The sequence below is a fragment of the Nerophis lumbriciformis genome, linkage group LG27 (genome assembly GCF_033978685.3).
Source record: "Nerophis lumbriciformis linkage group LG27, RoL_Nlum_v2.1, whole genome shotgun sequence".
Classification (NCBI taxonomy): domain Eukaryota; kingdom Metazoa; phylum Chordata; class Actinopteri; order Syngnathiformes; family Syngnathidae; genus Nerophis; species Nerophis lumbriciformis.
Window position 1 is genome coordinate 21,460,778 of NC_084574.2, and position 144,179 is coordinate 21,604,956.

Below are 144,179 nucleotides of genomic sequence, written 5' to 3' on the forward strand. Positions count from 1 at the left end.
GGGTGCATTCTACGGCGGGGGTGCGTTATCCGGCACAACATCTGCCGCAATACACCGCTTCCCACCTACAGCTTTCTTCTTTGCTGTCTCCATTGTTCATTGAACAATGTGCAAAAGATTCACCAACACAGATGTCCAGAATACTGTGGAATTTTGCGATGAAAACAGACGACTTAATAGCTGGCCACCATGTTGTCCCAAAATGTCCTCTACAATCCGCGACGTCACGCGCTGACGTCATCATACCGAGACGTTTTCAGCAGGATATTCCGCGCGAAATTTAAAATTGCACTTTAGTAACATTGCAACACATGCCGTATTGGCATGTGTTGCAATGTTAAGATTTCATCATTGATATATAAACTATCAGACTGCGTGGTCGGTAGTAGTGGGTTTCAGTAGGCCTTTAAGATCGTTCCTAGACGTATAATTAAACTCCTGATAGGAAGTCGCAATTTGTTACAGTTGTTACATATTTGTTACAATGCACATAATGAACATATAACATGTAAATGTGCCAGATTGTAGCCAAAGGCTGATATCCATTTCCAGTCCCCGGCAGGTTGATGGTATATACACAACAAGGTCCATAAAAAGTTAAGTTGGACAGCACCAATATCAGACATAAAAAGTACAATAAAATACACAGACTCAGGTATAGTATTAAACATTAAAAAATGGAGATCCATAAAAAACAGTAGGTTGCTTCACACCTCAGCTCAGGACAGATCAGGAATAAAGTCACCATAGTGGATATGGAGAAGTGGTATAGTTCTAAAGTGCAAGTGTGCTAAATTGTTGCATATAAAAAAATACACATTTTCCTTTGGCCTAATAAGTTAAAGTGCTGGAAATATTGCATATAGTAGTTAGCATTAACATTAACACATGATTATGCATAAAATATTGCAGAAAATATGAATACATAACTTTAAGATTAGAAAAGCAAAATGCATTGTAACTAATGGCAAGTATATCTTTTTTTTTATCATACAAAACCCAAAACCAGTGAAGTTGGCACGTTGTGTCAATGGTAAATAAAAACAGAATACAATGATTTTCAAATCCTTTTCAACTTATATTCAATTGAATAGACTGCAAAGACAAGACACTTAATGTTCGAACAGAGCAACTTTTTTTTTTTTTTTTGCAAATAATCATTAACTTAGAATTTAATGGCAGCAACACATTGCAAAACAGTTTTTTTAACCACTGTATTACATGGCCTTTCCTCAGTAAACGTTTGGGAACTGAGGAGACCAATCTTTGAAGCTTTTCAGGTGGAATTATTCCCCATTCTTGCTTGATGTACAGCTTAAGTTGTTCAACCATTGTGGTATTTTAGACTTCATATTGCGCCACACATTTTCAATGGGAGACAGGTCTGGACTACCCGCATGCTGTTGTAACACATGCAGAATGTGGATTGGCATTGTCTTGCATGAAAAAGACGTTGCTTGGATGGCAACATATGTTGCTCCAAAACCTGTATGTACCTTTCAGCATTAATGGTGCCTTCACAGACGTGTAGTTACCCATGCCTTGGGCACTAATACACCCCCATACCATCACAGATGCTGGCTTTAGAACTTTGCGCCTATAACAATCCAGATGGTTCTTTTCCTCTTTGGTCCGGAGGACACAAGGTCCACAGTTTCCCAAAACAATTTGTAATGTGGACTTGTCAGACCACAGAACACTTTTCCACTTTGCATCAGTCCATTTTAAATGAGCTTGGGCCCAGCAAAGCATTTCTGGGTGTTGTTGATAAATGGTTTTTGCTTTGCATAGTAGAGTTTTAACTTGCACTTACAGATGTAGCGACAAACTGTAGTTACTTACAGTGGTTTTCTGAAGTGTTCCTGAGCCCATGTGGTGATATCCTTTACACACTGATGTCGCTTTTTGATGCAGTACCGCCTGAGGGATCAAAGGTCACAGCCTTGCCGCCTATAGCAGTGATTTCTCCAGATTCTCTGAACCTTTTGATGATATTACGGACCGTAGATGGTGAAATCCCTAAATTCCTTGCAATAGCTGGTTGAGAAATGTTGTTCTTAAACTGTTTGGACAATTTGCTCACGCATTTGTTCACAAAGTGGTGACCCTCGCCCCATCCTTGTTTGTGAATGACTGAGCATTTCATGGAAGCTGCTTTTATACCCAATCATGGCACCCACCTGTTCCCAATTAGCCTGTTCACCTGTGGGATGTTCCAAATAAGTGTTTGATGAGCATTCCTCAACTTCCTCAGTCTTTTTTGCCACTTGTGCCAGCTTTTTTGAAACATGTTGCAGGCATCAAATTCCAAATGAGCTAATATTTGCAAAAAGAAAACAAAAGTTTACCAGTTCGAACATGAAATATCTTGTCTTTGCAGTCTATTCAATTGAATATAAGTTGAAAAGGATTTGCAAATCATTGTATTCTGTTTTTTAATTTACAATTTACACAACGTGCCAACTTCACTGGTTTTGGGTTTTGTGTATCTATACTCTTGTCTTCAACGATGATGTATCACATATATAATGCATCATGTACATTAGCCAAAAAAAATGGTCCACAAGCTTGCAAAAATGAATACAAAACATAAGGAAAAAAGCCAGGGCTCCCACTAATTCAGTATTAGGGTAAGTTGTATTTTTCATGTACTTATTTTTGCTGCCTTTATTTGCCATATGTGGAAGACTTGTCCTTGGTGCAAAAAAGACTGGGGACCCCTGCCTGAGAACACAAGTGCATTTTCGCTGTGCGTCACAGAAGACAGTGCCAATATTGAGGGAAATATACTATTCTATCCTGAACAGTGACTGAGCAGGAAGAGGCTAGGAATAAGTTTGCAGTTCTCATTTTATATTCCTTTTCTTTGACGCACTGCCATCAGAAGGTTCAGCCAAATGCATTGACAACATAATGCAGGTGTAATTAAACAACTATCTCGCTATCTTTTTTCTGTTCGTCCAGTATTAATAATTTATTGGGGTGATCTGTATTAACGGAGCATTGTATTACAAGGACTGTCTGTAGTAGTGGCCCATTTCCACTAAATGTCCATGATTGTGTATTTCCTGGTAACTGCAGTTAACGGAAATGTGAATATTTCTTCCTTTTTCGTATTTTGCATAAATATGGCCACCTCTTTTATGTTTCACAATGGCAACACACCCAGTTCCCAACAATAAGTGTGTCTCGCCCTCTATTTCATCAGTTTCCATTGACACACATACACACACGCATGCACAAACACACACACACCCACAGATCATAAGTCAAATAGTGGTTGAATGGCAGGAAGGGAGTGTGATTGTTAATAGTGGACTTAACAGTAACATATGGTGTGAACTGTTTTTGTGGCTTTAACAATTCCGTCTGTGTGTGTGTGTTCATGTATTGCTACCCTTCTTGAGACACCAACAAGGAAAAGTACCATCCATATGAGGACCGGTGAACAAGTTAGGACCGAATTTATGGTCCCAATACGGAAAACCATTGCATCTAATAGAGAGGCAAATACTAGAGTCCGTGAACATTGCTCCAAAGTCAGGATTTTTTGGTTGATTTAATGTACATACAAAAGTAAACATTGACAGGTGCAAAGACAGCAATATATGATAAAACAAGATGGCAGCTAAAGAAGGACTCCCTTATTCATCCCCGAAAAAACCCGCCAGGTGAACAGCTGATTTTACGACTTCCGGTGCTGACGTAAGACAACCCGCGTCCCATAAGTGACCATAGGATGAACAAATACGCTACGGTACTATAGTGGCCATTAACAGTTAGCTTCTACAGCTGGGTTGCCCAAAGTGCGGCACAGGGGCCATCTGTGGTCCGTGACTCGTTTGTCATTAAAAGAAAAAAAAAAAAATAGAGATCTCATTTGGTGGTGAAATCTATAAAAATTCGGGTGGTCCCATAAAGGAGGGATTTTTCAAATTGACCGTGTGTTGGTTAACATACGAAATAACAAGTGTGTGTAAAAAATTGAAGTGCTCCCCCTCTGGCCAACATAAGTAATAATAAGTGTGTGTAAGAAATTGAAATGCGCCCCCTTTGGCCAAAATTAATACAAAAATTAAAATAAATATGTATATAGAGACATACTGTAATAACTTGAAGTAAATAATGAAGATTAAAAAACAATTATAAACAAAAAATAAAAAAATATAAACTACAAGCTTACTTTTTTTTTTTATAATTGCATAGTATGTATATATTTTTAATGTTGTAAATACAAATCTTTATATATCTAGAAAGGCTGGTCCTAAAGAGGTTTTTCGAAGGTTTCAAGAATGTAACAAATACAAGAATGTGTGTGTGTGTGTCACAGACAATCAAACATCTAATCTCCTCATCAGCAGACCTGGCTAATTCTGTTCACTTCCTTCCCTCTTATATAGTCTTGAGGTAGTGTGTGTGTGTGTGTGTGTGTGTGTGCGTGTTCCAAGTGTATGTTGCTGAACTTCCAACATGTCAGTTCCTGGAAACTAAAGCAAAAACATACACAAACTCTGGGTCACTGAGACATGTTGTTACGCTATTATCATACACTAAATGTATTACTCTCCTAAGAAGCAGAAAAATATGGTTGTTCAAAAAAAGAAATATTAAATTGTATTATTCATCATTAAATTATTTTGTTTAGTTTTTTACATTTCATAAGTTGATTTTATATGAATATATATACAGTATACTTTGCGCCTATAACAATCCGGGTGGTTCTTTTCCTCTTTGGTCCGGAGGACACGACGTCCACAGTTTCCAAAAACAATTTGAAATGTGGACTCGTCAGACCACAGAACACTTTTCCACTTTGCATCAGTCCATCTTAAATGAGCTCGGGCCCAGCGAAGCATTTCTGGGTGTTGTTGATAAATGGCTTTCACTTTGCATAGTAGAGTTTTAACTTGCACTTACAGATGTAGCGACCAACTGTAGTTACTGACAGTGGTTTTCTGAAGTGTTCCTGAGCCCATGTGGTGATATCCTTTACACACTGATGTCACTTTTTGATGCAGTACCGCCTGAGGGATTGAAGGTCCGTAATATCATCGCTTACGTGCAGTGATTTCTCCAGATTCTCTGAACCTTTTGATGATTTTACAAACTTTAGATGGTGAAATCCACAAATTCCTTGCAATAGCTCGTTCAGAAATGTTGTTTTTAAACTGTTCGACAATTTGCTAACGCATTTGTTCACAAAGTGGTGACCCTCGGCCCATCTTTGTTTGTGAATGACTGAGCATTTCATGGAAGCTGCTTTTATACCCAATCATGGCACCCACCTGTTCCCAATTAGCCTGTTCACCTGTGGGATGTTCCAAATAAGTGTTTGATGAGCATTCCTCAACTTTCTCAGTTTGTTTTGCCACTTGTGCCAGCTTTTTTGAAACATGTTGCAGACATCAAATTCCAAATGAGCTAATATTTGCAAAAAATAACGATTTCCAGTTCGAACGTTAAGTATCTTGTCTTTGCAGTCTATTCAATTGAATTTAGGTTGAAAAGGATTAGCAAATCATTGTGTTCTTATTTTATTTACGACTTACACAACATGCCAACTTCACTGGTTTTGTAGATTTAGATTAGAATATACAGTAAATACTGTCTATTTTAATATTAATAAATAAAGATAACAATAAAACAAGATAAGTTAAAGTGAGAGCAGCCAGCCGTTTCTATTTACAGCCATCAAAATGTCATAGGGAAGGTCTACTCAACTGGGGCCAGCGGGCCACATCCGGCCCGCCAAAGCTTTTATATTGGCCCGCTTGATGGGTTAGGTTGCTCATGTATGCAGTATTCCCGCCAGCCCACAGGGGGCAACAGCGTGTGTTCATATGTGTCCCAATGAAGCAGCGGCGGGGTGATTAGAAGAAGACTACTCATTCAACCCTGAATAAAAATCCAGATAAATAGCGAAAATCTGACTTTTAACAACGACTGGACAACAAAGTATGAAAGTTCTGCCCACAGCAAGTGCTCAAGTCTTTGATTACTGTTGGACCTTTTAAGCCGATGTGGTTAATTATTAGTGCTGCAAATCTTTGTGTGTCCCACGATTCGATTCAATATCGATTCTTGGGGTCACGATTCGATTCAAAATCGATTTTTTTCGATTCAAAAACTATATTTTCCCGATTCAAAAGGATTCTCTATTCATTCAATACATAGGATTTCAGCAGGATCTACCCCAGTCTGCTGACATGCAAGCAGAGTAGTAGATTTTTGTAAAAATTTTTTATAATTGTAAAGGACAATGTTTTATCAACTGATTGCAATAATGTAAATTAGTTTTAACTTTTAAATGAACCAAAAATATGACTTATTTTATCTTTTTGAAAATATTGTACACAGTGTGTTGTCTTTTTATAAATGTCTAATGATTGATTGATTGATTGAGACTTTTATTAGTAGGTTGCACAGTGAAGTACATATTCCGTACAATTGACCACTAAATGGTAACACCCCAATAAGTTTTTCAACTTGTTTAAGTCGGGGTCCACTTAAATTGATTCATGATACAGATATATACTATCATATATACTATCATCATAATACAGTAATCACACAAGATAATCATCAGGGTGTATGCATTGAATTATTTACATTATTTACAATTCGGGGTGTGTGTGTGTGTGTGTGTGTGGGGGGGGGGGGGGGGGGGTTAGGTTTGGTTGTTATCATCAGTCATCAACAATTGAGAACAGAGAAATGGATATTGAAACAGTGTAGGTCTGACTTGGTAGGATATGTACAGCAAGTAGTGGACTTAGAGAGAGAGACAGAGAGATCAGAAGGCATAAGAAAAGTATCTACATTTGATTATTTACATTTGATTATTAACAATCCGAGGAGGGTGTTAGTTTAGAGTTGAAGTTGCCTGGAGGTGTACTTTTATTGCGGTTTTGAAGGAGGATAGAGATGCCCTTTATTTTATACCTGTTGGGAGCGCATTCCACATTGATGTGGCATAGAAAGAGAATGAGTTAAGACCTTTGTTAGATCGGAATCTGGGTTTAACGTGGTTAGTGGGGCTCCCCCTGGTGTTGTGGTTATGGCGGTCATTTACGTTAAGGAAGTAGTTTGACATGTACTTCGGTATCAGGGAGGTGCAGCGGATTTTATAGACTAGGCTCAGTGCAAGTTGTTTTACTCTGATAATGTCAATGACGGATTTTTAAATCACTGCTATGTTGAAATTGTAACTAATATTGATACTGTTGTTGATAATATTCATTTTTGTTTCACTACTTTTGGTTTGTTCTGTGTCGTGTTTGTGTCTCCTCTCAATTGCTCTGTTTATTGCAGTTCTGAGTGTTGCTGGGTCAGGTTTGGTTTTGGAATTGGATTGCATTGTTATGGTATTGCTGTGTATTGTTTTGTTGGATTGATTAATTAAAAAAGAAAAAGAAAAAAATTAATTAAAAAAACAAGACGATTTTTTAAAAATGAGAATCGATTCTGAATCGCACAACGTGAAAATCGCGATTCGAATTCGAATCGATTTTTTTCCCACACCCCTATTAATTATACTTTGTATAATTATCTTATAGGATTGGAAGTAGCATGTGTTTGTATTTGGCCACATAATCTTTTAAAAGTATTCTTCTACTTAGGTCAAAGTGCAAAGGTACTTGCAGAAAGTGAAGAGAGTGTCCACAGGAGATTGGGAATCCCATAAGAATGTAGGTGTCAGGAGGAAGATTAAAGACATTAGCAACACCAGGTAGAAGGTCCACAGATAGGGACAGAGTATAGGGTTCGGAGGTTACACGACTTAAATTAATCATAGGAATAATGACAAGGAAATATAGACAGGCCAGACTGTCCGGCATCAAGATAAGACCCACAAGGAGAGGGGGGTCTATTCCAAATGGTATTTAAACACACATGTTTCGACAGGACAGCAGAATGAAGAGATTTGGCACACTTCTTCTCCGAGAGCTGCAGCTCTAGTCCGAGGCTCGCTGAAACAAATGAAACCGTTTGTTCGACGATTCCTCTTTGGCACACGACCATCAAATATACAACACCACGGACACAGTGTTCCAGACAAGAAGCAACAATGGTAGCAATCCACAAAGATTTGACCAAGTTTCGTGATGAAGCTTACATATGTGTAAGCTTCATCACGAAACTTGGTCAAATCTTTGTAAGTCGATATTGAGCATAAATATATTTAGTTTGTTTTGTATTGGAATTGCTGACCTTGTGATGTTTTTTCTATTTGTGGTCGTGTTGTTTTTTTGTCTTCAAGTAACTCTTGGCGATCAGAACTCGTTTAATACATGTAGTGCTAAATCTGACCAGTAGAGGGCAGTAACGCTACACCTGAGCTTTAATTGGGATTGAGTCACATACAGGTACTGTCGATGCGGTTTAATTTCTGTATGCGTAAACATATGTAGTTGTGTAACTGTATTAACAATAAACTTTGTTTTATTCATGTAAAATACAAAATGGACATTATTTATGCAAAATACACAATTGACGCTATACTTTTGTAATGTTTATTTTATGTTTATATTTTCAGTCTTACAATTCTAAATGAAAAAGAAAATAAAGACATTAAACCAGGCATGTGATTTGAACTTAATGAAAATGACTGAAAATAAGCCTGGGGTCTGGGGGTAACTTGTGTTCACATCCACAGGAACCACATGGGTTAGCTTACTCTATGCATTATTTACAACTAGGGATGATGTTCGAAACCGGTTCTCCCGGTTGTACGATAAGAAAAGAACCGATTCCATGGACTCTAATCCCTTTTTGAGAACCGGTTCCCGTTAACGAGGCCACTATAGAAAAGAAAAAGAGTTGGTTCTTTATTCGAATCCCTGGGAACGAATCCCGTCCCACAGGAAATGCTCTGTGGCACGTCCCAGAAAATTACGTAGCTCAGTCATTAGGCGGCAGATAAAGAAAGCAGCAAAAATAATGGACCGGAAAAAACGCCTCAAGGCATGGCTTCATTTTACAAAAAAATACGACGAGGAAACGGAAATATGTAATTATTGCCAGGCTTCGCTCTCACGTAAGGGGGGAAGTACAACAAGCATGTTGAAACATTTTCAGGCCGTACATAACCTGAACGTTCGAGAACCGTGACGTGTCTTCGACACGTGGAGAAGCAGCGACAGAGATGACGAAGCAAGCCCTCCAGTGATAGTGGCGGTGAGTAACTAACGTTAACTGTTGCCGGTTAATTTCCATATTTGCTCACTTGTAGCCTTTAGGCTAAAATAAGGTTACCTCCTATGTCAACCAGGACTGCAGTAATGTTAGCTAGACTAACGTTACCTAAGCATAGTCAGTGGCTAACGGTAACGTTGACGTTAGCCTTTTTGTATGTGTCTGATAACGTTAACGGTACCTTGTAGCCTACACCAGTACAGAGTTTGCAGGTCTGTCTAATAAACTAGTGCTTTCTTTCTTTAGTTTGTTTCATACATGAACACACTTACAGATTAACAAATCACAGTTTCATATCATTTCACTTTACATCATGTCTGAAAAGGAGTAGGAAGAAGTAAAGCTTATTTAATCCTACCCCTTTTCCACTTCAGAGCGTTTACAAATATATACATCATTTACTGACCTTTTTATAATAAAATAACATCTGTGAATTAGTATACACAACAGTTTTGTAATATGTAATTCATTAATTCAGTCATTATTAATATACTGAAATGAAGAATATCTTATTTTCAATAAGGTTGAAAGTATTTCTCATAATTCTTCTTTGTACTTTGTAAGGACTATTAATTTGAACAACCTCTTAAAGTGGATCATATCAGTACAATGTTTAACTTCATTACTTAATCAATTCCATCATTTAATTCCACATACTAATGCTAAAGACTTAATAACAGACACCCCAGTCTTCACATTCAGCTAATTTCCCCCCTAATTCTATGCTGTGTCTGTCCCTCATTTTCCCTCCAGGACAAGAACATGCAGTCATTCCTGGAGGAGGCCACACTGATGGACCCCAGAAGGTTTAGATACAGACTGGAGGAGGATGTCGTCAAACCTATCTGTGGGCCCAAGCTACTTCCACGCCAAGTGAACGTGTTTTTTCCACTGTTGGCGACATGATTAGCGAAGAGCGGGTCAGACTTGATCCTGAAAAAGCAGACATGCTAATTTTTTGGAAGAAGAACTGTTGATTGATGACTGTGGCGTTCTTAGTGTCATAGTGTGTGTCGTTAGTATGTTCCAATAGCAGCAGAAGTGCACTTTTTGGAGAGCTGTATTATTTTCAGTTTTGTGCCCAAGGGACTGATTTTATTTAACACTATATTATTATTTATACACCTATAGTGATCACAGAGACAGGTTGTTTTTGTGTTACTGTATATATTTGTTTTTCTGAAAAATCCTACTTAATATACTTTGGGTAACAACAGTGAATATTTATTTTTTTTTTTTTTTTTTTTTAGGGGGGTAACAACAGCCAATATTTATCTATTTTCATCCATCCATCCATTTTCTACCGCTTATTCCCTTCGGGGTCGCGGGGGGCGCTGGAGCCTATCTCAGCTACAATCGGGCGGAAGGCGGGGTACACCCTGGACAAGTCGCCACCTCATCGCAGGGCCAACACAGATAGACAGACAAAATTCACACTGACATTCACACACTAGGGACCATTTAGTGTTGCCAATCAACCTATCCCCAGGTGCATGTCTTTGGAGGTGGGAGGAAGCCGGAGTACCCGGAGGGAACCCACGCAGTCACGGGGAGAACATGCAAACTCCACACAGAAAGATTACTCAGCACCTTCGTATTGTGAGGCAGACGCACTAACCCCTCTTCCACCGTGCTGCCCATATATATATTTTATTTATTTATCTATTTATTTAATTTAATTTTTTTCTTATAAAATAAAAGTCAGCTTTTGTTTAACCAAATATTGTGTTTTTTTCCATATACAACAACCTATCTGGATTCGATAAGGAATCGGCTCGATAAGAGGATTCGATAACGGGCTCGAACTCGATAATTTCTTATCAAACATCCCTATTTAGAACCTTACTAGTGTTTGTGTGTGATGCGTCAGTGCAGTAGCACTACGTAGAAGTGCTTGTAGTTAGCGCATGTTGCATTTTGCTTGTTGCTTCTACCTGCTACTGTCTGCTTTCAGCTACTGCCACCGGCTAGCCGTCCTTACAAGGGGTTGAAAAGAGGAACCGAGCGCATAAGCCTCCTCTTGTCGGTACACAGTCTCTCCACAGACTCCTACAGTGCCTCCTCGTGGCCACACCCGGTAACTGGGACCTCGCGGTCTGAGGCTAAACTGTAGGGGATCTCAGAGCAGCAGTGGGCCCCAGAGGCGAGGTGTGCAGGCCCACCGGTGTGTGGACACGCCCTGGCATCCGCCAACCACTGCCCCACCTATGGGTCAAATAGTCATCATCCCCCCTTCCTCCCTCCCGCTGCCTTGTGGTACCTTTGGGAGAAGGAAAGGCTATGGGAGTCAAGTCAACCCAGACAGAAAATCAGGAGTGAAGCCCCTGAGGCGGCTGGGTGTCATTGCTGACCCCCTGCCGGCAGCTCCTGCAGCCAAGCCGATGCCAGACGTATTGCCTTGCTTTCCTCTGGGCCACATCGACACGGCCAAGAGGGGGATCTTGATGACTGGGCAACCCAGGATCTCCATATTTTCTGCCCAGGCATGCGCCACAAAGAGGTCACTCCAGCTTCCCCCCTAAAGGGAGGAAACAACACGGAAGCTGGCAGTCCTAAGCTCCACCCGATTGGCGCCAGCAACGACGGTGGGAGGAAGAACTCCCCCAGGCGCAACCCATCGTCACTATTGACGGACGGATGCCTACAAAAAACTAGTGTTCACTTCACAGCCACAGATGGTTTATCTAGTTCAGTGTTTTTCAACTACTGTGCAGCACGGTGGAAGAGGGGTTAGTGCATCTGCCTCACAATACAAAGGTTCTGAGTAGTCTTGGGTTCAATCCCGGGCTCGGGATCTTTCTGTGTGGAGTTTGCATGTTCTCCCCGTGACTGCGTGGGTTCCCTCCGGGTACTCCGGCTTCCTCCCACCTCCAAAGACATGCACCTGGGGATAGGTTGATTGGCAACAGTAAAATTGACCCTAGTGTGTGAATGTGAGTGTGAATGTTGTCTATCTGTGTTGGCCCTGTGATGAGGTGGTGACTTGTCCAGGGTGTACCCCACCTTCCGCCCGATTGTAGCTGAGATAGGCTCCAGCACCCCCCGCGACCCCAAAAGGGAATAAGCGGTAGAAAATGGATGGATGGATGTGCCCTGGCACACTAGTGTGCCGTGAGATACAGTCTGGTGTGCCGTGGGAGATTATCTAATTTCACCTATTTGGGTTACAAATATTTTTTGCCAAACAGTAATTATAGTCTGCAAATGATGTGTGGTGAAATCGGTGCTGTCTAGAGCTCGGCAGAGTAATCGTGTAATACTCTTCTATATCAGTAGGTGGCAGCAGGTAGCTAATTCCTTTGTCGATGTCAGAAACAGCGTGAGGCAGTGTGCAGGTAAAAAGGTATGCTTAAACCAAAAATAAACAAAAGGTGAGTGCCCCAAAGAAAAGGCATTGAAGCTTAGGGAAGGCTATGCAGAACGAAACTAAAACTGAACTGGCTACAAAGTAAACAAAAACAGAATGCTGGACGACAGCAAAGACTTACTGTGGAGCAAAGACGGCGTCCACAGTGTACATCCGAACATGACATAAAAATCAACAATGTCCCCACAAAGAAAGATAAAAGCAACTGAAATATTGTTGAGTGCTAAAACAAAGTAGATGCGGGAAATAACGCTCAAAGGAAGACACAAAACTGCTACAGGAAAATACCAGAAAAAAGAGAAAAAGCCACCAAAATAGGAGCGCAAGACAAGAACAAAACAGCAAAAAACTTAAAATAAGTCACGGCGTGATATGACAGGTCGTGACAGTACACCTACTTTGAGACAAGAGCTATAGTGATGCATGGTTGGTTATGGTTTAAAGCCCATCCATAGAACCTTCCATTTTCTACTGCTTGTCCCTTTTGGGGTCGCGGGGGGTCGCTGTAGCCTATCTCAGCTGCATTCGGGCGGTATGGTTTAAAGTCATATCCAACTTTTTACCGTCAACTGAGTTTCGTTTTTTAATGATTTCTGCTGGTGGTGTGCCTCTGGATTTTTTCATCGCAAAAAATGTGCCTTGGCTCAAAAAAGGTTGAAAAACACTGATCTAGTTATTCACACATTATTGTGGCATTTTTGCTTTGATGGCTCTGACATGAGCCTTCCTGGCAAATTTCTGAGCAGCTTGCATTTTCCTTTTTGTTTCCGCTTTAGTGGATTCTGCCTTGGAATTTATAGCCAATTTCTGTCTCTTCGACTCCCTCTCCACATGCAAAAATCCTAAAGAGTACAAACAATGTTTATTCTATTCCCTAACTTCCTTTATCTAAATAGCCATTTGTGATTTACAGCATAAAATAACAAATATCTTGCAGTCATTGTTGTTTATGTTTCAAAATGATTCAACTATTCAATGTCAAAATATAAACAGTAGAAATCATGAACAAAATGTCAGCTACTGTCTTGTTCTAAAACACCAATGAAAATAAAATGTAGCATTTAGACAGGCTATTCTGTAGCAAAAGTCATCACATGTCTGCCACAATCTTGTGTGTTCTTAAATGTGTATTCCACGTCTTCCACGTGGAGAGCAGTTTTGATTTGGGTTTACATGGTAAACAACTCAAATGAATGTTTTGGGCATTGTTTTATCCAGACGCATACATTTGTCCACATGTGGCCAAGTAGACGCATTGTGGATTTTCTGGACGTCGTCTACATCGCTAATAGAAAAATCTAAGGAAGAGAATCCCTCTGCCATTTTCCACTAGTTTTTTAATATATAAACTAATAAATAATAATAAATGGGTGCCCGAGCTTTCAGCCGCTCTGCCCCACATCTTTGGAACTCTTTACCACCAGATCTTCGCAACTTAGATTCAATATCCCTCTTCAAATCAAGACTCAAAACACACCTATTCCTGACTGCTTATTCATTGTAATCATCTTTTCTTTTCTCTTTGTTGTTGTTTTTTATCCAATTTTATTTTATTTTTGTGATTTTGTACGATGTCCTGAGTGCCCAGAAAGGCGCCTTATAAATAAAATGTATTATTATTATTATTATTAAATCGCCTGCTTGAATATTCCCTCTTCTCTTCTCCGACTCTCTCGTCGTCATTTGGGATGTTTGTTGTGATTTCCCTTACTGGTTCGATGACCCGCCCTATCTTGCCTCTGATTGGCCTGTCTGTAATGTTTTGCCCTAATCTTAACCAACCGTGACTCATCATAGTAAACCAACCAACCAATCATGGATTTTTTTTTATACGTAAACCAACCAATCATCATTGATGTTTCCCGTATATTTTGTCCCCTGTCCGTGGAGTTGCTTCGCTACGTAGTTTCGATTTTTAAATTAATAATTTTTAATGGAAAACCATAGTTTTTACCACTGGATTATTAAAAAAGGTACTCATTACGGGAAAACCGTAGTTGTCGGCAGGTATGGCAAAGAGACGGATCAAGATTTTAACACAGATTGTAAGTCGGAAAAAACAAAGACAAACGGAAAATACTTTTTTATATTTTCACAGAGATAAAAAAGACAGATTTCCGACTATATACGTAAAAATCACATGCCTGCAATAAACTGAAGAAGGAATATACCGTATTTTTCGGACTATAAGTCGCAGTTTTTTTCATAGTTTGGCCGGGCTCCAGTGCAACTTATATATGTTTTTTTCCTTCTTTATTATGCATTTTTGGCAGGTGCGACTTTAACTCCGGTGCGACTTATACTCCGAAAAATACGGTAATTAAAAATAAAGAACATCAACCCCCAACAAAACTTCTGGAGTGTTTGTATCTTCATACTCTTAACCAGCTGCACACGCTGGAATCGAGGAGCGAGGACAAAAATAATGAATTTATTGACAATGCAAAAGTGAAGTGAATTATATTTATATAGCGCTTTCCTCTAGTGACTGAAAGAGCTTTACATAGTGAAACCCAGTATCTAAGTTACATTCAAACCAGTGTGGGTGGCACTGGGAGGAGGTGGGTGAAGTGTTTTGCCCGAGGACACAAGAGCTGTGACAAGGATGGCAGAAGCGGGGATCGAACCTGGAACCCTCAAGTTGCTGGCAACCGAGCTACGCTGCCCCCATGTGTTTACTTTGTAATTGAGTAAATTAAGTCTTGAGGGAATATAACCTGTGGAGGCACTTTCTGACGAAACATCCATATTTGGACCATTGGACTCTTACAACTGCGGCCCTCTTGATTACGTAGTTGAACAGCCAAGTTATAGGGAATACAGAAAAGACTAAATGAACGTTTGTGTTGTTCATGTACTTAGGAGCCAGGTCCGTCTTAATTACAGGGTTTCCCCCAGGTTGCCAATATACTTGTGGTGACGGGGGCATGGCTCGGAGCTTAATTTGCATAATTTAAAATGGCTCCAAAAAAATTATACATACATTTAAAAAACAAACAAACTGTGTTGTCATTAATTAGTAGTAACATATTTTGTCTTGTATTATATCGTTTTGCTCTATTTTTCAGTTGTTGCTGCTTTTTGTACAAAACCCAAAACCGGTGAAGTTGGCACGTTGTGTAAATGGTAAATAAAAACAGAATACAATGATTTGCAAATCCTTTTCAACTTATATTCAATTAAATAGACTGCAAAGACAAGATATTTAATGTTCGGACTGAGAAACTTTTTTTTTTTTTTTGCAAATAATCATTAACTTAGAATATAATGGCAGCAACACATTGCAAAAAAGTTGGCACAGGGGCATTTTTACCACTGTGTTACATGGCCATTCCTTTTAACAACACTCAGTAAACGATTGGGAACTGAGGAGACCAATTTTTGAAGCTTTTCATTTGGAATTCTTTCCCATTCTTGCTTGATGTACAGCTTAAGTTGTTCAACAGTCCGGGGGTCTTCGTTGTGGTATTTTAGGCTTCATAATGCGCCACACATTTTCAATGGGAGACAGGTCTGGACTACAGGCAGGCCAGTCTAGTACCCACACTCTTTTACTATGAAGCCACGCTGTTGAAACAAGTGGCTGAGCATTGTCTTGCTGAAATAAGCAGGAGCGTCCATGATAATGTTGCTTGGATGGCAACATATGTTGCTCCAAAACCTGTATGTACCTTTCAGTATTAATGCCTCCTTCACAGATGTGTAAGTTACCCATGTCTTGGGCACTAATACACCCCCATACCATCACAGATGCTGGCTTTTCAACTTTGTGCCTTTAACAATCCAGATGCTTCTTTTCCTCTTTGATGAGCATTCATCAACTTTCTCAGTCTTTTATGCCACTTGTGCCAGCTTTTTTTGAAACATGTTGCAGGCATCAAATTCCAAATGAGCTAATATTTGCAAAAAATAACAAAGTTCTCCAGTTCGAACATTAAATATATTTTCTTTGCAGTCTATTAAATTGAATATAAGTTTAAAAGGATTTTCAAATCATTGTATTCTGTTTTTATTTACGATTACACAACGTGCCAACTTCACCGGTTTTGGGTTTTGTACAATGTACTTTGTTACAATTTTTTTCAAGTTACTAGAGACTTCTCCAATCTTTTTAGTGATATTCTGTTTATTAAGAACGACTACCAACAATTCTAGCATATGTTCTGGTGTTATTATACTTGTGTTTAGTGACTCTTTACTTCTTTACGTCTGTGACGAACAACAAGAGCAGCAGTGAGCCTGATGTCACACTTGCTTAGGCTTTGCACAGCTGCTATTTCTGTCCTTGAAAGAGCGCCACTTTCCACTTAAAATTTTCAACATTCCAAATTTTGTTGATCGCTGTGCGCAGGTTTATCTGGGATAGTGTTGTCCCGATACCAATATTTTATATTTTGGTACCGGTACCAAAATTATTTCGATACTTTTCTAAATAAAGGGGATCACAAAAAATTGCATTATTGGCTTTATTTTAACAAAGAATCTTAGGGTACATTAAACATATGTTTTTTATTGCAATTTTGTCCTTAAATAAAATAGTGAACATACTAGACAACTTGTCTTTTAGTAGTAAGTAAACAAACAAAGGCTCCTAATTAGTCTGCTGACATATGCAGTAACATTATCTATTATTTTGTCAACATTATTAAGGACAAGTGGTAGAAAATTAATTATTAATCTACTTGTTCATTTACTGTTAATATCTGCTTATTTTCTCTTTTAACATGGTCTATCTACACTTCTGTTAAAATGTAATAATCACTTATTTTTCTGTTGTTTGGTATTTGATACCGGTACTTTCCAGAGGCGGTATAGTACCGAAAATTATTCATTAGTATCGCGGTACTATACTAATACCGGTATAACGTACAACCCTAATCTGGGATATATTAAAGTGCGACCACATCGCAGACATGCTGCCTCTGCTCTGGACAATCTTGCGTGCGTCTTAGTTATGTCATCACAACAACCTGTTTTGGTAGAGCTGTTTCTGTGATCAAAGCCTTTTTTGGTAGACTGCATTTTCGGAGCATCACTTGTGTGCAAATAATAGGCTATATATAGCCAATATAATACATTTGTTTTCACGTTGTTTTCAAGGTGTGGCAGCTTTTATTTTGCCACGGCGCGGCGCCACACTTGATTAAACTAAGAGGAAACCCTCAATTACGATATGAAAAACACTTGATGTGGTGATAAGCCTCGTTAACTTTCTTGCTACACTCGGAAGTACATTTTGGAGCAACTGGCAGACATTATTGTCCCAGATCTATTGCTGTTCATCACAGTCGATAAAAAACGACTGTGTTTACGGGCCCTTCCTCACTTTCATCAAAGTCAACAGCTGCCTTTGTAGTCCAACATGACATTGCTGACCCTGTCTTTAATTTCACTACTTATCGGCAGCGCTCTAAAATGTGAGGCTTAGTCCAGTCGTTTCCAGTGGGACGGTACACAGCGGCACACTTCTTCAGTAAACAAAAAGCCTGGTTCACACCTTCGTCTCCTGACTTCACATGGAGGCCTGAGACAACTGTAAAAAAAAAAAAAAAAAAAAATGTTTTATTGAAACTACAATATGACATTTATAATCACAAGACATTGATATACACTCATATTGATTATTTGAAAAACATAGCAGTGCTGTCCCGATCTGAAATTGACATCGGACATTGTTGCAGCAGTGTGCCGAACTTCACAACAAGCTCGGACTATTAATGTTGCACTTCAGGTAATATTACAGTTAAATGAACATACAAATATGACAGTGGCGCATAGCGGCTGTTGTTGTTGTTGCTGTTGATCCCAGGATGCAGAGAAGGCAAGTTACGTGCAGGCAGAAGTAAAGTAATAAAGATCAAGCAGGAACTCAGGAATCAACAGAAAACTATGGCATACACTAGATCAGACCTGGGCAAATTAAAGGCCTACTGAAACCCACTACTACCGACCACGCAGTCTGATAGTTTATATATCAATGATGAAATCTTAACATTGCAACACATGCCAATACGGCCGGGTTAGCTTACTAAAGTGCAATTTTAAATTTTGCGCGAAATATCCTGCTGAAAACGTCTCGGTATGATGACGCCGGCGCGTGACGTCACGGATTGTTGAGGACATTTTGGGACAGCATGGTGGCCAGCTATTAAGTCGTCTGTTTTCATCGCAAAGTTCCACAGTATTCTGGACATCTGTGTTGGTGAATCTTTTGCAATTTGTTCAATGAACAATGGAGACAGCAAAGAAGAAAGCTGTAGGTGGGAAGCGGTGTATTGCGGCACCCCCGCCGTTGAATGCACCCCCTGACTGTTGTGCCGGATAGCACAGCCGGTGTTTCATTGTTTACATTCCCGGAAGATGACAGTCAAGCTTTACCATTGGCCTGTGGAGAACTGGGACAACAGAGACTCTTACCAGGAGGACTTTGAGTTGGATACGCAGACGCGGTACAGTGAGTACGCATGCAGCTGCGGCTTCCAAACATTTGATCGCTTGCCCGTACGTGCGTGCCGCTATGTGCATGTCACGTACGTAACTTTGGGGACTTTGGGGAAATATATGTGCTGTATGAACTTTGGGGAGGTGAACGGTACTTTGGGCTGTGGGATTGAGTGTGTTGTGCAGGTGTTTGAGTTGTATTGGCGAGTTATATGGACGGGAGGGGGGAGGTGTTTGTTGTGCGGGATTAATTGGTGGCATATTAAATATAAGCCTGGTTGTGTTGTGGCTAATGGAGTATAAATATGTCTTGTGTTTATTTACTGTTTTAGTCATTCCCGACTGAATATCAGGTCCCACCCGCCTCTCACAGCATCTTCCCTATTTGAATCGCTCCCACTGCCCTCTAGTCCTTCACTCTCACTTTTCTCATCCACGAATCTGTCATCCTCGCTCAAATTAATGGGGAAATTGTTGCTTTCTCGGTCCGAATCGCTCTCGCTGCTGGTGGCCATGATTGTAAACAATGTGCAGATGTGAGGAGCTCCACAACCTGTGACGTCACGCGCATATCGTCTGCTACTTCCGGTACAGGCAAGGCTTTTTTATCAGCGACCAAAAGTTGCGAACTTTATCGTCGATGTTCTCTACTAAATCCTTTCAGCAAAAATATGGCAATATCGCGAAATGATCAAGTAAGACACATAGAATGGACCTGCTATCCCCGTTTGAATAAGAAAATCGCATTTCAGTAGGCCTTTAAGGCCCGGGGCCTTCAAGTCTTGAACTATACAAAGTATTTCAATGGTTGGAATCTGCGCTTTTGCATGATATACTAGTTTCTATGGTAATCTAATTAGTTACTATGGTCATCTAATTAGTTACTATGGTAATCTAAGTCACAGAAGCTTAGATGAGGCACCAAGGAGTGTGGGTAGGGAGCGTTTCCACAGAGTGTTTCCAGAGCGGCCAGCCTGAAATGTGGGTGTCAGGGACAGACGTGGAAGGAGATTTTTACAACAAAGTTCTAAAGTTTAGTGATATATCACATATCAAATTGTAGGTGTTTTTCTTTTTTTTTTTTACCCTTCGCGTTCATATTTCGCTGTGTTTGTTGCATTTTTGTTGCGTTTCGCTTGATTGTAAAATATGTCGATCGAGAGGGTGTGTGACGTTCATATGTTGTCAATATTCAGTGTTTTATCCTTCATAGTTAATATTGTAAATCCCACTTTCTTTATGTTCATGTACATTCTGGGTTTCTCATTCAGTAAAAAAAATGTAAATTCCATTCCGTTTTTAGGGCGGTCTGTCATAATGTTTTTAGCATTCTATCAGACATTATTGTGAGGTTTTGTATTAGTGTTCCTAAAAAAAAAATATACCGGCCCCCAGACACATTTTTTTCTCTAAATTTGGCTCCCGAGTCAAAATAATTGCCCAGGCATACACTAGATAGCGAAGCATCAATGAATGAGGGAACAAGGTGGAACTAAATACAAGTAATTAACAATGTGGAACAGGTGTCCTGTCAGAACAAGAAACACAAGGTCAAGGTGACGTAAAACACAGGAAATATCACCAAAAGAAGAGCATTAGGATAGAGGATGATTCCAAACAAAGGGAAATAAAGATGTGTGGGATTATGTGGGCTCAAGTGGGATTAGGACAAAAAAAATCTCTATACACTTCAAACTATTCCTGATGTACATGCACCTTCCTTTAAAGAAACACTATAAACCAGGAGCTTCTAAAGTCAGCACAGAAGTTATTTGTTGACCACAGCTTGTTTTAACTGCCCCATGGCTTTTTGTAAAAGTCATAATGGTTAATAATGAAATGCATCATTAGATATTACTTTGTCATGAATAATACAAAAGGTATAAAGTAATCCTATTGGTTTTAGCAGCTTTAAAGCACAACATGTATCAAGTTGGCCCCAACATCCATCCATCCATCCATCCATCTTCTTCCGCTTATCCGAGGTCGGGTCGCGGGGGCAGCAGCCTAAGCAGGGAAGCCCAGACTTCCCTCTCCCCAGCCACTTCGTCCAGCTCCTCCCGGGGGATCCTGAGGCGTTCCCAGGCCAGCCGGGAGACATAGTCTTCCCAACGTGTCCTGGGTCTTCCCCGTGGCCTCCTACCGGTCGGACGTGCCCTAAACACCTCCCGAGGGAGGCGATCGGGTGGCATCCTGACCAGATGCCCGAACCACCTCATCTGGCTCCTCTCGATGTGGAGGAGCAGCGGCTTTACTTTGAGCTCCCCCCGGATGACAGAGCTTCTCACCCTATCTCTAAGGGAGAGCCCTGCCACCCGGCGGAGGAAACTCATTTCGGCCGCTTGTACCCGTGATCTTGTCCTTTCGGTCATAACCCAAAGCTCATGACCATAGGTGAGGATGGGAACGTAGATCGACCGGTAAATTGAGAGCTTTGCCTTCCGGCTCAGCTCCTTCTTCACCACAACGGATCGATACAGCGTCCGCATTACTGAAGATGCCGCACCGATCCGCCTGTCGATCTCACGATCCACTCTTCCCTCACTCGTGAACAAGACTCCGAGGTACTTGAACTCCTCCACTTGGGGCAGGGTCTCCTCCCCAACCCGGAGATGGCACTCCACCCTTTTCCGGGCGAGAACCATGGACTCGGACTTGGAGGTGCTGATTCTCATCCCAGTCGCTTCACACTCGGCTGCGAACCGATCCAACGAGAGCTGAAGATCCTGGCCAGATGAAGCCATCAGGACCACATCATCTGCAAAAAGCAGAGACCTAATCCTGCATCCACCAAACCGGATCCCCTCAACGCCTTGACTGCTCCTAGAAATTCTGTCCATAAAAGTTATGAACAGAATCGGTGACAAAGGGCAGCCTTGGCGGAGTCCAACCCTCACTGGAAACGTGTCCGACTTACTGCCGGCAATGCGGACCAAGCTCTGACACTGATCATACAGGGAGCGGACCGCCAAAATCAGACAGTCCGAAACCCCATACTCTCTGAGCACTCCCCACAGGACTTCCCGAGGGACACGGTCGAATGCCTTCTCCAAGTCCACAAAGCACATGTAGACTGGTTGGGCAAACTCCCATGCACCCTCAAGGACCCTGCCGAGAGTATAGAGCTGGTCCACAGTTCCACGACCAGGACGAAAACCACACTGTTCATCCTGAATCCGAGGTTCGACTATCCGGCGTAGCCTCCTCTCCAGTACACCTGAATAGACCTTACCGGGAAGGCTGAGAAGTGTGATCCCACGATAGTTAGAACACACCCTCCGGTTCCCCTTCTTAAAGAGAGGAACCACCACCCCGGTCTGCCAATCCAGAGGTACCGCCCCCGATGTCCACGCGATGCTGCAGAGTCTTGTCAACCAAGACAGCCCCACAGCATCCAGAGCCTTAAGGAACTCCGGGCGGATCTCACCCACCCCCGGGGCCCTGCCACCGAGGAGCTTTTTAACTACCTCAGCAACCTCTTCCCCAGAAATAGAAGAGTCCACCACAGATTCCCCAGGCACTGCTTCCTCATAGGAAGACGTGTTGGTGGGATTGAGGAGGTCTTCGAAGTATTCTCTCCACCAATCCACAACATCCGCAGTCGAGGTCAGCAGAACACCATCCTCACCATACACGGTGTTGATAGTGCACTGCTTCCCCTTCCTTAGGCGGCGGATGGTGGTCCAGAATCGCTTCGAAGCCGTCCGGAAGTCGTTTTCCATGGCTTCCCCGAACTCCTCCCATGTCAGAGTTTTTGCCTCCGCAACCGCTGAAGCCGCACACCGCTTGGCCTGTCGGTACCTGTCCGCTGCCTCAGGAGTCCTATGAGCCAAAAGAACCCGATAGGACTCCTTCTTCAGCTTGACGGCATCCCTCACCGCCGGTGTCCACCAACGGGTTCTAGGGTTTCCGCCACGACAGGCACCAACTACCTTGCGGCCACAGCTCCAATCAGCTGCCTCGACAATAGAGGTGCGGAACATGGTCCACTCGGACTCAATGTCCAGCACCTCCCTCGTGACATGTTCAAAGTTCTTCCGGAGGTGGGAATTGAAACTCTCTCTGACAGGAGACTCTGCCAGACGTTCCCAGCAAACCCTCACAATGCGTTTGGGCCTGCCAGGTCTGTCCGGCATCCTCCCCCACCATCGCAGCCAACTCACCACCAGGTGGCCCCAACATTGTTTTGCGTTTATTTCCCATACTGTACTGGAAATAAATAGAAACCATTCTCTGTCATATTTCGTACTTTATTGCGAGTGTAGATATGAAAATATGAATATTATTCATGTCTTAAATTTGACTTGTTGAAACCAGAGACCATGACTACCATTAAATGACACAAGTATGTTTTGCTGATATCATACTGGCAGAGGTGGGTATAGTAGCCAACAAGTAAGAGCACCGTTACTTTAGAATTACATGACTTAAGTAAGTAGTCATCAAAATGATTACTTGAGTAAGAGTAAGAAAGTACTCCATGGAAAAAAACTACTCAAGTATTAAGTAACTCGTAACTTCTGATTATTTAGTAGGTATTTATTATTTATTTATTTTTTTCATTTTATTTTTATTGACATCCAGCATCAGACATTCCTATCCATTACATCATATTCACATAAATCATATACCTATTGTCTGCCCTAAATGTCAAAATATTTTGTTTATATCCCATCCATACCCCCCCCAAAAAAAGAAAGAAACAACAAAAAAACCCAAAGTAATATCTACAAATCTTCAAATACATCGATTAAATAAACAGAAAAAAAAAAGGAATTTAGTACGGTAGGTATTTTTTAATGGGTCTCTGACTACAATTGTAGTTGGTGTGTGCGTGTGTAAGACAAAAAATAACATGTACAATTGACTGCAACATGGCTATTTTGAAGAAACTAGAATATAAAACATGTTTTCAGTTATTTCACCTTTTTTTGTTAAGTACATAACTCCACATGTGTTCATTCATAGTTTTGATGCCTTCAGTGACAATCCATCCATCCATCCATTTTCTACCGCTTATTCCCTTTGGGGTCGCGGGGGGCGCTGGAGCCTATCTCAGCTACAATCGGGCGGAAGGCGGGGTACACCCTGGACAAGTCGCCACCTCATCGCAGGGCCAACACAGATAGACAGACAACATTCACACTCACATCCACACACTAGGGCCAATTTAGTGTTGCCAATCAACTTATCCCCAGGTGCATGTCTTTGGACAATCTACAATGTAAATAGTCATGAAAATAAAGAAAACGCATTGAATGAGAAGGTGTGTCCAAACTTTTGGCCTGTACTGTATATATACACCTGCAGCGTGTATATAAAACGGAGGGTTTTAAAAGTTGTTTTCGAGGGTTTTGAAAGCGACTACGGTGACTTCCATTAGCCGCATCTTGCAAGCGTTTTTATCATCTTTAAAATCCTCCCCCCAAAAAAGACATGTGTACTTGTCTCTCATAAGTATTAATAATGATAGGCAAAATTCTAAAATAAGTGCAGCTCCCTTTACGCAAATAGGAATGTTAAACATGAGCATTTAGCTTGTGCAGTTTTACTGTGTGCTAATAAAGCCGCAATGATTCAACGTCGATTATAATATCAATCGATTAATATAAAAAAACTTCAAGTAAATGAATACAAGGTAAAGTGTCTTACCTGCACGTAGCATGGTGAAACCTGCGGCCTTTTAGAAAACACTTATTGGGTGACTCGTTACATTCGCAGGAGCACTTTGTTTTGTTGAGTGGCTGGTGCTTAGGACACGTCTTGCTACATGTGCACTGGCACGTCTCCTTATTGTATATGTGGCTCAGCGGGCACGAGTGGGTCGGTGGAGTGTTGCACATACACTTGCAAGTGTTGCGGTCAAAGTGACGGTGAGAACCACAGTCTTGAGTGTGAGCTGTGCGCTGACATATACACTGACAGGTCTCCACGTCCAGTTCCTTATGCAGGCCGCACACATCTGCTGAGAATATGTCTGTAGACATAGACAACACACATTTTAGAGAAGATTCTAAATACTATTAATTATAGTTTTACACACAGAAAATAATGCAAAATACATATACAAATCCCAAAACCAGTGAAGTTGGCACGTTGTGTAAATGGTAAATAAAAACAGAATACAATGATTTGCAAATCCTTTTCAACTTATATTCAATTGAATAGACTGCAAAGACAAGATAGTTAATGTTCAAACTGGAAAACATTGTTATTTTTTGCAAATATTAGCTCATTTGGAATTTGATGCCTGCCACGTGTTTCAAAAAAGCTGGCACAAGTGGCACAAAAACCTGAGAAAGTTGAGGAATGCTCGTCAAACACTTATTTGGAACATCCCACAGGTGAACAGGCTAATTGGGAACAGGTGGGTGCCATGATTGGGTATAAAAGCAGATTCCATGAAATGCTCAGTCATTCACAAACAAGGATGGGGCGAGGGTCATCACTTTGTGAACAAATGCGTGAGCAAATTGTCCAACAGTTTAAGAACAACATTTCTCAATGAACGATTGCAAGGAATTTAGGGATTTCACCATCTACGGTCTGTAATATCTTCAAAAAGTTCAGAAAATCTGGAGAAATCACTGCACGTAAGCGGCAAGCCAGTGACTTTCGATCCTTCGATCACCACATGGGCTCAGGAACACTTCAGAAAACCACTGTCAGTAACTACAGTTGGTCGCTACATCTGTAAGTGCAAGTTAAAACTCTACTATGAAATACATTTATCAACAACACCCAGAAACGCCGCCGGCTTTGCTGGGCCCGAGCTCATCTAAGATGGACTGATGCAAAGTGGAAAAGTGTTCTGTGGTCTGACGAGTCCACATTTCAAATTGTTTTTTGGAAACTGCGGACGTTGTGTCTTCCGGACCAAAGAGGAAAAAGAACCATCCGGATTGTTATAGGCGCAAAGTTTAAAAGCCAGCATCTTTGATGGTATGGGGGTGTGTTAGTGCCTAAGACATGGATAACTTACACATCTGTGAAGGCACCATTAATGCTGAAAGGTACATACAGGTTTTGGAACAACATATGTTGCCATCCAAGCAACGTCTTTTCTTTTGCTTATTTCAGCAAGACAATGCCAAGCCACGTGTTACAACAGCGTGGCTTCATAGTAAAAGAGTGCAGGTACTAGACTGGCCTGCCGGTAGTCCAGACCTGTCTCCCATTGAAAATGTGTGGCGCAACATGAAGCCTAAAATACCACAACGGAGACTCCCATTCCCATTCTTGCTTGATGTACATCAAACAAGAATGGGAAAGAATTCCACCTGAATTCCACCTGTGTCTCCTCAGTTCCCAAACGTTTACGGAGTGTTGTTAAAAGGAAAGGCCATGTAACACAGTGGTAAAAATGCCCCTGTGCCAACTTTTTTGCAATGTGTTGCTGCCATTAAATTCTAAGTTAATGATTATTTCCATCTCCATCTTCTTCCGCTTATCCGAGGTCGGGTCGCGGGGGCAGCAGCCTAAGCAGGGAAGCCCAGACTTCCCTCTCCCCAGCCATTTCGTCCAGCTCCTCCCGGGGGATCCCGAGGCGTTCCCAGGCCAGCCAGGAGACATAGTCTTCCCAACGTGTCCTGGGTCTTCCTCGTGGCCTCCTACCGGTCGGACATGCCCTAAACACCTCCCTAGGGAGGCGCTCGGGTGGCATCCTGACCAGATGCCCGAACCACCTCATCTGGCTCCTCTCGATGTGGAGGAGCAGCGGCTTTACTTTGAGCTCCCCCCGGATGACAGAGCTTCTCACCCTATCTCTAAGGGAGAGCCCCGCCACCCGGCGGAGGAAACTCCTTTCGGCCGCTTGTACCCGTGATCTTGTCCTTTCGGTCATAACCCAAAGCTCATGACCATAGGTGAGGATGGGAACGTAGATCGACCGGTAAATTGAGAGCTTTGCCTTCCGGCTCAGCTCCTTCTTCCTGATTATTTGAAAAAAAAAAAAGTTTCTCAGTTTGAACATTAAATATCTTATCTTTGCAGTTTATTGAATATAAGTTGAAAATGATTTGCAAATCATTGTATTCTGTTTTTATTTATGATTTACAAAACGTGCCAACTTCACTGGTTTTGTAAAAGACAAATACCAAATTTTAAGAACACTACAACATTTTTTCAATAACAAATAATAAATCCAATGAATCAATTTTAAGTAACCAAAAATACTGACACAACACACATTTTACAGAAAATTATAAATACTATTACTTATAGTTTTACATGCAGAATATAATGCAAAATACATATATTAAAAACAAAAGAGATTTTATGAAAATTTAAGATGACTTTTACTCTTACTGAAGACTCTTGTTAGGAAAGACAGCAAAAAGGGAGGAAGGGATGGCAGAGAAACATGGACGCCACCTTCAAACTTTGCTATGAGTTATTAGTGTTTCTTACCTTTGTTATCAAAGTGCTGTCACTCACAACTTTATTTGGCCCCATAGTGGTTTATTTTGCAGTCACACTCAATAAAAAAAAGCATAGACTGAATCCCCAACATGTGGGATTATTTGTTTGAATGCTACCCAGGTAAACAAACTACAAACCCCGTTTCCATATGAGTTGGGAAATTGTGTTAGATGTAAATATAAACGGAATACAATGATTTGCAAATCCTTTTCAACCCATATTCAATTGAATGCACTACAAAGACAAGATATTTGATGTTCAAACTCATAAACTTTTTTTTTTTTTTTTGCAAATAATAATTAACTTAGAATTTTATGGCTGCAACACGTGCCAAAGTAGTTGGGAAAGGGCATGTTCACCACTGTTACATCACCTTTTCTTTGAACAACACTCAATAAACGATTGGGAACTGAGGAAACTAATTGTTGAAGCTTTGAAAGTGGAATTCTTTCCCATTCTTGATTTATGTAGAACTTCAGTCATTCAACAGTCCGGGGTCTCCACTGTCGTATTTTACGCTTCATGTGTGGCCCATTGGCCACACATTTTCGATGGGAGACAAGTCTTGACTGCAGGCGGGGCAGGAAAGTACCCGCACTCTTTTTTTAACGACGCCACGCTGTTGTAACACATGCTGAATGTGGCTTGGCATTGTCTTGCTGAAATAAGCAGGGGCGTCCATGAAAAAGACGGCGCTTAGATAGCAGCATATGTTGTTCCAAAACCTGTATGTACCTTTCAGCATTAATGGTGCCTTCACAGATGTGTAAGTTACCCATGCCTTGGGCACTAATGCAGCCCCATACCATCACAGGTGCTGGCTTTTGAACTTTGCGTCGAAAACAGTCTGGATGGTTCCCTACCCCTTTGGACCGGATGACACGATGTCGAATATTTCCAAAAAAAATTTCAAATGTGGACTCGTCAGACCACAGAACACTTTTCCACTTTGCATGAGTCCATCTTAGATGATCTCGGGCCCAGAGAAGCCGGCGGCGTTTCTGGATGTTGTTGATAAATGGCTTTCGCTTTGCATAGTAGAGCTTTAACTTGCACCTACAGATGTAGCGACAAACTGTATTTAGTGACAGTGGTTTTCTGAAGTGTTCCTGAGCCCATGTGGTGATATCCTTTAGAGATTGATGTTGGTTTTTGATACAGTGCCGTCTGAGGGATCGAAGGTCACGGTCATTCAATGTTGGTTTCCGGCCATGCCGCTTATGTGGAGTGATTTCTCCAGATTCTCTAAATCTTCTGATGATATTATGGACCGTAGATGTTGAAATCCCTAAATTTCTTGCAATTGCACTTTGAGAAACGTTGTTCTTAAACTGTTTGACTATTTGCTCACGTAGTTGTGGACAAAGGGGTGTACCTCACCCCATCCTTTCTTGTGAAAGACTGAGCATTTTTTGGGAAGCTGTTTTTATACCCAATCATGGCATCCACCTGTTCCCAATTAGCCTGCACACCTGTGGAATGTTCCAAATAAGTGTTTGATGAGCATTCCTCAACTTTATCAGTATTTATTGCCACCTTTCCCAACTTCTTTGTCACGTGTTGCTGGCGTCAAATTGTAAAGTTAATGATTATTTGCAAAAAAAAAATGTTTATCAGTTTGAACATCAAATATGTTGTCTTTGTAGCATATTCAACTGAATACATATTCAACTGAATATGGGTTGAAAATGATTTGCAAATCATTTTATTCCGTTTATATTTACATCTAACACAATTTCCCAACTCATATGGAAACGGGGTTTGTAGTTTTTTACGCAAAATGTTTGACTTTTGGTGGACATTTTCATCAAAAACTCAGTTGCACGAAAAGTGGGGCGAGGTACAACTGTACTATTCTGTGCTCTCCTTGATATACAATCATTACGGTAATTCAAATAAATGAATCACAGCAACTACCAAAAAAACATAATTTTTAGCAAGCAGCAGGGGGGTTGTTTAAAAATTAGCACTAAGAAGGACAAGCAAGCTTAAGATAACAAAGTTCTGCACGAAAGTGATCTTTTTTGCTGTCAATGTCACAATTTTGCGGCGTTTAAAAAATATATTTTTTAATATTTCAAACATGTCAAGGAAATGTGTACTCAGCTGTTTCAAGGTGGGAGGAAATCCTTTGAATCCCAGTAAGTAGTAAAGATTGACTCCTCCAAAAAATAAATACTAGCCCAAATGAAAATATGTTCAATGTTGTAAAGTTTATGGTTCAAAATAGTATGTTCATATCAAAGCATGCTGTAATACTAAGTAACTGCCACATGTTGAAAGAAGTAAAATCGGGCACACTCACATCTTTATAGCAGATTGTACAACACTTTTACAGCAAAAAAAAAGGAGCAATAATCCCAGGAGGATTGTTAGAATTATAGCACGGTTTTTCCTGCGTTCAAAATTGCGTGGCAGCCGCCTCCAGCTAATTTTGTGCCGCCCCAGCCGGAGCGATTGATATCGCTCAACACAGCGTAAAGCTCCGGCTGTGTTGATTGAGCGATTGATGTCCCTCTGCGGCAGCTACGTATTTTAACTGCAGTTGCAGCGTTGCACTACTATAGAGGCGCCATATCGATAGCAGTGCACCGGAAATACCTGAAGCAACTTCCAAAGAAGAAACAGATCGAATCGTGTTTTTTCCTGCTACTTGGTGCAGGAATATATCCACTTGTTACCACGGTCAACATAATGTTGAGCGTGGTAACAAGTGGATTTCTGCCATACGGAGCATGATACGGAGGATCACTGGACTCCTACAGAACACCCCAGACTGTGCTGTGAACATTTTGTCTCTGGTAAGTGAACACAGCTAGTAGTGTTAGCTTCGTTTCCAACCTTTTCTGACTAATTATAACAGATCATAGATTGAAGAATGTATTAGAAGTTTGCATAAGATCAGGTAGAGTTTCATGACGGTACAGATTGACTGGTACAAGGTCAACTAAAAAGAGTTAACCCAAGAAAGCATGACAAGCATTTTGTGTTTATTTAAAAAAAAGTTTCCTCCGTGTCAGAGTAACGTTTATTTTTTTAGCGCTGCAGATATGGCAGGCAATATCAGTCACTACTTTAAAAGGAGGAGGAAAGTCAAGAGTCCAGGTGAAACAGAGCAGAGAAATTAAGGTAACAGGCAGTTAAAGTGTAATAATTCATGGTGGGGACAACATGTGGACATTTTTGTCCACAGAGCTCTTGAAGGCTGCTTCAAAATCATCTATGAGTGTCACAAGCAAAAGTGGCCCCACCACACAAGCTATGAGCCCATCATTCTATTATGCAAGCACTAAGGCCACAGGTGTCAAAGTCAAGGCCCGGGGGCCAGATCTGACCCGCAAGATCATTTTATCTGGCCCACAAACACTTGGAAATGATATGTGTCAATAAAGTACTTCATATTTTTTCACTAAATGCAATTGATTTTATTTTCATTTTGACAGAAAAAATATATGTACTGCTTGAAATTGCATTCCTTTTAAACTTTAATAGTATCCATTATTGCAACAAATATTACAGTATATTATCATACTTTCCAAAAATTGTTTGCCTAAATAAAAATAAATACTTAAATATCGGCTTGATTTATGATTTTACAGGAAACTACCCATCAAATTAACAAAAATGACAATACATTTTGCGGTTTTCTTTACAGCATATTACTTCAAATTGAAAAAAGACTAAAAAAAATTGTGTTAAAATTCTGGCGCATGGTCAGGATTGTACCACCTCTGCCTCAATTTGAGCCAGGAAAACCCTGTAAAGGTTATAAATAAACAGAATTGTACCACCTCTGCCTCAATTTGAGCCAGGAAAAACCCTGTAAAGGTTATAAATAAACATAATTGTTTGGAAGAAGCTTGGCTGATTTTGATTCCCTACAATTCCAACCACAAGTGTGCTCTAGAAAAACAAACCTCTGATAAAACTATTTCCGAATAAATGGCCAGATAATCATTATATACTCTTGGGTAGAAAATGTGCAACTACCAAAAAAACATAATTTTTAGCAAGCAGCAGGGGGGTTGTTTAAAAATTAGCACTAAGAAGGACAAGCAAGCTTAAGATAACAAAGTTCTGCACGAAAGTGATCTTTTTTGCTGTCAATGTCACAATTTTGCGGCGTTTAAAAAATATATTTTTTAATATTTCAAACATGTCAAGGAAATGTGTACTCAGCTGTTTCAAGGTGGGAGGAAATCCTTTGAATCCCAGTAAGTAGTAAAGATTGACTCCTCCAAAAAATAAATACTAGCCCAAATGAAAATATGTTCAATGTTGTAAAGTTTATGGTTCAAAATAGTATGTTCATATCAAAGCATGCTGTAATACTAAGTAACTGCCACATGTTGAAAGAAGTAAAATCGGGCACACTCACATCTTTATAGCAGATTGTACAACACTTTTACAGCAAAAAAAAAGGAGCAATAATCCCAGGAGGATTGTTAGAATTATAGCACGGTTTTTCCTGCGTTCAAAATTGCGTGGCAGCCGCCTCCAGCTAATTTTGTGCCGCCCCAGCCGGAGCGATTGATATCGCTCAACACAGCGTAAAGCTCCGGCTGTGTTGATTGAGCGATTGATGTCCCTCTGCGGCAGCTACGTATTTTAACTGCAGTTGCAGCGTTGCACTACTATAGAGGCGCCATATCGATAGCAGTGCACCGGAAATACCTGAAGCAACTTCCAAAGAAGAAACAGATCGAATCGTGTTTTTTCCTGCTACTTGGTGCAGGAATATATCCACTTGTTACCACGGTCAACATAATGTTGAGCGTGGTAACAAGTGGATTTCTGCCATACGGAGCATGATACGGAGGATCACTGGACTCCTACAGAACACCCCAGACTGTGCTGTGAACATTTTGTCTCTGGTAAGTGAACACAGCTAGTAGTGTTAGCTTCGTTTCCAACCTTTTCTGACTAATTATAACAGATCATAGATTGAAGAATGTATTAGAAGTTTGCATAAGATCAGGTAGAGTTTCATGACGGTACAGATTGACTGGTACAAGGTCAACTAAAAAGAGTTAACCCAAGAAAGCATGACAAGCATTTTGTGTTTATTTTAAAAAAAGTTTCCTCCGTGTCAGAGTAACGTTTATTTTTTTAGCGCTGCAGATATGGCAGGCAATATCAGTCACTACTTTAAAAGGAGGAGGAAAGTCAAGAGTCCAGGTGAAACAGAGCAGAGAAATTAAGGTAACAGGCAGTTAAAGTGTAATAATTCATGGTGGGGACAACATGTGGACATTTTTGTCCACAGAGCTCTTGAAGGCTGCTTCAAAATCATCTATGAGTGTCACAAGCAAAAGTGGCCCCACCACACAAGCTATGAGCCCATCATTCTATTATGCAAGCACTAAGGCCACAGGTGTCAAAGTCAAGGCCCGGGGGCCAGATCTGACCCGCAAGATCATTTTATCTGGCCCACAAACACTTGGAAATGATATGTGTCAATAAAGTACTTCATATTTTTTCACTAAATGCAATTGATTTTATTTTCATTTTGACAGAAAAAATATATGTACTGCTTGAAATTGCATTCCTTTTAAACTTTAATAGTATCCATTATTGCAACAAATATTACAGTATATTATCATACTTTCCAAAAATTGTTTGCCTAAATAAAAATAAATACTTAAATATCGGCTTGATTTATGATTTTACAGGAAACTACCCATCAAATTAACAAAAATGACAATACATTTTGCGGTTTTCTTTACAGCATATTACTTCAAATTGAAAAAAGACTAAAAAAAATTGTGTTAAAATTCTGGCGCATGGTCAGGATTGTACCACCTCTGCCTCAATTTGAGCCAGGAAAACCCTGTAAAGGTTATAAATAAACAGAATTGTACCACCTCTGCCTCAATTTGAGCCAGGAAAAACCCTGTAAAGGTTATAAATAAACATAATTGTTTGGAAGAAGCTTGGCTGATTTTGATTCCCTACAATTCCAACCACAAGTGTGCTCTAGAAAAACAAACCTCTGATAAAACTATTTCCGAATAAATGGCCAGATAATCATTATATACTCTTGGGTAGAAAATGTGCAAAAAAACTCACCGATTTGTTGGGATGACTTCGGAAGGAGCAATGATAGTGAAGGATTGGTTGCAATGTTGACACATCGACACTGACTGCTGCTCCAATCTTGATCTTGGGCACATGCCTGATTGGCTATTGGGCACCTTCAACAAATATTGAAACAATGTTTTAAAAAAAATACTTAAATACAACATTAAATTTTTTTGTATTTATGGGTCTTCAAACATTTTAACCTGCATCCACACTCTGGTGAGATTGGCTAATTATCATGTCACTTTGAGTCTGAGTAAACATAACTGCTCTTCAGAATACTTCAACACAAAAATATTTGTGCACTACTTTGAACACACAGATTAAAAATATTTGTCAAAGTACAGATAAATATTTCTTCCCCCGCTGATTTTGTTAATTTACCTCCTGCAGAGATATTAACAATCCATATTTCGTATAGTAAGTTCATTGCATATTTGTACTTGAACCTCTACAAAGTATTCTGACCCCCACATACTGGTAATGTGTCCATGAAACACAATTAGTGCTGTGCCTTTAAGTAAGTGCTCATAATTCTCATTACTGTACCGGATTATAAGGCGTACTGCCAATGAGAGGGTCTAGTCAAGTCTATTTTCATACAAAAGGCGCACCGGATTATAGGGCGCATTAAAGTGGAAATGTGTCCCGTGAAAAAACGTCCGTCCGGAACTCTCTAATAACTGAACTGAAGTTCCTTGGGTAAATAATATAAACTCACTACACCGGTATGTTTTAGCGCTTTCATGGCAAGCTTACTGACAGATATAAGTAAGAACTTAACACTACTGTCAAGACGTGGACTTAGGTGTGGATTGTTTTCCCGAGGTGCAAAGGATTTGGACAGGACACGGCGTGAAGGTGAATACATATTTAATTTTAACACTCAAAAAAGGAAAAAACAAAAGACACTAACTGTGGCATTAATCAACAAAACTTACTTGCGATGACGTGAACAGGGCAGCTTGGACTATGAACATGAAACAGAGTGTCAGGAGTGTGTCAAGAGTGATGTCGCCAGGCTGACTGCCTGGCAACTACAGGCTTAAATAGTGATGACATGATTAGTGAAAACAGGTGCGTGACTCAAAATGTGAAAACGTGAGACAGGTGCGTGACATGACGATGTGAACCAGGTGAAACTAATGGTTACTATGGTGACAAAGGGAGTGAAGACAATAACTAAAAAGTGTCCAAAAACCAAGCAAAACATAACTAAACAAAACATGATCACAGACATGACAACTGCTTTATATTAGAAATGGCAACAGCGGAGGATGAATGTCCCATAACAAGAAGATAGAGAAAAAGAAGAAGTTTATCGATAGTCGGCACGGACTACAAAGGCGGACGCGCGCAAATTTTCAGGACTTATGCAGATCCCAAATACAGATCAGCAGGTACTAGAAAGTAAGAAAATTTGCTTTTGCATAATATTGCGAAACAAAACGGCAGATATGTCTTACCTTATACACACACTATAATAATACTTGTATGTTGAAGCACAGTACAATCTATCAAGCGGTGCGGCTTCATAGCTTACCAAAGTCGTACTAAAACATTTTAATATATTTTTGAGCGCCGTGTGTAATGTTCTATATTTTCAATGGAACATATACAATTTTGGTGTTGTTTACTTGAGTCATTTTGCATTCTACAAGTATCTCTTATGTGTGACTTCCATCATATTGCAGTCTACACGTATCTTTTATGTGTGACTGCCATCTACTGGTCACATTTATCATTTCACCACATACCAAACAAAAAAGCTTCGAGGTCGGTAAGCACAACCAAAATTATTCCGTACATTAGGTGCACCGGGCTATAAGGCTCACTGTCGATTTTTGAGAAAATTAAAGGATTTTAAGTGCGTCTTATAGTCTGAAAAATACGGTACTCATAACTCTCATAACTCATATAGGGGATAAAAGACAACTGTCACAGAAACAGTCACTTCCATTCAAACCTCTCCACCAAAAAGCTCTTTACCAAAATGGGCAAGGCCAAAGCGCTGTCAAAGGACCACAGAGATAATATTGCAGACCTGCATAAGACTGTAGACTTAGGCTGACTCCTATGAAGATGGGCAAACATTTAAATAAATGTTTGTCCATTGGGCGTATTCGTAATAAGATCCATTACCAATTCTCTTTTCCAATTCCAGATTCATGTTGTCTCACTACAGCAGGAATATAAACATAAAAAACCTTATTCGTGAAAGAAAATGCTTAGTTGAATACTGTATTTTTTGTAACAATGCTTTGTGCCACATTTGATCAACATTGGAAAAACTTTGTTTTCATCTTTTAACCCCTTAATCCTTGGGTTTGAGAGGCTTGCAATACAAATAAAATGAAACAATCATTTTCTCTGTGTGTACTGTACAAGGGATACATGTTTGATTTTCATGAGACTTTCATGGTTATAGATGTGAAAGTGTACATGCATGTGTATGAAGCTGCTGATTCAGTGACTTGTAGTGGTAGAGCAGGCCTGGACAATTTTTTTGACTCGGGGGGCCTAATTTAGAGGAAAAAAATGTGTCGGGGGCCGGTATATCTGATTTTTAGGAACACTAATACAAAACCTCACAGTAATGTCTGATTGAATGCTAAAAACTTTATGACAGACCGCCTTAAAAAACGTAGTGGAATTTTTATTTTTTTTACTGAATGAAACACCCAGAATGTACATTAAAATAAAGGATGTGGGATTTACAATATAAACTATGAACGATAAAACACTGAATATTGACAACATATGAACGTCACACTCCCTCTTGATCGACATGTTTTACAATCAAGCGAACGCAACAGAAATGCAACAAACACAGCGAAATATGAACGCGAAGGATACAAAAAAACCCCCACCTACAATCTGATACATCTGATACATCACTAAGCTTTAGAACTTTGTTATAAAAATCTCCTTTCGCGTCTGTCCCTGACACCCACATTTCAGGCTGGCTGCTCTGGACTCACTCTGTGGAAACGCTCCCCACCCACAGTGCTTGGTGCCTCGTCTGAACTGTTGTGACTTAGATTACCTAATTAGGTTACCATAATAACTAATTAGATTACCATAGTAACTAGCATATCATGCAAAAGCGCATATTCCAACCATTGAAATACTTTGTATAGTTCAAGACTTACGGTCATTTGAAAACATCACTGCACATCATAATGGCAGCTGCACTTTCCATCCTAAAGATCTAAAAAAGTTATTTGGGAATGTCCGGGGGGTCAGATGGAAAAGCTCAACGGGCCGCATGCGGCCCATGGGCCTTAATTTGCCCAGGTCTGTGGTAGAGGAATGATACTGATGATACTAATATGTGGCATTAGCGTTTTGTTTTATTAAAACATTCATGACATTTGCTTGCCTCTGACTGCTTGCTTGTTTTTCTAAGTGCCTTTATGTAAAATGTAATGATGCACAAACTCAATCCCACAAAAGTACCATTCTTACCAATTGACTATGAACGGTTTTTCAATGTATAAAATGCATATATGTAAGTAACAACTTTGTGCCTTCTTCAAAAGCTGCAACAACCAATTTGAAGACAGTGGTAACGTTCATAACATACTCAGTCAAGGATCTCCTGATGATGCTGTGGACTTGCTTGTAGATGTCAAGCTTGGACAAACAGCTACACTGCGTATGATTGGCCACACTGATCGTCACAGGCTTGGTGCCTTGGGTGACTGGTACGGTGATCTCAAAAATCTGCAGAATGAAATGGATCATTTAGGCAGACAATTATACAAATGGACCACCAAACAAAAACTCAGTATTTAATGTAGGTATCATGGTAAGGAAATAGATAATTGTTGACAGTTGGATGACAATTAATTTGCAGATACACGGTTCAGTATAAATCTCAGTTTTATATATAAATCTCAGTTTTAAGGTCATGGTTTGTTCGTTTTGGCTATAGTATAGGGAACAAAATGCAAAACATAAAATTGTTTAGCTTTTGCGTATTCAGCGTTCATCATTTTCAAATTAAACATAAAATATTGCAAACTGTTAAAAGGTACAACGATTCTTTAAATATACTGTAGCAAACAGAACAATTTAAGAATGAAGTAATGCCACTTTGATACAAAACCCAAAACCAGTGAAGTTGGCACGTTGTGTAAATGGTAAATAAAAACAGAATACAATGATTTGCAAATCTTTTTCAACTTATATTCAATTGAATAGAGTGCAAAGACAAGCAATTTAATGTTCGAACTGAGAAACAATTTTTTTTTGCAAATAATCATTAACTTAGAATTTAATGGCAGCAACACATTGCAAAAAAGTTGGCAGAGGGGCATTTTTACCACTGTGTTACATGGCCTTTCCTTTTAACAGCACTCAGTAAACATTTGGGAACTGAGGAGACCAATTTTTGAAGATTTTCAGGTGGAATTATTTCCCATTGTTGCTTGATGTACAGCTTAAGTTGTTCAACAGTCCGGGGTCTCTGTTGTGGTATTTTAGGCTTCATAATGCGCCACACATTTTCAACGGGAGACAGGTCTGGACTACAGACAGACCAGTCTAGTACCCGCACTATTTTACTATGAAGCCACGCTGTTGTAACACGTAGCTTGGCATTGTCTTGCTGAAATAAGCAGGGGCGTCCATGATAACGTTGCTTGGATGGCAACATATGTTGCTCCAAAACCTGTATGTACCTTTCAGCATTAATGGTGCCTTCACAGATGTGTAAGTTACCCATGCCTTGGGCACTAATACACTCCCATACTATCACAGATGCTGGCTTTTGAACTTTGCGTCGATAGCAATCCGGATAGTTCTTTTCCTCTTTGTTCCGGAGGACCAAACGTCCACAGTTTCCAAAAACAATTTGAAATGTGGACTCGTCAGACCACAGAACACTTTTCTACTTTGCATCAGTCCATCTTAGATGAGCTCGGGCTCAGAAAAGCCGGCAGCGTTTCTGGGTGTTGTTGATAAATGGCTTTCACTTTGCATAGTAGAGTTTTAACTTGCACTTAGAGATGTAGCGACAAACTGTACTTACTGACAGTGGTTTTTTGAAGTGTTCCTGAGCCCATGTGGTGATATCCTTTACACACTGATGTCGCTTTTTGATGCAGTACTGCCTGAGGAATCGAAGGTCCGTAATATCATCGCTTACGTGCAGTGATTTCTCCAGATTCTCTGAACCTTTTGATGATATTACGGATCGTAGATGGTGAAATCCCTAAATTCCTTGCAATAGCTTGTTGAGAAATGTTGTTCTTAAACTGTTCGACAATTTGCTAACGCATTCCTCAACTTTCTCAGTCTTTCTTGCCACTTGTGCCAGCTTTTGTGAAACATGTTGCAGGCATCAAATTCCAAATGAGCTAATATTTGCAAAATATAACGTTTTCCAGTTCTATCATTAAGTATCTTGTCTTTGCAGTCTATTCAATTGAATATAGGTTGAAAAGGATTTGTAAATCATTGTATTCTGTTTTTATTTACGATTTTCACAATGTGCCAACATCACTGGTTTTGGGTTTTGTATATATACACATACATATATACTGTATATTCTTTGCCTTGTATATGCATACACACACATCTATACACACACATATATATATACATATATATGTATATATATATACATATATATATATGTATATATATGTATATATATATACATATATATATATGTATATATATGTATATATATATACATATATATATATGTATGTATGTATATGTATATATATATATATATATATATATATACTGTATATATATATACATACATATATATATATATTATATATACACATACATACATACATATATATATATATATATATATATATGTATGTATATATATATATATACATACTGTATATATATATATACATATACATACTGTATATATATACATATATATATATATATACAGTATGTATATGTATATATATATATATATATATATATATATACACACAGTATGTATATGTATATATATACAGTATATATATATATATATATATATATATATATATATATATATATATATATATATATATATATATGTGTATATGTATATACACAGCACAAAACATACAACACAACAAATGTAAAAATTTTAATAGAAATAACACAATAAAATAATAAAAAACTGATGATTAGTGAAAAACCTGATTAAAAAGGCGTGTCTTTAGTGTCTTTAGCCTTTTTTTAAAAAGTCCTCAGACTCTCTGGTAAGATGTTCCACAGGTGGTGGTTGTAGAGGCTAAATGCTGCCTCACCGTGGGTCTTTGTTCTGGTATTAGGTAAATCTAAAAGGCCAGTGCCAGAGGACCTCAGGATCCTCGAGGGTTGATACGGTAAAGCGGGTCAGATACATAAGAAGGCGCAAGGCCATTAAGACATTTAAAAACTAATAATATAACTTTAAAATCGACCCTGAAGCGGACGGGGAGCCAATGCCGCGACTTTAAAACTCATGTATTTTATAGCATGTGTTTTTTTTCCAAGTGAGTATGATCTTTATTTAATGGTGACTTCCTCAGGCGTCACTGATTCCTGTGTCTGAAAAACTTTGCACTCTATGTGGAAAAGGTTGCGTATTTCTATGCAACCCTTTCCCACATACAATTTTTCAGTAAATACCAACATTAGCAGTGAAAGTTACTTACGCACATTTCATCCCGTTTGACGCAACTTTTTTGTGTGTAGCAGCTTTCATAAATGAGGCCCCATGTCCGGGTGAGAGGAGTCGCAGTCATATAGGAGTCCGACACTACTACAACATGGATGTTGTGGACCTTATACTGAACTTCTGTTGCATGACAAGCAGTACCAAGAAATTAACCTTGCATGTGATTGCTCATTCTTTAGATGTTGTTGCCACAAATTCCTGGATGCAGTACGGGTCTGACAGCATAGTGTTTAATTGATCAGCAAATATGAATTAACAGCTCCTGGACTTCTAACTGCATCTGGCAAATTACCTCCTGAACGAACGTGTCCAGAATGGCAAGAGGGTAGATGAAAGTGAGGTGAGTGAAGAAAAGTATGAGCCACCATTCAAAAAAAGAATTCCACCACAAGAAGAACTATAAAGAAAATATGGGGCTAGGCACATGACATAGATTGTCATCATGGTATATTGAGGTGCAAAACATACCGTATTTTCCGGACCATAGGGCGCACCGAATTATAAGGCGCACAGCCGATGAGTGGGTCTATTCAGGTCTATTTTCATACAAAAGGCGCAGCGGATTATAGGGCGCATTAAAGGGTTGTATTATGATTTTTTTTTCTAAATGTAAAAGACTTCCTTGTGGTCTACATAATGTAATGGTGGTTCTTTGGTCAAAATGTTGCATAGATGATGTTTTACACATCATCTTCAAGCCGCTTTCTGACAGTCGTTTCAGGATGCACCGTTTTGAGGGCGGTCTTGTTTACGTGGCTCACCTTCGACAGCGTCTTCTCCCCGTCATCTTTGTTGTAGCGGTGTAGCGTGCAAGGACGGGAGTGGAAGAATTGTCAAAAGATGGAGCTAACTGTTTTAATGACATTCAGACTTTACTTAAATCAATAACGGAGCAGCATCTCCTCATCCGTGGCTCACTAGTGCAACAACAACGCCGGAAATGTGCCCTGTGAAAAACCGTCCAACCGGAACTCTCTAATAACGAAAGTTCCTTGGGTGAATAATGTACACTCACTACACCGGTATGTTTTAGCGCTGTAATGGCGAGTTTACTGACGAAAGTAAGAACTTTACACTACTTTATATTAGAAATGGCAACAGCAGGGGATGAATGTCCCATAACAAAAAGATAGAGAAACGAAGAAACTTATTTGACTATGGTGTCGTCAAGGACTACAAAGGCGGACCCACATAAATTTTCAGGACTTATGCAGATCCACAATAATACTCGTATGTGGACGCACAGTACAAGCCATCAAGTGGGGTGTCTTCATAACTTACCAAAGTCGTACTAAAACATTTTGATAGATTTTTGAGCGCCGTGTGTAATGTTCTATATTTTCAATGGAACATATAACATTTTGGTGTTGTTTATTTGAGTCATTTCGTGACTTGAATATTAACCAAGTATTAGGGATATTGTTATTATAAGCGCTAACGCAGGCAAACTATTTAAAGCGGCGACGTGATCACTTCTGTGTGCCAATGTTTACGTCGTCGCTGTTTACTCGCTTCTTTGCTCCCTGTACGTTTATTCTAGATCATAAGTCATGCCTCTTACCTGAAAAGTAGATGGCTGAGGATATAATCGGACAAGTTGGGACACTTTGACAGCCGTTTAGGGTCTGGAGCTGGCAAGAATGACAAAAAAGTGCTTGCCCCGCCCACCCCGTTTGTCCACGAGGATAATGAGACATTTTTCATCTAACTGGGAATATATGAACATCCGAGCAGTCGGCATTCTATTAACAGCAGACCTTGTACAGTAAGTGATGTTTTATTATGTACGTTGGCTCTCAAAGTCTGCAGTGATTAATAATCAGCGTTAAAAAAAAGCAAACATTGTGATGTGTTTTTTTAAATGCTTAAAATGATCACAATACGTAAATATTAAATTTTATTATAAATATGCCCGTTACTACATTACAAATATACTACATCATGTACATAAAACCCTAATGGAGGTGTTTGGATGTTTTTTTAGGGGCTCTATAGGCAGAACTGAACGGCTCCCATAGGCTCCATTGTATGCTGAATTTTGATCGCGTTTATTTGATATTTAGAATGCATTAAAAAAAAATCCATCCATCGTCATGTCTTTCATAAGGATTGTGAACGATAGGCAAATAAAAAAAAAAGTGCAGTTCCCCTTTATTGGCCAACATTAATATACAGTAGCGTAGTAGGCCCAAGTAATCATTAAAAACAAGGCAGAGTTTTTTTTAACAAGTACATTTCATTATTTTGGCCACTGCAACATTACACGCAGTTTGAACAGTAACACTGTTTGAATATAGGAGTATAAAAAAACTGTACTTTAATCAAGTACCACCGGTGGTACACGTAGCACAGTTTCAGAATTACTCGTTTAAAAACAATTAGTTAATATGGTTACAATACCTTCATTTGTTTTTCTGCTTATTATAATTGTGATTAAAAATCCATCCATCCATCCATCCATGTTCTACCGTTTGTCCCTTTCGGGGTAGCGGGGGGTGCTGGAGCCGAGCTCAGCAAAATTTTAAAGCAAAATCATTTAGTGATCCTAAATATTTTAAAATATTATGTATTGGTATATGTTCCTAGTTGTTCACCTTCTAAAAAGTAAGGTGATTTTATGGCTCTTTTTTCAGATCATATGGTCAATAGCTCTCAACATTAATAAATACAATTTATAGTTAATACATGTGAGCGTATCAGCTGATCTCACTTACAGATGATTGGTAGCGGAATTTGCAGCATAAAACCCTGATCAAAACACCCATAGATGCCACTGTAGAAAATGAGCCTTTAAGTGCTCTGTGAGCTTCAAATTAGAAATACCTTTTCACAACAGCACACTGTAATGCACAAGCACTTAAAAAGACATCAGGGGTGAGTCTCCAAGATGGCGGAGGAAGTAATTTTCTTTTGTATCCCCAAACAAACATGCATTTAAAATTTCTACACACAAAAAAATTGTTGGTGTATTTTTGGGGGGAATTTATTTGAAAAATGTGTTGCACCACTACACTAAAAATAGAAATTGTTACATAAATAAATTAAATCGACAGGTTAATTAATTAACTATAAAAATAATAACAAATATAGATAGATTAATCGATTAACAAATAGTTATATCTAGGTGTAAAATTCCAATGACACCGAATATTTGATTAAAATATATATAATTCTTCCTCAGTTCTCTGAAGGTTATAACTAATTGATAACAAAGACGGATACTTGTGTGTGACAGATTAAGTTTGGCAATATGGATTTGCAAAATGACATACTTGCATTTGTGAAAAGCTCTCTCTTAGTTGGGTGTAGATGCATGTACTCACAGATTTGCTGAGGTAACCAGTGGAGATATTCCTGCATTGTTTGTCCTCTGAGTGGCAGCATCCTCCACATCTGTAGACGGACACACATGGTGGTTTATAGAAGATGTTGGTGGGTGCACCAAACTCCCTGCCCACGTCGACACACACTTCCCTGGGTATGCACTGGATCTTTCGCCATTCTGACTCTATACCTGCACACACAAAGTATCCAAACCACCGCAGTTTATCAATGGGTGGCTCTGGGGTGTCGCCCCTCACTCAAATATCCAGAGACTACAAATATAAATTAAAAATACCTTTATTCTCACAAGTGAATCTATCGACAACCCTATGTTACTGTAGTTGCAGCATTTCCCCTATCATTTTAGTAGGTAATTGTATTAGGGAATTTGGAACTAAATGTCTTTATTTGGATCCTTGAGGGTGCATGGGAGTTTGCCCAACCAGTCTACATGTTTTTTGTGGACTTGGAGAAGGCATTCGACCGTGTCCCTCGGGATGTCCTGTAGAGAGTGCTCAGAGAGTATGGGGAATCGGACCGCTTGATTGTGGCGGTCCACTCCCTGTATGATCGTGTCAGAGCTTGGTCCGCATTGCCGTTAGTAAGTTGGATGTTACGGCTCAAGCACCTGCCGCCACACATTCTTCTGTGCGCTCCTATGAGCGCGCCTCTGGGCACGCCCACGGGCTTTCCTCTTCTGCCGCGGCTGCAATCGTTCTGCAATTAACACACCTGCCGCTGATAAAAGCGCCACGTCCTTCTTAAAGGCCTACTGAAACCCACTATTACCGACCACGCAGTCTGATAGTTTATATATCAATGACGAAATCTTAACAGGCTCCAGCACCCCCCGCGACCACAAAGGGAATAAGCGGTAGGAAATGGATGGATGGATGGAAATCTTAACATTGCAACACATGCCAATACGGCCGGGTTAGCTTACTGAAGTGCAAATTTAAATTTTGCGCGAAATATCCTGCTGAAAACGTCTCGGTATGATGACGTCAGCGCGTGACGTCACGGATTGTAGAGGACATTTTGGGACAGCATGGTGGCCAGCTATTTAGTCGTCTGTTTTCATCGCAAAATTCCACAGTATTCTGGACATCTGTGTTGGTGAATCTTTTGCAATTTGTTCAATGAACAATGGAGACAGCAAAGAAGAAAGCTGTAGGTGGGAAGCGGTGTATTGCGGCCGACTGCAGCAACACAAACACAGCCGGTGTTTCATTGTTTACATTCCCGGAAGATGACAGTCAAGCTTTACCATTGGCTTGTGGAGAACTGGGACAACAGACTCTTACCAGGAGGACTTTGAGTTGGATACGCAGACGCGGTACCGTGAGTACGCTTCCAAACATTTGATCGCTTGCCCGTACGTGCGTGCCGCTATGTGCATGTCACGTACGTAACTTTGGGGACTTTGGGGAAATATATGTGCTGTATGAACTTTGGGGAGGTGAATGGTACTTTGGGCTGTGAGATTGAGTGTGTTGTGCAGGTGTTTGAGTTGCATTGGCGGGTTATATGGACGGGAGGGGGGAGGCGTTTGTTATGCGGTATTAATTTGTGGCATATTAAATATAAACCTTGTTGTGTTGTGGCTAATAGAGTATATATATGTCTTGTGTTTATTTACTGTTTTAGTCATTCCCAGCTGAATATCAGGTCCCACCCGCCTCTCACAGCATCTTCCCTATCTGAATCGCTCCCACTGCCCTCTAGTACTTCACTCTCACTTTCCTCATCCACAAATCTTTCATCCTCGCTCAAATTAATGGGGAAATAGTCGCTTTCTCGGTTCGAATCGCTCTCACTGCTGGTGGCCATGATTGTAAACAATGTGCAGATGTGAGGAGTTCCACAACCTGTGACGTCACGCTACTCGTCTGCTACTTCCGATACAGGCAAGGCTTTTTTATCAGCGACCAAAAGTTGTGAACTTTATCGTCGATGTTCTCTACTAAATCCTTTCAGCAAAAATATGGCAATATCGCGAAATGATCAAGTATGACACATAGAATGGACCTGCTATCCCCGTTTAAATAAGAAAATCGCATTTCAGTAGGCCTTTAAGCCAGCGGGTCCTGCGTTCCAGTACCAGAATGTAGCTACCTGTATAGTACAGTAAGCCCACACGTCTCTAGCTCCTTTTTCATGTGCCTACTCACTCTGTGTTTCCCCTCTGTGCTCATTGTGTCTTGTCCTGTGTCGTCATCCCGCAGCTCCTCTTCGTTCCCTGGATTCGAGCTGTGTGTCTCGTCTCCCCGGATTCCCTCTGGTCTTCTTGCTGCCTTCCCTGATCTCGACCTCTCGCTCGGACACGGACTCTGATGCCACGCTCCTGCCCTTGACCTCTTGCTTGTCCACGAACCTCCGAGCCTGCCTTGCCCCCTATGGACTTCCGCATCTCTCACAACACGCACCTTCAACATTGTACGGTAACACTCACCAGTTAAACGCATCACATAGTCACACACCACGTATTTGGTTTACTTACACATGTCACGCGCTTGTGCTAATAAAGTTAAAGTACCAATGATTGTCACACACACTAGGTGTGGTGAAATTTGTCCTCTGCATTGACCCATCCCCTTGTTCACCCCCTAGGAGGTGAGGGGAGCAGTGGGCAGAAGCGGTGCCACGCCCGGGAATCATTTTTGGTGATTGAATCCCCCAATTCCAACCCTTGATGCTGAGTGCCAAGCAGGGAGGTAATGGGTCCCATTTTTATAGTCTTTGGTATGACTCGGTCGGGGTTTGAACTCACAACCTACCGATCTCAGGGCGGACACTCTAACCACTAGGCCACTGAGTAGTAATAAACACGCCTAAGGCTAAAATGCGTCCCTTTCTCAGTGCCATCCCCTTCTCCGCTGTACCATTACATTCGACCCATTTCCAGTAAGGGTTGAACTACGCCAGGGCTGCCTTTTGTCTGTTTACAACTTTTATGGACATCATTTCTAGGCGCAGTCAGGTGGCTGCAGGATTTAAGTCTTTGCCTTTTGTGAATGATGTGGTCCTGCTGGCTTCATCTGGCCAGGATCTTCAGCTCTCACTTGATCGGTTCGCAGCAGGGTGTGAAGCGACGGGGATGAAAATCAGCACTTCCAAGTTTCTCGCCTGGAAAAGGGTGGAGTGCCATCTTTGGGTTGGGAAGGAGATCCTGCCCCAAGTGGAGGAGTTCAAGTACCTCGGGGTCTTGTTCACGAGTGAAGGAAGATTGGATCGTGAGATCGACAGGCGGATAGGTTCAGCGTCTGCACTGATGCGGACTCTGCATCGGTCTGTCAGGGTGAAGAAGCTCTCAATTTACCGGTCGATCTACATCCCTATCCTCACCTACGGTCATGAGCTTTGGGTTATCACCGAAAAGGACAAGATCAAGGGTACAAGCGTATTTATACAAAATTTAGCAAGACACCAACACGCAGTCGACATTTTTTTATTTTTATTATTGTCATTAAATCATGTTTGTTCTTTTTGTGATGAGCTGTTTAAAACAGGCATAATTAATTTGCTTTAATGAAATGTATTTTCATTTGTATTAATGATCTGATTATTGCGATGAATTTTAAGTTGACTATGAACAAAATGCGATAAATCGTGATTGAATATTTTAATCGTTTGACATCCCTAGTACCATCACATAAAACATGTTTAATGAATATTTCAGGAACGAAATGTTTTATATCCACAAACTCAAAAATGATTTGAACAAAAAGTGTCTGCAGAGTTTTTAGTACATGTTATATCAGAGGAGTTGAATCTTTGCAGACACTTAAAGGCCTACTGAAATGCGATTTTCTTATTTAAACGGGGATAGCAGGTCCATTCTATGTGTCATACTTGATCATTTCGCGATATTGCCATATTTTTGTTGAAAGGGTTTAGTAGAGAACATCGACGATAAAGTTCGCAACTTTTGGTTGCTGATAAAAAAGCCTTGCCTGTACCGGAAGTAGCAGACGAGTAGCGTGACGTCACAGGTTGTGGAGCTCCTCACATCTGCACATTGTTTACAATCATGGCCACCAGCAGCGAAAGCGATTCGGACCGAGAAAGCGACGATTTCCTCCTTAATTTGAGCGAGGATGAAAGATTTGTGGATGAGGAAAGTGAGAGTGAAGGACTAGAGGGCAGTGGGAGCGATTCAGATAGAGATGTTACGATCCGCTGCCCGGATCATAGTTTGTTTGTTTGAGTCACATGTGTTTTCAGCACCTTGAGTTTCGTTTGTTTCTGTTGCCATGACGGCAGATTATACACACCTGCCTCTGGTTAGTGTTCGGGACGCGCACCTGTTGCCCGGGCACTAATCAGAGGGCTATTTAGTCTTTGCCCTGGCCTCACTCGGTCTGGCTTCCTAGTTTGTTCCCACACAACTGATGACGACGATTATTTCCTGTGCTTTAGCTGCTAGTTCTCACGCTAGGCTATTTTGGTTTGCGAGCTCCCACGCTAGCCCTTTTGTTTTTGCATTTTTGTGCTACGTGCATGTCTTTAGTTATTCACCGTATGATTTATATTTTAAATAAATCATATTCCTACCTGCAAGCTGTGTCCGAAGCCGTCTGCATCCTTGGGAGTACCACACCCGCATCACTATGCGACCAGGTCGTTACAGTAGGAAGCCAGCAGAAGACAATTCTCCCGCATCGGCTAACGAGGAGTGGGACGAAGGTACGTGGGAGGTGTTGCGAGCGATGGAGGCGGAAACTCTAAACGCTATTCCCCCTCGGAGCGCCAGGACCTGATATGGGGTCCCAACGGAAAGCTGGTCCCAATCCACTCCGTTTGGCCCGAGGATATCGCCACACCCCCGCAGTACGGGACGCGTCAGCGAAGACGGAAGCCGCCCAAGAGGTCTTCACTTCGCTGCCAGGACGCGCCACTCTTTCAGACTCCTCCACTGGTACACAGCAAGCTACATGCAGCTCAAACTTCCCCTCCTCAGACGTTTGGCAACCCAATCGACCACTTCGCCAAACATTTCTCCGATTGGGCTGTCAGTCACATGGACATTTGCAACAATGACGTCATTTCATTGGCGCCCCCCGAAGAGGTAACTCTGCCCACTTCTGATGACGTCATTGAGCAAGAATTTTTTTTTCCCTCTTCTAATTATTTCAGTCAGCCAATTCCAAATGATTTTTATTCTAAGATAAAACATTATCAGGACATTTTTGTTAAGTGTAAGTCTAGTCAGTCACATTCTGATTTTCAAGCTCCGCCCCCAATTACTGTGGCCCCACCCCCTATAGCTCAAGCTCCGCCCACTCCTCTGTTTTCTCCCTCCTGGTCGTCTCTACAGTCCCATGATATTGGGAAGACTAACAGACAGTTTGGACAATTTAAAGAGGAGGAGTATACCCCCCTCCCACGCTTGAAGACGGTTCCAAACCACATGGAGCGCGTCTGGTATCCGCGTCTTGAGGGGGGGGGCTAGTACTGGGAACTGTGCTAGTGGGGTGGCACAACTGCGCTCAGCTAAGCCGCAACCTCCTGCACGGCCACCGCCACCAGTTTTTCGGCGTGCTAAGCCGCCACCGCCACCAGTCTTTCGGCATGCTAAACCGCAACCTCCTGCACGGCCACCGCCACCAGTCTTTCGGCGTGATAAACCGCAACCTTCTGCACGGCCACCGCCACCAGTCCTTCAGCCTGCTAAGCCACAACTGCCAGCTAGGCCACCTCCAGCTGCACCTCGGCTAGCATCTGCACCTGTTCCTGCACCTCGGCTGACACGCCAAGCTTCGTCTCCTGTAGCTCCACCACGCCAAGCTCCACGGCTGGTTCTCACACCAGCGCCGACTCCACGGCTGGTTCTCACACCAGCGCCGGCTCCACGGCTGGTTCCCACACCAGCGCCGGCTCCACGGCTGGTTCCCACACCAGCGCCGGCTCCACGGCTGGTTCCCACACCAGCGCCGGGCACTAATCAGAGGGCTATTTAGTATTTGCCCTGGCCTCACTCGGTCTGGCTTCCTAGTTTGTTCTCACACAACTGATGACGACGATTATTTCCTGTGCTTTAGCTGCTAGTTCTCACGCTAGGCTATTTTGGTTTGCGAGCTCCCACGCTAGCCCTTTTGTTTTTGCCTTTTTGTGCTACGTGCATGTCTTTTGTTATTCACCGTATGATTTATATTTTAAATAAATCATATTCCTACCTGCAAGCTGTGTCCGAAGCCGTCTGCATCCTTGGGAGAACCACACCCGCATCACTATGCGACCAGGTCGTTACAAGAATAGTGGGTGGGACCTGATATTCAGCTGGGAATGACTAAAACAGTAAATAAACCATCCATCCATCCATCCATCCATCTTCTTCCACTTATCCGAGGTCGGGTCGTGGGGGCAGCAGCCTAAGCAGGGAAGCCCAGACTTCCCTCTCCCCAGCCACTTCGTCCAGCTCCTCCCGGGGGATCCCGAGGCCTTCCCAGGCCAGCCGGGAGACATAGTCTTCCCAACGTGTCCTGGGTCTTCCCCATGGCCTCCGACCGGTCGGACGTGCCCTAAACACCTCCCGAGGGAAGCGATCGGGTGGCATCCTGACCAGATGCCCGAACCACCTCACCTGGCTCCTCTCGATGTGGAGGAGCAGCGGCTTTACTTTGAGCTCCCCCCGGATGATAGAGCTTCTCACCCTATCTCTAAGGGAGAGCCCCGCCACCCGGCGGCGGAAACTCATTTCGGCCGTTTGTACCCGTGATCTTGTCCTTTCGGTCATAACCAGTAAATAAACACAATACATATATATATACTCTATTAGCCACAACACAACCAGGCTTATATTTAATATGCCACAAATTAATCCTGCATAACAAACACCTCCCCCCTCCCGTCCATATAACCCGCCAATACAACTCAAACACCTGCACAACACACTCAATCCCACAGCCCAAAGTACCGTTCACCTCCCCAAAGTTCATACAGCACATATATTTCCCCAAAGTCCCCAAAGTTACATACGGGACATGCACATAGCGGCACGCACGTACGGGCAAGCGATCAAATGTTTGGAAGCCGCAGCTGCATGCGTACTCACGGTACCGTGTCTGCGTATCCAACTCAAAGTCCTCCTGGTAAGAGTCTCTGTTGTCCCAGTTCTCCACAGGCCAATGGTAAAGCTTGACTGTCATCTTTCGGGAATGTAAACAATGAAACACCGGTCGTGTTTGTGTTGCTGAAGTCGGCCGCAATACACCGCTTCCCTCCTACAGCTTTCTTCTTTGCTGTCTCCATTGTTCATTGAACAAATTGCAAAAGATTCACCAACACAGGTGTCCAGAATACTGTGGAATTTTGCGATGAAAACAGACGACTTAATAGCTGGCCACCATGCTGCCCCAAAATGTCCTCTACAATCCGAGACGTCACGCTTACCGAGACGTTTTCAGCATGATATTTCGCGCAAAATTTAAAATTGCACTTTAGTAAGCTAACCCGGCCGTATTGGCATGTGTTGCAATGTTAAGATTTCATCATTGATATATAAACTATCAGACTGCGTGGTCGGTAGTAGTGGGTTTCAGTAGGCCTTTAAACAAAAAGTCTTAATAAAAACATTTAGATATAAAAATGTTTTTTTTCCAGGTTAAATTAGTCAGCGTGTTTATTCTCCCAGTTGGGACAAATACTGAAGTTCAGTCACATCGACGTTCTGTCTGTAAGTGCCTGCAAGTCTGCATACGGGTCAGGATTACTGGTGAGCTGCAGCAGGTAATGAAACTAAAGTCTTGTCACTAAAACCGCTGCTCCTTATAAATGTCGTGGTTCAACTTCTATATTAGTGGTAGTCATATTTCTTTATTTTATTCTTCTGGGCTGCAGTTCCAGCTGTGTAAAGGGAAGAGGAACAACGCTGACTGAACATTCATTATGTCGTGACGAGCATGACTTTCGCGAGGGTGGAACGGGATGGTAGCGCACACGAACACACACGAACACACTTTCACACAAACACACGTAAATGTACACAAATACACACATTCACAGACACACACATGATCACGGTTAATAAAGGTGGATTGTTCCGTCCAGGATTATCCCAAGCATCATTGCTTCCCTATTGTTTACTAATGCAGTAACTTCTAACAGATATTTCCGCCATGTTTGATCAAAGAAATATGCTAACAGCTGTTAAACTTGATCAAACTCAAATGAATCACGTTTAACGATCACGATCATATAATCGCCCGGCTCTACTATAAATATATTAATATTCCAGAATTTTATGGTAGGTTTCAGTGGCGGGCCGTGCGTTTCCCACCTAGGCCTTCAGTGATGTTCGACTTCACAATGATTACCTCTCAAAATACCATAATTTATGTCACCACATGACCATTGCTGGAGAAATACTATACAGGAACACATTTACGCACTACTCAACAGTGTACGAAATGGGTTATTTTCTGGCGCATTTAAAAATTAATAAACCCGCATTGGCAATTAAAACATATCTTATGTGGTACTATCAAAATTAAAATAGCAAAACACATATTAAACGTGAAAAAATAAAGAAATACAATTTTTGAACTCACAATTTGTGACACCCATTGGACGCCGTATAAGCCAGTGGTACCCCTCGTCAATTCGAGTGGAAATGGTGGGCATTTCCCCATTTCATCGCCGACATCGTCTCACAAGAGGTAGTTTCTCTTTAAATATCCTTCTTGAAAAAATGGCCTTGCAAATATATATCTGCCACCTAATAAACATTTTGTTCTCCTTCTTTGTGGGTCAACAATTCCTGCTTCCTGCTAAGTTGCAACTTAGCAGGAATGACAAGTGAGTATCCAATCACAGTCTCGTTAACATCAGACAACTTAGATAGGCTACTGTCAACAACTTGTGATCTGATTGGCTATCGCAACTGTCTATCAACTCTTTGTGTTCTCAAATTCATCCACTAACGGTCCCAGTGAGTATCCAATCACATGACGCATAAATGTCACGTTCAAGGTGAGGCCAGCTAGAAGGCCTTACTGACAACAACTCGTGATCTGATTGGCTATCGCAATTGTCTATCAACTGTATGTGTTCGTTCATTTACAGTGCACAGACGCCCGCATTGTTGATTCTGAAGGCCACTGGCAGATTTGGTACAGCATGGCAACATAAGCTGCTGAATTCTGATTGGATACAAACTGTAACCTAAAAACAACAGCACTGGAAGCAGCATAATATGACATGAAGAGAATATGAACACTTTTAGATATTTAGGGAGAGTAAATTAAAAAATAATTTTATCTTTAATTATGATCATGATTTCTGGTTATGTTAGGCACACCACTGGTAGGTTTATTCTAACAGTGTGACAGTAAAAAAGGAAAATAACATTAACTCAAGGTTATACATTCAATTTGTATTCGATTGAGGGAAATAATCTTAAAACCAAACATGACCTTGCACTTGGGAAAGAAACAGAAGCAGGAGAGCAAACCTGGAACCTACTTTTGAGAACATCCAAGTTCAGGTAGGCAGCAGCAAAGGTTGTCTCATCTGTTCCTGCTAATGGGCTGAGACGGTGAGACAGTTTGGACACAGCAGCAAATGGTAGTTTGGATATACACTTTAGGGCAGCCCAGTGTACAGGGTAGATGAGACGCATCAGCTCATCAACACTGGAAGCTGAGCGCAACCTGTGTTCCATGTCTGGCAATGGTGAAGAGTCCTGAAACAAACAAGAGAAAACACAAAGTATTTCAAGTCTATTGTACAGGATCTGCAGAGGTTACACATAGATAAAAATGTCACTACAACTTCTAATGGAATGCCTTGTAAGTTGGCTAACCTCATCGACAGCTCATTGTACAAGTGAATTTAATTCAAGTCCGGAACCAGCTTGCATGTTCCTTTTTGTTTCTGCTTTAGTGAATTCTGCGTTGGATTTTATAGCCAATTTCTGTCTCTTCGACTCACTCTCCACTTCTAACTGCTCCAAATACAAAAATCATAAAGGGTACAAACAATGTTTATTCTATTAGCTAACTTCCTTTATCTGAATAGCCATTTGTGATTTATAGCATTAAAATAAATATCTTGCAGTCATATTTGTGTTTCAAAATGATTCAACTATTCAATGTCAGAATATAAACAGTAGAAATAATGAACAAAATGTCAGCTACTGTCTTGTTCTAAAACACCAATGAAAATGAAATGTAGCATTTAGTCATCACATGTCTGCCACAATCATGTTTGTTCTTAAACGTGCATTCCACGTCTTCCATGTGGAGAGCAGTTTTGATTTGGGCTTACATGGTAAACAACTCAAATGAATGTTTTGGGCAATGTTTTATCGAGACGCATACATTTGTCCAAATGTGGCCAAGTAGACGCACTGTGGATTTCCTGGACGTCTAAGGATCTAAGGAAGAGAATCCCTCTGCCATCTTCCACTATTCCATCCATCCATTTTCCACTGCTTGTCCCTTTCGGGGTCACGGGGGGTGCTGGAGCCTATCTCAGTTGCATTCGGGCGGAAGGCGGAGTACACCCTGGACAAGTCGCCACCTCACCGCAGGGCCATCTTCCACTAGTTTTTAAAAAATATATAAATCGCCCACTTGAACATTCCCTCTTCTCTTCTCCAACTCTATCGTCGTCATTTGGGATGTTTGTTGTAATTTCCCTTCCTGGTTCGATGACCCGCCCTATCTTGCCTCTGATTGGCCTGTCTGTAATGTTTTGCCCTAATCTTAACCAATCGTGACTCATCATAGTAAACCAACCAATCAATCATGGATTTTCTTATACGTAAACCAACCAATCATCATTGTTTTTTCCCGTATAATGTGTCCCCTGCCCGTGGAGTTACAATAGTCCATTTCCCTATTTCTTTTCTCCATCTCTCTTCTTTTGTAGCATGTAGCTTAGCTAACCACTACATGGGTCTAGCTGAGCTACGGAAATCATTACTTGTTTAAAAAGTAGCGAAGCTACTGCCACTACTGGGAAGTGTAGTTAAGCCCCGTAGGTTCGATTTTTAAGTTAATAATTTTTAATGGACAACTGTAGTTTTTACCACTGCAGCCGCAAACCGGAATGGATTATCAAAAACCGTACTCATTACGGGAAAACCGTGTGTGTTGGCAGGTACGGCAAAGAGACGGATCAAGATTTTAACACACATTATAGGTCGGAAAAAACGAAGTAAAAAGGAAAATAATTTGTTACATTTTTACAGAGATAAAGAAGACAGATTTCCGACTATAGACGGAACAATCACATGCCTGATCTACGCAACAGTAAGTTGGCCGAAACTCATTTTTCCAAATGACTCATATATTGAGACAGTAGAGAAGGAGCAAGACTTATTCAACCACTACTTTTGTAGTACCCCTAGGCAAGCTTGCCTGCCAATCAAGAATAAAACAAGTTTCTTCATGCGACCATGTTAGTCATATATTATTCAACATTTGAAAAATAAAGTTGAATAGCTAAAATAATACCACACAATAAAGTTAGTGTGTAATGTACTTATTGAAATATTGAAGGATATTATGTAAATAATATCCTTCAATATTTAGGGACGGCGTGGCGCAGTGGAAGAATGGCCGTGCGCGAACCGAGGGTCCCTGGTTCAATCCCCACCTAGTACCAACCTCGTCATGTCCGTTGTGTCCTGAGCAAGACACTTCACCCTTGCTCCTGATGGGTGCTGGTTAGCGCCTTGCATGGCAGCTCCCTCCATCAGTGTGTGAATGTGTGTGTGAATGGATAAAATGTGGAAGTAGTGTCAAAGCGCTTTGAGTACCTTAAAGGTAGAAAAGCGCTATACAAGTACAACCCATTTATCATTTATTTATCATTACATATATGTTATATTTTATATTGCTACTATGGTACATTGTTAGTCTATTTTATACCTGCATTGTCCTTTCCATCCTTACACTTTCCATCCTTTGTAACTGAGCTACTGTGTGGAACAACTTCCCTTGTGGGTCATTAAAGTTTGTCTAAGTCTAAGTCTAAGTCTTAAAAATAATTAATAGCAGTGCTTTCAAGACAACTTCAAAGATGTGTTGTCTGTTATACTTTATATTTTAGTCAACAAAATGTACTCTAATTTTAGTTGACTAAATGTTGAGGAATTTAGTCGACTAAAGCTAAATTAATTTACAAGACTAAAATATGACTAAAACTGAAATACAAAACTTCTGTCAAAATTAACACTGACCGGTGGTATAATAAAATAGAAATCTACTTGTTTAACAAATGTCAGAATATTTCCAAAATGGAAAAATTGAATTACGTGACATGACACCGGCACATTCCGGCCGGCTGTTTGAGCATACTTGCCAACGCTCCCGGATTTTCCGGGAGACTCCCGAAATTCAGCACCTCTCCCGAAAACCTCCCGGGACACATTTTCTCCCGAAAATCTCCCGAAATTCAGGCAGGGCTGGAGGCCACGCCCCCTCCAGCTCCATGCGGACCTGAGTGACGTGTCGACAGCGGCCAGCCTGTTTTCACGTCCGCTTTCCCACAATATAAACAGCGTGCCTGCCCAATCACGTTATAACTGTAGAATGATGGAGGGCACGTTCTTGGTTTCTTATGTGGGTTTATTGTTGGGCAGTTTCATTAACGTCCTCCCAGCGCGGTAACAACACACAACAACAGCAGTCACGTTTTCGTCTACCGTAAAGCAGTTCGTCTGCCGTAAAGAGCAATGTTGTGACACTCTTAAACAGGACAATACTGCCATCTCCTGTACATGCATATGTGACAATAACATCTAGGGTTTTTAGAGAGTGCAGTGCACAACTGCTATACTATATATATATATATATATATATATATATATATATATATATATATATATATATATATATATATATATATATATATATATATATATATAATAAAATATATATATATATATATATATATGAAATACTTGACTTGGTGAATTCTAGCTGTAAATATACTCCTCCCCTCTTAACCATGCCCCCCCCCCCCACCATCACACACCCCCTCCCCATCCCCCACCTCCCGAAATCGGAGGTCTCAAGGTTGGCAAGTATGTGTTTGAGACAACTAGTAAGCAGAAACCTCCTCAACAGTTGACTAAAATAGTGATCTTTTTGTATTTCTCTAATGATCTTAATAACCCCAAGTGTCAATTAAACACATTTAAACATTACCAACAACACTAAATAGCAGTGGAATATTGTAGTTATCAGTTAGCTCCAGATTTTGAAATTTACTAGCCCTAACTTATTAACATGTAGCACATTGCCTACGGCCATCAGTCACATTGGAGATAAGATCATAAAAACTTGAACGACACGTGTGGCTGTGAAAATAGAAGAAACTGAATTATTTGACAAATCAGAATAATTAAGTGCATAGAAACGTACTGACTGTAAAAATGCACACATCAACTAAAAAACCCAAAACCAGTTAAGTTGTCACGTTGTGTAAATCATAAATAAAAACAGAATACAATGATTTGCAAATCATTTTCGACCTATATTCAATTGAATATACTGCAAAGACAAGATACTTAACGTTTGAACTGGAAAACGTTATTTTTTGCATTAGAGACAGTAGAGAAGAAGCATGACTGCTTATTCATATTTTTAGCTCATTTGGAATTTGATGCCTGCAACATGTTTCAAAAAAGTTGGCACAAGTGGCAAAAAAGACTGAGAAAGTTGAAGAATGTTCATCAAACACTTATTTGGAACATCTCACAGGTAAACAGACTAATTGCAAACAAGTGGGTGCCATGATTGGGTTAAAAAGCAGCTTCCATGAAATGCTCAGTCATTCACAAACAAGGATGGGGCGAGGGTCACCACTTTGTGAACAAATGCCTGAGAACATTGTCGAACAGTTTAAAAACAACATTTCTCAACGAGCTATTGCAAGGAATTTTGAGTTTTCACCATCTACGGTCCGTAATATCATCAAAAGGTTCAGAGAATCTGGAGAAATCACTACACGTAAGTGATATTACGGACCTTGGATCCCTCAGGTGGTACTGCATCAAAAAGCGACATCAGTGTGTAAAGGATATCACCACATTGGCTCAGAACACCTCAGAAAACCACTGTCAGTAACGACAGTTCGTCGCTACAGCCTTAAGTGCCAGTTAAAACTCTACTATGCAAAGCCAAAGCCATTTAATAACAACACCCAGAAACGCTGGGCCCTAGCTCATCTAAGATGGACTGATGCAAAGTGGAAAAGTGTTCTGTGGTCTGACTAGTCCATATTTCAAATTGTTTTTGGAAACTGTGGACGTCATGTCCTCCGGACCAAAGAGGAAAAGAACCATTTGGACTGTTATAGGCGCAAAGTTGAAAAGCCAGCATCTGTGATGGTATGGGGGTGTATTAGTGCCCAAGGCATGGGTAACTTACACATCTGTGAAAGCACCATTAATGCTGAAAGGTACATACAAGTTTTGGAGCAACATATGCTGCCATCCAAGCAACGTTATCATAGATGCCCCTGTTTATTTCAGCAAGACAATGCCAAGCCATGTGTTACAACAGCGTGGCGTCATAGTAAAAGAGTGCGGGTACTACACTGGCCTGCCTGTAGTCCAGACCTGTCTCCCATTGAAAATGTGTGGCGTAATATGACTGTTGAACAACTTAAGCTGTACATCAAGCAAGAATGGGAAATAATTCCACCTGAAAAGCTTCAAAAATCGGTCTCCTCAGTTCCCAAACGTTTACCTGCCTGTAGTCTAGACCTGTCTCCCATTGAAAATGTGTGGCGCAATATGAAGCCTAAAATACCACAATGGAGAATGGGAAGCCTAAAATACCACAAGCAAGAATGGGAAATAATTCCTCCTGAGAAGCTTCAAAAATCGGTCTCCTCAGTTCCCAAACGTTTACTGAGTGTTGTTAAAAGGAAAGGCCATGTAACACAGTGGTAAAAATGCCCCTGTGCCAACTTTTTTGCAATGTGTTGCTGCCCTTTAATTCTACGTTAATGATTATTTGCAAAAAAAAAAAAGTTTTCCAGTTCGAACATTAAATATCTTGTCTTTGCAGTATATTCAATTGAATTTAAGTTGGAAAGGATTTGCAAATCATTGGATTCTGTTTTTATTTTCGAATTACACAATGTGTCAACTTCACTGGTTTTGAGTTTTGTAGTTCAAGTACCATTAAAAAATAGCAACTACAAAATCAGAAGTGACTCACAAGTTACTCAATACTTGAGTATTTTTGTTGCGGAATACTTATTACTCTTACTCAAGTAATTATTTTGATGACTACATTTTACTTTTACTTGAGTCATATTATTCTAAAGTAACGGTACTCTTACTTGAGTAAATTTTTTGGGTACTCTACCCACTTCTGCTATCAACACACGGAATACTGAAAATCAACCTAGCGTAAAGCTAGCAGGGAACAAGACTCCTTTGCGTGGTGTGGAACAGAAACACATAACAGTCGCTAATAGTGAACAATACACCCTCAAGGGAGGCAGGGTGACACTTGAAAAAATAGTACTCTGATTAGTGATCAGAGGCCGGTGAGTCTACTGATCGCTAAACATATGCAGGTGAGTCTACTGATCGCTAAACATATGCAGGTGAGTCTACTGATCGCTAAACATATGCAGGTGAATACAATCAGTGTTCGTAGAAACCAGGCGTAACTAAGGAGCCCTGAGGACAAAAAGTAACACAGAAACATAGGCGTATAATAACGAAAACTACACAGGCATATTGTTAAGTAAGTTATTGTATATTGTTCTAATATGTGACAACTTGTGACCGTAACATGTTGATTGACAGTCTAAAAATAACAAAACTGACGTCACAATTTTATTGCAGCAACACATTGCAAACAAGTTGGCACAGGGACATTTTTACCACTGTGTTACATGGCCTTTCCTTTTAACAACACTCAGTAAACGTTTGGGAACTGAGGAGACCAATTTTTGAAGCTTTTCAGGTGGAATTCTTTCCCATTCTTGCTTGATGTACAGCTTAAGTTGTTCAACAGTCCGGGGTCTCCATTGTCATATTTTAGGCTTCATAATGAGCCACACATTTTCAATGGGAGAGGTCTGGACATGTGACTTGGCATTGTCTTGCTGAAATAAGCAGGGGCGTCCATGATAACGTTGCTTGGATGGCAACATATGTTGCTCCAAAACCTGTATGTACCTTTCAGCATTAATGGTGTCTTCACAGATGTGTAAGTTACCCATGCCTTGGGCACTAATACACCACCATACCATCACAGATGCTGGCTTTTGAACTTTGCGCCTAGAACAATCCGGATGGTTCTTTTCCTTTTTGTTCTGGAAGACACGACGGCCACAGTTTCCAAAAACAATTTGAATTGTGGACTCGCCAGACCACAGAACACTTTTACACTTTGCATCAGTCCATCTTAGCTGAGCTCGGGCACAGCCAAACCGACGGCATTTTTGGGTGTTGTTGATAAATGGCTTTCGCTTTGCATAGTACAGTTTTAACAATAACAACGGTAACAATTAGAGATGCTAACTCAGTAGAAGCATTTAAGTCCCATCTTAAAACTCATTTGTATACTCTAGCCTTTAAATAGACCCCCCTTTTAGACCAGTTGATCTGCCGTTTCTTTTCTTTTCTTCCCCGCCCATCTCTTCCTTGTGGAGGGGGGGGGGGGGGCACAGGTCCGGTGGCCATGGATGAAGTGCTGGCTGTCCAGAGTCGGGACCCGGGGTGGACCGCTCGCCTGTGCATCGGCTGGGAACATCTCTGCGCTGCTGACCCGTCTCCGCTCGGGATGGTGTCCTGCTGGCCCCACTATGGACTGGACTCTTACTATTATGTTGGATCCACTATGGACTGGACTCTCACAATATTATGTCAGACCCACTCGACATCCATTGCATTCGGTCTCCCCTAGAGGGGGGGGGGGGGGTTACCCACATATGCGGTCCTCTCCAAGGTTTCTCATAGTCATTCACATCGACGTCCCACTGGGGTGAGTTTTTCCTTGCCCTTATGTGGGCTTTGTACCGAGGATGTCGTTGTGGCTTGTGCAGCCCTTTGAGACACTTGTGATTTAGGGCTATATAAATAAACATTGATTGATTGATTGAACTTGCACTTACAGATGTAGCGACCAACTGTAGTTACTGACAGTGGTTTTCTGAAGTGTTCCTGAGCCCATGTGGTGATATCCTTTACAAACAGTTGTCAGTTTTTGATGCAGTACCGCCTGAGGGATCCAATGTTACGGGCATTCAATGTTATGTGCAGTGATATCTCCAGATTCTCTGAATCTTTTGACGATATTACAGACCTTAGATGGTGAAATCCCTAAATTCCTTGCAATATCTGGTTGAGAAATGTTGATCTTAAACTGTTGGGACAATTTGCTCACGCATTTGTTCACAAAGTGGTGACCCTCGCCCCATCCTTGTTTGTGAATGACTGAGCATTTCATGGAAGCTGCTTTTATACCCAATCATGGCACACACCTAGGGGTGTAATGGTACGTGTATTTGTATTGAACCGTTTTGGTACGGGGGGTTCGGTTCGGTTCGGAGGTGTACCGAACGATTTTCCACACGAACATATAAAGTAGCCGCCTAAGCTAAAGTCTTAACAAGCTGCTCCGCTTCCCTCTGCCTGTCTCTGTCAGTCCTCTACACAGCACCCAGCATTGTCCCACCTACACAACCATCTGATTGGTTACAAACAGAGCGGTAACAGCCAATCAGCAGTGCGTATTCAGAGCGGTAACAGTCAATCAGCAGTGCGTATTCAGAGCGGTAACAGTGCGTATTCAGAGTGCATGTTCAGTGCTTAGCGTTTAGCAGTTAAGCATCAGGCAGCGGACTGTCCCCAAATTATAATGAACACCTCCCAGTCAACTACTAGTAACATCACTATGAGCCCGTTGACCTTCTAGAAATATAAACTGCAGCTCAGCTCGCTCGCAGTCCTGGTTTGAGGTGAAGGCTAATTCGCTTTTAGCGTAACGTTAGCTCATTTTGTGGTGTGTGTGTGTGTGTGTGTGTGTGTGTGTGTGTGCATGCGTGTTTGTGTGTGTTACGGACAGCAAAGCCCTGTCTGTCTGTTATTTCACTTTACCTTTTTCTGTGTTGATTGAGCTGTGTTGAAGCAGCAAAAAAGGACATTATGTTAAATGAAGAGTTTCTGTCTCTGATAGTTGATATATTAATGTAACTGCATTATAAAGCCTACATGAACTCCATGGTGTTCAGGGATGAATAGTCTCTTCTATTGCTATTATACTATTTTTTCAGCTATAGTTACATTAATCATTAGTGGTTAGAGTGTCCGCCCTGAGATCGGTAGGTTGTGAGTTCAAACCCCGGCCGAGTCATACCAAAGACTATAAAAATGGTACCCATTACCTCCCTGCTTGGCACTCAGCATCAAGGGTTGGAATTGGGTGTTAAATCACCAAAGATGAATCCCGGGCGCAGCTACCGCTGCTGCTCACTGCTCCCCTCACCTCCCAGGGGGTGATCAAAGGTGATGGGTCAAAAGCAGAGAATAATTTCGCCATACCTAGTGTGTGTATGACAATCATTGGTACTTTAACTTTAACTTAAGTAATGGAGCAGCCTAGTTTTGAATGGCAGGGTCCCTGCTATCACATGTTGATACAAATATAACATTTACATAATAAAAATCAACTACAGGCTTCCCAAATGCTGTAATAATTTAAGCATGATGAGTTGTCTTGAAACTGTTTAATGTTGCACTTTTTATATGTAGAAGAAAAGTTTTGTAATTTTATTTAATCTGAGCAACAACTTGAGGCAGTTTAATGTTGATTAACGTGGGCAGAATTATTATAGTGTTCCCAATGTTAAAATGATAAAGCCATTGTTTACAAATTTGGTAAATAAATAACCAAAAAATTTATATTTTGTTGTTTTCTTACTGTACCGAAAATGAACCGAACCGTGACCTCTAAACCGAGGTACGTACCGAACTGAAATTTTTGTGTACCGTTACACCCCTACACACACCTGTTCCCAATTAGCCTGTTCACCTGCGGGATTTTCCAAATAAGTGTTTGATGAGCATTCTTCAACTTTCTCAGTCTTTTTGCCACTTGTGCCAGCTTTTTTGAAAAATGTTGCAGGCATCAAATTCCATGAGCTAATATATGCAAAAAAATAAAGTTTTGCAGTTCGAACGTTAAATATCTTGTCTTTGCAGTCTATTCAATTGAATATAAGTTGAAAAAGATTAGAAAATTATTGTATTCTGTTTTTATTTACGATTTACACAACGTGCCAACTTCACTAGTTTTGGGGTTTGTACATTAACTAACATTGCTGTGTCTTTGTGTCCTTGGGCAAGACACTGCACCCACCCTGCCTTTCCTGTATAAATGTTAATGAATGCTGGGTCATGGTCGGAGAGGCATTGGCGTGAATTGGCAGCCATCGTTCCGTCTGTCCAGCTCAAGGCAGCTCTGGCTACAAATGGAGTCAACCATCACTAATGTGTGACTGAATGAAAAATGGGTTTTAGTGGAAAGCATTTTGGTGATATGAATCCATTCTAGCAATATTATTATGGTGGTGAAAGTGGATAACATCGAAGAATGCCTGTCGCTGTACGGAGGAAAGAACACCACCACACCCGTCATTAATAATGCTGGCCAACAGGAAACACAAAAGAGTGCAGTTAAAACCGTGAAGAAAGTTGGAAGGAACAAATGTCTACATAATAAGTCGCTGCATTGGCTCCCCGTCTGCTTCAGGGTCAATTTTAAAGTTATATTATTAGTTTTTAAATGTCTTAATGGCCTTGCGCCTTCTTATGTATCTGACCTGCTTTACCGTATCAACCCTCGCAGATCCTGAGGTCCTCTGGCACTGGCCTTTTAGCTTTACCAAATACCAGAACAAAGACCCACGGTGAGGCGGCATTTAGCCACTACGGCCCCCACCTGTGGAACAGCTTACCAGAGAACTAGAGAGAGCATTTAATTTTTATTTTTAGTTTTGGCAAAAGACACATTTTTTATCTGGCTTTTTACTGATCATCTTAAAGTCTTATGTTTTTTATTATTTTATTGCGTTGTTTTCTCTCTTAATTACTAATATTACCGTATTTTCCGGACTATAAGGCGCACTTAATATACTTTTTTTTGGTCAAAACTCGACAGTGCGCCTAATGTAAGGAATACGTTTAGTTGAGCTTACCCACCTCAAAGCTATTCTATTTGGTACATGGTGTAATGATAAGTGTGACCAGTAGATGGCAGACACACATAAGTGATAAGTGTAGGCTGCACCGTTTGATGTGCTTCAACATAAGAGTATTATTATGGTGTGTGTAAAAGGTAAGACATTATCTGGCGTTTTGTTTCGCAATATTATGCAAAAGCAACTTTTCTTACCTTCTGGTACCTGCTGATCTGTATTTGGGATCTGCATGAATCTTGAAAAGTTGCGCGGGTCCGCCTTTGTAGTCTGTGCCAACACCGTAGTCGATAAGCTTCTTCTTTTTCTGTATCTTCTTGTTATGGGACATTCATCCTCCACTGTTGCCATTTCTAATATAAAGTAGTGTAAAGTTCTAACTTATATCTGTCAGTAAATATGCCATGAAAACGCTAAAACATACCGGTGTAGCGAGTCTACATTATTCACCCAAGGAACTTTAGTTATTAGCGTTCCGGTTTGACGTTTTTTCACGGGACACATTTCCGGTGTTGTTGTTTCCGGATGAGGAGATGCTGCTTTGTTATTGATTGAAGTAAAGTCTGAATGTCATTAAAACAGGTAGCTCCATCTTTTGACACTTCTTCCACTGAGACTTATATTAAATCTTCTGATCACTTGAGGCTGAGGAGAGAATGGATAGGACAGACTTAGCACTCTTCATTTTTGGGCAAATCGAGGGGAGTTGAAATTTTGCTACTGGCAAATGTAGTTAAGCTACGTAGCTTTTTAAGTTAATAATTTTAAATGGAAAACCGTTGTTTTTACCAGTGCAGCCGCAAACCGGAATGGATTATCAAAAACTGTACTCATTACGGAAAAACGGAAAATAATTGTTTATATTTTTACAGAGATAAAAAAGAAAGATTTCCGACTATAGACGGAACAATCACATGCCTGATCTACGCAACAGTAAGTTGGCCTAAACTAATTTTTCCATATGACTCATATATTATAAACAGTAGAGAAGGAGCAAGACTTATTCAACCATTACTTTTGTAGCACCCTTAGGCAAGCTTGCCTGCCAATCAAGAATAAAACACATTTCTTCATGCGACAATTTTAGTCATATATTATTCAACGTTTGAAAAAAAAGTTGAATAATACCACACAATAAAGTTAGTGTGAAATGTACTTATTGAAATATTCACGGAATGCAGGTCTTGTGAATTTAGTTTTTGAGATGCTCTGCAATAAAAATAATGAATGAAAGTGCTTTCAAGACAACTTCAAAGATGCGTTGTCTGTTATACTTTATATTTAAGTCAACAAAATTTACTCTAATTTTAGTTGACGCACATGTTGGGGAATTTAGTCGACTAAAACTAAATTAATTTACATGACTAAAATATGACTAAAACTGAAATACATTTTCGTCAAAAAACTAGGACAAAAACTAATTGAAAAACTTCTGTTAAAATTAACACTGGCCAATGGTACAACAAAATAGAAACCTACCGTATTTTTCAGACTATAAGACTTAAAAGCCTTTCATTTTGTCAAAACTCGACAGTGCGCCTTATAGCCAGGTGCGTTTAATGTACGGAATAATTTTGGTTAAAACCTTGAAGCTATTTTATTTGGTGCATGGTGAAATGATAAGTGTGTCCAGTAGATGGCAGTCACACATAAGAGATACGTGTAGACTGCAATGTGACTCAAGTAAACAACAGCAGCATTTCATCGGTTCCATTGAAAATATAGAACATTACACACGGCGCTCAAAAACCTATCAAAAATGTTTTAGTACGACTTTGGTAAGCTATGAAGCCGCACCGCTTGATGGATTGTACTGTGCTTCAACAAATGAGTATTATTATGGTGTGTGTATAAGGTAAGACATATTATCTGGCGTTTTGTTTCGCAATATTATGCAAAAACAACTTTTCTTACCTTCTGGTACCTGCTAATCTGTATTTGTGCGTTCCGCCTTTGTAGTCCGTAGTCGATAAGCTTCTTCTTTTTCTCTATCTTCTTGTTATGGGACATTCATCCTCCGCTGTTGCCATTTCTAATATAAAGTAGTGTAAAGTTCTTACTTATATCTGTCAGTAAACTCGCCATGAAAGCGCTAAAACATACCGGTGTAGTGAGTTTACATTATTCACCTTTGGAACTTTAGTTCTTAGAGAGTTCTGATCGGACGTTTTTTCACGGGACACATTTCCGGCATTGTTGTTGCACTAGTGAGCCACGGATGAGAAGATGCTGCTCTGTTATTGATTGAAGTAAAGTCTGAATGTCATTAAAACAGTTAGCTCCAACTTTTGACACTTCTTCCACCCCCGTCCTTGCACGCTACACCGCTACAACAAATATGACGGGGAGAAGACGCTGTCAAAGGTGAGCCACGTAAATAAGACCGCCCACAAAACGGCGCATCCTGAAGCGACTGTCAGAAAGCGGCTTGAAGATGATCTGTAAAACATAATCTTTGCAACTTTTTGACCAAAGAACCACCATTACATGTTATATAGACCAGTGGTTCTCAAATGGGGGTACACGTACCCCTGGGGGTACTTGAAGGTATGCCAAGGGGTACGTGAGATTTTTTTTAAATATTCTAAAAATAGCAACAATTCAAAAATCCTTTATAAATATATTTATTGAATAATACTTCAACAAAATATGAATGTAAGTTCATAAACTGAACATCAAATCAAGTAGGCTATTCCATTCATTACCATAAACCCAGAGTTTCCCCCATGCCATGATGGTTTGACCCTCACTAAAATGTCTGTCAAAAAGAACTGTGAAAAGAAATGCAACAATGCAATATTCAGTGTTGACAGCTAGATTTTTTGTGGACATGTTCCATAAATATTGATGTTAAAGATTTTTTTTTTTTGTGAAGAAATGTTTAGAATGAAGTTCATGAATCCAGATGGATCTCTATTACAATCCCCAAAGAGGGCACTTTAAGTTGATGATTACTTCTATGTGTAGAAATCTTTATTTATAATTGAATCACTTGTTTATTTTTCAACAAGTTTTTAGTTATTTGTATATCTTTTTTTCCAAATAATTCAGGAAAGACCACTACAAATGAGCAATATTTTGCACTGTTATACAATTTAATAAATCAGAAACTGATTACATAGTGCTGTATTTTACTTCTTTATCTCTTTTTTTCAACCAAAAATGCTTTAGGGGGTACTTGAATTTAAAAAATGTTCACAGGGGGTACAACACTGAAAAAAGGTTGAGAACCACTGATGTAGACCACAAGGAAGTGTTTTACAATAAAAAAAATAATAAAAAAATGCCTCTTTTAATGCGCCCTATAATCCGGTGCGCCTTATATATGAAAAAAGATTCAAATAGACCATTCATTGGCAGTGCACCCTATAATCCGGTGCGCCCTATGGTCCGGAAAATACGGTATATATTGTATTAATAATATAAAGCTATGAATAAATGTATTGATACCCCAGTGGAAAATGTTACTCAGGTTGGTGATAATAAACTCAAGCATTGTTGTCATCCCACTGTCCTCCATGCCTATTGTTTAATTTTTAATACTAATGCTGTGTTAATAACAACTGGAATACACATAATTATATCTCATGGTATGGTGCTATTTTTCTACAAGCTCCTGATGTTCTGATAGTATTTTGCACTTGCTATAATAACGTGCAATGCCTATAGTTTATTCAACACGGACAGGAAGGAATCTCTGAGGTTAAATGGTCAATGAGTGAAGTCATCGACAGGAGTACCTGTTGCTGTTTGTTTACACTGAACCGACTCAATGCTAAGATACTGATTGTAAGTGACATGTTTGTATTAAACTCTTTACAATCTCAATTATTCATGAAGTAACTTGCCACTAAATGTGAGAATAAAGCATTTTGCTTTCATTACAACTTCTGTTTGTCACAGACAGCTGACTGGAGAAGTTTCCAAACAATTAAACACAGAATTTGAACGACTGGAGTAAACCCACAGAAGCATTTGGGAGAACATGCAAACCAGCATAGATTCGAACTTACAACCACCTAGCTGGGAATCTGGCTGGGAGGCAGATCTGCTGACTGCATGCAAGGCTCTGCCGCCAACACTGAATGGTCAAATCAAACCGATATCATTAGGTCACTCTGGCATGTTTCTGCCCTAAATGTCAGAAACAGAAGCCATGAGAGTGGCAAGAGGGTCCGACATCCACATTGTCCACGAGTGAAGTGCGTGTGTGTGTGTGTGTTATTTTTTTAAGGTTAGGATTAGGGCTTAAAGAGGCGGATGAGAAAACTTAAAATGTAATTTCTTCAAATGGCTGGAATCTGCTGCTTTCTTCTAAAGTGGGGGTGTCAAACTCATTTTAGATCGGGGGCCACATGGAGAAAAATCTACTCCCAAGTGGGTCGGACTGGTAAAATCATGGCAAGATAACTTACAAATAAAGACAACTTCAGATTCCTTTCTTTGTTTAAAAATAGAATTCTGAAATTGTACAAATCATAATGTTGTTGGTTTTTTTACACTTACATGCTGCGATCAATAGTATTCTATCTTTAATTGTCGTTATTTATATTTTCCGAATAAATTATGTGATAATGTTCATCAGTCAACTCATTGGTGTTAATTTTCAATCTATCAAGATAAAAAAATTACATCAAAATCAAATTACAGGATGTTATTTATGTAGTTTAATCATTTTCCTCAACTGATGTACTAACATCATGTGGTTTATTTTGTACATATGTAGCATCATCTACAAATATACAAAGAATTGCTATTGCGACGTCCAGTGGACACACTTGGAACAGCAGTTTCTTTCATTCAAAAATTTCAGGTTAATTTTTATACTTAGCAATCTCATCCCGCCTGATCCGGCCCTCGAGCCGTATGTTTGACACCCCTGTTCTAAAGGCTTGTTGAAGTGCACTTCCAAAAAAATCTAACCTTATATGGTTCTGTTGGAACACCCGATTGTGTTAAATTTGTAGCGGTCGTGCTCAGGGGTCGGCAACCTTTACTTTAAAAACATCCATTTTGCACTGCCTCTATCGCTTAAGAAAAATAGTCCAGAGTAGGTTTGCGTAATATAAATGATTTTGGTTATAAACAATCTGAATTTGGCCGACGATAAAACTACAGTATTGATACTATCGTTAAATCGTGATAATGCATGTTGATGACATTCTACCTGTGTGCCACAAATATAAAAGCAACAAGCTAATGAGCGCATCCTCAACACACTCTAGTATGCTCGCTCGCGGCTAATGTCCCTCCACAATTCAACTTCTAAATCATTAATTCTTGCTTCCGTGTCAGCAAATAAAGTATGTTTCTTACATGTATCATTATTACTGGAAGACTCAAAGACAAAGAATAGCTAAACATGATACACAACAAATTATAGAAGCTCTTGAATGCAAATATGGGTGGGTGGGTGTTTTTTTTTACACTTATAAGTTGCAGTTAATAGTATTCTATCTTCATTTGTTGTTATTTATACTTTCTGAAAAAATTATGTGATGTTTATTATAATCATAGGTAGAATTGAGTCTGGCAGAGTTTTAAAATGCTCCCATTGGTGTAAATTTTTTATCTACCACAAGATTACATCAAATTACAGGATGTTATTCATGTAATTTACTCATTTTCCTCAACTGATGTACTAACACCATGTGGTTTATTCTGTACATATGTAGCATTATCGTCAACAATCAATCAATCAATCAATCAATCAAAGTTTACTTATATAGCCCTAAATCACAAGTGTCTCAAAGGGCTGCACAAACCACAACGACATCCTCGGCTCAGATCCCACATCAGGGCAAGAAAAAAACTCAACCCAATGGGATGACAATGAGAAACCTTGGACGGCTGGTGCAATGGACGGGCAATATGCGCATTCGTATAGTTAGGAGGAAATGCCTCGTTCAGCGCAAAAAAATGTGTCTGGTTTGAGCCAGGTTTCGCTGAGACCAATAACGTTAAAATTGTTGTCTCTAATGACCTCATTAACTAATAACGTTTTGGGAGACAATGATCTTATGTTTAAAAAGCCCATATTATAGGTAGTGGGCTGTTTTGAGGATTTTTTGTTAAAGTTATCCGTAGTAGTAATATTATTAATGTTGCGTTTATTTTGCGTGGTGCGCTTTAAATAATTTCGACCATATCTAGGAATTGATATGACGGGAATCTTCAGATTGTTTGCTTGGTGCTGCGATACACTGAACGCGCCATAATTTGCGACCTCAGTAGAATGCATGTCCACCTTTGGCACAGTCACTGCAGAAAAAACATTATGTGAGTAGTGTATTATTCTAGGAGAAATGCTATGTGTGCAGGGATTTTCCAGTTCTAGCTGAACTGACTCCTCACCCGGACTAACAGACACTGTAATTGCCTGTGACCAGGCTTGCTCTAGTGTAGTTAGTCAAGTGTGACTCAAACAATAATCTATGTTCCTAGTCAGGTTGATGGCGCCTTCCTGGTTAGGGTGAAGGCCATCCCTCATCAACAAGCCCGGTTGTGAAAACTTGTGAATACTTGTGAATTTGGACTCGTTTCATTAATCACATTTAAGTTAGAAGGGGATACATAATTCAGCATATTTATGTGCCCCCAGAAAGTGTGTCCCTAGTTATAAGTACAACACAAAATGTACAGATTATCAAAAGCATGTATTTGGTGTAACAATCCACATGTTGTATACTGTCACTATAGGGCTGCAACAACTAATCGATTAAAATCGATTATAAAAATAGTTGGCGAATAATTTAGTCATCGATTCGTTGGATCTATGCTATGCGCATGCGCAGAGGCTACTTTTTTTCTTTTTAAACCTTTATTTATAAACTGCAACATTTACAAACAGCTGAGAAACAATAATCAAAATAAGTATGGTGCCAGTATGCTGTTTTTTTTCAATAAAATACTGGAAAGGATAAAAATGTAGTTTGTCTCTTTTATCCGATTATTAATCGATTAATCAAAGTAATAATCGACACATTAATCAATTATCAAATTAGTTGTTAGTTGCAGCCCTATATCACTAATAAGCAGCACAAGTATGTACAGTAGTGTCCAAACACTGAAGTGTTGACACATGGCACATAGCTCCGCCCCCTCTGAAGTATGGGGGCAGGGGATACAAATAATTGCTACTACGACATTTAGTGGGCAGTTAAAACAGCCGTTTCATTCATTCAAAAATTACAGCTCATTTTCATACTTAGCAAACTCATCTCGTGGGCCGGATAAATCTGTTTAACATCAATGCCCTAAGATGAAAAAATTCCAGGCCTGACCATGTTACAACAGAAAGCAACCGGATATTTAAAGTAACTTAGCAAGTAGATTGATAACAATTTTGAGACAATACAACTGAAAATGACGCGATATGGTACCGCATACATCAGCAGCAATGTTCTCTTTAAGGTGCGCGTCTGTGCAATTGTGCACTGCTCACGTGTTAGGTTCATTGATCACTTTATTGAGCAAAACTCTTTGTCGGCCGTAACCACACCAAAAAAACATTAGCAAAAAACTATGATCTGGAAAAACTGGTAATTTTCTGCCATTCAAACCACACCAAAACCAACTCTCTGTCGTCGGTCTCTTTATTGAGAAAAACTGTTTATTGTCGGACGTAACCACACCAAAAGAACATTAGCAAAAAAACTACAATCTGGAAAAACTGTAAAAGTACGATTTCACAGAGCTATGGTCGCGGACATTGTACACACATTAACGCACGTTTATAGAATTGAATACTTGCTTGTGGCTGTCCATCGATTACGATGATGACGTTGCTCCAGTAATGGGTTATTGAGGGGGGTTTCGTATATGCCATTGCATGTGGCTGTGCAGGCCAATGCGCGACCCGCATGGTTTGCCACATGTGGGGCAGATGTAGTCCACGCTTGAGAGGGGGGCCCCTGCAGCGCGCTGATGTCGCTGTAAACGTTGTTTTCTCCTCTTTGGTCTGCTCCTGGAGATGAGCAATGCCGGCGTGACTGCAGTTGCGCCAGGTGTGGCGATCAGCAGCCAAGACTTCCAGTGCGGAAGGCTGGATAGCACAGCGCTTCAGGAGGGTTTTTATGTGGTCCTTGTAGCGTTTCCGCTGACCCCCAGGAGACGTACAGCCTTCCTGGAGTTGGCCGTAGAGGATCTGTCGGGGGAGCCTCTGGGTGGGCATGCGGATTACATGCCCCACCCAGCGCAGATGTCTTTGCGCAAGGAACACTTGGATGCTGGGTGTTTGGGTCCGGTCATAAATATCCACATGTGGGACTCTGTCCTCCCAGGTCAGACCCAGGATCCGTTGCAGGCAGCGGATGTGGTATCTCTCCAGGATTCTGATGTGCCTTTGGTAAGGGGTCCAGGCTTCCGAGCCGTATAGCAGTGTGGACAGACAAACCGCTTTGTAAACAGCTGCTTTGGTGGAAACTGTCAGGTTTCTGTTCAGGAAGACCCTGGTTTTGAGCCTACCGAAGGCAGCAGACGCTAACCCAACACGAACCTGGATGTCATTATCGATGTTACAGGTGGGGGACAGGACGCTTCCGAGGTAGGTGAAATGTGGAACGATGGTGAGCTGCTGGCCATCAATGTTGAAGACAGGCACTTCTGACTGGTGGGTAGAGTGTTGCGCAATGATCTGCGTTTTTGAAATGTTGACCTTCATTTCAGGTGTTGTATGTGGATGAGACCACGTTAAGTGCACGTTGTAGAGATTCTGGCGTGTGGGCAAGGAGAGCACAATCATCAGCATACTGAAGTTCTAGGATCTGTTGTTTTGTAATTTTAGTGAAGGCCTGGAGGCGCCGGATGTTGAAGAGACTGCCGTCCAGCCAGAACTGTATGTGGATGCCATCTGTGTTTCCCAGAGCTTTGTGTGAGAGGAGGGTGTCTGCTGAGAGAAAGAGGTTGAATATGACAGGGGCTAGGACACATCCCTGCCTAACCCCGACTTTCACATTAAAAGAGGGGGATTGCTGGCCTCCAATGCGGACACAGGCTCGCATTCCATCGTGTAGTTGTCTCAGGATGTTGAGGAACTTTGGCGGAATCCCCAGCCTTCCCAGTAAGTCCCAGAGGAGATTCCGGTTAACAGTGTCAAATGCCTTGGACAGGTCGATGAAGGCGATGTACAGATCCTGGTGGTGTTCCCGGCACTTTTCTTGTACCTGCCTGGCTACAAAGATCATGTCAGTAGTACTGCGATCTCTTCTGAATCCACACTGTGATTCAGGCAGGATGTTCTCAGAGATGTGAGTAACTAAACGATAGAGCATGACCCGGGCAAGAACTTTCCCAGCAACCGAGAGCAGGGAAATTCCTCTGCTGTTTCCACAGTCGGCTTTGTCACCTTTCCTCTTAAAGATGGTTATTATAGCAGCATCCTTCCATTCCTGGGGGATGGCTTCAGAGGACCAGATGGAGTCAATCAATTGGTGAAGCCGGCGGGTGAGGAGATAGCCACCAAACTTCAGCACCTCAGCTGGGATACCGTCAGGGCCTGGGCTTTTGTTGTTTTTTAGGCCCTGATGGCTTTTAGGACCTCAGCAAAGGTAGGCGGGGAGTCCAGGTGGTCGACAGGGGGAGTGGTCGGGAAATTGGTGAAAATGTCCTGGTCAGAGGGATTTTCGGAGTTAAGGAGAGTGTTGAAATGTTCAGCCCATCTATTTAGGATCTGGGGTGTGTCCTTATAGAGGGTGACTCCGTCTGCTGATCTGACTGGGGTAATGTTTTTTCTCTGTGGACCATATATGGATTTGACGGCATCATAAAATCCATGGGAATTGTTTGTGTCAGCATAAAGTTGGATCTCGCTGGCTTTCTTGATCCACCAGTCATTTTCCATGGCTCTGAGGGTACGCTGGACTTCGGCTCTTATGGAGGAGAGTCGAGTCTTTAGTGTGATGGATTGTGGGTTGGCCAGGTAAGCAGCATGGGCTTTGTGTTTTGCCTTGAGAAGTTTATGGATATCCGGTGCACTGTTGTCAAACCAGTCCTGATGTTTACGCCTGGTGTACCCAAGGGACTCCTCTGCTGCCTGATGGATGGCAGTCCTTAGGGAGTTCCAGCAGGTGTTGATGTCAGGGTCCAGGTGGGTATCAGGGATTGCAGACAAATGTTCTGCAAGCTGTGCTCTGAGCTGTTCTACAGAGTGCTTGGATTTGAGTGCTTCACAGTTGAGTCTCTTGTTTGGTGGTGTTTTCTTCAGTTGGGGGCGGACTTCCATTTGAAATTTGGCTCTGATCATCCGATGGTCAGTCCAGCAGTCCGCTCCACGCATCGCTCTGGAGATTAGGACCTCCTTCCTGTCTCTACGACGGGTGATAATATAGTCGAGGAGGTGCCAATGTTTGGAGCGAGGATGTTGCCAGGAGGTCTTGAATTTATCCTTCAGCTGGAACAGGGTATTGGTGATGATCAACTGATGTTCAGAGCAGAGTGTAAGGAGGCAAAGCCCATTATCATTAAGCCTACCAACCCCGTGCTGACCAAGTGTTCCGGCCCAGAGCCCACTGTCAGAGCCCACCCTCGCGTTAAAATCCCCGAGGAGTATGAGCTTGTCGGTGGGAGGCGTTCCCTCAATGGCAGAGTTTAGTGAGGCATAGAATGAGTCTTTGCTCTCGAGGTCTGCATCCAGAGTTGGGGCGTAGGCGCTGATAAGGGTGACATGGCGATTTTTGGTGAGTGGTACACGCCACGTCATGAGCCTTTCGCTTATACCCACTGGAGACTCTGGGATCTTGTGAAGCAGGCTTGTCCTGGCGGCAAAACCCACTCCATGTAGACGACGGGAGCCTTCTGGATGACCCTTCCAGAAGAAGGTGTAGCCTTCTCCCGCCTCCGTGATTGAGTCTTCCCCATGTAAGCGGGTTTCGCTCAGGGCGGCTATGTCAATGCCGTATCGGTTTAGTTCATGCGCAACGAGTGCTGTTCTTCGCTGTGGGCGGCAGGAGAGATCACACACATCCAACAGTGTGCGGACGTTCCATGACGCTATTGTGAAGGGAATTTTGTTTCTCTTGTACATTTGTTTTCGACCGCATAAAGGGATGGCCCGGCAGCTGCGGTAGGCTGCCCGGGCGATGAGGAACAGACCATTTTTAGGCCACCTTTTCTAGGCCCTTCCCATTTCAGGGTGAGCAGAGCGGTGCTGCTCAGTCACGTACGAAGCTGCCGGGGAGGCATGCTGTTCCATCCCATGCCACAGCGACCTTCACTCGCACGCCGCCTACGTGCAGGGTTGGGCTAGGTACTGCCAGTCACATCCTTGACCTGTACCAGCCACCCTTCCCCATCGCCGCAGAACTTGAGGGCGGGGAGGTTGGGGGTTAGGGGTAGTGCTGAGGAGGAGCAAAACACCTGCGCAGTGAATTGATTTAAGTGGTGGTAGAAGTGCGCAGTCTCTACCCGCACTGTTTTGTCTTGGCCCCATGTGGCGTCCTCCAGTGGCATGAAAAGCTCATGACGACCTTCTGCCGCATGGGGTTGCAGAGGACTGCCAGAGCACCGGTCTGTTGGTGACTGCCTAATGCGGGTCCTCGCCACAGATTTTTCGTTAGGGGTTTTCTCCCATAGCCTATAACCAAGTGGTTAGCCAGTAGGCACTGGTCAATGAGGCAGAGACTTTTGAGGCAGTCTCTGCAAGCTATTTAACCCATAGCTGGGACCCTGACAGGTACTACCACCCCGGGTCAGAGTGGACCTGGGAGCAATGATGACTGAGGGGTAACGCCACCTTCCCCAAAACTCCAGAACTCCCGAACTGAAGCCTCATCACCGGATGCAGTTTTGAGTCATACCCAGGACTAAAGAATTGAATACAGACACTAATGAACACACATGGAACAGGCCTCCTTGACTTGAAATGTTAAAACTGTTAACTTAAATTGTTGATACATAAGGTTCTTATGGGACCTCAGCCTCGGTAGGTAAGATGTTGAACAGGTTTCTTCATAGTGGTTGAGGAGGGAGGGAAGGTACAGTCTCTCAGTTGGGGAGAGACCAGCAATTAGGGTTACATGTTACATTAGGGGTTATTTATGTGTTGCTGTTTTTTTCTCCATCGTTGTGGTTTTTGTCTTTTTCTCTTTCTCCCACATAACACCCTCTCTTCAGAACTACAGATGTGGATCTACTGCCGATTGAATCTTTCTGGACATCAGTCAGTCCACCTTCCCATGGTCTTCCCAGACAGGATACGTAGATTATCAACTCAATTTGTAAAAAGATGGAATGTGAGGGGACTCAATCATGCCATGCCGTAAAGCGAAGCAAAGTATTTTCCCACCTGAAAAAAACAGAGGTAGTATTCCTACAGGAAACACATTTACGCAGGTTGTGTATCACAACTCTTCTATTCCAAATTTAACTCCAAGTGTCGAGGAACAGCTATCTTGATTGGGAAAAATGTGCAGTCTAAATCTTCAAAAGTAGTGGCTGATATAAACGGGCGCTTCGTTATAGTTCTGGGCAGGCTGTATAATTTCCCAGTGGACTTAGTCAATATCTATGCGCCTAATTGAGACAGCCCGGATTTCTATAAGCAAATTCTTAGTAACATCCCAGAGTCAAACACACATTACTTGATATTGGGGGCGGAGATTTCAATACTGTTCTGCAACCCTCTCATGACCGTTCTAAAATCTCAGCATTTTCTCTCTCCAAATCTGCTTATATTATTAAGACGTTTTGCCAGGCCAGTGGGGTGGTAGATCTATGGAGATTTAAAAATCCAACACTGAAGAAGTTTTTATTTTTTTCTATGGCACACCAGACTTATTCAAGGATGGGGTTTTTTCGTTGGGAGACAAAAAAAATCCTTCCACTTGTTAAAATGTGCAAATATGATAGTATAGTCATCCATGACCACTCACCAGTCATCATGGAGCTTTGGCTCCAGAACAATGTAGCCATAAGGCGCAACTAGCGTCTCAATCCTGCACTCTTAGCAGAAAACGGACTTTGTGGACTTTACTTAATCTCAGATTGACTTTTTCCTTGAAACTAACTGTCAGGTTCAAACACCGAACTATCTATCAATTAAACAGGACAAGAAACAAGGAATCAAACAGAGACAGGATTCAATTTAGCTCATGAGAAGAGCGTGTGGACCTGCATCCTCGTACAGTGTCACCCCACGCTCTGAGGAAAAAGTTCCACGCCTCCCTATTTATTTGGACATTCTCTGATTACATAGCTACAGCTGCTTCTAATAGGAGGGGTCTCATTATGCAGCAGCTGCACTGGGTCATAAACAGTTAAAAACAAAAGGTGCTTGGAGCAGTGTCAGGTTTGCCCCGAATCTGCTTGCAGATTTCGGGTCCTGATAAGGCCCTTCCCGTGGCTGTCCAGATCGGAGAAACGGACACCTCTACGGCGCATTCCATCGCACAGTGGAGATTTACAAGCTGTCCGCCTTTTGCTTGATAAGATCAAAGACAGCTTTGTGAGCACAAATGGATAGTAACCACAGGGCAACCTGAACTGCAAGCAAACAAGTTGTGTGATAACTTATACACAATTATTCTGACACTAACCAACTGCCAGTTACCAACATATTTACTTTATGGGAAACACTAAAAGTATACGTAAGGGGTCAGATGATAGAATACACGTCTCAACTGAACAAGAGCATGTCGAAACGCGTCACAAAATTAACCACGCTTACTCACAACGTTGATCAGATCAACTCTGTGACACTCTGTCGACAGACCTTCGCAAGAAGAGGATTGATTGCACTGCAGACAGTTTGATCTTCTTGCTTCTAAACAGGCTAAAGATACATTTTTAAAATCAAGACAAAGCCACCACGAACAGGGAGAACGTGCGAGTAGGCTGCTTTCTCATCAGTTACGCAAATTGTCGGCTGCCAACTATATCACAGAAATAGAAGCCACTGATGGCAGCATCAAATCAGACCCAAAAACATCAACGATCAGTTTAAAAATGTTTACTCCTCCCTATACAGCTCGGAAAGTGGTCAGGCAAACAATTTTGTAAAAAATCTGAACCTGTCCACCCTAAGTGACGAACATAAGCCAAGCCTAGAAAAGCCAATACCTGCAACTGAAATTGCCCAAGCAATTAAACTAATGAAAAATAGAAAAGCACCAGGCTGTGGACCACTCATCTGTGCATTAGTTGGGGACGTGTATGTGCTGCTGACTTGTCTCCACTCAAGATGATCCCCTGCTGGCCCCGCTATGGACTGGATTCTCACACTATTAACTAGATCCACTCAACGTCCATTGCACCGGTCGCCCGGGGGGGAGTCCCACAGCTGCGGTCCCCTCCAAGGTTTCTCATTGTATCCCATTGGGTTGAGTTTTTTCTTGCCCTGATGTGGGATGTCGTTGTGGCTTGTGCAGCCCTTTGAGACACTTGTAATTAAGGGCTATATAAATGAACTTTGATTGATTGATTGATTGATTGATTGATTGAGGCCCAGATGGTTACTCCATTGAATTGTATAGGATTTTTGCCAGTAAATTGACACTACTCCTTTGCTGTCTCCGAAGAATCGCTTAAACAAGAAAAGCACCTTGCATCATCATTGCTTCATTGTCTACCAAAGTTGTACTAAAACATTTTGATAGATTTTTGAGCGCCGTGTGTAATGTTCTATATTTTCAATGGAATATATAAAATGTTGGTGTTGTTTACTTGAGTCATACTGCCATCATATTGCAGTCTACACGTATCTCTTATGTTTTACTGCCATCTACTGGTAACACTTGGGGCGGCATAGCTCGGTTGGTAGAGTGGCCGTGCCAGCAACTTGAGGGTTCCAGGTTCGATTCCCACTTCCGCCATCCTAGTCACTGCCGTTGTGTCCTTGGGCAAGACACTTTACCCACCTGCTCCCAGTGCCACCCACACTGGTTTAAATGTAATTTAGATATTGGGTTTCACTATGTAAAGCGCTTTGAGTCACTAGAGAAAAGCGCTATATAAATATAATTCACTTCACTTCACAATTATCATTACACCGTGTACCAAATAAAATTGCTTCAAGCAAAACCAGAATTATTGCGTACATTAGGCGCATCGGGTTCTAAGGCGCACTATCGAGTTTTGAGGGGGAAAAAAGCATTTTAAGTGCGCCTTATAGTCTGGAAAATACGGTATATGGACTTCGTAAACACTTTGACATTAGCAAGCTTTGGTGTCAATGCTCCCTTTTCTCTTCCCATTCCTTTTCTTCTTGTCTCTTTTTTTGTTTTTTATTTATTTATTTAATCTGTGCATGAGTTGACGTTTTAAAATGTAACAGAGGGGAAAAAACTGTTTATGAAGCATGTTTGTATGTAAACTACATACGGCACACACGGGAGATGGAATCCATGTATGGCATACATTGCAACTGTGCATACTATGCCAGTTTTAAACTATAGTTTTCTGAAAACTCAATAAAAACAATTTGAAATAAACACATTACTGTCTGAGCAACTAAACTATTAAATTATGCATATTAAACCTACAAGTTGTGCTCTGTTAGAACAGAGTGGTTGATCTATACCACGAGAAATGACATGTTTTTTCCAACAGTCAGTAAACTCACGTGGCGTCACATAACCGGCAGTGAAGTGACTAACACTAGTTTTTCCTTTATTGTAGAAAAAATAGTTAGGACCTTTATATGTCTCCTATATGAAAAAAACTTCCTGTAATATGCTTTTTCTTCTCAAATAAAATTATGCTGTGCCCACTCATAGTACACACAAATGTATGGTTTGCACATACTATTTAGCATTTATTTAGTTATTTGGATCTTAGTGAATCAGGCCGTTTGTCTTTAGAGCACATATGTGTGTTCATTGTTGGAGGTACAAAACCCAAAACCAGTGAAGTTGGCACGTTGTGTAAATCGTAAATAAAAACAGAATACAATGATTTGCAAATCCTTTTCAACCTATATTGGAATGGACTGCAAAGACAAGATACTTGACGTTCGAACTGGAAAACTTTATTTTTAGCAAATATTAGCTCATTTGGAATTTGATGCCTGCAACATGTTTCAAAAAAGCTGTCACAAGTGGCAAAACAGACAGACAAAGTTGAGGAATGCTTATCAAACACTTATTTGGAACATCCCACAGGTGAACAGGCTAATTGGGAACAGGTGGGTGCCATTATTGGGTATAAAAGCAGCTTCCATGAAATGCTCAGTCATTCACAAACAAGGATGGGGCGAGGGTCACCACTTTGTGAACAAATGCGTGAGCAAATTGTCCAACAGTTTAAGAACATTTCACAATGAGCTACTGCAAGGAATTTAGGGATTTCACCATCTACGGTCCGTAATATCATCAAAAGGTTCAGAGAATCTGGAGAAATCACTGCACGTAACATTGAATGCCCGTGACCTTCGATCCCTCAGGCGGTACTGCATCAAAAACCGACATTATTGTATAAAGGAGGCTCAGGAACACTTCAGAAATCCACTGTCAGTAACTACAGTTTGTCGCTACATCTGTAAGTGCAAGTTAAAACTCTACTATGTAAAGCCAAAGTAATTTATCAACAACACCCAGAAACGCCGCTGGCCTCGCTAGGCCCGAGCTCATCTAAGATGGACTGATGCAAAATGTAAAAGTGTTCTGTGGTCTGACGAGTCCACATTTCAAATTGTTTTTGGAAACTGTGGACGTTGTGATTGTTCTAGGCGCAAAGTCGAAAAGCCAGCATCTGTGATGGTTTGGGTGTGTATTAGTGCCCAAGGCATGGGTAACTTACTCATCTGTGAAGGCACCTTAATGCTGAAAGGTACATACAGGTTTTGGATCAACATATGTTGCCATCCAAGCAACATGATCATGGACGCCCCTGCTTATTTCAGCAAGACAATGCCAAGCCACATACTGCACGTGTTACAACAGCGTGGCTTCATAGTAAAAGAGTGCGGGTACTAGACTGGCCTGTCTGTAGTCCAGACCTGCCTCCCATCGAAAATGTGTGGCGCAATATGAAGCCTAAAATACCACAACGGAGACTGTTAAACAACTTAAGCTGTACATCAAGCAAAAATGGGAAATAATTCCACCTGAAAAGCTTCAAAAATTGTTCTCCTCAGTTCCCAAACGTTTACTGAGTGTTGTTAAAAGGAAAGGCCATGTAACACAGTGAGAAAATGCCCCTGTGCCAACTTTTTTGCAATGAGTTGCTGCCATTAAATTCTAAGTTAATGATTATTTGCAAAAAAAGTTACACTTCTCAGTTCGAACATTAAATATCTTGTCTTTGCAGTCCATTCAATTGAATATAAGTTAAAAAGGATTAGCAAATCATTGTATTCTGTTGAGATAGGCTCCAGCACCTCCCGCGACCCGAAACGGATAAGCGTAGAAAATGGATGGATGGATGTATTCTGTTGTTATTAACGTGCAAAGTGCACAGTGCTGGACAATTACCGCGCTCAATGGCGAAGGGGCGGGTAAATTGCAAGTGGTTGCAATTTACCATTGCAAGGAGAGAAGACGGTAGCACATGGGTGTCAAACTCTGGCCGTGTAATTTTACTTGGCCCGTGAGGCGATATCAAATTAACACTAGAGGTGGCCCGCCAATTATATACACCGTTAATTCTCATACTTATCAAACCTCCCGGGAGACTCCCAAATTTCAGTGCCCCTCCCGAGAATTGTAACGTCCCTTTTTTGTCCAGTCCAACGAGTGCTGGCTCAGTTACATTATATGTGCGGCTTTGGCACGCACACAGAAGTGAATGCAACGCATACTTAATCCTCAGCGATACAGGTCACACTGAGGGTGCCAGTATAAAAACCCTTAACATTGTTACAAATATACGCCACACTGTGAATCCACACCAAACAAGAATGACAAACACATTTCGGGAGAACATCCGCACAGTAACACAACATAAACACAACAGAACAAATACAAATACCTAGAACCCTTTGCAGCACTAACTCTTCCGGGACACTACAAGGTGTGTGTGTGGCGGGGGTGGGGGGGGGTGGGGGGGGGGGGGGGGGGGGGGGGGGGGGTTGGAGGTAGCGGGGGTGTATATTGTAGCGTCCCGGAAGAGTTAGTGCTGCAAAGGGTTCTGGGTATTTGTTCTGTTGTGTTTATGTTGTGTTACTGTGCGGATGTTCTCCCAAAATGTGTTTGTCATTCTTGTTTGGTGTGGATTCACAGTGTGGCGTATATTTCTAACAATATTAAAGTTGCTTATACGGCCACTCTCAGTGTAAACTGTATCGCTGTTGATGAAGTATGCTTTGCATTCACGTGTGTGTGCGTTCAGGAGCCGCTCATATCTTGTGACTGGGCTGGCACGTTGTTAGAAGGGATGTAAAGCGGACATGACGTCAGCACGTAGAGGATGTTAAAAGCAGTGCCTGTAAGGCACGCCCCCAAGACTGTGGAATACAAGATATAATGACTGATGAACACCTTCGTTCGATAATGAAGGTTGCCTCAGCTCAAAGCCTGAGCTCCGACATTAATGAACTAGCATCCAATAAAACATGGCAGGTATCTGGCTTGGGCACATCAGATTAGATCAGTGTGTTGCAAACTGAGCAGTTTAAAGTCCTGAATGGTTGGTTTATTCATTATTTTATTTTCAAATGTATTAGCCTGTGGAAAAAGTTAATGTTGATATTTACCTCAGAAGGCTACAAATAGAAAAGAGGCATTCAATTTTTATTTAAATTGTATTTGATATGCCATTGATATTTTTTAATTATTATTATTATTTGAAACTCGATTTTGCATGTCACTATAAAGTTATATACGCCGTGCTTGTTCAATATTCAATGCAAAACTTGTTTGGGTCCCTATCAAAAAGGTTAATTTGTTCAACCTTGGCCAGCGCGGCTTTGTTCAATTTTAAATTTTGGCCCACTCTGTATTTGAGTTTGACACCCCTGCGTAGCAGGTAATAGTCTAATCCTTATTTCCGGTAAATGTAATGAGATTTGGACAGCAGTACACTCACACATTTATAGAAAAGTGTACTTTGAGGTAGTCTTGGGGTGAACATGATCAAGTGTGTGAATTTGGCACAATTGTAAATCTAAATTCAGGAGCAGCACACTTAAACAGTTTTACATTGACGTCGAAACAGTATTTGAATAATATACATATAAACCTCATTACTGTACTAATGTGGTGTAATTTGCAGTTAGAAGTATCTTAAGTGACGTTTCTTTACGTTACTGACTGCAATACACACACCCAAAGGCTCTTTATTTCCCCTTATAATTGCACACGTCAGCGTAATACCACCAGACAAGTGATAGTACGTGCAAACAGGTACTTTTTTTTTTTTAACTTACCGCCACATCCATCTGCTCCTCTTCGTCATCATCGAAATATTCGCAGTAAGTCAAGTCAGCGTGAAGCAGATAGGCCAGTAAAAAAGTTATTCCAACAAGGTGCATTTTTAAAAACAAAAAAAATCCAACCTTTTACGTTTTTACAATTCGTCGACCATTAAAAAAAAAAAGTATACAAAAAAACTTGCGTGCGCGCGCACCCCTGATCGTGCCTATGACTACTTGTGTCATTTGTCTTTATTAAATGTATTGTTTTGTCTTTGTCTCTATACGTCTTGTTTAAACCAACGATTACAAAGCGTGTACGTACCCCGCTGAGCAGAACGCCGCTCATATATATGGAAGAGTGGCGTCGGTTTAAACACCGGCGTCTTTTTATATACCAGTACACGGACAATACACCTTCAAAATAAGAGCTGGTGGCCTTCTTTCTGGTAAAACAAACTCATTTATTTCCCCCCCGCTCAAGCAATTCGGCTTGTTTTTTTTAAGTGCCATAAATAAATAAAAAACGTAAGTAAATCAAATACTAAATAATTAATTAAAATAGATTATTTAGATGACTGATACCAAACTCAAGGCCCTGGGGCCAGGTATGGCCGCCACATCATTTATTGAGACCCACAAAAGCCTGGGAAAAATATGCATCTATAAAGTTCTTTATATTTTCTTACAAAATGTAGCGGTGCTTTCTATTTTGACAAAAAAAATACATGTAATGCATGCAACTGCATATATTTTTTTATTAAATATTATTTAGAAATGCAACAAATATTATATTATGCATTGTGTTTTTTCCTTAAAACAAAAAATAAATACGGAAACATCTGCTTGACTTATCTATGAATTTGTGATAATGTTGTTCATGTTAATAATGTAATGCTAGTTACATTTGTATAAATTTAGGTTGGAAAGTAGTTAGAATCTGTAATAATAATGAAGTCTTAGTTTTGTGTTTCCTAAAAGCACCACCATTACAGGTTAGGTAGACCACAAGGAAGTGTTTTAAATTTAAACCAGTGTCTGCTTCCATTTCCCGCTGGTTTATTGTCATATGTTTGTTGATGCTATTTGTGTATTTCTTAAATTTTTGCTACAATAAATGTTGTGCTTCACCCCTGGTCTATTCGTCATTAACATTGGTGCTACCTGCTTTTTTTCATTCATTGAAATATATTTACCTGCACGTCACCTGCCATCTGTACATCCTGGCGTCACGCTGTTAGCGCCATGCGTCACCGTAACAGAATGAAGCAACTAAGGAGTAAGGACCCTGCGGGGAGGCACAGCGTGGCCGAGGTGGAGGAAAGGACTATGCTGTATTTGAAGGCCTTGGAAACTGAGTGTCAGCAATACCAACCGGAGGACTTGGAAACAATGACGTGGGAACCAAATGGCAGACTGGTTCTAATTGATTCTGTGTGTTCCAGTGACACCTTTCCTGCACGTCATCAACACAGGCATAGGTCAACCCCAGTGACTTTCCCACACCATCCAAGTGAGCAGCAAGCTCAACCTCCGCAACGCCATTGCCATGTGCAGCCACCTCCCTCTCCGCCCGAAACCAGGTTCGGATCACCTCTGGCACAATTGATGGCCCTTTTTGAGCTTGTCCCTATCCCCACTTACAAGGAGCGGTTGGAAATTGAAGCCCAAGCGGCTAAAGATCGCCAACACAGTCACACCAGCAGTACAAGCTCACTCTCGCTCACCCGCGCAGCGGCGCCATCATCCCAAGCTCGCCCACGCTGTAACAGTAGCAGCCCAAACTCCCCCTTGCACGCTCAAGGTGCCAGGCAGTCTAAGCCAAGCTTGCCCACACTCACCAAAGCACCAGTTTTAACAACTCAGCTTCTCAAAGCCCAGCTTCGGCCAGTACCATCGCTTCGGCTTTTCAAAGACCAGCTTTGGCCAGGACTATCGCTTCGGTTTCTCAAAGCCCAGCTTTTGCAAGTACCAGCTCCTCGGCTTCTCAAAGCCCAGCTTCTGCAAGTACCAGCTCCTCGGCTTCACAAAGCCCTGCTCCCGCCGGCACCAGTGCCTCTGTTTTGCAAAGCCCAGCTCCAGCCAGTACCAACACCTCGGTTCCTCAAAGCCCAGGTCCAGCCAGTACCAGTGCCTCGGTTTCTCAAAGCCCAGCTCCATCCAGTACCAGCGCCTCGCCATCTCAAAGCTAAGTTCTCACCAGTACCAATGCCTAAGCTTCTCAAAGTCCAACTCCTGCCAGTCTCAGCACTTCAGCTCTTGTCAGTACCACCATCTCGGCTTCTCAAAGCCCAGCTCCCACAAGTACAAGTTCCTCGGCTAATTATGGCTCATCCTCCCCCAAGTCCGGGCTCTCTTCCAGTCCGGCAGTCCAAGATCCCAACACCACCCATTGTTGCTCCACGCCAGCTCAAGGTTCCTACTCTATGCAATCTTGCTTCACGGCAACACAGGATTCAATCTCTGCCGGAATTCTATCAGGAAACAGTGCAAGATTTATCAGCAACCATCCTCCAAGCCTCTGTCTGCCCACCTCTGTCTTCTGCACTGGAGGCTGTCGCCTCATCCTCCTCGTCTGCTGCGGAAGCACACAGCCTGCGCCGATCTTCCTCTTCCTTATCATCTGCCGAGGCATCTGACTCACGGCAGTCCTCCTCTTCCGCTGCAGTGGCCCCGGACCCGGGCTCTCTTCCAGTCCGGCAGTCCAAGATCCCAACACCACCCATTGTTGCTCCACACCAGCTCAAGGTTCCTACTCTATCCACTCTTGCTTCATGGCAACACAGGATTCAATCTCTGCCGGAATTCTATCAGGAAACAGTGCAAGATTTATCAGCAACCATCCTCCAAGCCTCCGTCTGCCCACCTCTGTCTTCTGCACTGGAGGCTGTCGCCTCATCCTCCTCGTCTGCTGCGGAAGCACACAGCCTGCGCCGATCTTCCTCTTCCTTATCATCTGCCGAGGCATCTGACTCACGGCAGTCCTCCTCTTCCGCTGCAGTGGCCCCGGATCCGTGCTCGTCCACCACGCTGCCGGTTGCAAGACTGGCTGGCACACTCTTGCCACCAGCAGAAAGAGCGGCTGGCACACACTCGCCCTCATAATCTGCTCCGTAAACCTTGCGTGGCCCTCGGTCTGCTCCCTGTCCTCAGTGGACAACCCGGCCTTTCTCCTCCTGGCCAGCTGGGGCATCGTTCCACCGCCACTTCATTCTTCCCCGCTGGCTGTGGAGATTCATGGTCAGCGACTGTCCGCCCACCCTCCTCCCTTTGTTTTGGACTTAATCAATGTCTTGTATCCGTAATGTGAGGTGCGTCTTGTCAGGATACTTCATGACTGTTTTGTACTTTGTTTGTTTTCCTGTGTTTGGTATTGTTTCTGTACCAGCACTCTTATTTTTGAGTTTGTATTTTCTGACACTTCACCTCTGGTCCGAACATTTGGTCTCCACCTGCTCCTGATTAGTGACCAGGAGTTTTACCTGCCTCTGATTACTGATCAGGAGGATCCTTCAATCAGCATCTGCTTCCATTTGCAACTAGTTCATTGTTGTATGGTGTGGTCATATGTGGTCTAGTGCTTATCCACGTTGGTGCTGCCTTTTTACTGGCATCCATCCATCCATCCATTTTCTACCGCTTGTCCCTTTTGGGGTCGCTGGAGCCTATCTCAGCTACAATCGGGCGGAAGGCGGGCATCCATCCATTTTTACCGCTTGTCCCATTCGGGGTCGCGGGGGGTGCTGGAGCCTATCTCAGCTGCCTCGGGCGGAAGACAATTACACCCTGGACAAGTCGCCACCTCATCACAGGGCCCATACAGATAGACAGACAACATTCACACTCACATTCACACACTAGGGCCAATTTAGTGTTGCCAATCAACCTATCCCCAGGTGCATGTTTTTGGAGGTGGGAGGAAGCCGGAGTACCCAGAGGGAACCCACGCAGTCACGGGGAGAACATGCAAACTCCACACAGAATGATCCCGAGCCCAGGATCGAACCCAGGACCTTCGCATGTCGTCTACAATTTTTTAATCTTGGGGTTACGCCGTAAAATGTATAATTACTTTCCCCATTATTATTGTATTCATTTTTTTATTTAATGGCATTTTGTATTCATGATTCCTGATTCTTCATTTTATTGGAATTTAATGACATTTATATTTATTCAATGCAATTTGGAGGGGGGGATTCGGACTTTTTACCAGTGGTCTGCCGTCAGGGCCAGCAATGCCTTCTCTGCTGGCCTAACATAACCAGAAATCATGATCATAATTAAAAATAAAATAATTTTTAATTAACTTTCCCTAAATAGCTAAAATTATTCATATTCTCATGTCATATTATGCTCCTTCCAGTGCTGTTGTGTTTAGGTTATAGAGTTTGTATCCAATCAGAATTCAGCTACCATATGTTGCTGCCCGAGGCCTTCAGAATCAACAATGCAGGCGTCCGTGCAATGTAAGTGAACAGGGACATACAGTTGATTGACACTTGTGATAGCCAATCAGATCACAAGTTGTCAGTAAGGCCTTCTAGCTGGCCTAAGGCAGATATATATTGTGATGTTATGAGCTAGTGGTAACGAACCCCAAGATGCAGAGATGACGGCAGGCATTGAGCGAGAAAACATGATTTAATGTCCATCAAATAAAGGAAAAAACACAAACCAGAAACTAGGAATAGCCAAAACTGAAAACAGGAACCAGCAAACAGAAAAACTGGAAACAGCTAATGGCTAACAAGAAAACACGAAACAAAAGAGCTAGGAGACAGCAAACTGTAATTAGCTATAAGGAACTATCAAACAGGAACAGTTTACCGCAAACAACGACAAGTAGTAGACACGACAGGTAGTAGCTCTAACAACAGGTAGTGATGACATCGACAATGACAATAATCCAGCATTGACTGGAGGGGAAGGCAGGTTTAAATAGCAGCTGGCTGATTGACACCAGGTGTGGCCAGGACCAATCAGCCACAGCTGAGGGGACAGCACTCAGAGAAACAAACAGAAAAGTGAACCAAAATAAGAGTGCTGACAGGAAATAAAACACAGAGGAAAAAATAAAACTTGACCAAACTGTCAGGGACAAGCCTGACACTAGGTAACATAAGAACTCCATTACCCAGCATGCCACAGTAGTGAAGAGCATGCGCAGTAGCCCCATTTAGCCATGCCGGCAGCGGGATGTTTTTGATGAGCACGCTGTGGAGTAAACTTTAAGAACTCAGCCAACATGCCTCGTCTGCATCTTTTATAATTCCACAAGACAACACATATTTGCAAGGCCATTTTCAAGAAGGGTATTTAAAGAGAAACTACATCTTGTGAGACGATGCCGGCCTCGAATGGGTTCTACAAATTGTGAGTTCAGATATTTTATTTCTTTATTTTTTCCACATTGAATATGTTTTTTGCAATTTTAATTTTGACAGTACCAGATAAGATATGTTTTAATTGCTGATGCGGGTTTATTGATTTTTGAATGCGCCAGAAAATAACCCGTTTTGTACACTGTTGGTGGTGATCCAATGCCCAGTAGTGTGTAAATGTGTTTCTGTATAGCATTTCTCCAGCAATGGTCATGTGGTGACATCAATGATGGTATTTTGAGAGGTAATCGTTGGACACAGGACATCACTGATGGCCTTGGTGGGAAACACACGGCCCGCCACTGCTATTTAATGACTTATTTATGTATTTAATGGCTTTCCTTTTAAATAATGCTGTTGTGTTCCATTCTTGAGTCTCTTTTATTTTGTCATTTGATGTTCCTGTGTAACCTGTTTCCTGTATTATTCTTCCACTCCCAGTTAAGACCTCCGCAGATTTTTTTGTTTCTTTGTTTAGTTATTTATGTTGGCGAGTACACATGTGCTTCAGAACAGAAGTATAAACCAGGGTGTAGTCAAACTACCAAACAACAACGACTGGGTTTTTTTTACCATGCATGTGGATGTGTATTAACTGTACAGTATATGTATAAACTACACCATTTTAAAAAAAGATTATAATGAATGTCCCAAGGGTCCTTTTGAGAATCACTCCCAGTCCACAGTAGGGGTTCCACCCCTACACATCCTTCTTGACCAAGAAGAAGGGAAACTATTCAGCTCTGTGTGTCTAAAACCAGTCAATTCTGCATCTTTTTCTTTGCTCTGGTCTATTCTGCAATCTATTTTATTGATGTAACATTTGACACTGAAACTTCAAAGTTACTTACTCAGTAAGTAAACTGTTGTGATGCAATGGGCTGGAGCCTGCTAAAGATGACATCACTGATGATGTTTGAAGTCATTGCTTCATTCAGATGAAATCTGCTGACACTTTCAGGATGACAGGCGGTGATTTGACCCTTGGCATGAGGCTCAGCGTATTTACCGTATTTTTCGGACTATAAGGCACACTTAAAATCCTTTCATTTACTCAAAACTCGACAGTGCGCCTTATAACCCGGCGCGTCTAATGTACGGAATAATTTTGGTTGTGCTTACCGACCTCAAAGCTATTTTATTTGGTACATGGCGAAATGATAAGTGTGACCAGTAGATGGCAGTCAAACATAAGAGATGCGCGTAGACTGCAATATGACTCAAGTAAACAACATCAAAATTGTATATGTTCTATTGAAAATATAGAAAATTACACATGGCACTCAAAAATCTATCAAAATGTTTTAGTACGACTTTGGTAACCTATGAAGCCGCACCGCTTGATGGATTGTACTGTGCTTCAACATACGAGTATTATTATGGTGTGTGTATAAAGTAAGACATTATCTGGTGTTTTGTTTCGTAATATTATGCAAAAGCAACTTTTCTTACCTTTTGGTAATTGCTGATCTGTATTTGGGATCTGCATAAGTCCTGAAAATTTGCGCGGGTCCACCTTTGTAGTCGATAAGCTTCTTTTCCTCTATCTTGTTATGGGACATTCATCCTCCGCTGTCGCCATTTTAATATAAAGTAGTGTACAGTTCTTACTTATATCTGTCTGTAAACTTGCCATGAAAGCGCTAAAACATACCGGTGTAGTGAGTTTACATTATTCACCCAAGGAACTTTAGTAAAAAGTCAAGATGCTAATGCAAAAATTAATGAGCTAAATGTACATACATATATCTGATTTTAGCCCGCATTTTCTCCTCTTTATGCTGCACCTATGATAATAATAATACATTTTATTTATAAGGCTCCTTTCTGGGCACTCAAGGACACCGTACAAAATCAAAACAATAAAATCAAATTGGATAAAAACAACAATAATAACAACAACAAAAATAGAGAAGAAAGGATGATTACAATGAATAAGCAGTCAGGAATAGGTGTGTTTTGAGTCTTGATTTGAAGAGGGATATTGAGTCTAAGTTACGAAGGTCTGGTGGCAAAGAGTTCCAAAGATGTGGGGCAGAGCGGCTGAAAGCTCGGGCACCCATGGTGGACAGTTTAAATAAAGGGACAAATGATGAGTGATGTCCCACTTTTCATCGTAAAAGTTTATCAATCAGAAAAAAAATTCTCCACTAGCCGTCTTAGGTCATAGGTTAGATTGTTATTTTTTTTTAAAGAAAATGTTAAAATTAAGTGTACAGAGAGCGCATTATACAGACATTTTTATTTACATATTTTTTTTAAATCATTTTTTTATACAATCTGCACTTTGGCGCCCTGTTTCGCCTGTCAGTAGAGCTGGCCCTTGATAAACAAATCAATAACTGAAAACAACTTCCCTTACATTAAAAACAGCCACTATCATTCCAATTCATAAAACAGGAAATAAATAAGACATCAACAACCACAGAACATCTGGAAGATGACAGCCTTCCACATCCCATGCAGTTTGGGTTCCGGGCAAGTCACACGACTGAAACGGCCTGGATTAAGTCATATACTATCTGGTCGGACCCAATGTGTCTGTATCGATAACACTACATCCAGTATCACTGCTACTGATATCGGGCTGCCACAAGGCCCTAAATCGGCCCCCTTCTGTTCTCCCTCGGCCCCCTTCTGTTCTCCCTGTATATAAATGACCTGCCATCTGTATGTGGGGATGTTAATATCCAGATGTATGCAGATGACAGGGTTTTTCATACTTGGGGGGGAAAAGACGCAGCCATGGAGAAGGTGGCAAGATGACTACATGACTCTTGTCTCACATTACACATTAAGGTAACGCTAACAATGTACTTTGTCAACAAATATAAAACGTCACTCTTTTCAAACATAATTGTAAAAGGGAAAATAATACAAAAACATTAGTGGATATCATTACCTGGGTGTCATTTTAAACCTTTAAAAAACCCCAATATGTGCCGGGTCTCAAATACAAAATAAAAATGTTAAAATATATGAGGGATTTGTTAACACTGGAGGCAGCTCAAACCTATTTTAATGCAATGATTACGTCTCGTTTTTATTATTTTATAACGTGTTGGTCCCAGGCAAGTAAAACCACCCTGAGCATACTTGCCAACCTTGAATTAGGGAGAAATTCTAAATTATTATAATATTATATTATATAATATTAATTTATTTGACAAAATAACAGTCCACAGTAACAAAGTAAAGTAACAAATTAAACAACTGTCCACAATACCTGTGCAATCGGTGGATGGTAGTGATAGTTCAATAAATAAAATATATAACAAAAATAACGGCACAGATTGCATTGATTCGCCATCAATCAATGCAATGTATACTCAAAAAATAAACACAAAAGCACAGGTATGATGCTGTATGTGTGTGCATGTGGGTCAGTGTCAATGAGAGGGCATTTTCTGACTTCTTAATTTTAATGACATGTTATAGTATATTTTTATTGTTGTATTTGGATTGCATGTTATTGTATATGTAATTCACCTAATCAGGGACTGCAGATGGAAACAACAACTAAGCAGTTGCTTAAAATTGATTCAAAGTAATATTTTAATATTGACTAGTGTTGTCCAGATACCAATATTTTAGTACCGATACCGGTACCAAATTGTTTTTTGATACTTTTCTGTACTTTTTAAATAAGGAGGACCACAAAAAATTGCATTATTGACTTTATTTTAACAAAAAATCTTATGATTGTTTATTGCAATCAAAGAACAATTTTGTCCTTAAATAAAATAGTGAACTTACAAGACAGCTTGTCTTTCAGTAGTAAGTAAACAAACAAAGGCTCCTAATTTGTCTGCTGATGTGTGCAGTAACATATTGTGTCATTTATCATTTTATTTTGTCAAAATCATGAGGGACAAGCTGTAAAAATTGATTATTAATCTACTTGTTCATTTGCTGTTAATATCTGCTTACTTTCTGTATTAACATGTTCTATCTACACTTCTGTTAAAATGTAATAATCACTTATTCTTCTGTTGTTTGGATACTTTACATTAGTTTTGGATGATACCACAAATTTAGGTATCGATCTGATACCAAGTAGTTACAGGTTCAAACATTGGTCATATTCAAAGTCTTCATGTGTCCAGGGATGTACTTTCTGAGTTTATAAATATAATATGAATTTTAAAAAAAGGAAAAAAGATTTTGTGACGATAAAAAATATCGATGTAATCATAGTAGTATCGACTAGATACGCTATTATACTTGGTATCATTACAGTTGATGTCAGGTGTAGATCCATCCATGGCATTTGTTTACATTCAGTCCTCTTGACTTGTCCCCCGCTCGACCACCCCTCAATTTTAACTGCATATTAGAAACTTCGGGTTTGAGTGGTATGGCATGGTAGGGACCCACCATGGCCTTGATGTCTCCCAGTTTTAATCGCATTATTAGGCTCCACTAGGGTTGTACGATATAGTACCGAAATAATAATGAATTTAAATATGTACTATACTGCCTTTGAAAAATACCAGTACTGTTCTTTCATCTGAATACCGCTATGTGGCAGTGACTACAGAGCCGAGGCACATGATGTTGAGTGTGTCACGGTCCGGGCGCACATTCATCTGTGCGCTGCACCGAGCGCAGTTCCGAGAGCCCCAGACCGGTGGCAGCAAACAGCTGCAATCAATCGCCGGCAATCCGCACACCTGGGAATGATGAGGGCGAGCTGAATAAAGACTAGTGGACCCAAGGATCCTTGCCGGAACTTAACCTTCTGTTGAGGTCCCGTAAGCAATCATCCTGCTCTATGCAAACCTTGCTTCGCTCTCTTGTGTTCTCCACCGTCGTGTTTGTATGGTCTCACGTTTTCCCTTGTCGTCCTTCCTGCAGTCTGCCTTTGTTCCACGTGTTGAGCTGTGCGTCTCGTCATTCCTCGTTTCTCCCCCTGCTTCCTGGACTGACTCTTGGATCTCGACCTCCCGCTTGGGCACGGACCTTCTCTGCCTAGCCCCTTTGGATTTGTCCGCTTCCTCACTCATCACTCTGGTAACACTCAGCAATTAATTCCTACACTTAGTCTTACACCATACACACTCTTGGGGTTTTGGTCACACTCCATTCTCTTGTTTAGTATATATATATATATATATATATATATACACTGTATATATCAGTGACGTGCGGTGAGGTTCATGGCTGGTGAGGCACTGACTTCATCACAGTCAGATTTACAAACATATGAACCCTAAAGAGTATCTTATTCACCATTTGATTGGCAGCAGTTAACGGGTTATGTTTAAAAGCTCATACCAGCATTCTTCCCTGCTTGGCACTCAGCATCAAGGGTTGGAATTGGGGGTCATTAAATCACCAAAAATTATTCCCGGGCGCGGCGCCGCTGCTGCCCACTGCTCCCCTCACCTCCCAGGGGGTGATCAAGGGGATGGGTCAAATGCAGAGGACAAATTTCATTACACCTAGTGTGTGTGTGACAATCATTGGTACTTTAACTTAACTTTAACTTTACACATACAAACTGTAGCACACAAAAAAGCACATTTAATTAAAAAAAACGTTATTATGGTCTTACCTTTACTTATAAAATAAGTCCATGAGCCGCTGTTGTGCTGGATTAATGCACCCCCTGACGAGAGTGTTATATCAACTAAAGCCCTCACTTAAACTTTCCACGTGCAAGATTGAATCTATTTAAAAAAGTGTAACCGAGGGTTTAAAAATGTCGCCTATACTGTATGAAACTACAAAATAACAAACACGGAGGCTCCAGTTTACACGAGGACCACTTTATTTACCTTCTTTCAAAGTGATGACACTCCAACGTGTCATCACTTCCGCTCTTAGCGCCTTCAAAATAAGAGCTCAAGGCATATACTGTATAACAGTGCATAACAGGAACTTAACATCACAAAGAGGAAAGCCCATAAAAATAGGTTACAAAAGTTATTTAATAAGAAGCCAAAAAGTGCAAAAACAATAATGTTCGTGTTGGAGGAGTTGTGAATTAGGTACACCTGCAGTCTGCAGGTGTATCTAATGTTGTGGCCCTGCAGTCATTCACAACTCCTCCAACACGAACATTATTGTTTTTGCACTTTTTGGCATCTTATGAAATAACTTTTTTAAATAGATTCAATCTTGGACGTGGAAAGTTTAAGTGTGGGCTTTAGTTGATATAACACTCCCGTCAGGGGTTGCCGTGCATTCTACGGCGGGGGTGCAGGAGGCGAGCCTCAGCCAGTGCGTCTTTTGCAGCCGTTTTATGATCGCTCAGCACAAGAAATACTTTACACACATACAGTTGTTGACAAAATACACTGTACATTATATACCTCAGCTAACTAAACTATGGAAATGTATAATATAGTTCATATAGCAATACGGTCTCAGCAGGCCAGCAGTTAGCCGAGTCCGCAATCCATGGTGAGGCACAACGCAGTGACATGCCTCAACTGGTTCACCGCACCGTCTCTTCTCAGTATTTGAACGGCAAATGTGAAAATTCAACGATTTTAAATAAAAATAATCTAAAACGGGTGAAGTTAAATGGAAAATAACTTTATAGTATAATCACTGGATACATATAACAATTTAATAAACATTTTTTCTTTTTACATTTTTTTTCTTTCCATGATGGCAGGCGAGGCCCTGCCTCACCTGCCTCTAGTGACTGCACGTCACTGGTATATATATATATATAGTATTGTGTATTATTATATATATTGTGCATGTATATATAATAAAACATAGAGCAACATTACCCCCTTGTGGAACTGTGCCGTCACTACTCCCTCCTGCAAACATAACAGAGTGTGTCAAAACGCACACACAAAGTGAATATAAGCAATAACATTGGAGAGGAAGAATGGCAAAAAACTACAATTCTACTGGTTCATAATGGGGGTGTGTGAAGCACAATATGGAGGTATTTGGGCTTCAAAACATAGGATAAAGGTGACACTTTAAACAGGGAGGCGCTGCGCTGCAAGTGTTGCTTTAAAACACGCCTTGCCAAATGTGGCTATTGGTATTACCACCTTTGGTTCAAACTTAGGTAAACATTTAATTAATAAGCATTCAGATCTGCACAAGGAGTTATACAAAGTGACAGGTAATAATGTAGTTGTTACACCTGTACAGCTGTTCGGCTCGGTGCAGACTGTAGTCGAAGAGCACAGGGCAGACGTTTCTTCCGGATATGGCCCGCAGGCCGTAGTTTGCCCATCCCTGGCCTAGAACCTCCACATCCAGCACTTTCACCTCCAAGACGGCCTGAGACAAGAACTACAGACAGTTCAGCTATGCATAATCAAATCATTTCTGCACAAATTTTCAAAAAGGGTCTCAGAGAAGCTCATCTGCATGCTTGTCCTCATCAGAACCTCGACCTGACATTTGATGAAGTTTGCCACTTCTGAAAGCTGTTATCTTCACGGATTAATCCCACTTTTCAATGCTCAGGGCATGTCTTCGACAGCGTGTATGGCGTTGTGCGTTGCTAATGTCATTATTGTGAATCCAGTGGGCCAAGGTGGTGGTAGGTTTATGGTATGGGTATATGGGTATGGATAACAAACACGAGTGCATTTTACCTGTCACATATTACCTTTTGGGCATAATCTAGTTGGGCACATATGGTATTTAAGGCAAATAGTTGTAACTGGTTTTCTGATTCCCTGTTCCCTCTTCCCCAATACAGTAAAACTGCACATTTTGGAACGGCCATTTAGTGTATAAACGACCCCGTTAAAGTCATAGAACTTGTTTGCCGTGCAGTGGTAATTTATTTGGAGCTTTTAATTCAAAATGCCCAAACAAGGTGTACAGAGAAAATTGTGCTCCACAGTTTCAACAAATATGAAGCTACTTCTAAAATGTACGTCAGGGACGTGCAGTCAGGGTAGGCCGGTGAGACACCCCCCCACCCCCCCCCCACCCCCCATTAAATAAATACCCATAAAATACATTTTAACATTTGTCCATTAAACTGTGTATTTTTGGCATGTTGTGTAGATAAAACATAATACAATGATTTGCAAATCATTTTTAACCTATATTGAATTGAATAGGGGCAGCACGGTGAAAGAGGGGTTAGTGTGTCTGCCTCACAATACGAAGGTCCTGAGTAGTTCTGAGTTCAATCCCGGGCTCGGGATCTTTCTGTGTGGAGTTTGCATGTCCTCCCCGTGACTGCGTGGGTTGTCTCCGGGTACTCCGGCTTCCTCCCACCTCCAAAGACATGCACCTGGGGATAGGTTGATAGGCAACACTAAATTGGCCCTCGTGTGTGAATGTTGTCTGTCTATCTGGGTTGGCCCTGCGATGAGGTGGCGATTTGTCCAGGGTGTACCCTGCCTTCCGCCCGATTGTAGCTGAGATAGGCACAAGCGCCCCCGCGACCCCGAAGGGAATAAGCGGTAGAAAATGGATGGATGGATGGATGAATTGAATAGACTGCAAAGACAAGATACTTAACGTTCGAACTGGTAAACTTTGTTATTTTTTGCAAATATTAGCTCATTTAGAATTTGATGCCTGCAACATGTTTAAAAAAAGCTGGCACAAGTGGCAAAAAAGACTGAGAAAGTTGAGGAATGCTCATCAAACACTTATTTGGAACTTCCCACAGGTGAACAGTCTAATTGGGAACAGGTGGGTGCCATGATTGAGTATAAAAGTCCATGAAATGCTCAATTATTCACAAACAAGGATGGGGCAAGGTCACCACTTTGTGAACAAATACGTGAGCAAATTGTCTAACACGTTATTGTAAGGAAGTTATGGATTTCACAATCTACGGTCCGTAATATCATCAAAAGGTTCAGAGAATCTGATGAAATCACTGCAGGTAAGCGGCAATGCCCGTGACTATCGATCGGTACTGCATCAAAAACCGACATCAGTGTGTAAAGGATATCACCACATGGGCTCAGGAACACGTCAGGAAACCACCGTCAGTAACTACAGTTCGTCGCTACAACTGTTAGTGCAAGTTAAAACTAATTTATCAACAACACCCAGACACGCCGCCGACTTTGCTGAGCCGAGCTCATCTAAGATGGACTGATGCAAAGTAGATTCTGTGGTCTGACGAGTCCACATTTCAAATTATTTTTGCAAACAGTGCAAACAGTGCAAATTTTCCTATTAGGTCCTCCGGACCTAATAGGAAAATAACTATTTGGACTGTTACAGGCGCAAAGTTCAAAAGTCAGCATCTGTGATGGTATGGGGGTGTATTATTAATTGCAAATCATTGTATTCTGTTTTTATTTTCGATTCATACAACGTGCCAACTTCACTGGTTTTGGGTTTTGTACTTACATATGTGTGCGCACGCATGTAAGAAGAGGGTGGGCTTACAAATACATATTTAGGCCATGCATTTCTAATTTGTACTCTGTTTTATGTTTTTAATGTAAGCGTGGGACCAAGTGTCTTTATGTGTCGTTCTCGCCAGTTTCAGGTCCAAAATGGCTGTCAAAGTGGTCAGCCATTTCCAGGTGAGAGGCATGATTTTTGATCTAAATTAAACTTTCAAAGAGCAGGGAAGTGAGGGAGCAGCTCATCAGTCGATGATGTAAACATAGGCACACACGGCAGTGATCACCATGCCGCTATGCATAGTTTGTCTGCGTTAGCACTCATAATAACAATATCACTAATACTTGGTTAATATTCAAGTCACAATATTGTTGGCGCTTTTTGAATGCTTAGTCATTGGATTACATGGTCGGAATAGAGGACCTCCCACTAGCTCTGCTGTAAGCTGACTTTTATTCAAGTTTATTTAGTATTTAGAATGCATTCCAAAAAAAATCTATCCGTCATGTCTTTCATAATGATTGTGAACAATAGGCAAAATTCCAAAAAAACACAGTTCCCTGCTTGTTTTTAATCAATACTTAGGCCTACTATGCTACTATATTTTAATGTTGGTCATTATGGTAGCACAAACACCGTTTCCATATGAGTTGGGAAATTGTGTTAGATGTAAATATAAACGGAATACAATGATTTGCAAATCCTTTTCAACCCATATTCAACTGAATGCACTACAAAGACAAGATATTTGATGTTTAAACTCAAAAACTTAATTTTTTTTTTTTGCAAATAATAATTAACTTACAATTTCATGGCTGCAACACATGCCAAAGTAGTTGGGAAAGGGCATGTTCACCACTGTGTTACATGGCCTTTCCTTTTAACAACACTCAATAAACGATTGGGAACTGAGGAAACTAATTGTTGAAGCTTTGAAAGTGGAATTCTTTCCCATTCTTGTTTTATGTCGAGCTTCAGTCGTTCAACAGTCCGGGGTCTCCGCTGTCGTATTTTACGCTTCATAATGCGCCAAACATTTTCGATGGGAGACAGGTCTGGACTGCAGGTGGGCCAGGAAAGTACCCGCACTCTTTTTTTTACAAAGCCACACTGTTGTAACACATGCTGAATGTGGCTTGGCATCGTCTTGCTGAAATAAGCAGGGGCGTCCATGAAAAAGACGGCGCTTAGATGGCAGCATATGTTGTTCCAAAACCTGTATGTACCTTTCAGCATTAATGGTGCCTTCACAGATGTGTAAGTTACCCATGCTTTGGGCACTAATGCACCCCCATACCATCACAGATGCTGGCTTTTGAACTTTGCGTCGATAACAGTCTGGATGTTTCATTTCCCCTGTGGTCCGGATGACACGATGTCGAATATTTCCAAAAACAATTTGAAATGTGGACTCGTCAGACCACAGAACACTTTTCCACTTTGCATGAGTCCATCTTAGATGATCTTGGGCCCAGAGAAGCCGGCGGCGTTTCTGGATGCTGTTGATAAATAGCTTTCGCTTTGCATAGTAGAGCTTTAACTTGCACTTAAAGACATAGCGACGAACTATATTTAGTGACAGTGGTTTTCTGATGTGTTCCTGAGCCCATGTGGTGATATCCTTTAGAGATTGATGTCAGTTTTTGATAAAGTGCCGTCTGAGGGATCGAAGGTCACGGTCATTCAATGTTGGTTTCTGGCCATGTCGCTTGCGTGGAGTGATTTCTCCAGATTCTCTGAACCTTTTGATGATATTATGGACCGTAGATGTTGAAATCCCTAAATTTCTTGCAATTGCACTTTGAGAAACGTTGTTCTTAAACTGTTTGACTATTTGCTCACGCAGTTGTGGACAAACGGGTGTACCCCGCCCCATCTTTTCTTGTGAAAGACTGAGCATTTTTTGGGAAGCTGTTTTTATACCCAATCATGGCACCCACCTGTTCCCAATTAGCCTGCACACCTGTGGGATGTTCCAAATAAGTGTTTGATGAGCATTCCTCAACTTTATCAGTATTTATTGCCACCTTTCCCAACTTCTTTGTCACGTGTTGCTGGCATCAAATTCTAAAGTTAATGATTATTTGCAAAAAAATAAAAAATGTTTATTTGTTTGAACATCAAATATGTTGTCTTTGTAGCATATTCAACTGAATATGGGTTGAAAAGGATTTGCAAATCATTTTATTCTGTTTATATTTACATCTAACACAATTTCCCAACTCATATGGAAACGGGGTTTGTACTTGGAGAGCCAAGTTTTTTCTGAGGTGGTACCTGGTGAAAAAAGTTTGAGAACCACTGCATTAGAGTATATGATTTTGATTTACAAAAAGATAAACTCCAAAGCCATTTACTGTATGCTTCACCTGGTGTAAAGGGGAAGATTTAGGGTTGTACAGCTGGGCTCACTTTGTGCTCTCTCGCCCACCAATACCAAAACAAAGTAAAAAATATATATATTTAGAGTGTCTTAGCACCTGGTTGATGAGGAAACAAGACTGGCGATATAATTAATGTAAATGTGTTTTGTCAGATTTTATTGTGTACAATTAACTACTACATGTTACTGTTTAGTGACTTTTCACCCACTAGAGGGAACTCTCGCTCTGTAGCAAAAATCACACTTGGCCAGCAATACAAAGGTTACAGGGTTCAAAACCAATTGGAATATGTATATCACATATTATTTTTAGGCCTGACAAGTGATTGTTTTAAATCAAATTAATCACTTTTTTTTTAATGTGATTTTAACCGGTTATTATTTGTTTGTATAATTAAAATTGGCATAAGAAAATAACCCAGTATTTGGATACAATGCAATTTGGTAGTCAGAATGTCAGAGGAAGTTTTTTAAAAATGTTTTACTGAACTGTAAGTCATTTATTTGCTCAAACCTTGATGACAGTAGGTCTAGTAAATAATTGCACATTTTGAAAATCTTTCCAATAATACAGCAAACTACAAAACCCAAAACCAGTGAAGTTGACACATTGTGTAAATCGTAAATAAAATCAGAATACAATGATTTGCAAATCCTTTTCAACCTATATTCAATTGAATAGACTGCAAAGACAAGATATTCAACGTATGAACTGGTAAACTTTGTTATTTTTTGCAAATATGAGCTCATTTGGAATTTGATGCCTGCAACATTTTCAAAAAAGCTGGCACAAGTGGCAAAAAAGACTGAGAAAGTTGAGGAATGCTCAAACACTTGTTTGGAACATCCCACAGGAGAACAGGCTACCGTATTTTCCGCACTATAAGGCGCACCTAAAAACCACAATTTTTCTCAAAAGCTGACAGTGCGCCTTATAACCCGGTGCGCTTTATTACGATTAATTTTCATAAAGTTTCGGTCTCGCAACTTCGGTAAACAGCCGCCATCTTTTTTCCCGGTAGAACAGGAAGCGCTTCTTCTTCTACGCAAGCAACCGCCAAGGAAAGCACCCGCCCCCATAGAACAGGAAGCGCTTCACCCGCCCCCGGAAGAAGAAGAAAAAACGCGCGGATATCACCGTACGTTTCATTTCCTGTTTACATCTGTAAAGACCACAAAATGGCTCCTACTAAGCGATCCGGTTCATAAAAAGACGCAATCTCTCCATCCGCACACGGATTACTACCGTATTTCACAGCTGATATTCCTGTGAACCGCACTGTGGAACGGGAGCACGTACGGTGAATATTCGCACCACAGGGAATGAGAAGTCATCCTTCACTGTGGTTCTAGCTTGCCATGCTAACTTCCACCCATGGTGATATTCAAAAGGAAGACCTTGCCAAAAGAGACCTTTCCAGCCGGCGTCATCATAAAAGCTAACTCGAAGGGATGGATGGATGAAGAAAAGATGAGCGAGTGGTTAAGGGAAGTTTACGCGAAGAGGCCGGGTGGCTTTTTTCACACAGCTCCGAAGGCGAACACACCTTCACTAAGACGGGCAGATAGCGCCGGTCGACATACGCCAACATCTGCCAGTGGATCGTAAATGCCTGGGCAGATAGTTTCGGTCACAACTGTGGTCCGAGCTTTCCGGAAGGCAGGATTCACAGAACTGCTGCACAACAACAGCGACACTGAATCCGATGACTTCGACGAGGCGGAGCCGGCCATTTTTGGATCCCACGCTTGCGCAACTTTTCAATTCGGACACCGAAGACGAAGAATTCGAAGGATTTACGAATGAAGAATAACTTCAGAAGGTGAGCGCTATGTTTATTTTGTGTGTTGTGACATTAACGTTCGAGCAACATTATGTTGCTATTTATTGCTCTACACCATTTTGAATTTTACTATGTTTGTGATTGCACATTTGCGTACATTTTGGGACAGAGTTGTTAGAACGCTGGTTTTCAATATATTATTAAAGTTTGACTGAACTATCTGACTGTTTTTTTGACATTCACTTTAGCGCAGCGTTTTTTTGACATTCACTTTAGCGCAGCGTAGGCGCGGCTTATAGTCCGGGGCGGCTTATTGGTGGACAAAATTATGAAATATGTAATTCATAGAAGGTGCGGCTAATAATCCGGTGCGCCTTATAGTGCGGAAAATACGGTAATTGGGAACAGGTGCGTGCCATGATTGGGTATAAAACCTACTCAGTGGCCTAGTGGCACCTACTCAGTGGCCTACTGGTTAGACTGTCCGCCCTGAGATCGGTAGGTTGTGAGTTCAAACCCCGGCCGAGTCATACCAAAGACTATAAAAATGGGACCCATGACCTCCCTGCTTGGCACTCAGCATCAAGGGTTGGAATTGGGGGTTAAATCACCAAAAATGATTCCCGGGCGCAGCACCGCTGCTGCCCACTGCTCCCCTCACCTCTCAGGGGGTGAACAAGGGGATGGGTCAAATACAGAGGACACATTTCACCACACCTAGTGTGTGTGTGACTATCATTGGTACTTTAATCTTTAAAAAGCAGCTTCCATGAAATGCGTGAGCAAATTGTCGAACACGGGACAGCGTGGCGCTGTTGGGAGAGTGGCCGTGCCAGCAACCTGGGGGTTCCTGGTTCGATCCCCACCTTCTACCAACCTCGTCACGTCCGTTGTGTCCTTGGGCAAGACACTTCACCCTTGCTCCTGATGGGTCGCGGTTAGGGCCTTGCATGGCAGCTCCCGCCATCAGTGTGTGAATGTGTGTGTGAATGTGGAAATAGTGTCAAAGCGCTTTCAGTACCTTGAAGGTATTAAAGCGCTATACAAGTATAACCCATTTATCATAATTTACATTTAAAGAACAACATTTCTCAACGAGCTATTGCGAAGAATTGAGAGATTTCACCATCTACGGTCCGTAATATCATCAAAAGGTTCAGAGAATCTGGAGAAATCACTGCATGTAAGCGGCAAGGTGGAAAACCAACATTGAATGCCCGTCACCTTCGATCCCCCAGGCGATACTGCATCAAAAACCGACATCAGTGTGTAAAGGATATCACCACATGGGCTCAGGAACACTTCAGAAAACCACTGTCAGTAACTACAGTTGGTCGCTACATCTGTAAGTGCAAGTTAAAACTCTACTACAAAGTGTTCGGATTTTTGTTTTAGGTTTCTCTTTTTTGCATTCTTTCTGATGTTCTTTCTTTCTTGTGTTGAATGTCCTCCCTGTTTCGCCGATGTATGATTTTTTTGCATGATTTACACGGGATTCCGTAAATGACATTGCATTTGTTGTCTTGTCTATTTTGTCTTTTAGATGTACAAGTACCTGTCTTGTTTTTGTGTGATGTTTAACAGTTGTGTTTATTTTGTGTTTTTTCATGACCCGCTGTATTGCTTCAGTTATTCCCCTAATAATAATGAGGTTATGACCTCTTTGTTCTTTACTTCAGGTTCTTCTTTGAGTTTCTTCTTTGTTCTCTTTTCCTTGTTTTTTACTTGTTGTTGTTCCCCTTTCTTGATGCCCCAGGTGGGATATTTGATGTGTTTCTCTTCTTTTTTCTATCCTGTTCTTCTGTTATGATGTTCATAGAGTGTTCTCACGACGGATAGTTTGTGTGCTGTGGGATGTTCGGAGGTCCAGAGTGGATATTGGTCGGTGTGTGTCGGTTTTCGATGAACAGTAAAGTTTTGACTGCCGTCATCGTTGCGGTGGATTTTCATGTCCAAAAAGGTTATGGTCTCGTTCATTTCCTCTTCATGTGTGAATTTCTAATCTTGTCAACACTGTTGAGGTGGTATGATCACGTGTGTGTCCCACTTTTATTTTCTCCAAAATGTCATCCACATATCTTCTCCAGAAGCTGGGTCTGCAGTGTATGGGTGCAGCCATATACAAACCCTGTTTCCATATGAGTTGGGAAATTGTGTTAGATGTTATTATAAACGGAATACAATGATTTGCAAATCATTTCCAACCCATATTCAATTGAATATGCTACAAAGACAACATATTTGATGTTCAAACTGATGAACATTTTTTTTTGTTGCAAATAATCATTAACTTTAGAATTTGATGCCAGCAACACGTGACAAAGAAGTTGGGAAAGGTGGCAATAAATACTGATAAAGTTGAGGAATGCTCATCAAACACTTATTTGGAACATCCCACAGGTGAACAGGAAAATTGGGAACAGGTGGGTGCCATGACTGGGTATAAAAGTAGATTCCATGAAATGCTCAGTCATTGACAAACAAGGATGGGGCGAGGGTCACCACTTTGTCAACAAATGCGTGAGCAAATTCTTGAACAAAAGAAAGAAAGACCTTTCTCAACCAGCTATTGCAAGGAATTTAGGGATTTCACCATCTACGGTCCGTAATATCATCAAAGGGTTCAGAGAATCTGGAGAAATCACTGCACGTAAGCAGCTAAGCCCGTGACCTTCAATCCCTCAGGCTATACTGCATCAACAAGCGACAACAGTGTGTAAAGGATATCACCACATGGGCTCAGGAACACTTCAGAAACCCACTGTCAGTAACTACAGTTGGTCGCTACATCTGTAAGTGCAAGTTAAAACTCTCCTATGCAAGGCGAAAACCGTTTATCAATAACACCCAGAAACGCTGTCGGCTTCGCTGGGCCTGAGCTCATCTAAGATAGACTGATGCAAAGTGGAAAAGTGTTCTGTGGTCTGACGAGTCCACATTTCAAATTATTTTTGGAAACTGTGGACGTCGTGTCCTCCGGACCAAAGAGGAAAATAACCATCCTGATTGTTATAGGTGCAAAGTTGAAAAGCCAGCATCTGTGATGGTATGGGGGTGTATTAGTGCCCAAGGCATGGGTAACTTACACATCTGTGAAGACACCATTAATGCTGAAAGGTACATACAGGTTTTGGAGCAACATATGTTGCCATCCAAGCAACGTTACCATGGACGCCCCTGCTTATTTCAGCAAGACAATGCCAAGCCACGTGATACATCAACGTGGCTTCATAGTAAAAGAGTGCGGGTACTAGACTGGCCTGCCTGTAGTCCAGACCTGTTTCCCATTGAAAATGTGTGGCGCATTATGAAGCCTAAAATACCACAACGGAGACCCCTGGACTGTTGAACAACTTAAGCTGTACATCAAGCAAGAATGGGAAAGAATTCCACCTGAGAAGCTTAAAGAATGTGTCTCCTCAGTTCCCAAACATTTACTGAGTGTTATTAAAAGGAAAGGCCATGTAACACAGTGGTGAACATGCCCTTTCCCAACTACTTTGGCACGTGTTGCAGCCATGAAAAAGTTAATTATTATTTGCAAAAAAAAAAAAAAGTTTATGTGTTTGAACATCAAATATCTTGTCTTTGTAGTGCATTCAATTGAATATGGGTTGAAAAGGATTTGCAAATCATTGTATTCCGTTTATATTTACATCTAACACAATTTCCCAACTCTAATTTATTTTTTTAAGTACATTTCTCAACAATCAAACAATCAACAATCAAACGCCATCTGCTTCACTCTGGCATCCGCCAATAACAAATTATTTGATTAGTGTGGACATTCTGGCCTTTATGTTATGATCCGCTGCCCGGATCATATTTTTGTTTTCGTTTTCAAGTCACTTGTGTTTTTCAGCACCTCTTGAGTTTGTTTCTGTTGCCATGACGGCAGATTACAGTCACCTGCCTCTGGTTAGTGTCCCGGACGCGCACCTGTTGCCCGGGCACTAATCAGAGGGCTATTTAGTTTACGCGCTGGCCTCATTCGGTCTGTTGGTTTTGTTTGCTCCTACGCAACAAGTTACGCTCTTGGTTTCTCTCATAGTTTAAATTTTTGATATTAGCATCTTTGCTACCCTCTTGTTTTCCGTGCCGTGGTGCACCGCGCAGCATTTTGTTCTGCAATCAGAATAAATCATTTATTCTCACCTGCAAGCCGCTTCCTGAAATCCCTCTGCATCTTGAAAAGACGACCTCCGGCATCACAATGTCTCGTAAGCGTAACAGAAAACCAACAGCAGACAGTCTTTTCGAAGAGGGCGTGGAGGATTCCGGCTACGGGACGTGGCTGGTCTTAAAGGCGATGGAGAGAGAGACTCTCCAGTATTCCCCTTTGGAGCGCGAAGACCTTTTGTGGGGGCCTGACGGTTCGTTGGTCCATATCGACTCACAGCCAGCCCGAACGCGAAAGCGGAAGTCAGCCAAGAAGACTTCGGCTCGCGGCAAAGACTCACCTATCCCACAACTTTTCCATCCGGAGCACAGCCAGCTACAAGCAGCCCAGGATTCTCCTCAAATATTTGGTAATTATAATGACCATATCTTCAAAGATTCCTCCGACTGGCCTGTCAATCACTGGGATTGCAGCTATGACGTCATTCCGTTGTCGCCCCCCGAGGACACGCCCCCGTCTACTTTTGATGACGTCATAGAAAAAGACATTTTTTTGCATTCTGTTAATTCTTTCTGTCAGCCATTTACAAATGACTTTAATTCTAAAATTAAGCATTATCAGGACATTTTTTTTAATTCTAGGTCTAGTCAGTCCCACTCACCTTCTGACTTTCAAGCTCAGCCCCCAATTACTTTGGCCCCACCCCCTAAGGCTCAAGCTCCACCCACTCCTCTGTCTGCTGTGCCACATGCTGCTCTGCCTTCTCCACTTCCTGTTCCAGCCCAGTCATCTTCCGAGACACCCCTCGAGAAGTACAGTCCTGCTTGGGTGGATGAGTGGTACCGGAAGGTACTGATTGAACTAAGACTTGAGGAACAATCCCAAGCGGCAAAGGACACTCTGCATGCTATTGAAGAGCAGAATAGAGAATTTGGACAATCAAAAGGGGAGGAGCCTACCCCCCTCCTCACCTCCTCCCTCCCACCCCTAAAGACTGTTCCAGACTGCACAAGACGCGTCTGGGATCCGCTTCTTGAGGGGGGGGCTAGTACTGGGTGCTTTGCTAGTGGGCAGGCACAGCTGCGCCCAGCCAAACCCAAACCTCCATGCCGGCCTCCGCCACCAGTCCTCCGGCATGCTAAGCCGCAACCCCCTGCCCGGCCGCCACCACCGGTTTTTCGGCATGCTAAGCCGCAACCTCCTGCCCGGCCGCCGCCACCAGTCCTCCGGCATGCTAAGCCGCAACCCCCTGCCCGGCCGCCACCACCGGTTTTTCGGCATGCTAAGCCGCAACCTCCTGCCCGGCCGCCACCACCGGTTTTTCGGCATGCTAAGCCGCAACCTCCTGCCCGGCCACCACCACCAGTCCTTCGGCGTGCTAAGCCGCAACCCCCGGCCAGGCCACCTCCGCCAAAGTCACGACCAGCAACTGCTCCAAGTCTGGTTCCCACACCAGCAACTGCTCCAAGTCTGGTTCCCACACCAGCAACTGCTCCAAGTCTGGTTCCCACACCAGCAACTGCTCCAAGTCTGGTTCTCACACCAGCACCTGCTCCAAGTCTGGTTCCCACACCAGCACCTGCTCCAAGTCTGGTTCCCACACCAGCACCTGCTCCAAGTCTGGTTCCCACACCAGCACCAACTCCAAGTCTGGTTCCCACACCAGCACCAGCTCCAAGTCTGGTTCCCACACCAGCACCTGCTCCGCCCACGCCGGCAGACGAGCCGCCTGCTCCGCCCACGTCGACAGCCCGGACGCCTGCTCTGCCCACGTCGACAGCCCGGACGCCTGCTCCGCCCACGCCGGCAGACGAGCCGCCTGCTCCGCCTCTGGCTCCGCCCACGCCGACAGACGAGCCGCCTGCTCCGCCTCTGACTCCGCCCACGCCGACAGACGAGCCGCCTGCTCCGCCCACGCCGACAGCGACGACGCTTCCTGTTTCCACGGCGACGACGCTTCCTGTTTCCACGGCGACGACGCTTCCTGTTTCCACGGCGATGACGCTTCCTGCTTCCACGGCGACGACGCTTCCTGTTTCCACGGCGACGACGACGCTTCCTGTTTCCACGGCGACGACGACGCTTCCTGTTTCCACGGCGACGACGACCCTTCCTGTTTCCACGGCGACGACGACGCTTCCTGTTTCCACGGCGACGACAACGCTTCCTGCTTCCACGGCGACGACGCTTCCTGCTTCCATGGCGACGACGCTTCCTGTTTCCACGGCGACGACGACGCTTCCTGTTTCCACGGCGACGACGACGCTTCCTGTTTCCACGGCGACGACGACGCTTCCTGTTTCCACGGCGACGACGACTCCTCCTGCTTCCACGGCGACGTCTGCTCTCTCGCCCTCATCGTCGTCTCAGCGACCTCGAGTGGTCTGGCTGCGCAAGCGGCGCTCTCGGAGGTTTGTGTATGGACGCCAGTGGCGCAAACAGCAGCGACACCCGAGACGTAGTCTCAGAACTCTCCGGCTGCTGAACTTCTGGCGCCACTCACGCCCACCTTCTCGGCAGCCACGAATGTGGCCTTTCCGTGGTCGCCCGCCTCGCCTCCGGCAGCGGCGTTCCATTCGCCGCCGCCACCTGACTCGTCCCCGGTGGATTCGGGGACACGTGGCCTGGCGACCCTCCGCCAAATCCTCCCTCCACCCTCCCTTGACTCTTGAACTTTGTTATAGTCGGGGGGGTTTTAGTTTTGCCAGGGGACATCTGGAATCTGTCCCTTAAGGGGGGGGTACTGTTATGATCCGCTGCCCGGATCATATTTTTGTTTTCGTTTTCAAGTCACTTGTGTTTTTCAGCACCTCTTGAGTTTGTTTCTGTTGCCATGACGGCAGATTACAGTCACCTGCCTCTGGTTAGTGTCCCGGACGCGCACCTGTTGCCCGGGCACTAATCAGAGGGCTATTTAGTTTACGCGCTGGCCTCATTCGGTCTGTTGGTTTTGTTTGCTCCTACGCAACAAGTTACGCTCTTGGTTTCTCTCATAGTTTAAATTTTTGATATTAGCATCTTTGCTACCCTCTTGTTTTCCGTGCCGTGGTGCACCGCACAGCATTTTGTTCTGCAATCAGAATAAATCATTTATTCTCACCTGCAAGCCGCTTCCTGAAATCCCTCTGCATCTTGAAAAGACGACCTCCAGCATCACAATGCCTCGTAAGCGTAACACTTTATTGTGCATTTAATAATAATAATAATAATAATGCTGTGCTTTGTGTTTCCCTTAGTCGCACCTGCTCCCTATTTGGGCTGTCAGGGAATTTTTAGACTGTTTTGGGTTTCATGATCACCTATCCTGCCAGCTTTTACCTACCAGCCACATGTATTTTTCCCTGAGGCTACCCTCTAGTTTACTTCCTGCCTCGTGGCTTTGCCTAACACTAGTTTATGACTTATTGCTACTGTAGCTAACTATATTTCCCTCTGTGCCCTTTTGTTCCTGTTTTCGGTGGAACCTGCTTCTGTTTTTGGGAATTTGTGTAATAGCCCAGAAATGGGAAAGATTTAAAGGCGCCTTATGTAATAATTTAATGTCAAGTCATCCTTAAATGGCCCTGATATGTCACAAGGCATTAATAAATCATGTTCTTTTCTGATAACGGTAGTTCAGCCGGGACATGCTCATTTCAAAATTAGATTTACAGCCCCGAAATATTGTTATTGTTTTCATTTTGATGCCCCGCCTCCACTGTTTGACCAATTAGAAAGTCAGTGAGTGCGTCACATCCAGGTTGCCAGTTATGCACCGCCCTCTTTGTGGAACTACTGCCACTGGTAAAGTTACTAAACATGTCAGACCTTAGTAAATCTAAAAGGCCTCGTTACGATTCTCAATTTATTCATAACAAAGCCAAGAACAAAACAAGGATTTGTATCGGGGATGCCGTTGAAAGATGGAGACGATTGAAGGCGGATAATATTTTTACATCTGACGCCAAACTTGCTTATTTCCTCCTTGATAGGTAAGTCAGGCATTCATGTTTTCTTATTACTTGTAATGAATGGAAATGGACATTGACTTGTAATAAATGTAAAAGGACATTTCGTATGTAAACTATATTGTCCAATACAGTCTATGATCTTGTCTAACAACGCTAGTATGTTCGTACAACGGATGCTTAGCATGCTAGCCCGGTCAATGACACATCGACATACAGGCTAAAGGGGGAAATATATGCCCGTTAGCCTGTATGTCGATGTGCATTCCAACTGACAGGGCAACATATATTTCCGACAAATAAAACCTATGTTGATATGGGTAGTGTCAGTGCCTATTTCTTTCTCAATATACTGATACACTGAGGAAATTAGCACGGCTAATTGTGGTTTCTGGTACTGTATGTGCATCAAACACATATGGGTTGGTATTTGCTTGGCACAACATAATGCATTACAGGTAATGATGTTCTACTTTGTGTATTGACATGGTAGTAGGCTGTATGATTTTTGCGTAACGTGGGTTGGCTCATAGAATGGTACTCTGCACTGAAAGACGGTGATGTGCGTACATGGAAGAGAATGCAGTGTGTCAGGTTGGATGCAACATGGGGTTATGCTGAACGAAATGTGGCGATCATTTTACTGTTGGCCTTGGCTTGCCATCAAAGTAGGCCTATGCGATATATTATATATTATTATATATAATTATTTTGATGGTGGTCCGTGTGGTCAAACTACACGTTTTAGCAGGGTAATGCCAACAATCTGTCACGACTCCCGACAAAACTATTGTATTGTATTTTACAAATACATTTGGCTAATGGACATCAGTAAAATGTGGCATAAATACTTAGTAAAGCATCTTGCAAGAAGCATAAACAAGAGAAACCTACAGCGTAGGACTCGTCCATTGCCATTTGAAGTTCCTTGGAGTAAGATTCGGATTCGGCTGAGTATCTGGCAACCTCAGTCATGGAGAGTAGGACGGGACTACATAATTTTGACCATGATTGCAGTACCATTTCTGGCCACATTACTACATATGGCATCTTTTAAATAAGGAAGGGTCAGACATGATGCACAAACCCCAAAACCAGTGAAGTTGGCACGTTGTGTAAATGGTAAATAAAAACAGAATACAATGATTTGCAAATCCTTTTCAACCTATATTCAATTGAAAAGACTGCAAAGACAAGATATTTAACGTTCGAACTGCAAAACTTTGTTATTTTTTGCAAATATTAGCTAATTTGGAATTTGATGACTGCAACATGTTTAAAAAAAGACTGGCAAAAAGACTGACAAAGTTGAGGAATGCTCATCAAACACTTATTTGGAACATGCCACAGGTAAACAGGTTAATTGGGAACAGGTGGGTGCCATGATTAGGTATAAAAGGAGCTTCCATGAAATGCTCAGTCATTCACAAACATGGATGGGGCGAGGGTCACCACTTTGTGAACAAATGCGTGAGCAAATTGTCGATCAGTTTAAGAACAACATTTCTCAACGAGCTATTGCAAGGAATTTATGGATTTCACCATTTCGCCGGGCCTGAGCTCATCTAAGATAGACTGATGCAAAGTGGAAAAGTGTTCTGTGGTTTGACGAGTCCACATTTCAATTTGTTATTGGAAACTGTGGACGTTGTGTCCTCCGGACCAAAGAGGAAAATAACCATTTGGACTGTTATAGGCACAAAGTTCAAAAGCCAGCATCTGTGATGGTATGGGAGTGTAATAGTGCCCAAGGCATCGGTAACTTGCACACCTCGCTGAAGGCACCATTAATTGTGAAAGGTACATACAGATTTTGGGGCAATATAGGTTGCCATCAAAGCAACGTTATCATGGACGCCCCTGCTTATTTCAGCGAGACAATGCCAAGCCACTTGTTACAACAGCTTGGCTTCATAGTAAAAGAGTGCGGGTACTAGACTGGCCTGCCTGTAGTCCAGACTTGTTTCCCATTGAAAATGTGTGGCGCAATATGAAGCCTAAAATACCACAATGGAGACCCTGGACTGTTGAGCAACTTAAGCTGTACATCAAGCAAGAATGGGAAAGAATTCCACCTGAAAAGCTTCAAAAATTGGTTTCCTAAGTTCCCAAACATTTACTGAGTGTTGTTAAAAGGAAAGGCCATGTAACACAGTGGTAAAAATGCCCCCGTGCAAACTTTTTTGCAGTGTGTTGCTGCCATTAAATTCAAAGTTAATGATTATTTGCAAAAAAAAAAAAAAGTTTCTCAGTTCGAACATTAAATATCTTGTCTTTGCAGTCTATTCAATTGAATATAGGTTGAAATGGATTTGCAAATCATTGTATTCTGTTTTTATTTAAAAATTACACAACGTGTCATATTTACTGGTTTTGGGTTTTGTATATCTCTGACAGCCTCATCCAGATTGACTATTTTATTTTGCAAATCAAGTCCCTGTATTTACATTATCTGTACAAGAATAACTGACTTAAATCACACACATTAACTTATAAAAACAGTTTTAAAATATTTATTTTTATATCTACACAATTTCTGTCTCTTTAGGGTTTACATCACTAACAATTGCAGACTTTTGACACATTGTGATATAATTTATAATTTATATATAAACATGCAACCAAAAAAGTGAATTTTAACTCATTTTAACCGCAAAGAAAACACTGTCTCATCACTTTATGCGCTAGCTGGCATCTCTACCCCGCACATCAGATGACTGGGTATTGAAGTGAATTAATTGACTCTTATTATGTTCAACATATGGTGAATGTTTATATCCAACATGGAGAAAGCGAACCACCAGGTTTAAGTAATGGTTGAGAAAGAGCCTTAGTTGGACATTCGCATGTGGAATGAAATCAGTGCTCTCACGAGAAGAAGCAATATAACCAGGCTTTGGAATTCAAAAGTTATAGCTCTATCCTGGAATAGAGAACCCATGTTTATCATAAACGTCAAACCTACAAGTTATGGTATACATCTGTTGTCTTCCCAATCACTACACACGGACATCTCCTTACATGGTCAGGTTGTGCTGTCCTGTCTTAGCACACACCCAGACAGAGAAAGAAGGAATACAAGACTGTTGGTTTGGCTTCTCCAGTTCAGGAGTAGGGATGATGTTTGATAAGAAATTGTCGAGTTTGAGCCTATTATCGAATCCTCTTATCAAACCGATTCCTCATCGATGCTCTTATCGAGTCCAGATAGGTTGTTGTATATGGAAAAAAACACAATATTTGGTTTAACAAATCACTTCACATTCTCTACTGCTCGCTACTATAGTATTACCATATCTGAGTTATTGTGCATAAATGTTGGGAAATAACTACAAATGTGCGCTACATTCGTTAACCGTGTTACAAAAAAGATAAATAAGACTGATACATAAAGTTGGATACAGAGAACATACAAACACTTTATTTATTGAGTCAAAAATATTAAAGTTTGATGATTTGGTAAAATTGCAAACAGCTAAAATGATGTGGAATTAAACATTGTACTGATATGATCCAGTTTAAGAGGTTGTTCAAATTAATAGTGCGTACAAAGTACAACGAAGAAGAATTATGAGAAATACTTTCAACCTTATTGAAAATAAGATATTCTTCAACTCAGTATATTAATAATGACTGAATTAATTAATTACATATTACAAAACTGTTGTATATACTAATTCACAGATATTTTATTATAAAAAGGTCAATAAATGATGTATATATTTGTAAACGCTATGAAGTGGGAAAGGGGTAGGATTAAATAAGCTTTACTTCCTACTCCTGTAAAGTGAAATTATATGAAACTGTGATGTGTTACACTGTAAGTGTGTTCATGTTCCAAATAAACTAAAGAAATAAAGAAAGCACTAGTGATGCCTAATGATGTCATGATCCGTGGTCGGATCATGTTTTGTTTAGTTATGTTCTGTTAGTTTTGGACTTCCTTAGTTGTTTTGTGCACTTCGGGGGTTTGTTTTAGTCACCATGGTTACTTATGATTTTCACCTGCCTTGTACGCGCACCTGCTGCTCATCAGAGACTCTATTTAAGCCTGCCTTTTCCGGTCACTCGTCGTGGCTTCATTGTTTGCATTTGCAACAGTTACGTTGGCATTCTGGTTTTCGAGCTCATGATTCCTGTGCTAAAGTTACCTTAGCTTCTAGTATTCCTGTGCTAAGTAAGTTTTTGCTTTAGCTTCTCGTGCGAACGGCACGCTTTCCTTTTGTTTCGTTCCTGTCTGTTGTAATGTGTATGATTTATGAGAAATAAATCATCTCCTACCTGCGCGCTTTCGTCTGGAGCCGTCAGTTATGCGTCCTGGTGTTGTACCGAAATCTGTTACCCATCGGAATTTGTAACTCCAGGGGGCGATGTTCCCATGCCGTTTGTTTGATGGTTAAACGGCAAGCCCAAAGAGGAGGAGAAGAAGAACGCTTGCGTAAATGGTGTAAACTATCCTTAATGCTGAAACGTCAGTTGTCAGAATTTCAGCATTAATAAATTACACATATTTTGGAAATCAATGACTTGCTTTCATTATAGTATGAGTCCATTGTATCAGCTGTTGATTCTCTCTCACACACATACATTTTCCGGATTAAAAGCTATCATGGAATGAAATGTCAGTAGTCAGAATTTCAGCATTAATAAATTACACATATTCTGGAAATCAATGACTTACTTTCATTATAGTATGAGTCCATTGTATCAGCTGTTGATTCTCTCTCACACACATACATTTTCCAATATAGATAAGGCTATACATGCACATGCGGTTGTTCTGTTTGTTATGGCTGTATGTTCCCTATTCTTAAGCCAGGAACCTCAATTACCATTTCCTGCCCTTTTTACACCCCCCCTCCCCCCTCCCTTCATCTCCATTCACTTTTTCCTCATTTGGACCCCCAGAATCAGGACGCACTAGGGTTACATTTTCCGATAAACTGTGACTTGGCCGTCAGATTTCGAGACCTTACTTTATGTTCCCTATTCTTAAGCCAGGAACCTCAATTACCATTTCCTGCCCTTTATACACCCCCCCTCCCTTCATCTCCATTCACTTTTTCTCATTTGGACCCCCAGAATCAGGACGCACTAGGGTCACATTTTCCGATAAACTGCGACTTGGCCGTCAGATTTCGAGACCTTACTGTATGTTCCCTATTCTTAAGCCAGGCACCTCAATTACCATTTCCTGCCCTTTATACACCCCCCCTCCCTTCATCTCCATTCACTTTTTCTCATTTGGACCCCCAGAATCAGGACGCACTCGGGTTACATTTTCCGATAAACTGTGACTTGGCCGTCAGATTTCGAGACCTTACTGTATGTTCCCTATTCTTAAGCCAGGCACCTCAATTACCATTTCCTGCCATTGATACACCCCCCTCCCTTCATCTCCATTCACTTTTTCTCATTTGGACCCCCAGAATCAGGACGCACTAGGTTTACATTTTCCGATAAGCTGTGACTTGGCCGTCAGATTTCGAGACCTTACTGTATGTTCCCTATTCGTAAGCCAGGCACCTCAATTACCATTTCCTGCCCTTTTTACACCCCCCCTCCCTTCATCTCCATTCACTTTTTCTCATTTGGACCCCCAGAATCAGGACGCACTAGGGTTACATTTTCAGATAAACTGTGACTTGGCCGTCAGATTTCGAGACCTTACTGTATGTTCCCTATTCTTAAGCCAGGAACCTGAATTACCATTTCCTGCCCTTTTTAAACCCCCCCCCCCCTTCATCTCCATTCACTTTTTCTCATTTGGACCCCCAGAATCAGGACGCACGAGGGTTACATTTTCCGATAAGCAGTGACTTGGCCGTCAGATTTCGAGACTTCACTGCATCTTTCAGCATTTATAATACAGATTTTTATTAAAATACATATACCCTAACCATCAAACTAAACTAAGCAGAAACAGAGCTAAACAGAAACCATTTTTTTTACAATAAATTTTGGAATTCAAATGCAACATACAATCATAACTTATTTTCTAATACAGAAATTAACATGGTTTGTTCCTGGCATGCATCACAACTATATCCCTCCTCCTTGGGGTTTCCCACACACAAGCTGTGGTACCATCACCCGCACCGCTCGCACTGGATCTGAAATGAATGCATTTGATCAAGTGTATCAGTTCAATGTAAATCAATATGTAAATTGATTAAATAAATTATATTTATTGATATAAATCAATGTCAGTATATCAATATCAATTGGCTTCTTTCAGTGGCTGATGTTAAACAAATGTGGCAAGGGAAAATATTGTTTGTTTTCTTATCAAGATATCTTACCCAGTCAGTAGTATCACTTTTGGGGCTCCCACCAATCCTCCTCTCCGCAGCAGTGGCAGAGCTCACTGAGATCATCTGCAAGAGATTTTCACAAAGAAAACCTGATTTTCTTTGTGACGTACGAAAGGATGTGAAAACACAGCACGCAGATTCTTCCATTTGTAACATTGAGGGACACATTGCTAATCCCAGTAGTTTCATTGGAAATTTGTTTTAAAAGTACACGCCAGTTTCCTTGAGGAGCGTTTCTGCAACATCCATCCGATATACCTCTACCGCCTGGTCAGAATTATGGAAAATGGGAATTGGCCCTAGTGTGTGGATGTGAGTGTGAATGTTGTCTGTCTATCTGTGTTGGCCCTGCGATGAGGTGGCGACTTGTCCAGGGTGTACCCCGCCTTCCGCCCGATTGTAGCTGAGATAGGCTCCAGCGCCCCCCGCGACCCCAAAAGGGAATAAGCGGTAGAAAATGGATGGATGGAGGGTGCCTCCTCTGCCAACACCTTTTCAGCATACTAGGATTGAGTGATAGACAAAGTGATGGTGAATTAATACAAGCCCAATTAGTCTGAAAAAATGCATGCCCCTCAGTATATATTCTATCTTGTCCCTTATTGATATTTAATAAAGCTTTATGGAAATGCACGTAAAATCCATTGCAATTGTTTGTCAGATATAGATGATGTGTTAAGTAATCATTCAAGCAAATGTGAAATGAACTTACTTTCAATACAAATATCCCACTGGAGGTACTGTCTTTTTGTAGACTGTGAGGCACTGTGTTTGCAGACCACTTTGGGAGTGCAACATTCCTCTGTCGCATGAAAGACCTTCATATAATATACACATCCAATTAAATTCAGGTATTGTGGATGTGTGTGAAAGTAAGAGATGGTTGATGGTAGCTGTAGGAGGATGAGATAGGGGCAGCTGCTCTACAGGCGTGACACATCCTTAATCCCTTGCGTTGTGCCTGTAGAGCAGCTCTCCCTATCTCATCCTCCTACAGCTACCATCATCCACCCTTTATCTCCACAGTATGTTGGAAGCCTGGGAGCTTTTGACTTATGAAAGAAACAGCTGTTACCTGGTGGACTCCAAACACTTGGGTACTTTAGAGCGAGTGTTGCCTAATGAGTCAAGCTCGAGACTCCGCTGCTCTGCTGGATAAATGGCCTGTGAATATTCAGAAAAATCATAGAGCTTCACTTCTATTTCCTCACTGTCAGATATGCCGATAACAGAAACACCCAGGATTAGGAGATATAAATCTTCACTTACTGTAAAAAAACCAGTGGCCAGGTTCATGGACAGCTCCCAAAACAACAAAAAATGAATTGGGATCCAGCTGAAAAAAAAAAATCGAGTATGCAAATTTGGTTTACATTTAAAAATGCAAAGCACATTGTTATTTCTGCCATGTTCTCATATTAACAAAGGAATCCTACTTTCACTCGTGTTTTTTTCCCTTGCCACATCATTGTCATGGCAAATGAATCAATGTATGCAGCTTGTTTCCCTCCTCGGCTGTTGTAGCACTCGACTAGTTTATGTAGGTATGCATTGATGACCTAAGGGCAAGAAAGTGAAGTGAATCCACCTAACTTTATTATTGTGGGTTTTTTATTTGTCTTAGCAAGATGTAAGTAAAGGAAATTTGTGTTTCAGCTTACCTCGCTTTCAAGTTCCTTGTTGGGCCCTGTGCGATTGATGTCCCAATACCACAATTTGTATCGTCCAATTTTGGACAGAAGAATGTGACAATCCTGTCCTCCCCAAGCTTCTTTGATATCTGCCAGAAAGATTTTATTTTTTAGAAATGCGAGGTAAAAACAGAGGTGGTAGATATGTAAGAGGGGATGAAATGTTGGTGTTCACATTTAAATCAAGTAATGTTTCTAAAATGGGTTTTTGGTCATTTACATTGCTCTGGATTATGTGAGATGGCAGGGATTCCATGGGATCCTCGGGCAGGTGTCATTCCTCTTTTGGTAGACCCAGAGGTGGCTGAGGTGGTCTCACTGGTGTTTGGGGTGATGTCGTGGTATGGGTTTTAATGATCAGACGGTTTATGCAAGCAATGTGTTTATTCAGACTAGCCTCAGTCTAGCATAGGATTTCCTGTGTCACAACATCAAGCGTCATTACGTAACATCCTGTCCGGGACATCCTGTATGCTATATCAAAATAAAGGCATAACAGATAACACCACATCTCCCTTTCTAGAAAACTAAACAGACTAACATTTACAGTGGTATGTCAGATAATGTAAAATCTGTAAACCTTTGCATGAAATAATATATATTCACTCACAATGGAATAATGCACTCCTAGTACTTCTCAAGAAAAATAACAAAAGCAAACATAGTCAGGCAATATCTTTGGAGGCAAATAGTGTAACCATCAAAATACAAAACATTCACCAGTCTTACTTGTTTCACATTGTTTTATTTTTCTTTTCACTTTTTTTTTTGTCATTTGTTTCTCTGTCCCCCTCCCACAGTTTACAAGTCCAGTCTGTGAGGTTTTCTCACCATTCTGCCACACCTAGTGGTAGGACCATGTGTGTGTGTATGGACAGGTGTAAGTGCCTTGGGAGTCTGTGTTGGAGGTGACTTGGGGCGTTCTGGAGAACCCAGTGTGGCCTCACTTGGTTGGGGTGGAGTGCTGGGTGTCAGTGTGCGAGGTGTGTGCGGAACAGTCTCTGGAAAAGGGACAAGGTGGTGTCTATTCCTTCTGATCGTGCCTGTAGGGCAGTCCACAATGTATGAACGTGGGGCAGAGTGGGGTGAAACCACTGTGCCTTGAGACTTTGTATTTGTAATCCACACTGGTTGACCTGGAGTGAGTTGACTCAGATCTCTCACCCGGTGTCTTTTGTTGAAACTTGCAGTGTCTTTTGCTCTCCTCTCCCTTTCTCTAGTTGCGACAACGGTGCTGTCCGGAAGCTCTGGAATTAGGAGAGATGGATGCTGGGGCAGTGGAGTGCGCAGTCTTCTGCCCATGAGGAGTTGAGCAGGACTGTAGCCATTTGCGAGTGGTGTAGCTCTACAAGCCAACAGAGCTAGATATGGATCTTTAGCCTTCTTTAGCAGGTTTTTCACGGTCTGCACGTGACGTTCCGCCTCTCCATTACTCTGAGTGAACCTAGGGCTACTGGTGGAATGAGTGAACCCATAAGCTGCTGCAAAGTCCTTGAATTCTTGACTGGAGTATTGAGTTCAGTTATCACTGAAGAAATGGACCGGAACACCGTGCCTGGAGAAGATCGACTTGAGATGCACAATAACATCCTCAGATCGTGTGGAAATTAGCTTGGCGATCTCTACAAACCTAGAGTAGTAGTCCACTACAAGTAGGTAGGTCTCTTGGTTGAGTGAGAATAAATCAGAACCTACTTTTTGCCATGGTCTCTCTGGGAGCTCACTGGACATTAATGGCTCTACCGGATTGGCTCGTTCTTTGATGCATGTGTTGCAATTTCTCACCAGCTCATTTGGCTGCTCAAGCCAGGCCACCATACAGCCTCTCTGGCCCGCTCTCTGCATCTGGTCATCCCCTGATGCCCCTCGTGAAGTGCGTCGAGGACAGAGTTGCGCATCGCTGTGGGAATAACTAGTCTGGAGCCTCTGAGCAGTAGTCCATCGTGTACTGTAAGTATAGTTCTATCAGGCCAGTAAGCCTTCGCTGGACCTGTGAGCTTGCTGCGGTCAGGCCATCTTTTCTGACAGTATGACATGACCTCTGAGCACACACTGTCTTGCTGCAGTTGTCCTCTCAGTTGAGCCAAGTATGTTGAGCTGGCGGGCATGTTGGTGACGACTTCATCTGCGTAGATGTTTGTGTCTTCCATTAAGTCGCTGTCTGTCCTTTTCCTGCTTGAGTTTTGGCTGACAGACGAGCGTGAGGGAGTGTCGGCTGTAAACAGGTCTTTGCCAGGGGTGTGTGATAGTGTAACTGTACCTCATGAGTCTGAGTCGGAACCGCTGGATTCTGGGAGGAAGCTCAGTGAGTGCCTGGTGACTTAGCAGGCTGACAAGTGGCTTGTGGTCAGTTTCCATGGCAAAATGCCTCCCAATAATGAAGTCCCGGAAACGCTCGCAACCCCATGTCAATCCTAGTGCCTCCTTCTCCACCTGGGCGTATCGCTGTTCGGTCTCTGTCATGGAGCGTGATGCGTACGCAACTGGTTTCCACAGCTCTCCCTCCTTCTGTAGGAGGACTGCCCCCAATCCGTATGAAGAGGCATCCGCCGACAGTTTCAGCTCTTTGTTGGGGTTGTACAGTGTCAGTACTGGAGGTGATGTGTCAGAGTTTGTAGGTGATGAACCCCAAGATGCAGAGAAGGCGGAAGGCATTGTACGAGAAAACATGATTTAATTATACACTAAGGCAAAACAACAAACGAAAAGGTAACAAAAGGCGCGCACAAGGCGGAGAACAAACTTGGCTATGAACTAAAATAGCACAGAGGCTAACTGTGGACAAGAAACCAAAAACACTTACTGTGACACGAAGGAACTAGGACATGAGCAGAGTGAAACCAAAAGTAGACAGAGCTACAACGACAAGTATTAAGAACAACGACACGACAGGTAGGAACGACAATGATCCAGCAATGACTGGAGGAGAAGGCAGGTTTAAATAGTAGCTGGCTGATTGACACCAGGTGTGGCCAGGTGCCAATCAGCCACAGCTGAGGGGAAGCAGCACTCAGGGAGACACTCAGGAAATGAAGACAAAATAAAAGCGCTGACAGGAAACTAAGACAAACACAGAGAAAAAACTAAAACAGTCAAACTGTCAGGGACAAGCCTGAAAGTAGCCCCCCTTCCTATAACGGATACCAGACGTTCTAGAACCCCCCCCCCAAAAAAGTCCAAAGTCACGGGAGGGTGGAGGGAGGACAAGGAGGTGGGCCACAAGGCCAAGTGTCCCCGCAACCAGCGGGGAAGAGTTAGGTGGCGACGGCGAGTTGAACGCCGCCGCAATTGGCGAGGCGGCTCGACCGCCGGCATGGGAGGACCCACCGGAGACGATGGTGGCGCCCTCTGCTGGCCCACCGGAGAAGATGGTGGCGCCCTCTGCTGGCCCACCAGAGAAGATGGCGGTGGCGCCCTCTGCTGGCCCACCGGAGAAGATGGCGGTGGCGCCCTCTGCTGGCCCACCGGGGAGGATGGCGGTGGCGACCTCTGCTGGCCCACCGGGGAGGATGGCGGTGGCGCCCTCTGCTGGCCCACCGGGGAGGATGGCGGTGGCGCCCTCTGCTGGCCCACCGGAGTGCATGGTGGCGGCGTCTGTTGGCTCACCGGAGAGGAGGATGGTGGCGCCCTCTGCTGCTGGCCCACCGGAGAAGAGGATGGTGGCGCCCTCTGCTGCTGGCCCACCGGAGAAGAGGATGGTGGCGCCCTCTGCTGCTGGCCCACCGGAGAAGAGGATGGTGGCGCCCTCTGCTGCTGGCCCACCGGAGAAGAGGATGGTGGCGCCCTCTGCTGCTGGCTCACCGGAGAAGAGGATGGTGGCGCCCTCTGCTGCTGGCCCACCGGAGAAGAGGATGGTGGCGCCCTATGCTGCTGGCCCACCGGAGAAGAGGATGGTGGCGCCCTCTGCTGCTGGCCCACCGGAGAGGAGGATGGTGGCGCCGTCTGCTGCTGGCCCACCGGAGAGGAGGATGGTGGCGCCGTCTGCTGCTGGCCCACCGGAGAGGAGGATGGTGGCGCCGTCTGCTGCTGGCCCACCGGAGAGGAGGATGGTGGCGCCGTCTGCTGCTGGCCCACCGGAGAGGAGGATGGTGGCGCCGTCTGCTGCTGGCCCACCGGAGTGCATGGTGGCGTCTGCCGGCCCACCGGACTGCATGGTGGCGTCTGCCGGCCCACCGGACTGCATGGTGGCGTCTGCCGGCCCACCGGACTGCATGGTGGCGTCTGCCGGCCCACCGGACTGCATGGTGGCGTCTGCCGGCCCACCGGACTGCATGGTGGCGTCTGCCGGACCACCGGACTGCATGGTGGCGTCTGCCGGCCCACCGGACTGCATGGTGGCGTCTGCCGGCCCACCGGAGTGCATGGTGGCGTCTGCCGGCCCACCGTAGTGCATGGTGGCGCCGTAGGTTGCAGACCCACCGAGATGATGGCGCCGTCTCTTGCAGACCCACTGGGGAGAGAAGTAGCTGTGCCTCCCCAGCTGCACTGCTACTCATAGCCCCTCCCTCAAGGGACGGATCCCAGACGTCCCCAGATAGGACCACAGACGACAGGGGTGGGAGGGAGAGGGCTTGAAAAGCGGCCGAACTTTTCTTCAGATTAGCCATTAAGTCCAAAACTTTGTTAAGCCTCTCCGCCATGGACATCTCTGCGAGATTCGAATTTGGCTGGATCATTATGTCAGAGTTTGTAGGTGACGAACCCCAAGATGCAGAGAAGGCGGAAGGCATTGTACGAGAAAACATGATTTAATTATACACTAAGGCAAAACAACAAACGAAAAGGTAACAAAAGGCGCGCACAAGGCGGAGAACAAACTTGGCTATGAACTAAAATAGCACAGAGGCTAAATGTGGACAAGAAACCAAAAACACTTACTGTGACACGAAGGAACTAGGACATGAGCAGAGTGAAACCAAAAGTAGACAGAGCTACAACGACAAGTATTAAGAACAACGACACGACAGGTAGGAACGACAATGATCCAGCAATGACTGGAGGAGAAGGCAGGTTTAAATAGTAGCTGGCTGATTGACACCAGGTGTGGCCAGGTGCCAATCAGCCACAGCTGAGGGGAAGCAGCACTCAGGGAGACACTCAGGAAATGAAGACAAAATAAAAGCGCTGACAGGAAACTAAGACAAACACAGAGAAAAAACTAAAACAGTCAAACTGTCAGGGACAAGCCTGATATGATGTGAGATCATTTTTCAGCCAATCAAACGCTCTCTGTTGTGCACATCCCCAGACCCACTGATACTTCTTTGAGAGAAGGTCTCTCAAGGGCTTGTCCTTTTCAGCCAGACCTGGAATGTATTTTCCCAGCTGGTTTAACATTCCCAGGAAACTGCGAACCTCTCCTGTGTTGGACGGCTCTCTCATTGACATGACAGCCTTTACCTTATCTGGATCAGGTTGCACACCTTCAGCTGACAGAATGTGGCCTAAAAACTTGACTTCACTTCTGCTCAGTTCACATTTCTCCATGTTTAATGTGACCCCGGCTTCCTGGAGTTTGTTGAGAACGGTGTGTAGTCTGATGTCGTGCTCTTGTTGGTCTCTTCCCCAGATGAGAACATCATCCATGTGGCATACGACTCCCTGCAGCCCATCGATGATCATAGACATGCGCCGCTGAAAATGTTCTGGGGCTAAAGCTATGCCGAAGGGCAGCCTGTTAAAGTAAAAAACGGCCAAAGGGTGTTATGAATGTGGTGTACAGTGACGACTCGGGGGATAATGGGATTTGCCAAAATCCTCTGTTGGCATCTAACTTGCTGAAGACCTTCGCTCCTGCTAGAGAACCAATTGTCTGCTCCACTGAAGGGAGTATGTATTTCTCTCTGCAAACCGCTTCGTTGAGGCAAGTGAGGCCAACGCAGATGCGCACTGAGCCATTCTTTGTAGGCACTGGAACCATGCCCGAACACCAGTCAGTCGGCTCTTCCACTCTGGATATGACTCCAATGTCCTCCATTTTCTTGAGCTCCTCTTTTACTTTGCCTAGTAAAGGGATGGAGACCCGTCTTGGTGTGGCCAGGGAATAGGGAATGGTGTCTGGCCTGAGCTTTATAGTGTATGGCTGCTGCATCATTCCTAAACCCTGACATAGTTTTGGGTAGGACTCTTCCATTTCAGACTTGTCTATGCTGTCTGCTCTGTAGACTAGTTTAAGCTTAATGCTTGCTGGTCTGCTTAACAAGGCTACATTTAGGTAATTGACAACATAAACATATTCCTGTATCACCTGCTCTCCTTTGCATAGTGACTCTCTGTATCTGCCTAAAACAGATAGAGGCATGCGGCCTGGGCCAAACAGTGGTCTGTCGGGTTTAGCTAGCTGTGTGTTGCCCTCTGTAATAGCATAGTAAATTTTAGCTGGGATAACTGAGACATCAGCTCCTGTGTCGATTTTAAACGTGACTTTGTGGTTTCTCACAGTTAAATCAGCATACCATGGGTCTAAACCTGCATCTATTGAGCCTAGGAACAAGGGAGTGTTATCATTACATTCTGTCCAGAGGTGGGTAGAGTAGCCAGAAATTGTACTCAAGTAAGAGTACTGTTACTTTAGAGATTTATTACTCAAGTAAAAGTAATGAGTAGTCACCCAAATATTTACTTGAGTAAAAGTAAAAAGTATGTTGTGAAAAAACTACTCAAGTACTGAGTAACTGATGAGTAACATACACACACATATCATATATATATATATATATATATATATATATATATATATATATATATATATATATATATATATATATATATATATATATACATATATATATATATATATATATATACATATATACACATACATTGATATATACAGTATATCATTTATATTTATTTATTTTGCCATTTTTGTTTACATGTTAAAGGTGTTTTAATGAATATACATGCATGTTTAACACATATAGATTCCTTTCTTTCATGTTGACAAGAATATAAGTTGGTGTATTACCTGATTCTGATGACTTGCATTGATTGTAATCAGACAGCAGTGCTTAACGTCCACGTTTTCAAATGCAGGAGAAAAAAAGTTCCTCCTTTCTGTCTAATACCACATGAAAGTGGTTGGTTTTTGGTATCTTATTTGTCCAGCTTCCATATTCGTTTTCACACACTTTACAAGAAATAAATTGGCGGCAAATTCCGTAGCTTGCTAGCTTGTTTGCGCTGGCTTTCGGAGACTCTTATTTTGAAAGCGCAGGCGCGATGGAGCGGCACTTTTATTGTGAAGACAGGAACTGTGCAGTCAGTCTTTAGGCTTGTGACGGGATGTACGTTTGAAATAAAAAAGTGTCTTTTTTCCTTCACACTTTTGATTGATTGATTGAAACTTGTATTAGTAGATTGCACAGTACAGTACATATTCCGTACAATTGACCACTAAATGGTAACACCCCAATAAGTTTTTCAACTTGTTTAAGTCAGGTCATGTGACCGCCTGGCTCTGTTTGATTGGTCCAACGTCACCAGTGACTGCATCTGATTGGTGGAACGGATGCAAACGTCACTAGTGACTGCATTTTATTGGTGGAACGGAGTGAAACGTCACCAGTAACGCAGGCACTTTGAAGGTCTGTCTGACAGACCAAAACAAACAAAGCGTGCATTAACAGATCGATAAAAATTAGTAGCGAGTTGAATGTAGATAAAAGTAGCGGAGTAAAAGTAGCGTTTCTTCTCTATAAATATACTCAAGTAAAAGTAAAAGTATGTTGCATTAAAACTACTCTTAGAAGTACAATTTATCCCAAAAGTTACTCAAGTAGATGTAACGGAGTAAATGTAGCGCGTTACTACCCACCTCTGATTCTGTCTCTACAATATGTACTGTTTTGGTAGATTTACATACTTTGTTGTAATGGCCTCTCTTTCCACATGTGTGACATGTGACATCTCTGGCTGGGCACTGTGCTTTGGCATGACCAGGGGACTTTCCACATCTGTAGCATGTCTGGCGATCAGATGATGGCTGTGGCTTTGCTGCTGAGTGCTTTGGGTGATGAGGGATCTTGGGTGTAAATGGTTGTTGTCTTCTGCCTTTTGTTATTGCATCAATGTCCATCCCACCCCCTCCCCTGAGGTCTGTTTGCTGCCTCTTGATCACTTCGGACTGTCTTGCCATGTTGATTTCTTTTTCCAGCGTCAAGTCTGGGTCTAACTGCATCCTCTCGGATAGACTGACGTCTCTCAGCCCCACGACAATACGATCTCTTATTAACTCGTCGTGGAGTGCTCCGTATTTTCAGTTTTCTGCCAGGGCATGCAATGCAGTAATAAAAACATCAACAGCTTTGTTTGGTTGTTGCACTCTTTGGTTGAATCTTGCCCTCTCATATATCACGTTCTTCCTAGGCACAAAGTACCTTTCAAGCGTGGCTTTCACTGAGGTGTACTGCTGTCTCTGTACGTTGGTTAAATCATGACCGCGCAGGATGTCATCTGCTTCATCCCCCATGTAGTAGATCAGAGTGTTCACCTGGTTAGCTTCAGTGCTAAGATGGAGGTTGCTGGCTAGCCGGAATCTCTCGAACCTGCGTATCCATCGTTCCCAGTCATGAGGCTTTGAAAAGTTGAACGCTTCAGGTGGTTGTATGGAGAACGTAGCGCTCGGAGGAGCTTTAGCATTAGCCGCTAGCTGGGGAGGTTGTTGTTGCCGCGCTGCCGGTACAGCCGCTGCGTTGCCGCCTTCGAACATCTCGTCTCTCCTGACGTTATAAAAACTCTCCTTTCAGCTGCAAAAGTTGCTCTTTTTACCGCTGCTCAACTTCTGACACCATGTCGTGGTATGGGTTTTAATGATCAGACGGTTTATGCAAGCAATGTGTTTATTCCGACTAGCCTCAGTCTAGCATAGGATTTCCTGTGTCACAACATCAAGCGTCATTACGTAACATCCGGTCCGGGACATCCTGTATGCTATATCAAAATAAAGGCATAACAGATAACACCACAGGTGATGGCTGTGGCAGGTGCAGAAGAATCTTCAACTGCTGTGGTGGCAGGTAAGGCTGTATTTGGAGTGGCTACAGCAGGGGAATCTGTGGAGCATGTCCTCAATTTGGCCGGTATTCTAGGGCCTTCCTCCAAATATTTTCTTAAATGATCAGCGTTGACCTTATACACAGGCTTTCCATCTGTGCTGACAAGGTCAATACTTGTCCCCTGAATTTTTGTTATGCAAAATGGACCAAGGAAGTCAGGGTCAAGCTTTCCCCCTTTTCTTTGCTGACTACGGACATTTCGCCGCCACACCATGTCCCCCACCTGCAGAAATTGAGTTTTTGGCCAGTTTTTTGCTGCCTAGGTAATTTGATGAGCCTTTTCTTGATTTTTTTGTACAATGGCTAATATTTTCTCCTGCCGTTGTAGATCAAACATCACTTCTTCCTCTGTGTATAGCTCCTCAAAAGACTTATCAACCTGTGGCAGAGAAGAAACGGATGCTAGACATACACTGTAGTACTGGCAAATTGAGATTGAAGTCTTACACAAGGGAGGAATACTGCATAGATGGAATTGAAATGTAGATGAATGAGAGTTAACCTGGAAGTTCTCTGCAACCTCAGAAGGGAATCGCGCCTCCCTTCCGAACATGAGGAAGTATGGCGAAAATTTTGTGGTGATTTGTTTTTTGGTGCGTAGGCCGAACATAACTGCGTCCAAATAATCATCCCAATCGTTCGCCTTGTCTTTCACGAGCTTCCCCAGGGCTCTAAACAATCATTTCATAGAAACAACATAGATGCTCTAAAAGTTTGGAATATTTTGGGTGAAACTACGACTTAATGGAAAAAATATCTAACAACTATAATTCTAATAATTAACAAAGCTATAATGACATGTTTTTTTTTTTTTTTTTTACCTCTGAATGCTAGAGTTGAGTCTCTCCACCAACCCATTTGTCTGGGGGTGGTATGGAGCACAAAGGCTCCTTTTAACCCCCAAAAGCCGGCAAACCTCTGTGTTGATCTGTAAAAGTAGTTTGTAATTTAAGGCTTCAAGTACTTTCACATGTTTAGTCCTTTTAAACCATCCATCCATCCATCTTCTTCCGCTTATCCGAGGTCGGGTCGCGGGGGCAGCAGCCTAAGCAGGGAAGCCCAGACTTCCCTCTCCCCAGCCACTTCGTCCAGCTCCTCCCGGGGGATCCCGAGGCGTTCCCAGGCCAGCCGGGAGACATAGTCTTCCCAACGTGTCCTGGGTCTTCCCCGTGGCCTCCTACCGGTCGGACATGCCCTAAACACCTCCTTAGGGAGGCGCTCAGGTGGCATCCTGACCAGATGACCGAACCACCTCATCTGGCTCCTCTCGATGCGGAGGAGCAGCGGCTTTACTTTGAGCTCCCCCCGGATGACAGAGCTTCTCACCCTATCTCTAAGGGAGAGCCCCGCCACCCGGCGGAGGAAACTCATTTCGGCCGCTTGTACCCGTGATCTTGTCCTTTCGGTCATAACCCAAAGCTCATGACCATAGGTGAGGATGGGAACGTAGATCGACCGGTAAATTGAGAGCTTTGCCTTCCGGCTCAGCTCCTTCTTCACCACAACGGATCGATACAGCGTCCGCATTACTGAAGACGCCGCACCAATCCGCCTGTCGATCTCACGATCCACTCTTCCCTCACTCGTGAACAAGACTCCGAGGTACTTGAACTCCTCCACTTGGGGCAAGATCTCCTCCCCAACCCGGAGATGGCACTCCACCCTTTTCCGGGCGAGAACCATGGACTCGGACTTGGAGGTGCTGATTCTCATCCCAGTCGCTTCACACTCAGCTGCGAACCGATCCAGTGACAGCTGAAGATCCTGGCCAGATGAAGCCATCAGGACCAAATCATCTGCAAAAAGCAGAGACCTAATCCTGCAGCCACCAAACCGGATCCCCTCAACGCCTTGACTGCGCCTAGAAATTCTGTCCATAAAAGTTATGAACAGAATCGGTGACAAAGGGCAGCCTTGGCGGAGTCCAACCCTCACCGGAAACGTGTCCGACTTACTGCCGGCAATGCGAACCAAGCTCTGACACTGATCATACAGGGAGCGGACCGCCACAATCAGACAGTCCGAAACCCCATACTCTCTGAGCACTCCCCACAGGACTTCCTGAGGGACACGGTCGAATGCCTTCTCCAAGTCCATAAAGCACATGTAGACTGGTTGGGCAAACTCCCATGCACCCTCAAGGACCCTGCCGAGAGTATAGAGCTGGTCCACAGTTCCACGACCAGGACGAAAACCACACTGTTCCTCCTGAATCCGAGGTTCGACTATCCGGCGTAGCCTCCTCTCCAGTACACCTGAATAGACCTTACCGGGAAGGCTGAGGAGTGTGATCCCACGATAGTTGGAACACACCCTCCGGTTCCCCTTTTTAAAGAGAGGAACCACCACCCCGGTCTGCCAATCCAGAGGTACTGCCCCCGATGTCCACGCGATGCTGCAGAGTCTTGTCAACCAAGACAGCCCTACAGCATCCAGAGCCTTAAGGAACTCCGGGCGGATCTCATCCACCCCCGGGGCCTTGCCACCAAGGAGCTTTTTAACTACCTCAGCAACCTCAGCCCCAGAAATAGGAGAGCCCACCACAGATTCCTCAGGCACTGCTTCCTCATAGGAAGACGTGTTGGTGGGATTGAGGAGGTCTTCGAAGTATTCCCTCCACCGATCCACAACTTCCGCAGTCGAGGTCAGCAGAACACCATCCACTTGGGTTCAGATCCGGGCGGCCATTCTTCCCAATCACGCCTCTCCAGGTTTCACTGTCGTTGCCAATATGAGCGTTGAAGTCCCCCAGTAGAACGAGGGGATCACCCGGGGGAGCACTCTCAAGTACTCCCTCGAGTGAATCCAAAAAGGGTGGGTACTCTGAGCTGCTGTTTGGCGCGTAAGCGCAAACAACAGTCAGGACCCGTCCCCCCACCCGAAGGCGGAGGGAAGCTACCCTCTCGTCCACCGGGTTGAACTCCAACATGCAGGCTCTGAGCCGGGGGGGAACAAGAATTGCCACCCCAGCCCGTCGCCTCTCACTGCTGGCAACGCCAGAGTGGAAGAGAGTCCAGCCCCTCTCGAGAGAACTGGTTCCAGAGCCCTTGCTGTGCGTCGAGGTGAGTCCGACTATATCCAACCGGAACTTCTCTACCTCGCGCACTAGCTCAGGCTCCTTCCCCCCCAGCGAGGTGACGTTCCACGTCCCAAGAGCTAGCTTCTGTAGCCGAGGATCGGACCGCCAAGTGCCCTGCCTTCGGCTACCGCCCAGCTCACATTGCACCCGACCTCTATGGCCCCTGCTATGGGTGGTGAGCCCATTGGAGGGGGGGCCCACGTTGCCTCTTCGGGCTGTGCCCGGCCGGGCCCCATGGGGACAGGCCCGGCCACCAGGCGCTCGCCATCGTGCCCCAACTCCGGGCCTGGCTCCGGAGGGGGGCCCCGGTGACCCGCGTCCGGGCGAGGGAAATCTGAGTCTCGGTTCTTGCATTTCCATAGAAGTCTTCGAGCTTCGTCCTTTTAAACCTCACAATTTAAGTCAAGCAGTATTCTATCAACAATATTATAGTCATCAATCGTATCAGTGAGAAGTACAACACAATAATTCTAAACTAAATCATAAGTTTGTGTATCTTACATCAAACAAAAAGGTATATGCATACATTGTTGACAAATTCTTTGCCTTGGTCAGTCAGGATTCTTTGCGGAACCTCAAACTGATGGAAAAATTTGAGGATGCACCCTGTCACTTCTTCTGCTGTTTTAGATTTTAGGGCATATGCCTGTGCCAATCTGGTGCAGTAATCTACCATCACACAAATGTATTGGTTGCCTAGCTGTCTTGGTCTTCACCAGCCTGCCTATGAGGTCCATTCCGACCAGCTCGAAGGGGTATTTGGTCTTGAAGAGAAGAGTGGAGAACAATGTTAGCGTGGAGTAAACACACAAAAACTCACACAAACACAGGGAGAATTATAGCTGCTGTGAGGCAATGGTTCGGGGACATGAAAATTTAGGCAACGTTTGCATATTCTTCACAACTAGTTTGACTTTGGTAGTCTCAAATGATTGACCTATAAACAGCGAGGCCTTATCCCTGCCAGAGTTTGAATAGGGCCACCTTTTTATGGGAGATTGCAGTGCTAGCCACCCCACCTCTCGCCAAGGATACATGCTGTGTAATTAAAATGCAAAAGGTGAAGTTCACCTTGATTGGCTTGAACTCTGTGCCTGCCTTTAGGTCAATCCTGCCCTTCTGTTGACAGGATGTGCATTCAGACACCTGAGTATAAAAAACATTGATCAATACAAAATATTTAACGGCTTAAAAGTTATGTCAGTATGGGTATGTGCAGAGTTTGTTATTTAATTGTTTGACAAAGGGAAATGGGGTATATAGGGCAAAATGGTAAAGACTATTTGATATATACTTGGGAATCAAAATGTTTATTACAGCAATGAAGGCCAAAATATCTGAATTGTTTGACATTCAGAATTTTTTTTAAATTGCTGTATTATTGTTAATGTTTTTATGACGAGCCAGCAGACTGTCCTTCAAAGTGGACAGTCATAAGTGCCCTTTGTAAATAAAATGATGGACTGTATTCCATTTATTTCTGACAAGGCAGCAGTACCTTTTGGTAAGACAGGCAAGACATGTTGTAAGGGCAAAAATGAGGAAAAACCAAATCTTACCCATTTTTCAATGTCACACCTCATGGAGGGCCAGTAACATCTCTTGGAAATTGCATCCCTTGTTTTGATCTGGCCACAATGTGCGCCAATGTCACTTGAGTGGAACTCTCTAAATATGGCATCTGCTTCAGCTGCCCCACACACCACTTTAACTTTCAGCTCTTTGGCCGATCCTTTGTGGTGGAGGTAATATAGCTTGCCATCTATGACAAATCAAAGCATGAATTGAAAGCTTATTTCTTACAATGAAAAGTAATACAGTGAAATACAAATATCTCTGATTTGAAATCCAGAGATTGCAGCAATGGTATTTGTTTATTGTAGAAATTTCAATGCTTTACTTGCTGTACTCACACCTAACAAAGTGAGCGGCCTGATTCAATACAAATTAAATGCAAAACTCACAAATGGCGTGGGGGCAGTGTATATTCATTCATGAAGGATCTATGTATATTAAGATGTACTCTTAGACTATTAAATTCATAAAATGAAAACATGGCTCCGAGACCGTTCATTTATTAATCAAAAAAACAATACACATGAGTAAATCTGCGACAAAAAATATCTTATCCATCACACAATCAACTCAGAGGATATGGGCAGGGCCTCAAAGGGTCAATATCCGATGAGGCAGAGAACTGCCATCAACCCAAAATATACAGAAAGGGTTTTTTGGAACAAAAAAAGGAAATTAACATTACTTTCACTTTTTCTTAAATTTTCCATGGATTTAGGTTAAAAGGTGTACAATTTCAGACACCATTTATGCACCTGAGTAAAGTTGCGCCGCATTCTCGTGCTAGGTGAGAGTCCATCTTAAGTTTGAAAATCTACAAACACTGAACACTGTTGCCCTCTGTGTTTTAGAATTTTGATTTCTATTTACTGTTTTAATTGGTTTCACCCTTAAAATTGTTTTTAATCATATTTATTTTATCCATCCATCCATCCATTTCCTACCGCTTATTCCCTTTTGGGGTCGCGGGGGGCGCGGGAGCCTATCTCAGCTACAATCGGGCGGAAGGCGGGGTACACCCTGGACAAGTCGCCACCTCATCGCAGGGCCAACACAGATAGACAGACAACATTCACACTCACATTCACACACTAGGGCCAATTTAGTGTTGCCAATCAACCTATCCCCAGGTGCATGTCTTTGGAATTTTATATTGTTTTTATATTTGGTTTATATGTATTTATTTTTATTTTTTGTTTTTTATTCAGTCATTGGTGGAGCTCAGGATAGTATTTGAATGTTGTTTTTAATATTGTTGTGCAGCACTTTGGAAACATTTTGTTGTTTAAATGTGCTATATAAATAAAGTGGATTAGATTGGATTGGATTGAATTATGCTGTAGTATAATGTAAAACTGTAAATTTAGAAAGGGAATGCTTTGTTTTTCTTTAAATACATTAACACCATCACATTTTGTTATAATAATACTAAGTCGTTGAACCTCTTGAGGCAATTTGGCATTTGTTGGGATAGTCATCAAGTGCGATGCTAGGTACCATAACTTGCCTTCCACAATGTAGTTACTTTTCTTTTCAGGTTGAAGCTCTCGTATTTTTTGGAATTTGGTGGTACTTTCCCTTCGGTAAGGTATTCCACCAATTCTCTATAGGTGCTTGATTCCATGATTTAGATTGGAGTCAAAATCCGCTAATAAATTGGAAGGTGGGCTTCAAACTGGATAAAGCCAAATGTTTCAAGTACCTTGGTATGGCGCCACCTCCTGTTAATAGTGTGAAATGCCATAAGCTTACGCCTAGTTGGCTGGGCAAAACGCCGACGGGCTTATCGGAAAATGTAACCCTAGCATTTGACAACCAAACAATTACACAAGGCGAATCAGTAAAGAATCTGGGTATTATCTTGGACCCAACTCTCTCGTTTGAATCACACATTAAGAGTGTTACTAAAACGGCCTTCTTTCATCTCCGTAATATCGCTAAAATTCGTTCCATTTTGTCCACTAGCGACGCTGAGATCATTATTCATGCGTTTGTTACGTCTCGTCTCGACTACTGTAACGTATTATTTTCGGGTCTCCCTATGTCTAGCATTAAAAGATTACAAATGGTACAAAATGCGGCTGCTAGACTTTTGACAAGAACAAGATAGTTTGATCATATTACGCCTATACTGGCTCACCTGCACTGGCTTCCTGTGCACTTAAGATGTGACTTTAAGGTTTTACTACCGTATTTTCCGCACCATAAGGCGCCCTGGGTTATAAGCCGCGCCTTCAATGAACGGCATATTTCAAAACTTTGTCCACCTATAAGCCGTCCCGTGTTATAAGCCGCATCTAACTGCGCTAAAGGAATGTCAAAAAAACAGTCAGATAGGTCAGTCAAACTTTAATAATATATTAAAAACCAGCGTGATATGGGCGCGCATGGAGTCGTATATCAACATGGACGGAGCTGCGTGAAAAAAGCCACCCGGCCTCTTCGCATAAAATTACCTTAACCACTCGCTCATCTTTTCTTCATCCATCCATCCTTTCGAGTTAGCTTTTATGATGACGCCGGCTGGAAAGGTCTCTTTTGGCAAGGTCTTCCTTTTGAATATCACCATGGGTGGAAGTTTCTGGCCATTAGCATGGCAAGCTAGAACCACAGTGAAGGATGACTTCTCATTCCCTCCATCCATCCATCCATCTTCTTCCGCTTATCCGAGGTCGGGTCGCGGGGGCAGCAGCTTAAGCAGGGAAGCCCAGACTTCCCTCTCCCCAGCCACTTCGTCCAGCTCCTCCCGGGGGATCCCGAGGCGTTCCCAGGCCAGCCGGGAGAGATAGTCTTCCCAGCGTGTCCTGGGTCTTCCCCGTGGCCTCCTACCGGTCGGACGTGCCCGAAACACCTTCCTAGGGAGGCGTTCGGGTGGCATCCTGACCAGATGCCCGAACCACCTCATCTGGCTCCTCTCGATGTGGAGGAGCAGCGGCTTTACTTTGAGCTCCCCCCGAATGACAGAGCTTCTCACCCTATCTCTAAGGGAGAGCCCCACCACTCGGCGGAGGAAACTCATTTCGGCCGCTTGTACCCGTGATCTTGTCCTTTCGGTCATGACCCAAAGCTCATGACCATAGGTGAGGATGGGAACGTAGATCGACCGGTAAATCGAGAGCTTTGCCTTCCGGCTCAGCTCCTTCTTCACCACAACGGATCGATACAGCGTCCGCATTACTGAAGACGGCGCACCGATCCGCCTGTCGATCTCACGATCCACTCTTCCCCCACTCGTGAACAAGACTCCGAGGTACTTGAACTCCTCCACTTGGGGCAAGATCTCCTCCCCAACCCGGAGATGGCACTCCACCCTTTTCCGGGAGAGAACCATGGACTCGGACTTGGAGGTGCTGATTCCCATCCCAGTCGCTTCACACTCGGCTGCGAACCGATCCAGTGAGAGCTGAAGATCTTGGCCGGAGGAAGCCATCAGGACCACATCATCTGCAAATAGCAGTGACCTAATCCTGCAGCCACCAAACCAGATCCCCTCAACGCCCTGACTGCGCCTAGAATTCTGTCCATAAAGGTTATGAACAGAATCGGTGACAAAGGGCAGCCTTGGCGGAGTCCAACCCTCACTGGAAACATGTCCGACTTACTGCCGGCAATGCGGACCAAGCTCTGACACTGATTATACAGGGAGCGAACTGCCACAATAAGACAGTCCGTTACCCCATACTCTCTGAGCACTCCCCACAGGACTTCCCGGGGTACACGGTCGAATGCCTTCTCCAAGTCCACAAAGCACATGTAGACTGGTTGGGCAAACTCCCATGCACCCTCAAGGACCCTGCCGAGAGTATAGAGCTGGTCCACAGTTCCACGACCAGGACGAAAACCACACTGTTCCTCCTGAATCCGAGGTTCGACTATCCGGCGTAGCCTCCTCTCCAGTACACCTGAATAGACCTTACCGGGAAGGCTGAGGAGTGTGATCCCACGATAGTTGGAACACACCCTCCGGTTCCCCTTCTTAAAGAGAGGAACCACCACCCCGGTCTGCCAATCCAGAGGTACCCCCCGCGATGTTCACGCGATGTTGCAGAGTCTTGTCAACCAAGACAGCCCCACAACATCCAGAGCCTTAAGGAACTCCGGGCGAATCTCATCCACCCCCGGGGCCTTGCCACCGAGGAGCTTTTTAACTACCTCGGCAACCTCAGCCCCAGAAATAGGAGAGCCCACCACAGATTCCCCAGGCCCTGCTTCCTTATAGGAAGACGTGCTGGTAGGATTGAGGAGGTCTTCGAAGTATTCCCTCCACCGATCCACAACATCCGCAGTCGAGGTCAGCAGAGCACCATCCCCACCATACACGGTGTTGACACTGCACTGCTTCCCCTTCCTGAGGCGGCGGATGGTGGTCCAGAATTGCTTCGAAGCCGTCCGGAAGTCTTTTTCCATGGCCTCCCCGAACTCCTCCCATGTCCGAGTTTTTGCCTCCGCGACCGCTGAAACCGCACACCGCTTGGCCTGTCGGTACCTGTCTGCTGCCTCAGGAGTCCCATGAGCCAAAAGAACCCGATAGGACTCCTTCTTCAGCCTGACGGCATCCCTCACCGCCGGCGTCCACCAACGGGTTCTAGGATTACCGCCACGACAGGCACCAACTACCTTGCGGCCACAGCTCCAATCGGCCGCCTCGACAATAGACATTGTCCACTCGGACTCAATGTCCAGCACCTCCCTCGTGACATGTTCAAAGTTCTTCCGGAGGTGGGAATTGAAACTCTCTCTGACAGGAGACTCTGCCAGGCGTTCCCAGCAAACCCTCACAATGCGTTTGGGCCTGCCAGGTCTGTCCGGCATCCTCCCCCACCATCGCAGCCAACTCACCACCAGGTGGTGATCGGTAGAAAGCTCCGCCCCTCTCTTCACCCGAGTGTCCAAAACATGAGGCCGCAAATCCGATGACACAACTACAAAGTTGATCATGGAACTGCGGCCTAGGGTGTCCTGGTGCCAAGTGCACATATGGACACCCTTATGTTTGAACATGGTGTTTGTTATCGACAATCTGTGACGAGCACAAAAGTCCAATAACAGAACACCACTCGGGTTCAGATCCGGGCGGCCATTCTTCCCAATCACACCTCTCCAGGTTTCACTGTCGCTGCCAACATGAGCGTTGAAGTCCCCCAGTAGAACGAGGGAATCACCCGGGGGAGCACTCTCCAGTACTCCCTCGAGTGAATCCAAAAAGGGTGGGTACTCTGAGCTGCTGTTTGGCGCGTAAACGCAAACAACAGTCAGGACCCGTCCCCCCCACCCGAAGGCGGAGGGAAGCTACCCTCTCGTCCACCGGGTTGAACTCCAACGTGCAGGCTTTGAGCCGAGGGGCAACAAGAATTGCCACCCCAGCCCGTCGCCTCTCACTGCCGGCAACGCCAGAGTGGAAGAGAGTCCAGCCCCTCTCAAGAGAAGTGGTTCCAGAGCCCTTGCTGTGCGTCGAAGTGAGTCCGACTATATCTAGCCGGAACTTCTCCACCTCACGCACTAGCTCAGGCTCCTTCCCCCCCAGCGAAGTGACGTTCCACGTCCCAAGAGCCAGCTTATGTAGCCGAGGATCGGACCGCCAAGTGCCCTGCCCTCGGCTGCCGCCCAGCTCACATTGCACCCGACCTCTATGGCCCCTGCTATGGGTGGTGAGCCCATTGGAGGGGGGACCCACGTTGCCTCTTCGGGCTGTGCCCGGCCGGGCCCCATGGGGACAGGCCCGGCCACCAGGCGCTCGCCATCGTGCCCCACCTCCGGGCCTGGCTCCAGAGGGGGGCCCCGGTGACCCGCGTCCGGGGGAGGGAAATCTGGGTCCTTGGTTTGTGTTCTTCATCGAGGTCTTCGAGCTGCTCTTTGTCTGATCCCTCACCTAGGACCAGTTTGCCTTGGGAGACCCTACCAGGGGGCATAGAAACCCCCGGACAACATAGCTCCTAGGATCATTGGGACACGCAAACTCCTCTACCACGGTAAGGTGGCAGCTCAGAGAGGAGCTCTTCTCATTCCCTGTGGTGCGAATATTCACCGTACGTGCTCCCGTTGTATCCACAGTGCGGTTCACAGGAATATCAAAAGTCAGTGGAACCTCGTCCATGTTGATAATGTTCTCTGGCCGGATCTTTTTTTCAGCTATCTTGTTTTTACAATATGCACGGAAAGTAGCCAGCTTTTCTTGGAAGTCTTTAGGCAGTTGCTGTGAAATAGTAGTCCGTGTGCGGATGGAGAGATTGCGTCTTGGAAACCTGTCGCTTAGTAGGAGCCATTTTGTGGTCTTTACAGATGTAAACACACAAAGGAAATGAAACGTAATATCTGCGCGCTTCTTCTTCTTCTACGCGGGCGGGTGGTTGCTTACAGTAGAAGAAGAAGCGCTTCCTGTTCTATGGGGGCGGGTGCTTACCTTGGCGGTTGCTTGCGTAGAAGAAGAAGCACTTCCTCTTCTACGGGAAAAAAAGATGGCGGCTGTTTACCGTAGTTGCGAGACCGAAACTTTATGAAAATGAATCTTAATATTAATCCATATATAAAGCGCACCGGGTTATAAGCCGCACTGTCAGCTTTTGAGTAAATTTGTGGTTTTTAGGTGCGGCTAATAGTGCGGAAAATACGGTACTTACGTATAAAATACTACACGGTCTAGCTCCGTCCTATCTTGTCGATTGTATTGCACCATATGTCCCGGCAAGAAATCTGCGTTCAAAGAAATCCGGCTTATTAGTGATTCCCAGAGCCCAAAAAAAGTCTGCGGGCTATAGAGCGTTTTCTATTCGGGCTCCAGTACTATGGAATGCCCTCCCGGTAACAGTTAGAGATGCTACCTCAGTAGAAGCATTTAAGTCCCATCTTAAAACTCATTTGTATACTCTAGCCTTTAAATAAACCCCCCTTTTAGACCAGTTGATCTGCCCTTTCTTTTCTTTTCTCCTCTGCTCCCCTCTTCCTTGTGGAGGGGGGCACAGGTCCGGTGGCCATGAATGAAGTGCTGGCTGTCCAGAGTCGGGACCCGGGGTGGACCGCTCGCCTGTGCATCGGCTGGGAACATCGGCTGGGAACATCTCTGCGCTGCTGACCCGTCTCCGCTCGAGATGGTGTCCTGCTGGCCCCACTATGGACTGGACTCTTACTATTATGTTGGATCCACTATGGACTGGACTCTCACAATATTATGTCAGACCCACTCGACATCCATTGCATTCGGTCTCCCCTAGAGGGGGGGGTTACCCACATATGCGGTCCTCTTCAAGGTTTCTCATAGTCATTCACATCGACGTCCCACTGGGGTGAGTTTTTCCTTGCCCTTATGTGGGCTTTGTACCGAGGATGTCGTTGTGGCTTGTGCAGCCCTTTGAGACACTTGTGATTTAGGGCTATATAAATAAACATTGATTGATTGATAGTGCGTCCTGATTCTGGGGGTCCAAATGAGAAAAAGTGTATGGAGATGAAGGGAGGGGGTGTGTAAAAAGGGCAGGAAATGGTAATTGAGGTGCCTGGCTTAAGAATAGGGAACATACAGCCAAAACAAACAGAACAACCGCATGTGCATGTATAGCCTTATCTATATTGGAAAATGTATGTGTGTGAGAGAGAATCAACAGCTGATACAATGGACTCATACTATAATGAAAGCAAATCATTGATTTCCAAAATATGTGTAATTTATTAATGCTGAAATTCTGACAACTGACGTTTCAGCATTAAGGATAGTTTACGCCATTTACGCAAGCGTTCTTCTTCTCCTCCTCTTTGGGCTTGTCGTTTAACAATCAAACAAACGCCATGGGAACATCGCCCCCTGGAGTTACAAATTCCGATGGGTAACAGATTTCGGTACAACACCGGGAACGAACCGCAGCCCGCTGCATCCCACCGTGACAAATGACTGAGCTATGTGACGTCATTTCTTGTGATGTCACACAGGGCATTTCTTGTCGGGACGGGATTCGTTCCCAGAAATTCGAATAAAGAACCAACTCTTTTTCTTTACTATAGTGGTCTCGATAACGGGTACCGGTTCTCAAAAAGGGATTCGAGTCCGAGGACTCGGTTCTTTTCTTTTCGAACAACAAGGAAAATTGGGATCGAGCATCATCCCTATTCAGGAGTGCCTAATTTTTTTGACTTGACCTCCTCCAGGGCTGCAGACCTGTTTAATGACGCTCGCTTGTAATAAAGCAACTTTTTGTTCAGCAAATAGTCTCCGACGTCTCTTTTGATCCAGCCGCACTGCCGTACTGCCCTCCTGCCCGGGAGGGGGTGACAAGACCAGAAATACACTTCAGTATCGCTCAAGATGAACAGAGAACACAGGAGAAAGCATTAGACACCCCTTACATGGCCATGTAGTACCCCCACGCAGGCTCCGATCCAGAGCCAGTTTTGTGCAGACAACCAAACAAGTAGCAAGGACCAACATCTGGGAAGATGATTGGCAAAGAAATGGCACACAAACTCTTAAAGGCCTACTGAAACCCACTACTACCGACCACGCAGTCTGATAGTTTATACATCAATGATGAAATCTTAACATTGCAACACATGCCAATACGACCGGGTTAGTTTACGAAAGTGCAATTTTAAATTTCGCGCAAAATATCCTGCTGAAAACGTCTCGGTATGATGACGTCAGCGTTTGACGTCGCGGATTGTTGAGGACATTTTGGGACAGCATGGTGGCCAGCTATTAAGTCGTCTGTTTTCATCGCAAAATTCCACAGTATTCTGGGCATCTGTGTTGGTGAATCTTTTGCAATTTGTTCAATGAACAATGGAGACAGCAAAGAAGAAAGCGGTAGGTGGGAAGCGGTGTATTGCGGCCGACTTCAGCAACACAAACACGGCCGGTGTTTCATTGTTTACATTCCCGAAAGATGACAGTCAAGCTTTACCATTGGCCTGTGGAGAACTGGGACAACAGAGACTCTTACCAGGAGGGCTTTGAGTTGGATGCGCAGACACTGTACCGTGAGTACGCTTCCAAACATTTGATCGCTTGTCCGTACGTGCGGGCCGCTATGTGCATGTCACGTACGTAACTTTGGGGACTTTGGGGAAATATATGTGCTGTATGAACTTTGGGGAGGTGAACGGTACTTTGGGCTGTGGGATTGAGTGTGTTGTGCAGGTGTTTGAGTTGCATTGGCGGGTTATATGGACGGGAGGGGGGAGGTGTTTGTTATGCGGGATTAATTTGTGGCATATTAAATATAAGCCTGGTTGTGTTGTGGCTAATAGAGTATGTGTTTATTTACTGTTTTAGTCATTCCCAGCTGAATATCAGGTCCCACCCGCCTCTCACAGCATCTTCCCTATCTGAATCGCTCCCACTGCCCTCTAGTCCTTCACTCTCACTTTCCTCATCCACAAATCTTTCATCCTCGCTCAAATTAATGGGGAAATAGTCGCTTTCTCGGTCCGAATCGCTCTCGCTGCTGGTGGCCATGATTGTAAACAATGTGCAGATGTGAGGAGCTCCACAACCTGTGACGTCACGCTACTCGTCTGCTACTTCCGGTACAGGCAAGGCTTTTTTATCAGCGACCAAAAGTTGCAAACTTTATCGTCGATGTTCTCTACTAAATCCTTTCATAAAAAATATGGCAATATCGCGAAATGATCAAGTATGACACATAGAATGGACCTGCTATCCCCGTTTAAATAAGAAAATCGCATTTCAGTAGGCCTTTAAATAGCTCGACAGAGGAATCACACCAGCGGAAAGCCTCGCTAATGGCCAGGACTTTGGCTTGACAATAAGTGAAGTGACCTATAATTTATATAGCACTTTCTCTCCAGAGAAAAAAAAAATCATTATCTATATCTTCAAGCTACATTTAAACCAGTGAGGGTGGCACTGAAAGCGGGTGGGTAAAGTCTTCCCAAAGACTGTGACTAGAATGTCAGAAGTGGGAATCGAACCTGTAACCCTGAAGTTGCTGGCACGGCTGCTCTACCAACGGCACCACGTTTATCTTTTTTGTGATTATACATTTGGCCAGCAGGTGTTTTCTTGTGCCGAAGCACGCATGGAACTTCGAGAAATTCTCGAACCAATTGGCTCAAGTGGTTCAATGCCTCCTGAGGTTACATCCGACCATCACGAGGTTGGAGTAAGATTGGCTCGGTCTTGACTCATGAAGGAACGAACAAGCCAGAAGCAGGTGCAAGCAATCAGTATAAATAGGGGAACGGTGATTGCAGCCAGGATCCTATAATGCCATGGCAACTAATGAGAGGGAAGAAAGCCGAGAGAGCAGACTGGCCAAGGAAAAGCAAGCAGGTAGAAAGCCGGAAAGTAACTGTGATGAATTATAGCGTGTACCATTTTCTTATATGATTGTAAAGTAGCACGTTTTTGTATTTTGCCACAGTTATCCTTTAGAGCAGTGGTCCCCAACCTTTTTGTAACTGCGGACCGGTCAACGCTTGAAAATGTGTCCCATTTTTTGTCATAAAAAAATACAATCATGTGTGCTTACAGACTGTATCCCTGCAGACTGTATTGATCTATATTGATGTATAATGTAGGAACCAGAAATATTAATAACAGAAAGAAACAACCCTTTTGTGCGAATGAGTGTGAATGAGTGTAAATGGGAGAGGGAGATTTTTTGGGCTGGTGCACTAATTGTAAGTGTATCTTGTGTTTTTTATGTTCATTTAATAAAAACAAAACAAACAAACAAACAAAAATATATATATATATATTTTTTTTAATTTCTTGCGGCCCGGTACTTGGGGACCACTGCTTTAGAGGATTATCCTATTAAGAATAATATGCCCTTATATTGCTTCTGGGGCAGAAGTCCATCACAGTTTGTCCAGAGAGTGGGGGCTTTTGCCCCCAGTACATTGAGGAACTTAAGGGATAGCAGCAGTTCGATTTTAGGAGGAAGTGTAAACACAATAACGACATCTGGCAGGAAGCCCTCACAAGTAGGAGTAGAGGATAGGGGTCGTAGGTCACCCGACTCAAACCGATCACAGGAAATAGGCTGACTGGCCAAGCAACAAACTGGGTGTTGTCCAGACTGAGCGGCCCCAAGGCTAGAACAACAAAGAGTAACTGTCTTCGTGTAAAAGGTATTTAAGGACAATTGTCCAAGAAGACAGCAGAAGAGTGATCAGGCACACACTCTTTCTCCTGGAAGCTGCAGTTCCAGATTGAGGCTCGCTGAAACAAATAAAGCTTTTTGTTCGACGATTCCTCGTTGGTGTCTTCTCGGCTCATCACACACCACACAGTCACTCTGTCCTGGGAGAGTGGCATGGCCATCAAATATACAACATAACAAATCTGATGGATTCTTTGACAGTTAATTTGAAAATGTAAAGTTCCCCCACGTAAACATACTCCCACACAAACAACTGTCACGCCCATCAGGAAGAAGATGCTGTTGTAGAATGAATACACAATCACCATGGCGACATGTAAACAGACAATCATTGCCTGGATTGAACGGGCTTTGCAATCGTTTTTAAATGGATTTCAACAAACATTCATGACATTCACAAAATCCATGTTCCATTATTTTCGCGGAGCCAAGAAAAACAAGGCGTCACGGCGAAATCCCCCTCATTAGTAATAAGCTCGCTTTCGTTTCAGACTTTTGCCTAACTTATGCTGGGTAAGCATGGACGCAGGCTGGAAGGGAGAATATGAAATAGGGAAATGTGTGTAAAAAAAAATACTTGAAGGGGTCATTTTGATTTTCCTAACGTGGAAAAAACTTCCTTGTGGTCTAAATCAGTGGTCCCCAACCTTTTTGTAACTGCGGACCGGTCAATACTTGAAAATTTGTCCCACGGACCGGGGGGGTATGGTATTTTTTTTATTTTTTTGACATGAAAAAAAATACAGTCATGTGTGCTTACGGACTGTATCCCTGCAGACTGTATTGATATATATTGATATATAATGTAGGAACCAGAAATATTAATAACAGAAAGAAACAACCTTTTTGTGTGACTGAGTGTAAATGGGGCAGAGAGGTTTTTTTGGGGTTGGTGCACTAATTGTAAGTGTATCTTGTGTTTTTTTTGTTGATTTAATTTATTAAAAAAAAAAAAAAATAATAATAATTTTTTTAAAATTTGTGCGGCCCGGTACAAATGGAACCACGGACCGGTGGTTGGGGACCACTGGTCTAAATGACATGTAATGGTTAGTGCTTGGGTCAAAGGTTTTCATAGATTATGATATACAGACCATCTTCAGAATGTGCTGTCTTGTGGGCGGTCTTATTTACGTACCAAAGCCCTCCTCTAGGCCAAGCCCCCTTCGACTGTGTCTTTACCCCGTCAGCCATGTTATACTTTCTTCCATATAGAGGTTAAAAAAAACAACTTTATAAAAACGATGGACTCATGCAAAGCTCTTCAGGTAAACCTCTACATATGTAACGGGTATAAGAAATACTTTTATTATTTGAGTGAAGATCCTGCTAAGGTATGTATATTGTTTTATCATGCAATGAGATGTCCAATTGCGCCATCTGCTGGTACCTAAAAGTCTATAATGGGGGACGGCGTGGCGCGGTAGGGAGAGTGGCCGTGCCGCCAACCTG

The 144,179-nt window shown here is 42.7% G+C and overlaps 1 protein-coding gene and 1 long non-coding RNA gene across 2 annotated transcripts; both read right to left on the bottom strand.

The window, feature by feature from the left end:
- Positions 1–16,597: 16,597 nt before the first annotated feature.
- Positions 16,598–83,316, bottom strand: vegfc (vascular endothelial growth factor c). Its single transcript, XM_061987843.1, has 7 exons — positions 82,990–83,316; positions 52,980–53,199; positions 43,517–43,707; positions 37,092–37,231; positions 33,494–33,618; positions 24,656–24,980; positions 16,598–18,095 (listed from the first exon to the last, which is right to left on the bottom strand). Exons 1-7 carry the CDS (start codon positions 83,092–83,094, stop codon positions 17,987–17,989), a joined length of 1,215 nt encoding a protein of 404 aa, XP_061843827.1. The 5' UTR covers positions 83,095–83,316; the 3' UTR covers positions 16,598–17,986.
- A 34,391-nt stretch (positions 83,317–117,707) lies between these two features.
- On the bottom strand, positions 117,708–118,224 carry LOC133624352 (uncharacterized). Its single transcript, XR_009817991.1, has 3 exons — positions 118,124–118,224; positions 117,874–117,992; positions 117,708–117,771 (listed from the first exon to the last, which is right to left on the bottom strand). It is a non-coding gene; the product is annotated as an uncharacterized lncRNA (long non-coding RNA).
- Positions 118,225–144,179: the final 25,955 nt, after the last annotated feature.

Bases quoted from the DNA above. Each gene is read 5' to 3' on its own strand.
- vegfc (XM_061987843.1), bottom strand. From the start codon at position 83,094: ATGCACCTTGTTGGAATAACTTTTTTACTGGCCTATCTGCTTCACGCT. The intron at 33,619-37,091 runs GTATGTTATGAA...TATTTGTTGAAG, and splicing joins ATCAGGAGATCCTTGACTGA to GTGCCCAATAGCCAATCAGG. The intron at 24,981-33,493 runs GTGAGTTTTTTT...CTATGTCTACAG, and splicing joins GAAGTCATCCCAACAAATCG to ACATATTCTCAGCAGATGTG.